The sequence below is a fragment of the Pipra filicauda genome, unplaced genomic scaffold, assembly GCF_003945595.2.
Source record: "Pipra filicauda isolate LSUMZ 115617 unplaced genomic scaffold, ASM394559v2 scaffold93_size3172892_pilon, whole genome shotgun sequence".
NCBI lineage: Eukaryota > Metazoa > Chordata > Aves > Passeriformes > Pipridae > Pipra > Pipra filicauda.
Window position 1 is genome coordinate 393,615 of NW_024105131.1, and position 114,423 is coordinate 508,037.

Here is a 114,423-nt window from a genome sequence, read left to right on the forward strand (position 1 = left end):
TTGACAGAACCAAAACAGAGGACATACAAGGCATCGTTCCTCAAAAAAACCGGGCTCTGTTGACTGTGGGCAATGGCACTGCAGGATGTCATTACTGGGGCATGCACAGAAAGGCACTGACACTGAGGTAGCTCCCCAGAGCAGAAACTTCCCAGCAGGTTTTGGGGAGGGCTTCAGCCCAAATACACAGAAGATAAACACATATCAACAGGAAGAATCTGGGTTTTTCAGTTTCTGCATGGGCTGAAGTCCCTTTTACTTCAAAGCAAATGTTTCCCAAATAAAAACCTCAGAATTGATCTTCTGAAGAGCTTCTGTCATATAAATAATTCCACCTTAAGAAAACCGTGACAGGTCTATTCATCTGTGGTCAAATTTACTGGAAATATCTGAAACACGATACGTATTTTTCAGTGAGATATTCAGGAAAAAAAATTCCATGTTTCCATGTCAGCACTAAAGCTTAAGAATTTTATTCCTGGGATAACCAGGAATGCTCTGTTGCCTCCCAAACTTGAGACCAGCCACATGAGCAAAATATTGGATCTCACTTTCAAAGGTGCCACTTTAAAAGAGATGGTTTGACAGGAAAGTTGAAACAGCTTTTCTCTCCTTGGCAAGGTGCCTAATGTGGTACAGAAAAAAGGGTTACACCTGTTTAGAAGCCAGATGAGCCAAAAGGCTTTTTGCAGAAATAGAAAGGGATGCTCAATAAGAATGAGAACCTGAATCATTATTGTCAGGAGCTTGACTGGGTGGTAGGAACAGGGGCACAATGGAAAAGTCACAGCTGCATAATCAATGCCATATCTAAGGCATATCACAGACTAGTTTATTTTATTGCTGTCTTCTTGTACTACCTCCCCAAACTGAAGATAAGTATAATAATCATCATCTAAAAGAGTATTTTACCCAGTGCCAAATATTGAAAATAATTTCTTGCAAATGACTTCTTGTTCGATAAAGATTAATTAAGGAAATTATGTAAAAAATATACTCTTGGGTAGAATATGCTAAATACAAAGAAAACAATGCATCCTTTTGGACAGATTCTGTTGACAATAATCCTGAACACCACCATTTCCAGCAGATATAAGACCTGTCACTTACAAAGTAGCCACTAAATTAAATTGCAGATTTCTCCATCATCTGTTAAAATGCATTCCTATGGCAGATGTAAAGTTTAAAATCAATTTGAGCTTTGCCAGTGGCTCCAAAATGAACAGTCATGCACATAACTTCATATAATGACATTTAAAGTGTGCACAGATACACCCAACTCACACACACTTTAAATCTTGTATTTAAAAAGAATTGAGGAAAAGTATGAACTATATCATACACTTTCCCAAGACTGCTACAAGGAATAGCAGACAGTTTAAAGTGAAAACAAAATTATTCTATGCCTTTGTTCACAAACCAGGAAAATATTCACATTATGTGACCATAAAGCTCTCTATGGACAAAGCAGTATTATTGTAATGGTAATTGTATTTAGCATTCAATTAAAATTCGTGTGCTTTTAATTCTGAGTACAATGTATAACCAGATATTTTAGGGGAGGAGGGAGAAGAAAGGAGAATCAAACTGTGTCAGATTTAGTATATACAAAGGGTTTGACATAAAATCGTTCCAGTCTTGGTTAGGACTTCTTGGAGCTACTATATGCATGTGTGTAAGTTAATAATGCTAAGGAATACAAAAGCAAACCAGTAGTACCATTCACTTTTCTCTTCATAAATTGAATTATTTCCTCTCCCGTGCCTTGGAATTTGGTTCTTCAGAAACCTTTTCTGAATATCTGAGGGGATTATTCATGTCCATTAATTTTCTAATTTTATCTGTCAAATATACTCTCCAATTTCTTTTACTTTTTAGTATGACTATGCACAAACACACAGATCACTGGAAATTGCTTCTGGAGGATGCTATAATAGATGCTTGTCAGGTATATAATATGAAAAAACGTTTGTTTATTTCTCCATGTAATCTGACACAATTAGGATACTACAAAGTAGAATATAATCTGTGTCCTGAGTCTCCTGAGGTCCTCTGAAGAACCTGAACACTATGCAACTCTTTACTTTCCCCTAAATACAGAATCTACCATTTTTTTTCCAAAGGAAGTTATTATATCTTGATTATCAAAAAATATTTTACAGGAAGTGTTTTCTCCTCAGCAGCATTAAACCTTATTAGCCTTTGGTAATGGTCTTTTCTAAACAGCAATTAATGTGTGATCGTTAGCTGCTCCAAGGCAAACTGGACAGTGGTTTTAATGTATAAGCAAATTGCATAAAATACCCTTTATCTTTGTGATCAGGTTTCTCACTAGTGCATGTTTCACTAGCTGTCAGCACCCTGGACATGTCAGCTGGCATCGACCATCCTTTGGCACAGGCTATCTGAAGCCCTTAAGATGGACAACTTCTCAACTGCACTGGTTTTGAAATCCAAAATAGTGATTATGCAATTCTTAGAGATTTCAGTAGTAACGAGTCACAAAGTGAGAGAATCTGGGATGAACCAGAGTGGTAGAAGGGTCAAGTGAAAATAATTAAGATGTCTTTCTGCATAGCTGCTTGGTCCAAACCTCTGTGGGTCAGAGGAGACATTGTAAACTGATCATTGTCTCTTTGCTTTTGGAATTAGTTTTGTTGGCATGATCAGATTGTAGGAGGGCAAGCATGAATCATGTAGTTGTACTCATCAAACTACCAGGCTTAGTGCTTAGTCTGATCAATGAGGAGTGAAGATCGAAACTGTCCTCAGCATGACTGACTTCCAGGTCAGGTGTTTGGAAAAAGGATGATGTTCTATATAGCACAACCCTGCTCATTCACCTGGACTACCAAAGCTTCATATGCACCTGAACACACTGACAAAGAGCATGGGGCTTACTCTTTGCTTTACTTTTGTAACTTCAATCCACCGAGCTGGAAGAAAATTGATAGTACGTTTCTTTTACTTTCCAGATGAAAAGTCTACATAATTATGTCGGCATCCTTGAAAAATAATGCTTCAGTTTTATAAAGTATTTCAGAAATCTGAGATTTTGAGCCAATTCCCATATTGGACTTTTGCAACACCCACACCCACCTACCCTGTTATCAGCTTGATACAGTAGCTGCAAAGTAGTGTAGGAAGATAGAAACAACTGCTATTTATTTTGAATACTCTTAGTTGATTTCTTCCTTCTTCTTTATTCTCTCTCTCTTTCAAATGAGTCTTTTATCATTCTGGGATATGATAATCCACTTTTACAACTTTGTCTCACGCCTTTGTTCTTTTTTTCCCCCTTTGTAATTATATTACACAAGTAATGTGCATTGTGGAATATTAGGCAATTCTCTGTTTCTTTGCTAGGTTAAAGAATGATACACTTTTTCAATTTATTTTCAGTGAAAGTTAGGAAATGGCAGCTGTATTTGTTTTGTACTATGTAAAATGAATGATAATGGTTTACCAGCTGATTTATTTATTTCTGTTCTTTCCACACTGTGGTATAATGTAAAATGTTAGTCAGGTTTAGCTTGGAAGAACTATACTTGACTATAACAAGTCCTTTGCTTTTGAAATTTAAAAATATAAAAATAAGTAACAGTAATGTCTGGGGAGAATAAACTCTTTCCAAAGGCTTAAATCTACACAGGGTTATCCTAACTATTCCTTACAGATCTGTAAGAATGCAGTGAAAGGGATGTTTTACAGGGCTTCCAGGATTATGGAGAGGTTGCTCATCTATCTTCAAATATGTAGGCATGATTAAAAAGAGCTGAACTTTCTTTTATGTTTAAGAAATGGTTTAGAATTTTTTCTGTAATTGCCTTAATGTCAATCAAAATGATATAAAAGTCTTGAAAGGAAAAATGTATAAAATGTATTAAAACAACTCTATTAATAATATATGGATTGACAGAAGAGGTTGTGAGAAGGCTGAGGATGGACATTACAATTTCCTGTCAAAACTCTTCCTGCACAGAGTGTTTTATTCTCATATGACAATACCAAAAATTACTTCTCTTCAACAGATCTTCCAGAAGAGGTGTCAGAGGAAGTAAGACAACTATACTACAGTCAAAATCATAGATTTGCTGCAGTACTGCTACAGTCAGCTTAGCAATGTTGTTATCTCTGTGCTCATGGGACTCTGGCCTGGGTACCAAAGAGCTAATTTAAGTGCAGCCTATATGCTTATACTCAAAACTTTGATACTAAACACTTCCCTGGAGCATGTGTTTTCCCAAAAAGGATTCAGATCCATATCTCCCAAAATAAATCATAAGGTAATATTCTCTCCCTGCATATGAACATGTGGCTTTCAATACCTCCAAAGAGAGGAGGGTTGGCCCTCTGTTTCACACACCTTGGCTGGAGGCTCTATCCACTTTTGTCCTTCTGGTTTAAAGAAAAACAAGCATTGAAAGAACTGTGAGATGTAAGACGTGCCATTTGGACTTCCCTCTCCTGCACAGTTCCTCACTAGCTAGCTCCACATTCTGACCTGTTTCTTATGAGGTCTTCTGTAGATTCTGAGAATTTATCCTTTTTATAGTAGCCTGAGCATCTATCCAGAGCATTTGTATACATAGACATTTGCAAAGTGGGAGTACTTTTATGTATTAGTTTCATGGCAATTTCAAGACATATGATACCTTTATCCTTACCTGTTTTCTACTTATCACTCAGTGGTTACACATATATTATTTTCAATTCCTTAGCAATTACATTAATTAAAAACTGGTGAACAGTGCTCATCCCTGTTTACCAGCAAAGCTTTCATTAGTCTTCCTCTCACCCAGCCAACAATGTTGCTGAGTTTAAAAATGTGAAGAGGGCAAAAAACTCATGCTCAGATATCTCAAACATTTATTTTCAGTCTTAAATGTAAATTATAGCTAAACACAATCATTTTCAAATGTGCAAAAAAGCACAGGGTTTACTCTGTAAGTATGAGGTCTTGACAGTACTCTTTCAGTGATGATATAAACATTGTTCATGTGATATGATAATATACAAAAAATACTTTGCTGGAAGCAAGGTATACCTTTCACTGAAGGTGAAAGTACAGTTTCTAGCCTAAAAAGAAACTATTTATAACTTCTACCATAAAGGCTCCATCTTCACATCTCACATGTTGACAACTGTCAGCTCAAATCCGATGAAGTTCCAAAGAAAAGTTATGTTGTGCTATTGGGCAATCCTGCAAAGTGGATCTTGAAGCAGAAAACTGGCTCCATGTGTCTGAGTCATGCATCATCAGCGACAAGGATGCTGCAGCCTGAACTCAAGCAGTTTCCCTTCTGACAAAGCACAAAACAGAGATTTATATGGCTCATGCTTCCATGGTAATGGTGGCTCATCAGTGGTAACAAAAGGAAAAAGCAGCAAGCAGATATAGTAGTCAGGAGTCATCATGATCCCCATCATAAGGGGAGGTCAATAATCCCCTTTGTTCAAAGTGGCCTTTCATAGTTGAGGCAAAGCGTTTCAAGACTCACTAGAGCATTCAAATACCTCTAAGCATGCTTATTCAAGTAAGGGTTTCTGCTAGAAAGCCCAGAGCTACACCACGGGAGGCAGGACTCTGGAGAACAGGGATGGAGGAAAGGGGCAGATTAGGGCTACAGGCCAGCCAGCAGCTGACAGCCATGGCTGGATGCATCCAGGTCCTTCCTCCCCCAGTGCTGACTTACAGAGGCTTTCCTGGCTGCAGGTGGATGCTCCTCTCCTGAGGTCTCAGCAAGTCACTTAGGGCTGCTGACATTTTGAATCCAGACCTGCCTCAGGATCTGTGATGTGTTGGCCCTGGCAGAATTGAGTGCCCTGAAAGACACATACTGGTAGCTGCTGAAAATTTTTTAGGATGCTATCATCTCATTTGTTGTGCAAAAAGGCCTACCTCTAAGAGGAGAGAAAACTCCACAGGTTTTGGGTTCCTTTGCTGTCACACCTTTTCAGTCAACAAACTGATTTAAACCAAGTGTGGATCTGAGCTAAACAAAAGCCCCAATTCTCATAAATGTTTAATGACACTTTGTACCACTCTGTCAGCTTAAAAGGGCCTTGTAGACTTAGTAAACTATTTCTGCATTCCCTGTAATGATTCTGATATTACTTATAAGATATAAAGTAGCATTCATATAAATAAGAGTCAAGGTCTAAAATGCAGTCTTTCAAAATTTCTACAGAGAGAAAGAAAAGTACTTAACAACAATCTCATCCAAGAAGATAATTCCACAGCTATGCAATTACCTTCCCGTTTACTATGAAAAAATGCCACCATAGTTGTGGCAGTAATTAGCAAGTCAAAGAAAAAGGAAAATACATTAGCATGAAAAGTCACTAGTATATGCACCTGGTGCAAAGGTTAGCTTTAGTTTGGCTTCATCTTTAGTCAGTTTAAAGATTATTGGATTTTTGCCTACATTCATCTGCAAGTAAGAAGCAGTAAACAATGGTGAAAGCTATAAACTTACCCAATCTTTTTGAATAAAAGTACTGCATATGATAGGAGAAATCCCTAGTTACAACCCTATTTTGTGCTTCCAACTTTTGAGGCCATGTCCTCTGCACTGGGGACACAGGGATTTTTTTTTTGCTAGGAAACTGCAGGAAAAGTCTCATTATCGTCAATAAGTCAACAGTATTTTTTGACTCATAGGTGTCTCACAAAACATTGACTGTCTGTGGCAGACTGACTCTGGCTGGACAACAGGTGCCCACTAAAGCTGCTCTATCCCTCCCCTACTCAGCTGGACAGGAGAGAGAAAATACAAACAAAGGCTCACAAGTCGACATAAGGACAGAGAGAGATCACTCACCAGTTACCATCATGGGCAAAACAGTCTTGACTTGGGGAAATTAATTAAATTTATTACCAATCAAATCTGAGCAGGATAATGAGACAATAGAAACAAATCTTAAAGCACCTTCCTCCAACCCCTCCCTTCTTCATAGGCTTAATTTTATTTTCAATTTTCTCTACCTCTTCCACTCCAGTGGTGGAGTCTCAACTGCTCTTTCCTCCTCAGGAGGAGGAGGTCTCCTCACACTCTTCCCTTGCTCTGGTGTGGAGTCCCTCAACGGAAAGACAGTCCTGCACAGACTTCAACCAGAGTCCTCTCCACAGGCTGCAGCTCTTGACAAATTGCTCCAGTGTGGATCTCTCTCACAGGGTGAAGTCCCTCAGTAACAAACTGCTCCAGCCTGAGTCCCTCACAGGGTCACAACTCCTGCCAGCAAACCTACTCCAGTGGGCACCTTTCTCCACAGGGCCATGGGTCCTGCCACAACCCTGCTCCAGCATGGGCTTACCCCAGTGTTCCAGCCTCCTTCAGGCTTCAGTCTGTTTGAGTGTGGGGACCTCCATGGGCTGCAGAGGGAGAACCTGCCTCATCATGGTCTTCACCCTGGGCTGCAGGGGAACCTCTGCTCCAGCACTTGGAGCACCTTCTCCCCTTCCTTCTCCACTGACCATGATGTCTTCACAGTTGTTGCTCTCACATTTTCTCACTCTGCTCTCTGACTGCTGTTGCACAGGCTTTGTTTCACCCCTCTGAAATCTGTTATCCCAAAGGCATTACCACCATCACTGATGGGCTCAGCCTTGGCCAGCAGTGGGTCGGTCTTGGAGTCAGCTGGATTTGGCTCTGTCGTACATGGGGGTAGCTTCTGGCAGCTTCTCACAGAAGCCAACCCTGCAGACCCCCCGCAACCAAAATCTTGCCATGCAAACCAAATACACTGTCAGTCAAGAAATACGTGCTAGAAACTGTGCTGTAAAAAACCCCTTTGCACTATAGGTTTGATTCGTTCCTTCAGGGACATTGCATGAGATGGGATGTGCAAGGAGAGGGATACAAGAGGAGAGGAAATCTGGGACATATCCCTTTCAGGTCTCCTTTACATTCCCAAAACACAGTAAAAAGGACTTGAGGGTGTATTTACAAGAGCTGCCAATGCTGTTCTCCCTCCATGGTCTCTGCAGACCTTGCAGAGAGGGGAGTAACCCCCATTCTGCCCCACAGACTGGTGCCTGCTCTGACCTGCCCCCTGATGGAGCCCATTTTGCCCACAGACCTTAAGCAGGAGCTCGGGACCATTGGCTTTAGCAGGCTGATGATAACTGACGCAATTCCCCCATAAGGTGAAAAAATTCCAGGGAATGGAATGAGGAGACCAGAGAATCAGGCTGGAGATCCAAATTCCAGTCATGTTCCCAGCCCAAATTAACCATAGCGGCCAATGCACAGATGTAATAATTGAAGAATGGGCTGCATAAATATAAAAGTGTGTGATTTTTATATTTGCCATTTTAAAAATCGGTGATAGTGACACAGTGAGGAAAATGCTGCATTTTATGAGTCATCAGCCCCCTTTATGAGATACATTTTGGACTGTATATCACTGTATTGCAAGAAAAAGTATTTCAATATGATTAATTACCTGATGTATATAAAACATTTTGAATCTGGGGAGTACCATATAAATGTGAGCTATTATTATTGTTATTTACTATAAGGCAGATGCAAATCCTCTCTAACTGTTGACTAAAGCCTTATGATTTTTATGGTCCCAACTTTGTCAGAAGGATTTTTATCTTCCTAGAAGCAATGTGGTCCCAAAGATGTTGAGTCTTAAATCAACAGCTGTTATACCTCAAGCAAGTTATGAATTTTCCTTGATTTACAGCAGTTGGGGTTTTTTTTATTTTTCTTTTTAGGGATGCGGCAGGGAGAAGTGTGTCCTTTTCCAAAGATGTAACATAAGGACAAGAGTTCCTCAGAGAAAAACCACATCCACCCCAGTGAGGCTATTAAATTCATGTTCAGGTACTCAGTAAATGACCTGGTTTTCATCACACAGAGGAGGTAGTGATTCCCACTGAACACGCCAGCAGCTGCTCTGGGAACACGTGCCCTTAACAACATTTTCTTGTCTAGGTCTGGCTGCAGGATTCTCTGTTGGATAAATGGGTTTTTGTTTGATTTTGTCTGTTCATAGCTACCTGTTTGTTTGCTTTAAATTCTGGTCCATCGTACAGAGAGATCTGTGCAAATACCAAGGGAGCTTGACTTAAACAACAGAGTCCCTGAAGGGGAAAGGAAGCTCTCTCCCAGCTTCCCCAGAGCCCTGATAATTATTCCACATGGTAAGAATCCCTAAGGGTAGTTGTCAGTAGCATTTTTATACTCTCTTAACCTGAATCAGACAGCAACACATGTGCAAGCCAAGGACAGACAGAATACCTTGGGCTTGAGTACAAATCGATTCTTCTTTCAGATTCCCCTTCAGGGCATCAGCATGGATGATTTTACTGGAAACTGAGGCCACTTGGGCAAACGAAAGCTATTGTCTCCAGCAGTGCTATTAAAAAAGCACCTGGAAGAAGCAGAGGATAAAATCTCTTGTATTCATCCATTAAGATCACTTAGAGAGGAGTTCTGGGAAGCCCTGACTCTCCTGTAGCTGATGGGAGCGTTGCACATTTTCCACATGCATGCATACAGCCTACCCCTGCAACTATGCCCTTTGATCAGGAAAGTTTGAAAACACTGGCTTTTTGCACACCTGCAGCATGGCATTTGCAATACTACAGGCTGGGGCAGAATGGCTGGAAAGCAGCCCAGCAGAAAAGAACCTGGGCAGCTGAACATGAGCCATCAGGGTGCCCAGGCAGCCAAGAAAGCCAATGGCATCCTGGATTGTATCAGCAATAGTGTGGCCAGCACGACCAGGGCAGTGACAGTGCCCCCTTGTACTCAGCACTGGTGAGGCCACACCTCAAGTCCTGTGCCCAGTTTTGGGCCCCTCACTAAAAGAAGGACATTGACTTACAGAAATGTGTCCAGAAAAGGGCAATAGAGCTGGTGAAGGGTCTGGAGCACAAGTTATATGAGAGGTGGCTGAGGGAGCTGGGGTTGTTTAGCCTGGAGAAAAGGATGCTCAGGGAAGACCTTATTGCTCTCTTTAACTGTCTGACAGAAGGTTGTAGTGAGGTGGGCATCAGTTTCTGCTCCCAGATAACAGGTGACAGGACAAGTGGAAATAGCCTCAAGTTGCACCAGGTGAGGTTAGACTGGATATTAGGAAAAATTTCATGACAGAAAGGGTCGTCAAGCACTGGAACAGGCTCCCGAGGGGAGTGGTTGAGTCACCAGCCCTGGAGGTATTTAAAAGACGTGTAGATGTGGCACTTGAGGATCTGGCAGTTGATGGTTGGACTTGAGGATCTTAAAGGCCTTTTCCAGTCTAAATGATGCTATGATTATTTTCAAGGGAAGATGTACATCACACATGATACATTAAATTTATTTGAAGTTGTGAGTTTCATATATTCTTTTCTACCATGCCTGGTTTTTCTGCATAACAAACATTTCTGTTCAGCAGTTCCCTTTAAAGATGTAAGCGGAGAAACTTCCCCAGATTATTGCTGAACAGGTTTGCTCTCTGAGAGAGCCACATGTCCCACGAATGCCAGCCAATTTCACTATCTTATCAGTGAAATATGTGTTTTATCGTTTAGGAGATCCAGTGTTGGGAGTATGTGTACAGCTTTCCCTTCTTCTGCCTTCCTTCACAACACAAATCCACCAAGAGGTCCAGTTCCCACAAATGGAATCTTCTATACACCCCACAGTAATCTCCTATCCCAACCCAAAGCTTGATGAACCATAATAAGTCATCTGTCCACAACTGAGTGCAAGTTACCTACTTACGTATCGGCAGGTTATTGCAACAACTGTTTTGGGCCAAACCCTGCCAATCTCTTCATATAGATGACTAACTCGGCAGCAGTGAAATCAGTTATAGGGTAAGGCAGGAGAGGTTTTGTTGCTGGTTTTTAAATTTAAAAAAAAAATTGTTGGTTTTTAGATAAAATTCTGTGACTATGTGGAGCAACCAGCCATCCCTCATGGGAGAGAAGAAGGTGGCATTGAGAGATACAGGAGTCACATGTGGATCCTACTTGCTTCTCCCACCCCACAGTACAAATTCCTCACCCACAGGGATCTCCTCTACCGGTTTTTGAATTTGGTCCATAAATAGGACTCCAAAGCATTCATGCAATAAATGTGAACTTCAAAATTGTGTCGCCCTATTTATTTTGCCTGCATACTGTAGCACTGGTATTTCAGGACAGATTTTTTTTTTTTCCCAAAAAATATTTGTATTTTTTTTTAATTTTTGTATTTTAATTAAATCCTGCAGTAAATAATTATATATGCACTCCAGGGCTGTCAAATATTTCATGAAAAATCAACCTAAAATAAAGACTTCTATTAAAAATGTTGTCATTTTTCTTAACTGCAGTTTGCCTCTATAGCCATACCGAAAGACATGATTATTTCTCTTTGACAAGTATTTGGCTGAGAGGGTTATATTTTGCTCTAAGTGCTTCCCACTAAACATTGTGACAAAGTTATGTGGATGTTGCATGGCAATTCGATGTTTAAACTTTAAACTGAAATTTAAAAACTGCTTGTACATGCACATCTTTATGATTCACTAGACTGTGCCATGAAAGCCCCTGTATCTCAGTCAGTATTCCGTTGAATCTACAGCTACCTTAAATTTGTAGACATTGCTATCCTTGCGTAAGAATCACTATTTCTGGGCTTTATAGAGATTAACCAGACTTTATTTCCCACTACTGAAAATGCTTCTGTGACATGCTGTGCATTGGCAACAGAATAAGATTTTTGCCCGGTGCAAGAAATTGCCATGTTCCCTCAGATTTCATTGGATTTTTACAAGTAGATGAGCCCCAGAGAGCTGCTGGGTACTACTGCACAGGAGCAGTTACTGTGAGTACAACGAAAAAGTGTTAACCAGCAATCTGCATATACTCAGCTGTGGGATCTCCAAGGGAATGGAGCATCTCCAACAAATCTCAAGGAAGAGAGTGTGCAGTTCCCATCCTGCAAACCCAGCTGTGCAGGATGGGGGAAGAGGCAGGGAAGAACTGAGCCACTGCGTCATTTCCTCTCCACCCCATTGCCCCATTCAAGCTTATGGTAGTTAAAGGAATGGGAATGAGTCCAGTAGAATCAAACCTGCCCTCAGAAGCTAAGCTCATTTTACACCATCAGATATTCTGTATTTAACAATGCAGTCATGCGGTGACTGGAAGAAAGGTTTGCTGTGCCAGATGAGCATGCACAGCTAATTTATCTACGAAAATAGCCAGCCTCACTGAATCCAACCTTGTCAGAGGTGAACTGAATGAGTCTGTGTACCATCAATGCACATCACTCCTCTTTGCTTGGTGCATACTTTGTACCACTCAGTATTGACATTCAGGTAGAAGAATACAAGCACGTATTCTCCCATGATATCACCTTTTAAAATTCTCTTTAAATTATAAAAATACCCGTGCTGAAGATAAACAGCACCTGCACATGATGTGTCATGTGGTCAAAATTTTTATTGGTATCTGCTGTGCTGAAGAGAAGTCTTACACCAAAAGAACTAGCTCTTTCCTCAAAAAGTTTGTGGACTCTGAGCTGAGACTTTAGCCCATATCAGGATAACGCTTGCATGTAATTCTCCCTGACTGGTTGCTTCCCATTTAGCCTGGGCTTGCAATTCAATTTCTTGCGTTCACAGTCATGAGTCCCAGCAGCCTGCTTAGATCGCACCTGCATGAGTAATCCCTCTTTCCCTGGTTCCCACTGACCTCCAGCATCAGCACCAATATCTGCTTTGAGCACCTAGGAACAGAAGAAGGAAAGAAGAGAAGGAAAGAAAGAGTCCTTGTGCTTCCCCTTTTTTTCCTGGACCTTAGCAGGGGTAGGGAGCACAGGGTGTACAAGGGGTGGCTGACAGCTGGGTTTATGGAATCTTAAGAATAGATTAATCTTCTTCCTGTTTTCAGACAGCTAATAGAAGTGTACAGACAGGGCAGAAACAGACTTCTCCCAAAAGACAGGATGAGAGACAGGGACACAAGTTATAATGTAGGAAACTTCAATTAGAAATTAGGAGACAAAAATTGCCCCTCAGGGCAGTCAAACATTCAATTAGTCTGATCAGAGATAATATAGCATCTTCATCAACAAAGATACTCAAAATTTGACTGGACAAGATCCTGAGCAGTGTGATTTCAATGGACTTGCTTCAAGCCAGAGCTTGAACCAGATGACCTCTAGAAGTCCCTTCCTCACTCTGCCCTCTTCAGTTCCAGAATTAGATGTGATTTAGCTGCAGCAAACAGGAGTTTCTTACTGACTTTATCTTATTTCAATATAGAAGTAAATGTAACCACTTATTGCACTCCAACCTCAGTGGGCACTGAGGTAAGGGGTGATGTTGCATATGCTGGGTAGCTTTAATGATTTATAGAAATTTCAAGGCTCAGAGCTGAGTTCTCACTTGGGTTTAATGTCTGATGAGGATGTGCCTCAGCAAGCATCCCAAGTTCATGCTGATAAAGGTTTGCATGCATTTGTTCTATAGCTATCTATCTATCTGTCAAAAGACTTATGTGATAATTTAATGCTTTATGGCAAGTGTCTGATAGTAAATGAGGCAATCAAAACTCACCAAATATCCTGCTAGGTAGTAACAGGGCAGAGTTACCAGGGTCTTGTGTGTCATTATTTCCCTTACTAATCCTTTGGGGGTTCTTTTCATCATTTCTGTCTCCATAGCAAAAACACTGTCCTCTTCTTAATATTGATTCTGTTAGATACCATTGCACCATCACAGCACTTGACTATAACAAAATTAGAAAAGCAACCTTGTTCCCCTGAATGTCATCATGCTAGTGCAGCCTCCTTCTGCAAGAAGGATGACCTTACTTCCTATTCTTATGACCCTAGGGCCAGCAAAGCATGCAGAGACAAGTAATTGTTTCCTTTCAATGACATACTGCTGAAACAAAACACCAAGCATTTGCTTATCATAGGAAATGTCATAGGAAATGCACCTATCCATGACGAAATAAATATCAATTTACTCAATAAATTATAGAGATTAATGGAAAACCTCAAAAAGAAGTGAATGGTCCTGGTGAGAAAACAAAAATCTGGAAATCACATTGCTTTATGTAATTCAAATTTAAAAACATATGCAAATATCACTTAAATTCATTCTTTTCCACTAAAATCTGTCGGTCACAAGAACAATAAATATCACTGAAGGATGACATTTTGAATGTTGAGTGTGTTTTGTACTAATTGTAGTATTTTATTATGTCATCAAGTGAAGGAAAACTATCAGTGTTCTCAATAGCTGTGTACACAATAAATGCCTGAGAGAGGGTTGCCATGAGTATTATCTGTCAAGCAAATATCAGTGCCTCAATTATTGTTTCCTTTCAGTAAATATCAAATCAACCCACAAAGAGTGACAGTGGAAGAGTGCTGCCACCTGTATAGCTCTGTAATTCTGCTAGATAATGATTTAGCCAAATCCCCATATGGTGTGAATCAACACCATTCCATTGACTTCTGCAGAATTAAACTACTTTAGACCATCCAAAAACATAGCCCGTGGAAATCTCCAGTAGGTCTTCCTGTCACACACGAGTGCACTGTACTCTCAGCATTCCAGCCGCTCTCAGACTTACTCTTCATCTGGTGCTTTCCAGGCAGTCCCACCACTGATAGGAAATACATAGGGGGATATGTAAAGCACTGAGAGGCCTTTATGAATTACTGGTAAATACATTGTCCACAAGATGACTGTGTGATAATCTGAGTAAAGAGTTCTTTAAAATGTTAAAAAAACATTGTTGTCTATTTCAGTGATTTTCTGCCATGTTATAATTAATGACAGGTTATGCCTGTGTAACTTGGTTTATATTCAGGACCTAAAATATGTTATATTCAGGCCTCCATTTGCATTTTAATGAAATGCTATGACAAGTAGGGGATTTTCTAGGCATATGCTCCCACCCATGTGCAGGGCTGTGCCATCAGCAGTTTGTCAGTCCTACTCTTAACACGCTGTGTGTATGTACATATCTGTGAGTACATACACAGCATTTCCTACTGCCTCAAATGCCTGATGTGCACTTCATGTATCTCTCTGCTGCTAGATATAGGACTCCATGCTGTGGCAACTAATGAATTTTTTCCTGGTCAAAGGATTGTGGGCTCTGCTTATACAGCAGCAGGTTTTGCACTACACTAACGCCCTACACAGCTTGATAAAAGACTCAGTCACTGTATTTCAAGGTATTTCAAAATTTCATTGAAATCCCTTTGCACATCCTTTCTCCCTTTAATGTATTTAAATTTCTGTCCTGAATGATTCAAGAGCAACCTCTGAATTCAATCATATCCTTTCAATTGTTTCCCAGTATATTTCCAGCCCTGCCTGAAGTCAAGTTCAAATAATGGCCCAACAGGAATGTTGTGAAATTCAGCAAGGACAAATGCAATGTGGTTCTCCTGGGAGGAATAAACCCTTTCAACAAGGCAGTCTGGTGAGCGGTTCTGCAGAGGAGGTGTGCCAGTGGGTCAGCCCAGGCCCACGGTGAGCCTTGGCAGCAATGAAGACCAACAGTGCCCTGGGCTGTGTTGGCAGGAGCACAGCCAGCAGACAAAGGAAAGCGATTATTCCCTGTACTCAGCAGCTGTTAGACCACATCTAGAGCACTGCATTCAGTTTGGGGCTCCACAGTATGGGAAAGGCATTGATAAACTGGAGCGAGTCCAGTGGAGGGATTCCACGATGATCAGGAACAGAGCATATGCCCTAGGATGACAGGCTGTGAGGGACCAGGCCTTGTTCACCTGGAGAGGAAATGTCTCTGAGGGGACCATAGAGCAGCCCCCAGCACCTACAGGGAGCTTGTCAAGGAGATGGAGACAGGCTTCTCCCAGCAGTGTGTGTCTGGAGGCTGAGAGACAAAGAATATTAAGTGAAACTATAGAGGTTCAAACTGGACAGAAGAAATGTTTCCCATGAGGACAACCAAGCAGAGGACCCAGGCTGCCCAGAGGAGATGTGCAGCCTCTGTCCCTGGAGGTTTTGAAGCACATGCTCCAGGTACAGCCCAGAGCAATCTGTTCTGAACTTTTGAGCATGAGGCTGGGCTAGAAGCCTCCTGAGGCCTCTTCCAGCCCAAATTACCCTGTAATCCTCTATGTGTTGGACAGGAATTAGACTATGCAATATATTCCCTTTGTGATTAGGTCAATATGAAATGTCACTGATGTCTTTTTACTCCTCAAGACATGTATTGTTTCAACTCTTGCAGGTATGTCATAAAGCTTACCTAAGCAAGTCTTTAAAATAAGCTGAAAAAATTCTTCCTTTTTTTTTTTCATTCTGAAAGATATGAAGCATGAGCCCAAGATGAAATAATGCTTTGCTAAAAACAGAATAATTTGCAGCTGCATTCAATCAGATAGTTGAGGAGGAAATAAAGCCCTAGTATTAGGTTATGTTAAGTATAAAGGGCCAAACCAAGTCTGGGCTTCACTCTTTAGAGTTTTGATTAAATAACTTGATACCTGAATGGAATATGAAAATACTTTTGATTTTTTCTACCACATAGCTAATGCACTACTGTCTTGGAAAGGGATTAGAAATTGAATGACACAAGGAGAATTGTGCCAGAGCAAGAGTTTGGCTACGGTGGAACCTCAGAGCATCTCATAAATGCTTTAACTTAGTGATCTGTCTATGACTAAGTGTCTCTGCCAAACATATAGAGCAGAGAGAACATTGAATTAAGCACGAATGTCTTATCTGTCTGACTTGGATATTTAGACTGAAATTTTCAGATACAGAACTTAGTACAACAGAGTCATTGCTTGTTGATAGTTTCTGAATAATTATCTCCAGACAAAAATTTAATTATTAGTTATCGACAATATTAGCATTCTATGATACCACTACTAGTTCTTATCAGCTGATCTTTACCTGTCTTTACCAGAATCTAGCAAGAACTCTGAATCTCCACACCATCGAGAAGGCATGGAAACAGAGCAATGTAATTGTAGTATAAAACCATCGCTATATTTTCTCAGCAAAATAATCAGTCAGTGTAAGCTATTGGAAGCAGAGATCCTTTCCTGTTAGCTACCATTAGCATTCCTACTACTTAGCAAAATATTAAAACAAAAAAGCATCTTAGCCCGAAGTGAGAAAAAACCAATATGTAACAAAAAGCAATCTTCTCAGGTTCTTGACATGTCAAAAACAGTTAACTGCTCAGCAGTCCCAGCCCTAAGTTCTAATGGGATAAATCTAAAACCTCTTTGTCAATTAATTAACTTATCCCTGCATCTCAAATTAAGAAATCAAATAAAGATAAACATGTAATTTTCTTTCCTTCCATGCTTCAATTCCCAAAAGTAATGCAAGCACTTTTTTTTAAACAGCCTCAAATGATGCAAATTATGCAAAAGGGACAGTACATAAATACAGACAGAAATAAACCTCTGAAATTATGTTCTCTATATGTCTAAAAGAAGAAAAAAGGAAGAAAAAAGTGCAGAGGTGTACAAGAGTAGGTGAATAAGACTCTATCCTTGAAAACTAAGACTGCAAAATTCCCAATGAAGTTATTTCTGCACAGGGAAGTACACAAGTACAGAGGGCACCCTCCAGCGCCTGGTTAATAAAATGTCAAACAGGGCTTCTCCTGCCATTAATTTCTAACAGAAAGATAAAAAGCCACTTATTATCCTCCTCTTCAAAATCCTTATCAATTTAGGACCTCCTCACCCAGAAGGGACTTGAGTCCCTTCTGCAAGAGTTCAAACCAACAGTTTTTCAAGAATTTTGACAGAAAAGTAGTGAAACTGAGACACTTTCGCTCAAATAAGAGGACAATAAGTGCTGCTATCAGTGGGTGTTCTGCTGCACATCCCACACAGGTGTGCCTCTGAGCCAACGGGAAGAACAGCAGGGCATGGCAGTCACAAGGATCTCTATGATGGTGCAGCTCTGCCTGGACTGTAGCTCTGTGCTTGGGACCTTCAGAAGAGAGACAACGCCATTAATTTAGTTCCTGACCCTGGGACTTTCTCTTTTACATAAATGTGTGTTCTTAATTCCAAATTTCAAGGAAAGAGCTGTCAGTCCCCTTCTTTAATCAAATGGGTTCCAGGGACTATCCGAGAGAGAAAAATTTTGGCTGAGGATGGTGGTGCCTTTCTATCACCTTGAATTCAGCACCAGAGCTCCAAACTGATGTTAAAAAAGCAGCTTTGAATGGGTTCCTCTTGAGTAATTCTGAACTGGTTCTTGTGACTAACTCTGCTTCGTTTTCCACTTCAGTGTAGTGCTCTTCCTTTACCACTCTGAGCACAGTGTATGGGAGAGTTAAGTATTTTGCTTCAGAAGCTGGTAACCAGATACTCAAAAAGTTTGCAGCTTGGCACCTGACTCTTTACCAGTCATGTCCACTACTGGCAAATAATTTATATGCTCCTAGTGAATTCTGTACCTAAAATTTGGCACTGGGTAGTTCAAATGCTGTGATTTTTTTTTTTTTTCTGAGAAGCCAGGAAGGAAGACTGTGAAAAGGAAAGGTACTTGTGAGGGGAAAGCATTTGCTTATCAGTTAATAGATAATCAAACAGAATGGGTTTAAATGTGAAAATCCAGCTGAAGTAAATAAATTCTTAATCTATCTAATTTTGACAAGATGCTGGTAGGTTTTGTAGACTTTTTTCTCTTAATGGAGCCAATTTGGCACTTCTTCTGCACAACAGAAGCCTCATCAACCAGTGGTTGTTCTTGAGATATGTCCCTATCTCAGGGAGATTCCCTGTTGCTATTTAAGTCATGTTCTTTTCTAACACACAGATCACAAATCCGAAAATGAAACTCTTCTATTTCTCAGTATAAGATAAAGATATAAATAATTAATGTCAGCAGTCACTATATGAAACAGAAATTATTTCAGATTCCTTTAGGAATTCTCTAAGCCTAAGCCTATCAGCCCAGCAAGGTATTTGGATGTCCTAGCTTAAAGCATATGAGCTACCCTAGGATTTCATGTGAACTTGAGTTCACTTACTGAGTCAGGTTGGCACGAAACACTAATCCTTTTCTTGCCTCCCTCTGACATATATTACTGTGAATGGTAGGTACTCGTTTCATAACTGGGCTCAGAATTGCAACAGGAGTTGTGATTTTCAGAGAAAGCGTTAAAAATTATGCTCAGGAACAGTTTTAACTGTTGCTGCATTCAAAAAGGTGACATCCAATTACAGGATTTATATATAGTGTAAAATTCTACATGTATTACATATTTGGAAAAGAGATCATTTTCTGTAGGCATTCAACTATGAGTCACATCAAAAGCCCTGCTACCCAGTGTGAACTGACTCCCTCAAGTTATCCACAGAGATAGCTTCAATTTATGGCTGAGGTAACTCCTAAGGCCCCACTGTTTTGACAGTTGGCGTAGACCACAACCCTGCTACCATTTTTCTTTGCTTTTTTTTTTTTTTGTAGCAATTATGCCCCAAGACCTCACTCAACTGATACCTACAGAAAGAAGCTGTGATGATGGACATAGGCTGGGTGTTTCTGCAGGCACAGCATGCCTAGGGAACTACGCTGACATCTAAAAGGTGAGTGAAGCTGCCACCCGGGAGAGTGCTGCCTCTCCAATGGGCCTGGGTGTCAGACCTCATGCCATCCCTTCTCTTGGGATATTGAGTTTTTTCGCCAGCCCTGATGCCCTCTTTCCCTATAGCCCCATGCTATGTCTTCACATAGCCAGAAGGAAGCACCTTCACCACATAACCTAAACACCAAGGCTGGCTGGCAGGTGCCAGCTCTGTGCTGCACTGTATGGTCAGGTCTATGTGGTGTCCTCTTATCCAGCTGGAAACACAACTTATGTAAGGAGAATACATGGCTGAGGTTCAGGGATCTCCCTGTCACGTGGGGAATGACCATTGGTGGTCATGATGATAGAAACACATCCTGGTTTGTGATGACAAGGGGCTAGATTATCCCCTCAGAATATCCTATCCAACCTTATCCAGTTGAAAGATTCCCGCCAGTGATGCATATCCTGATATATTTTTATGCTGTTGTCAGCTGCTTCCAAGCCACTGCTTACCACGTAGTTAGTGTATCTTTGTTGACTTGATTCTGCACTTAAAATGCTCATTTTTACCCTAAAATCCTTGTTTAGCCATATGGGAGTCATGCACGTGCTCAGGTCCTTGCGTGAACGAGATCAGATTACTAGGAGAATGGCATGACCAAGCTCTACAGAAATATATGTCCAAGCCACCCTTTCCAGCCTTCTTTCTCTACCCACTTTTCACAGAAAGGAGGCCGCATAGTTGCACCATAAGTGGATGGGCAGCTCTTCTCTTTTTATCAATGGACCCAGCATATAAACAGAACTCAGCAGAGATCACAAGCTTCACACCATTCCCTTAACAAGTGCAGCCACTTAATGGGAGAGCCACTTAAAGGATCAAGTAAGTGAGGCGAATTTATTAAAGCAGAGGCACAGAAATTTCAATTAATGTTGGTTGGCATCACACAAATTGCTCCTTTTCTGAAATATATGCTAAAAAGTGTCTTCAAAGGAATTATTTGAGTTTCATTAATACATTTCTATGATTATAGCTCCCAGACTTATCTCTCAACCTTCTTTATTTTCATTCATAACAAAAAGAAAACAAACAAACAAACAAAAAAAAAGTTGTAGGTTTTTTATTTTCCGCAGAGGAATAGAGTTTACATCTCAGAGTTTATTTTGACAGAATAAGAATCAGGGTGAGCCTAGTAAACAGTACAAAAGAGACATATTTTTTGTTCATAGAAGGACTGGAAATTCCACTTGCTAAAAAGTGACAATTGTATACCACATGAATAAATTGACTCTGGATACACCATGTCATATACATATCCTGGTCAGACAGAAGTAAATGTTTAATTCTTCATACACACAAGAATCTTAAAACATTCACTTTTAGCAAAAGAAAATAATCTTGCTTCCAAAGCAGATGAGTTGTGGTAGCCTAAAGTAATTTACAAAGCAGAAAATGCCTCGCTATTCAGTCTTTTGTTATTCAATGCATGTGCAGTTTACAATATAGAATCTTAGAATATCTCATATGTACTAAGCACATAAATATTTATTATAGTTTTATAATTGCGCTTTTACTGTGTGGTTCACTGATACGGGGCTTAGAAGCTTTCCCTGTTTTCCATTTTTGAATTTAATAAAATGTACACCAAAGTACACTTCTCAGATCGAATAGTGCTGAATGAACAGATGTACAGGCACTTACGTCTAGCTCTGCGTGTACTACATAAAATTGCCAAAGTGTATTTATAAGACAAAAAAAGAGCATCTTAGAGGACCTACTATGATGTCTTCTAACAACACGGCAGATTTGTTTCAAGATGAAACCTTCCTTGCTGGCTACTTCTTCTAGAACTGTAAATATAAGCAAACACATTTAGTAATGACAAATGTTGCCTTCCAAATTCCAGTCATATCTGCTTTTAGTTACAGCAATTTCTACCAAAAAAAAAGCCCCCAAACCATTGCAGCTATATAGGCACTTATCATTTTTAAAACTTGGAGTAAAGACAGTCACTTAAATTGTGAGAATGTCCATTCTAAGTATATCTTCCATAGTGATCGTCACTGACTTGTCATTGAGATCTAATGGCTTTCTACAGTTTCTTTACTGCGGAAAAATAATTTTATTTTTCAGTATTTGACCTGTTACTTTTATAAGATTTTCTTTTAAATTAATGGAATATATTAAGAAAAAGAAGTCTTAGGGACAAAATACACATGCTGCATCCAGAATGCCCTTAAAAACTGAGATATACAAAATCCAGAATCATAGCAAAGGACAGCAACAAAAATTCTCAACTCACTTTGAAAAATTTGTTGACCATGGTATCTCTTTCCAAGAAATACATCCTCTTGAGAGGGGGCTTATGTCAGCAAAGGAACCATCTTCTTTTGACAAGGTAGTTATATTCTTGACAACAGTGTATCAATGAACTTAACTTCAACCTTCTTTTAACATGTTTTATACATAGACTAATACTTAGGCATTGGAAAAGCAAAAACCACACATGCAAGCAAAATAAAACAAGGAATTAATTCACTGCTTCCCATGGGCAAGCAGGTAGGTATTCAGCCATCTCCAGGAGAGCAGGGCCCCATCACACACAGTGGTTACTTGGCAAGACAAGCGCCATCACTTCAAATGTCCCTTCCTTCCTCCTTCTTTCCCCTATTTCATATACTGAATTATGATGTCATATGGTATAGAACATCCCTTGAATCAGTTGAGGTCACGTGTCTTGGCTATGTCTCCTCCCAGCTTCCCACGCACCCCCAACTTCCTTGCCAGCATGGCAGTACAGAAAGCAGAAAAGGCCTTGGCTCTGTGCAAGCACTGCTCAGTAATAACAAACATCTCTGTATTATCATCACGGTGTTCAGCACAAATCCAAAACACAGCCCCATACTAGCCACTGGGAAGAAAACTAACACTGCCCCAGACAAAAACAGCACAGCATGATATACAAATTGCTACCCCCTCTTCTCTGCATATTGGTGGAGAATAGTGAGTGGGCCAAATAACATGATGAAGTCAGAACACCATCAAAAAGGCAGGTACAGGTTTTTCTCTTCCTTAAAAAATTTGTAAACCCAGACAACAACTGTGAATCTCCAGGAGATTATTCATTAAATTAGACTACAGCCATTAGCACAGCTTAAATAGACTTCAAGCAAGTTCAGGGCAAACAATGAATAAAGGGTTGAATACAGATACAGTTCAGCTGCTATCAGATATGAAGAAAGGGAGTCAGCTCTGATGCTCCAAACCTGCAGTGTCTCAGCTCTGACTGGGGAGTGAGATAGTTGGATCTCCTCTTCTCTTGCTGTAGCTGACAATACTTATAATAGTTTGCTATGTTAATTTTCAGCAGGTCCACATGGATTTTATCAGCTTATATATTTTCCCCAAAAACAGTTTTTACTTTATCTGCTTTACTAACATTGTGATTTGCAGCAAGTGGCTTTGTTTCGATCTAGGGATTTCTTGTCTTAACTTTTCATGCTTTCTCAAATATAGATTCAGTTCTATAACTGAATAAACACACAAATAATGCAGCTTGTGGTCTGGTGATTGTATTTTTAAAGAAAACAAGGAATCATTGAAATTGTCTTTTACCTTTAGAACCAGTTATCCTTTCAGCTCTGCTCAATCTAAAAAAGAAAACTCTTTTATTTAACACAAATAAAGCATATACAAACAGCATGATCTGTTCATGCTATGTTTTTCACTGACAAGTGTTTACAGAGGGTATTTTCATCCCTTCCTTCTTTCCCTAATGTTCTTTAACAATCTCGTTCAAGACTAGCACCAACTTTAGTAATATTCACTATATTAGCAAGTAAATGAGAGTCCCACTCAGCAGTAGAAAATTGATGTCAGTACCATCTGACATGTTTATAGCAGCATTTAATTATTTAATCAATTTAATAACAGAATATTTAAACCAGCATTAAAAAAAAATCACTGAGTATAACCATTTCAGTCTATAAATCAGACATTTTGCTCTCTATTCTCATTCTTCAATTACATTCTGTGAACTAATCAGCAACATTTGATGGGAATATAGGATGTAGACAGACTATAACAGGTGGAGCAATCAGCTCTTCACAAGAAATTAATTTGTACAGCCACTATTACTTTCTCATACACACACATTCAGATTTGCACACACGGCCAAGCAAACAGCCCTGAGTATTGCTAATTGTGATTACAGCCAAATGTCATAAAACACATTTCATTATATTCAAGGGAATGGTAGCTGTGCTCATTCATTATCTTTTTATTTTCTTTTAAATTATCTTTGTAATCTTCAGATATGCTTTTGCTTCATTTTCTTCTTGATTTTTGAACAAAAAAATTGTTTTGTATTCCAGTATTCATACTGGGTTTATTTGAACTTCATTAAAACTACACTGTTAATTTCTGAATTGAATAAAAAGTATGTCAAAATGTCTAACGATGGTTCTCATGAGACACAATGAACACTTCAGTGCAAAAAGTAATAATAAAATGTTTATAAGAATATTCCATCAAGACTAAATTTCTCCCATCACGTATCCTCATTTCAACCAGCTAAAATCCTTACTTTATTAAAGCAAGCAAATCTGGCCATGGGAAACTCTCTTAGGCATTAAGATTACCTCTCTGGGTGGTGTGCCATCTTTCTGAAGCCCCCAGGTGCTTCTTTGCACTCATGGCACGTTTGCTGCTTGGCCCCTCCAGTAGGAGTTGGAGCTGGTGACTTGTCCATGGGCTGGACTTTCTCCAGCAAACATCAAAGTCTGGCAGGCCTGTAAATGGTGCTTGGGAGGGTTCAGCAGCTCATAAGAAAGCCTCTTCCAAGGCAAACTGTAATTGAACCTCTTTTTCAGAGAGCTGTTAAAATCAGCATACAAAAGATAGCACTGCATACAAGGTATCCTGTGCTGTGTTTGCTGGTCCCAGGGACCCACACTTCTTAATGAGCTGAACTGGGAGTTGAAGGATGGTTCAGGTTATTTAAATTTTGGGGATGCCTTCAGGAGCAGAGTGGTTAGTCAAAGCACCTTGTATGGACTGGTTCTTCAGAAGTTCAGCACAAGAAACTGCCAAACAGCCATTCAGAATGGAATTAGACAGGAATGCTTAAATCTCTATCCTGAATAAAAACTAGATTTCTCCTTTGTGCAGCATCACTATGCTGGAGCAGTGTTGCAGCAGAACCCTTGAGATTCTCATAGGAAAGAATAGACACAAGATGCATATTCGCAGCCCAGACAAAAGGACTGGCAGCCACATGTGGTTTCTAACTCCCACCATCTCTTATGCCACTGACATCCCTTCTCAGCTCACCCACACTGCACATCTCCACTCACACAGGAACTCTCTAACAAGTGGGACTTTCAGACTCCTGGAGGGACAAAATCCTCTCCATCCTATGTTTGAATAGTGTCTGGTCCCCTGCATCACCCAAACAGATCTTGTCTTCAATTTACCATCACTGTACTGAAGTACATCACTGAAAGAGGGAAGCATTTACCTTTTTAATCATCTGACTGGAGAATAAAAAGCCACATCAGTCATCACAGTTGTATTTTGTGTTTCATTGTATTTTGAACTGAAAGACATCCACTTGCCCAGAGACTCTGGGGCTGCTTTATTGGGGTTTATCTTTCGTTCTTTCTACCTGCCTTTAAGAAAATGGGGAAATACTCTATTATTCTCTGGGTAGAAGGAAAAGAGGAATAAAACGGAAGGTGATAGAGAAAAAAAAGGCTCCTTGCCATCGGTATGTGTCTATCTGAGTTCCCAGTAGAGCAGAGACATGTCACCAAGAAAGTTGTGTCTAGGGGTGCATTCTCTGAAATCTGTGCTTGTGGGTAGTAATAGCTCACATTTAGCAACAAACTTGCTATTGCCATAGCTCAGCAAGATGCTCTGTCTTCCTCTCGCACAAGCCTCCCATTTTGGCTGACATTATTGACATTTCCAAAGCAATCAGAGCTACAGACAGAGCCTGGCTGGCAGTCAGCTTCAAGAACCACCTTTGTGCTGAGTACTGTCGCCCAGAGGGCATTTCTAGCACGGTTTTCTCAACATCAAACGTTGCTCTCCCATTATTTGGTGGTCAATAGTTCATCGTTCTCCAAAGAGTAAAGTGAAGCCCATATATCTGCTGTCAGGGGGGAAAAAAATGACGGGATTCTGTCATAATACCATCCAGATCATATCCATCCTCCTGGCTATGTCATAATACATGCAGGTTATTTGTTAAGAAGTAATCAGTTTTTATAACCACATTTACAAGAAGTGTTGGAACACCTACAGCAGAGAATTCAGGCTGCCTCTTTTAATTTTATGAGTGTACAAATGCAAGGAAATACATTTGGAACCTGAATTTACAGCAGCTGAAATAAAGACCTTTTGTTTTCACTTTCAACTAAGCTCAATAGGAGATGGAGGACAGTCAAGCTAACTTTTGTATATAATAACTTTACAAAAGTAAAATAAATTTTGTACTTAATTAATAGCAAACAGAATGGCTGCAAGTGATAAATCATCCAGAGCCAGGAATGCAGAGTGAAATCTGACGTGGTGTCTCTGTTTCACACCACTAAGTTTTTGCCACAGCTTTGGGGGTTAGAGGCAGAGCATCAGTCTTAGCCTTAAAATAGGAAATATGTCTCATCCTTCACATTTTTTCAGTTTAGCCTTTATATTTAACTGTAGATCACCCTTCTTATGCAGAGAGCTTATTACGGTTTTCATTTTCTCTTGTTTTCATACCAATATTTTCCCACCAATCTGCAATTTAGAGGCTGTCCAATGACACTAATGTTAATGGCATATATTACACTTCTGTTCCACAACAGTGCATGTTTTTTAAAATCATGAAGTGCCCATTTTGCAGATGCTCTGACAGTCTCATACTTTTATCCCTGCCTCCACTCTGCAGTTATACAGAACCTTGACTTACCCAAAAGCAAACTCAAGAGATCAGAAATATCTAAATTAATTCTATCCAAAGTTTTCTCTCACGATCTCACCACAGTCTTGTCAATGCAAACAAACAGCTTTTGAAGAGCTAAACAAAAGTGGAAGAGCAGATGTTGAAAAGAGGAATTGTTCCCCATTTATCACTGGGGAACTGTCCAGTGTCAGGATGTCATTGGAGATCCCAGCAAGACTGTGAAGGGGATAAAATACAGGCAGCACATCTGCCTTCATAGCTTAACATTCAAGAAAGTTTAGGTGGGGAGGGCTGCAGTGTTCTCAAGAATAAGGAGATTAAGACCTTCCCTACTCAACCCAAGTTGAGTATTTTTCCTAAACAAGCCTGTGAAAACACAGAGCTGGCAATCCCACTGTACTTTATACCCCAGAGTGAGGGCTTTTGTCAGGCACTCACAAAGCTTTCTGAGAATTTGTAGAAGTCATTTCAGAAAAGATTCTCGTTTCATGGGATTTCTTTTAAATAGCTGTATGGGGCCAATACAAAGGGTCTACCCAGTGCTTGCTACAGACAACACCAAGGACAAATGTTGATCTGTCATGCTAGCAGTAATGGGAGAGCTGTAGCTGTTCTTACTGCTGAGCAGCAAGATCAGGTCTGCTCATACTGAGAAAGTATTCAGAACCTGTTCCAAGGAAAATGGATGTTCACTTTTATTGCTCTTTTTCAGCAGTAGTGGTCACAACTGTTGATTAGGCTTTTTGTTCCTTCACAGAAACTTGAGTTCGCACATAGGTGTGTGTAAAAGGGAGTGGTGGAGAGATCGTAGGGGCTGTCGTGGAAAGGAATGTTTCAATTTTTCATAGAATTGTTTTTCATTACAAACTTAAAATCCTAAACATTGAAATATTTTGTATCCAAAGCACTAAAATAAAAGGTCCATTCTTCTTCCCATGCCTTCCATAAAGTCTCTGTTTTGTCTTATCTTTTCAATATAGGCTACATATATCCCTCCCCTTCTCTCCTGATCAGAATAACTGGGTCCACAAGAGACGGATTTATTCCTTGACAGAGGAGATGGGATACAGTTTTCCTACTGCTGCATCTAGGAAACTTAGATGGCCTTATGTCATTTGTGCATGTCACTACTAACATGGGGGATTTTGGCTAATAGATTCTACTCGTTATCTTGGACATACAATTTTTTTTCCCTCCTGTGAGGAAAACTAGTGGACTACATCAGTGGTTCAGACTGTGATGTATAACACCATGGGGAAAGGGATGCAGTGTGCATAGATGGATCAAATGTTCTCCAGAGACTTAATCTTACCTCTCATGAATGAAAACAGAAGACCTCTGCTGTGCTAGCACTGACCAGGTCAAACAGGAGAAATGTTATTTGCTGGTTTACTGGTTTTTCAAGGTATTGCTTAAAGTATGAACAGCTGCCTACATACATTCACAGCTGGCTTGTCCTCATTTCTCAGTTTTCCTACCTACATGCAGCTGTGAAGAAACAAACTACAGATTTTGCTGTAACTTTGCACTAATCTTCCCCATTTCATCCAGGCTGTTTCTCCCTTTTATTTTTTTTTAATTAGTTTTGAGCTTGATGAGGCCCATTAGAGGCAATAATTAAGACAGTCTTATTTTAAGATTATGCCAGATACAGGTAACTGGCAGAATTTTAGTTCTTTTAAAATTAAAGTCAATTCCTTGTACTACTACAGTTGAAAAAATATTTACTACCCCAAATTTTTTCAACTCTCCATTTCTTTTTTTCTTGTAAAACTAGCAAAGACAGAAAAGTGATATACTCTGGTCCACCCACTGCAGCAAGATATAAACACTTGATTGTGTCCTACTGACAGGGCTATTTTAGACTTTAATTATATGAGTTGTCCTTGCTCATTAGCAGTATACTACTGCAGTGCAACAAAAATAAGTGATTCATTGCTGACACATGGCACTTCATGAGCAGTCATTAATTAGCAAAGTAGCACTTGGATATAAATTGGTGAGGAGCATCAGTAAATGGAACTTTAATCAGGATCTCCCTTAACCCTCCTCTTTTTATGTGCCTCCATGGCATCCAGAGGCTGAGCTCCAGTGGAAGCACATCCCCACAGCAGCATCCCCCTGCCAGCATCACCAGTGGTGTACATCACCACCACTCCAGCTGCAGCTGTGTTGACATACACCAGCCAGGGCCAAAAACCTGGTGGGGTGTTTTCTTCTTTAAATGAAGAAGAAAGGAAATTTGTTCCTTGTCAGACACCCTTCAAAAGCCCTTTTCATCACTGAAGTTTGCAGGCTGGGGGAGGTGGAGGGTGGAAGTGAAGTGGGTCTGCCTGCTGCATGCAGTCCTTTGCTCCTCCCAAATCCAAATGAACACTGGCAAGTGTTCATTCAACACTTGATGTATTTGCAATTTTGACATAAAGTGCATTGAGTTCAATGGACAAGAACAAGCAGAAGGCTCCATAATCTAGTACTCCAGGTTCTTTACAAGGTATGTGTAGCAGGCTGCTCTGCCTAAGTAGGAGTGAAACAGCTCAAACTTTACCCTATTTGCATCAATGGATGGAGAAGGGAGGTCATACTGCTTTTGTTGTTGAAGAGTGCTGAGATCAGCCTAACTCAACAATCCCCAAGTTAAACACTGAGAATGTGAAAAAAACATTTCCTGACAGAAACTGTCACTGGTGAGGATGTGGCAGAAAAAGTTCCTGATAAAGAAACCAACAAGAGATAGTACTGATAACTTATCTAAAGCTGCTGAGCTGAAGGCTGCTGAGCTGACACAGCTAGGCTAGAAACATATGACTGACAGTCAATCATTTTATACTACAAAAAGCACAGTCCCACTTTTTAATGGCAGGGATTTCTAGCATCCCTGTAAGGACACACCTCAAGGTTACACCTGGAGGCTGAGTGAAAGATATTTGGTCACAGTCCTTAGAACATAGTAACATCAATCTCTACTCACTAATTATTTTGCTAGCTTTGAAATTATTGATTTAATAAATAGTTCACTGTTAAAATCATGAAGTAATTGTACTTGTAATTGTAAATATCTATATTGTGTAGTAACTGATTCAGATTAAAGTCTTTTAGTCTAATCATTATTATCATCAATTTAAATACTTTATTGGTTTGCCATCCTTAATCCTGCAAGACAAAGTCATACAAAGGCTCAATTACACCTACATAATCCATTAGACATAAACCGTTAACCACGTCTAGGACTAGGATTAGATCCAGCTGCACCTAGCCTCCTCCCTGAGAAGGAGTTCAGAAAGCAAGGGGGGTCCTTTCTGCACCTCATGACTCAACAGAAGGGTCTCCCTGATAATCTTTGTCTGAAGCTTCTAAGACCACAACAGTATGTAACAGTGTTTTAAAAAGAATAAATAAAGGTGAAAGTATGAAAGCAAAAGCATGAGAAGAGGGATTTCCTCACCATGACATGTAATTTTTGCTAATACAAATGGACTTGGGTTCGATAAATTGCACTACAGTGAGAATCAATGGAATTAATGATTTGTCAATTCTGCAACAAGGCTAGGACAAATCTCTATTCTACTTTCCAGTCTCAAGAAATGGAAAATCAAACTTTTACAACAACAGATCTTTGTGGTCCCCTCGCAGTCAGTAAATGAGGCATTTATCCACATGACATTACAAAACTGGAGAATGCCATTTACTCAAAAGCACTTTGCTTTAAAGGGTTTAAGAGCTTTGTAAGTTTGTGCAGTGATTCTGTGTATTGCTCTAGTGCAAGCACCCTTTGTAGGAATTGTATTTATAAGAGAGATGTAAAAGTTGTGCTGGTTTCAGCTTAGGCTGATTATGTAGTCAGGATATACTTGCGGATACCTAAGGCTGCCAGCTAGTAAAGCAGAAGAGTTTAAAAATCAAATTCTCTTCTGAAAGTTACTGTTATTTTTCTCAGCTGGAACATCAATTTAACATTTTAGGGGAACTGCTTCCTTTTTAAAGTGATGCTGTGAAGAGAAATTTCCACTGGTAGGTGACTGAGAACAATTTATTCATCCTTTCATAGCTATGCTAAGTTCTATCATAGATAAAGCGTTATTAGACAGCAGATCGAGGCAACCCCCTTCCTGGAATGGTCCTACTCTCTCTGCAGGAACATATCTGATATACTCTACCAACTTTACTCATGAAATTATTTTAGAGACAACTTATCACATAGAAAACCTCAGGGAGATTTTTAGAGGAGTTGTGAGGAGCAGGCATTCCTTTAGAAAAAAATACAGGTTCCACTAAAACAAAAACAAAACCAGGAGAGAACTTCTAATGTAGGCAGTTTTGGTGATTTGTGCCCTCAGCTAACCTGTACATGTTACAGTGTTATTCTAGACTCACAGGGGAGAGCAGATATTTACAGATGCCACAGCATACTAAGTCTACAAGGAAAGAAAACTGTTTGTTATTTGAGAATTCACACTTGTAATGTCAGGGCTGTAAATATAAGCAGAGGGGTCTACAGCAGGGGCACTTAAAAAGGATTGACGAAATAAGCACTGGCTCGTGGGTTTTGGCAAAGGCAGCCCCAAATGCAGTTTGGAGAATACCCAGTCCAGTCTGACAAGGAGGATCAGGAAAGGTCAGAGGTACGAAGTCCAGCTACATTAGCTACATTATTTCAGATCCATAGCAAAGTTTAGCCATCACCATGAGATGTGGCCCAGCTTGGGAGTCTCAGGGGATCAGTAAGCAAATATAAATCCCTTTATCCTCAGGCAACCAGTTAAATTCTTGTTCCAAATGTTGCCATTAGTTGACCCAAGCCTTTCATTTGCTCTCTAAGCCAGAGTGAGGGTGTTTTGAATTCAGCTTCACAGAGAGCTGCAATGTCACGGCTGCAGATCCTGAATGGCAATTATGAGACCGAGGCCAATGATTTAACAAACACAAAGACACTTCACCTTTTGTGGTGGATAATGAAGAATAAAGGTGAAGTTTATAGAGTTGGGCATGGATTCAAATTTGGCTTTCTTGCACTGTTACCTTTCTTTTCCAAACTCCCTCACAGTACAATTCCTCTTTCACGGATCAGGAGAACAAACAGACCTGCATTTCCAGCTCTCCAGTATTCCTGACAAAAGCCAAAGCTATACAGGAAACACTGGTAAGGAACTGTGCAAGATTTTTATTCAAAACAAACTGACTGAGGAGTGAAATTTAATTGCTACACCTGTGGCAATGATCCATCAAATGGTTGATATTTATTTCTATGTAAGAAAAAAAAAATCTTCATTTTCTTGTGTTATCATCTCTTGAAACTAAATAACATGCAAGAAAAAGATACTTCTTTTTAACCAACATAATGATCAATCCTGCGAAAACCTTGGGATTGTTTCTATTGCATTTTCACATTAAATGAAAAATGTACTGTCCTTTGATATAGCCTGAGGCACATTTAAGATACCAATAACAGAAGATGTCATTAGTCTCAGGACTAAAATGGACCACGAGTACTATCAGATCACTAATTATTTAGAAAAAGTAATAAACAATATAGAATTTAGTAGACATTAGAATAGATCAATTAAATTTGCACTAAAATTTTAGCTAACAACTAAGTTCAAAACTCTGTGTTTCCTGAGAAGGAAATAGAACAGCCTCTGCAAATTAGTAAGAAATACACTACATACGGAGTATATTTTTTTGCACATACATTACGAGGTCTGTTAGTTTATGAATTCATCATTTAAAATCATCCTTAGAATACTCTAGGAATATTTACACCATTCTGACAAACAAATCAATTCCAGGCCTTTTAGAAGTGACAACTGACCTACCTAGTTTGTATAGGTTTCTAATACATTATGCTAAATTACATTTGTGTTCTGGTTTATGTTTTACATATGTCACAAGAAACAGAAGACATTTTATAAAATAAAGACAAGAGAAAATCAGCATCTCAACCTGTAATTGAGGTTAAGCATATATCTCAGTTAAAAACTTATTCTTCTATGAGTATGTAAGGTGTTGCTTTAAGATCATACAGATCTCTATTTGAGATTCAGATGAGATATCATGTGGAAACCAAGTCCTGTTTGTTGCAGAATTGCCTCTGATTTTGAGACCAGAAGACAGGACACAGAACTTAAGTCTTCTCCAATGCTCTTATGGTCCTCTGAAAATCACTAATGGTTTCCATAAGTGAATTGAATTATTATGTTTTAAACTAGTCTTCAAATACATGCACATGCTAAACCACAAGCAACCTCATAGTCTGTCCTCATTGGATGTTGGCCTGTTCTGGCAAGGACAATCTCACATCTAATGATCTACCAGAGAAACTCAGTGCAGCTCCTGTTCCTATTGCAGGCATCACATGTGACCTTAAGAGCTCATTTACTCCACCTCAGCTACAGTTCTCTTTTGTGAGACTGAACAAAATATCCCACAATAACACCTGGAGACCACACTCACTTAAGTGCTGTGTATGTTATGAGTGTAAACAAGAAACAGGGAATGGGTAGATTTCAGTATGAGTTTGTATGTGGTCTCAGTTAATGGTGAATCATCTCTTGGTCTAAAAACCATTACATATTTTAATAAAACATATTAGAAGCATGAGTTTAGGTAAAGTAGATACATAAAAGAGATCAGCTTGGTTTGTTTTTTTTTTTTCTTTTATGGCAAAATTTATGATTTTTGACTATCACTGCACTAAAGGTCACTGATGTGATGGTATACCTGAGCTGCAGCTGTACTTGGCTAATGTTTGGTGATGCCTCTAGCAAGAGCCGCAAATGTTTTCTCAATTTGGGATTTTTTTGCTCTTCAGATTTTGTGGTTTTTTTCAAGACAAGTGCTTGTGCAGCCTTAATTCTTAGGTAAAACTCTGCGCCCTGCTTGTCTGTCTGCAGCAGTTATATCAGAGAAGAGGTTACAGGGACAAGCTCTCTGTCCACAGTCCTACTGAAGGGACAGAGTGACAGAGCTTCTCAGAAGATCAAATAAAATGACAAGTTGCCCATATGTAAGCATGACACTTAGATAAGTAGGTAAGCCATTGCAGCCCCACTCCTGATGTTTGCTGATAATAAATAGGCAGACAGACAACAGGCAGATAGAACAAGTGTGCCTGAACAAACAGGCAGATAGACAAATACATCTGTAAGAGCCACAAACAGCTTTAAATGACAATCCCTTCCTAAAACTTTGAAGACTATCACAAACATCTTCGCTAAAATAAAATGGGCCAAACTCCTTGTACTCTGTGCCAACACGTCCCCCCCCACCACCCCACAGAGGATGAAATTATATATTAGCTCAGCACTTGACATGCCTCAAACACAGTGAACTCTGCAGTTGCTCAGCCCAAGCTCAAGCCAGAAGTCACAGTAGGCAGTGAAGGAGATGGAAATGTGAAACAGGACAAAATTACAACATGAGGAAAAATTGTGCCAAGAGTTCTGCCTCCGAAATGTTCGTTGCCCCTGCATCTGAGCTAAGGATGGTGAACTTCAAAGAAAAAAGTATGGCTACTATGAAATCACATCAGAGTAAACCCCAAAGAAAGGAAATATGAGACCACTGCTGATACATTCTAGATATATCTATTTTATTTCTCTGATGGAAAGCTGTATTCCCTGAATGCATAAAGTATTTTCTAACTCTCTTGCAGACAACTGATTTGGATTACACAGAGATCTCATGGGTATATGTATCGTTTCTCTTCTTTATTTTTGATGTTTATATCCTTATTTTCATCTGTGATATAGGAACTAATGTTCCAAGAAGCCAGAGTTGCCACTAAGGCTGCATATATTTACTGGCCATATCCTAAGAAACTAGTATATATTCCCCCAGTTGCATATTTAAGCGAGATTGAGTACGTATTGATATGCATTGGTCCATTTTGGTTTTTTTCTTGTTTGCCAATTTTTATGACATTTCTTTGTTAAAAGAAAAAAAAAGATACTACCAGTAAATCATGTGTTACCATTTACATATACATAGTATAGCTGCAAATACATCTTCCTTTCCCTTCTGGGTTTCAGATTTTATCTTTTTATAACATCTGTACATCCTGAATTCAAGATACAATATGACCTTTATTTTCTTAGTCTGCTGTGACCTCTGGGATAGAACCAATAGTCTTTTTTTTTTTCATAAAAGCCAATTCAGATGTTAATTGAGCTGGATTCAGCAACTAGCTGACTCATATAAGTGAAGTGAAAATACATAGCTCTCAGTCAGACTCATTTTATGAGTTTACAAAGAAAAAAAATACTGAGAAAGATTATACATCATCTACCACTGAAACCAGAACTGCACTCATGCAAATGAGTACAATTGAATTGAATCACAGGTTTAGGAAGAGTCCAGATCTAGATTCATCAGACATGACAGTCTATCTGGAAGCTCTCACCACTGCCCCACAAAAAAACTGACAGATGCTCATCAGAATCATTACAAAATTTTCTGGCTAATCCCTAACAATTTCAAAACAGATGCTAAAGTCCCTACTTTAACTCATGCTGAATTCAACAACTGAGGACATAATAAAACTGGATCAGGTGGGTATTTTAAAGTATAAACCATAAAATGGTATGTCAAAGTGCTGTTTTCCCAATGATAAGAGAACAGGAAAATATAATAGAGGGTAAATGGTCTGTGTGGGAAGAAGATACAACACATTGTAGCCAGCTCCCCATTGATGTCAAAAATAAAGGACATTGAATATAAAGGAGAGGTAGGAGAAAATACATCTTAGCGGATTTAAATGGCACAGTCCAGAGACCATTTCATTAGCAGTTTTGAATAATATGATGTTCTTTTTGCCAAAGTTTATGACCAAAAAAAAAAATCAAAATAATTTATGAAACCATTATTAAAACATTTCAGCTTCTGAAAACTGCTTTTCCAGGGTATCTTTTTTTTCTTTTATTAGACCATAAATATGTCAATACAATTTCATTAAAGGCATAATGAAAGACATTACCAGCAATGGTGGAAAATGGGTTCATTTGACAATTTGCAAAACAAGAACTGTCAGTATTCCTCTAGCTTTTCCTAATGACACTTCAGGCTTTGGACTACTTCCCCAGGGGAAAAAGCTGATAAAATGAATACGTGGCTTACACTCAGTGATGTGAGAAGTCTGTTAGATGGCTTCGTGACTGTGTGCTTTCTAGGAACAGGTGTTTGGCACAGCAGAAGGCGACAACCTCTTCTGAACTAAACCAGGTAAAATTTGGGCCAAAAAAAGGGGCTCAATATCTGCCTCCTCCCTAGGTGCTGCCCTCCAAGGGGGTAGCACAGCAGCACATTTCCAAAGGCATGAAAAGCTCCTGGGTAGGGTCACTGCATTGGCAGAGGAAAGGGGAGTTGGTGAGGGACAGAGGACCCAAGAGGCCAGAGTGTACCATCAGATCAGCTCCCCAGGGAGGAGAGGTGTTCCCTGTCACGGAGGCAGAGCACCAGGAGCTGGGCCACCAGCTGGCCACCCAGTGCTGGGTGCTGGCAAGGCTCCCGAGGGGTTTGTTCAGTTTCTCTTACTCTCTCCCTGAGGACCCGCTGACAGCCATCAGCACAGACAGGCTATTTGGCACTCTTCATTTCTTACAACACTGCGGCTTGGTAAGGTAAACTGTAATTTTTCCATCTCTGAATCCAGAAACCATAGGGGGGCAGCAAAAGCAGTGCAGAATTGCTAGAAAACATTTTTTAAATAATCTCAGTTGAATCCATTGCATTTCAGGGGTCTTGTTTTGATCAAACTGCTCTTGAATTCTTGACAAACTATCTCCTTTTCTAAACATACTCCTTCTTCCTACTTCCCCTACATCCCAAGGGGGGACCAGTCTAGGATATTAAATGACATGGACAGTGCAGATATAATTTTTCCTACAAGCAGAAAGAAATTAGAGGAAAAGAGAGGAACACATATTAATTCACAATTCCCTTAGGAGAAATAGCTCCAGCCTCAGCCTCCCTCATATGTACCATTACTCTGAGGGTTGCCTTCATTAAAGAATATTCCCAGTGTAAACAGGTAAGTCTATATTTCCTCAATATTGAAAAAACACATTTTTGCTTTGGTTTAGTTGAATGCTTCTGCCCTCTTCCTATTTAAGGAAAACCAAGCAAGAAAACGGCAAACAAACACATCATCCTTCTGCCACCTTTACACTATGCATTTTAATCTTTCCATCACCAAATACTTGAAACCTGTCACATCATGAAACACCGAAAAAAAAAAAGCCACGCAGAACAAAAATATTTTATCCCTAGAGATACACAGCCCAGGCACAGGTTCATGAAGGAAAATATTTTTACAGCATTTCCTGAAAAATTACACATAATTGGATAGCCTCTACAGTGGAGCTGCCTCTTTTTCTGCTGGCACTGAACAAACTCTTGCAGCATGGAATTACTTAGTGTCTGGCCGTGGGACTAGCAATAGTCTCTCTCTGTGTCATTATGACTGAGATTGGACATGGCACTCATGTTAACACACCTTGTGTTTGAAGTCCTGCAGACCACAGGCAGGCAGTTTTTGTGTTGGAATTCATTCATGGGAAAGCAGAGTTTGGGATGCTTTAGGGTTTGCTTTATGAAAGTTTTCTATTACCACTTACAATGAAATATACAGATTGGAGAAGAATTGACTGTTCTTTTCCCATGACCTTAAAAGTGGACCAATTTTTGAGAGCTTTTCTGGTCATGTGGAGGCTGGATATTAAGTGAAACTGGAGAACACACCGAAGTGCCAGCAAAGAGGGTACGTGAGCAATTAGATTGTATGAAATCTTGAGAGGGGCTTCAGAATTGTTTGAACAAATATTAGTCAAAAAATACCTAAAATGTGCCAGTCAATGCACCTCAAGTTTTTGCTTAATCCAAGACAGTCCTCTGAGATCAGTCATTCTGACTACTGGCACACCTGGCCCAGACTGGAGATGCTGAAAGCTGTGTGGTCCCTCAGCTGGAGCCAGTCTGCTGGTGGCTTCCCCCAGAGTACCTTCTCGTGGCAGACACTGGCAGCTGCTCAGGGAAATTGGCATCGCTGCCCATTCACACTGGAAGTGGCAGGAAAAGTGACAAGAACACCAGTCTCAGCTGAAATGCCCTGTCCTGGGAGCTTGTCACTTGGCACAAATTTCAAAATCCAACAGTTGCTTCTACCCCAAATAACACTATCATCAAACCCAGAGAGGGAGGGAAGGGGAAGTTATTTCATATTATGGAAGTTTCTCTTCTAGGCTGGTGCTTCTCAAGGATAACAAATATCTCTGGTGGTTTGAAAACATGCCCTTTGCTTGGCTCCAAAACTGCCACACCATCTTTCAATTCCACCTTGATACTCTCCCCCAAGGAATCAAGAGTTTTCCAACTCATCTGAATTAATTTGAACACAATGAATTTCAATCAAACAAGGCTTCCAAAAATGTATTTTAAACACTTCTGATTAAAGAATGCAATGAGTAAAAGTGGCTGGGAGGACTGACAGAGATCTACTTGGGAAATTTCTCCTGCAAAGGAAATAAATAGAAGGTTGTTAGATACTTTTGCACTGCATAATCAGTTTGTACTGCTAACATCCCCAGACAGTGTACAGAGGATGCTGCAGTTGGGACCATTACTCCTCGTTGGCAACAGCTGCAGCAGCATCTTTCTGACACCAGTTTTCTGCAAGAGACCCAGAGGACAGAACAGTGGTAGATTATAAAATTGCTGTGAGTATAATGTTATTGTCCTCTCCCCGGAGTATGACCTCCACATGCAAAAGCTCCCTCCCCAGGCCCTGAAGTTACAGTTAATAAACTTCAAGTCTCTGTCCCGCCAGTGAGACTGCTCTCCTGGAAATGGGGACTTGGATCCCACCCCAAATCTCAGGACCATCCACAGATTTTACATGAAGCAGTCATTGCACAAAACATGGAAACAGCTGGCAGAACAACAAGGTGCTGCCTGCAGTGGATCTCCAGCAGTCCTCCCTCCTCCACATGCATCTCCCTCCTGCACTGCAGATTAACAGGGATCCCCCCACTGCTCTCTTCTTATTTCAGTACTAGATTTGAGCCTCCTCCACTCTGGGAAGGTCTCTCCTGCTATTGTACCTTGTTGTGCTGGGCTCCTCCAGGAGCAGAAGGAGGCTCTCACTACGAACCTGTGCATCCTGAGTCCGTAGGAAAGGTATCCATATGCTGTAGCACAGCCTGAGATTTCAAATCAAGAATTCTTGCTGCAGCAGAGTTGAAGCAAAGCTTTGGAGGCTTTCTGTGGCTCTGGTAAGTGAAAAGTGCAGAATGGGTAGGAGCTGGGTCCAAGTCTTTCGCCAACATGCAGCAAAACAAAACCTCCACAAAAGCATTCCAGATCTATGATAATAATTTTCCTACATTTGAAAATTACTCCCACTCTGTGTCATTTGAACCACGTCTGTCCTCATAATAGAGACTTCCCATCTTCCACATCAATACATTTAATTCTTTAGTGTTCTGGTGTCAGCAAGGACATTGTTTAAAACTGTTAAGAAACATGCCAGTAAAACATATGCCCATTAAGTAAATTCTATGAATGCAGTGGTATTAAAAGCTGTGCCATTATGTTAATACTATTGAAAACACGTATCTGCATGTAAATGAATAGATATATGTATGTGTGAGTAGCTATTTTGATACAGTAAGTGTATGTGTGAAATCCAGCCTAGTGCTGTCAGTACCAAAATTCCCTGTGGATCCAAATAGAACTTCATCTTATATCTAATAAACAAATTTATAGGTATTCTAGCTGAGATTTTGAAGACCACTAGGAGGAATTGGCATCCGAATTCCATATGGAATCTCAAAAGTTTTTGCTTTGCTTTGTGTCTATGTAGTCAACCGCATTAATCAGTAGTCATATACAACTCCAAGTTGCTGTCAAATTATTGTTCACTAATTGCAAATAATTTCATGTGCATATTTGTATGAACTTTATTTATGAACATGTTTTCCAAGAAGCACAGCTGTGAGTACAAATGTACACATCCTGTCCTGACAATTCAGTCCTTATCTTGGATCTGCTATTTAGTCTCTCAAAATAAAAAAAAGCCCACAACAGCAAACAAACAAACAAAAAGAATTAAAAAGCTTTTCCTCAGACTTCCCCTGGAGCAATATCCAAAATATACTGTTGGGTTTATTCCTGATGAAATCTTGAAACAAAACAAGAAACCTCCCTTGGATGAACTCCCCAGGCCTGAGCAGATCTAGTTTAATTTGCCACAGTCCTTTGTGGAGCTGCTGTTCCTGGGAAAGCAGCAGGTCTTGATCTTGGCCTCTAACAGATGGCCCCAACAATATGACAGTAATAGCATCTGACATGTGTTGTTTCAATAATCTCTCTAACTCTCGGAGAAGTATGCAAGCGTTACATACCGTGTGCTGCTTCAGGTTGCTATTTTTGGCATGGTTCTGCTGGCATATGTTATGATGAAGCATTCACATCTTACATTTCCACCATAAAATAAAGGGGAATTAAGAGAGTAGGTCCATAAGCCTATCATTTAACCTCGTTCCCAAGGTAACACTTCCTTCGCATAAGGACCAGCTCCACAAAAACCAGAAGTCAAACTGCATTTTGAGAGACTAGCTGTATTGCAGAAAGTGGAGTTCTGGGGGTGTAAGAGACACAAGTTGATGGAAATATTTATGGCCCAGCTCTCCAAGTGTTTCACACTGAAACATAATCAGAGTTTTCTACAATATGTATTAAATAGCAGCAATCTACAATCTAAATGGCACCTGGTGATTAGGGAGCTGTGAGGAGGAGTATCAGAGGGGACTGGGTGCCCTGTCAAGATGAAGTTTTCCTGCTAATTACAAGGGTAATGAACACATCCCCTTTCAAGCCCAGAGGACTTTCTTAAGGAACTTGTGATTTTACTCATTGCCAGGTTTAACAAAATAGTATTTCAGGCAGGGAAATGCTTTCAACTGCAAGCAGCAAAACCTAAAGGAGAAATATCACTGATTTTCACTGAGTGCAAGTCATTGAAATGTCTTAGCATCATAAACTACTCTTGATCGCTTTTTTCACAAATGAGCTGCTGCCAAATAGAGGACAGACGGCAACAAGGAAACCCATTTCAGCTGCTTTCCTCCTCAATTTGCAGTTACACCCCCTACCATTTTTCCCTTAAAATCTTATCTAGCTCCTTATAAAACGATTTATTGTTATTGTCATGTGGGTTGTTTATTCAGCCGATGAAGGACAGGCTCCAACAGCCCTCCCTTGCCTATCCCTTCAGGCCCTTACCTCTCCGTGACTTCGGTCGACTGCCTTTTCCTCTGTCTTGACTCAGCCCTGCTCAGCTCCTGTATCCCCATCTTCCCCTCACAGTCCTGTGCCTTTTTAACTATCTCTTCTCCAAAGAAATAAAGACTCCTTTTAGTGCTCTGAAGCGGTTCTTAAGTGGAGAGGTATGAAAAAGCTACAGCATAGAAAGAGAGGCAGAAAAAAATCGTGGAGTTTGGTTCTTAGCTTTAAAAGAAGAAAGACAACTATTTTGCAGCATAGCCTTGAACTTTCCTCCGTCATGCATCCAGAACAAAGGTACCAAAGCTAGAGCACACAAAGCTACAGTATTCCCACCAGAAGCATTAGAGGTATTTCTGAAGTCATAGCCCCTAAAAGTGGTCACTTTTCTAATTCTGGGTATAGATCAAGAAAACATCTTAGAAAAAACCTGAAACTAAAAACAAAGAGTCCCATTCAAGTGACATGTAGAAGAGTGTCTGACTGCAGTATTGAAAACCCTCTGGGGAAAGGTGAGGGAAAACACAGAGAAAGCAGGGAAGGGGAGGTAGAAGAACTTGAGCAGGAAAGGAACCACTGTGATGTAGACATGGCCAAAAGCAGACTGCTCTTTGGATATAGGGAAGACAGAAACTCGAGGCTCCATGGAGCTGCTGGGGTGTCACTACCAATGCCCATATCTCTGCTCAGGGTGTTCACAATACAGGTACTCACATGGGTCTCCGTGATGGCTCCGATTACACCAGAAAGAGTGGGACAAAGCAAAAGGACAAGAGGCAAACAGCCCACTTTGCAGGAGGGACGATCTCAGCTGGTTTTGGGGAAAGATTTCTACCTTTGGCAGCAGCGCAAGATGTGAAGGGGCTGCCCTCAGGAGAGGTCGTGACGGGTGAGCTGGTGAGAGCTTCAGCTCCCATTTGTTCTGCTGTCACCAGAGGGGCTCAATCCAACAACTATGTGCAGAGGACAGCTGATGCCTTCTTCCTTTCTATGACATGGCTCTTCTTTCTTGTGCTTTTCCTACCCTGCATATCCCAGCGTGCCCTTCCAAACCTTCAGATAAAACACTCAGCAATACAACAAGCGGCACCAACACTGAGTGAAACTAAGGAGTGTGAGGCTGGTACTTTGCTGAGATGAATGGGGTGGAAAGGGTCACCCTTTTCTGATAAGGCTGTCTGCAGACTCAGACAGACAACATTAATTAGACTGTGGGAAGGAAGATTCTCTTGACAAACAAAACGGTTAGAAATTCATTTGTTTTAATAGAAGCTTAGGTTTGGTACTCTATGATGCAGTCATGTCAGTCAAATAGCTGAGCCTTGGACACATTGCAGTTAAAACAACATCCAGAATTCTTTATTTTTTTAATCAGGGAAAGAGAGTTTTTATGCTAATTCAAATTCCCACTGTACCTCTGGGAGGAATACTGACTCTAAATAGTTAAGCTAACTATTAACTTAAATAGTTAAGCTAAAGGAGAAGAAGTAAAACACAAGTACTATGTCCTAACACCAGGCTTCATATTGCTCCCTCCAGTTCTTAATGCACAGTGCCCAAGATGGACCAACTCTTGGAAGAGATGGACCATGCACTGGTGGCTGGGATGTCCAGCTGACAAGCAATGCTGGGCTCTCTTCTTATAGGCAGAAAACCTCTTATGCCTTGGGTCAATTCTGCTTCCAGATGGTTCCTGTATTTTGGAGGACGAGGGAAGAGACTCCCTGCCTGAGTTTTAAAACGGAAAGATCACACATTCCTAATTTTGTGAAATTGGTCCTGATTCAAATCAACTTGTTCATGACTTTCAGACTTGCTAAGGGAAATGCCTGACTGGAAATCCCATTTGAACTTAGGCAGTTTTCTAGTCCTAATAATGGCACTTCTGGGTTTTTCCCCAAGATTTAGGCACTGGGAAATGCCAGAGTCAAGCCTTGTGGCCCTTAAGGAATTCAAACACCTTTCGAGTGTAAACAGGAAAGGAGGTGGTATTTTTCACGTGTTTCGACTTAGGTGTCTACACTTTACCTAAACTACACTTTTACACCCTCTGTTTTGACACTGATGCCTAAGTTCAGGAAAAGACCTGTGGAAGAAACAGCTATTCTGCCACATTAATTAGCTCCTACGTGGACAGAAAATTGACAGCCTGTTGTCAATGCTGGTGACATTAAGGCTGACAGTAAGTGCTGACAGTAAGTGCTTCTCTGTTCCATAATGAGATTGGTACTTCATTGCCTCAAGAAAGCTGGAGAATAGGCAGGATTAGGCTGGTAGAAGATGAAAATTTTATTGGGAGAATCAATCAAGGAACATTATAAACAATCTTTGAATAGAAGGAGCATTACTTTGGTTTGCAACTGAAAGGCCTGGTTAGCTGCCCAGCCAGCACCCGACAATCATGTAGCTGCATTAGCTAGCATGGGGTCTCTCAACTCCAGCTGGTCAGGAGCTTGCAAAACTACTGTCCATTACATCTATTATCTCCCAATTATTCTATTTACAAGATGCTCTCCCCAGGGACCCTCCAGGACAAGCTGCTGCACAGCCACTGAATGCAGCAGTTGTACTGGGGAGGCTCCTCCTGTAAGCACACACCTTGGGCACCCAGGAATCTGCACTGGCAAGCTGTTAGTTTTCACCTATAATTACCAAAATGGCTTGGGATCTGCCTGTCTGCAAGACACTTCTCTCCCCAGGTGATCAGACTGTCACAGTGGCACTCAGTGAACGCGCTCAAGCTGTCGCCTTCCCAATTTAAGAAAGAGCAGGACCTGCTCGCAATGATTTTGCTGGAAAGGGCTCCAAGCTTTGAGACACTTTCCTTAGCTTAAACAGAAAGGTAAAATTCCCTGAAATCTCCTGACTTTTACAAGTACCCCATAAAATCTAACAAAGCTTTTGTAATGCTGATAGCAGTGGCAAAAAGGAGGCATGCAATCAGTATGTGTGAGTTGGGCAGATTATTGTTTATCTATATTTTACTACTCAGCATTTAGTCTGTAAATAAAAAGGACACCACTGGATTATGCATCCAAATCTCTTTTTTGGAGAACTTTAAGGAGGAAGGAAGGAAGGGAAAATAGGGCACTGACAAAAAATAAATCAAATTAATGGTAAGACTTGCACTGGCAAAGAAATTTTACATTTAAGAGTGGGACATGAGAGCCTTCCACATTTTCATTAACAAAAGAACTCATGACCTACTATTTCCGAACAATCCGCCCACAGCATACAGATCAAACACCCAAACTATCCACGCAGTGAGAACAAAAAATGTAGCTTGAACTTAATTTGGTTCAATTTTTTCCTTTGAAAATCACCACACATCTTAACCTGATATTCGTTTTGCCTGCAACTCCCTACCTGATTTACATTCACATGCCAATATACCTGCTATCAAATTTGCTCACACCATTTCCTTGTAGACCTCGGGAGCTGAGCACAGAAAGTTAATGCTGGTAGTTTAATGCCTTGAGAAGGAGAATTAAAAGCTGTTCTGCTGGCATCAAATTAACCCCAGGTTGTTTGAATATAAAGTATATAGCAAGGGGTGAGTCCCTTGATCCTTATCAGATGGGTGAAATATGCCCACATGTATAGAGACTGAGATTAGCATGAATTTACATTACAGAATACGGACCTGTGTGGAAGAGTGGGCTGTATGAGGAAATACAAGCACAGACACACTGCCCATAGGCAATTGCTATTCAGTAGGAACAGTCACGTTTGTGCTATGTGATCGATGAACACTGACTGTGGTTTGGCACTAACTCTGGAACAGAATCTTGAAATTAGCTGAAGTCTAGATAAAGAGGTCAAAGAGATTGACGACATGAACTTACAGACTTTAGATAATAATTTTTCCATCAATAAAATATCCTTGCTATATGTCCTACTTCACCACCTCCAGCAGCTCAGGAGAATGAGGTTCCACCTGTGGCTCTCTGGAAGCTCCTCTAACCCAAGAGATTTCCAACACCCTCAATGTGGAGGGTGTGACCTGGCACAAAGTGACCTGGCCTTTGGACTCTGACACACAAAGTGCTAAGAAAATTCTTCTGATCTTTGTCCACAGTGGGAGAATCTTCACAAGAATTCTTTGCTGACCTGAAGGGGCTGTTAGACTCTTTAACCAAAGCTGCAGCTCACTCTTAGGAATAAGCCAGTAGCACCATTATAAATTTAATGAGCTCTAAGTTGCTGCTTTCTTCTGCAAAATCACATTGCTCCATGCAAAACTTTGTTTTAAAGAAAATTTAAGATTTCTTTCATCCACAAGAGGAGGAGAGAAGGATCTCCTGGTGCCACCTCGTGCTATGGACTCTCCTTCCCTCTCCTGCCTGACCAGACAGGGAGCATAAACTAAAATGCCACCCATCCTTTGTGCGAGTCACAGTAACAAAATACAGCCTCCTCACACTTTCCACACATGCATCAGCTCTGAGACATCACTCAGGTAAAGATTTTCCCAGCTTTGCCACTAAGATAGTGACTGACCTCTGAGGACTCCCAAGAGGAGAGCCCCCTTCATGCAGAGTGAGGACATGAACCTGTCATCAGTGGTTCCCTAGGGTTAATTACCTCCTTTAACACAGCAGCTGTAAGTTTTTCAGGATTATATAAACAGTGCCTCTCTTCTTATCTATTGAAGTTCCAATCTAGCCCCTCATCACTGTACTTTCTGGGCTGTAATTGTAACACTATTAATGGTTATCCCTCCTCTGTGAAGTAAAGTAATCTTGAGTACACCAATTAATCAATACTTGGACAAATGAACTGAGCTTTTCCCTGGGCTAGGATAGTAATTGTAATTATGAGATGTGATCAGCTGGCAAAGTATGGTTACTAACACTTGCATCTGGCAGAGAAGTGAAGTTTTAAATATCTATCAGAAGATTCTCGTTTCACAGTGACAGTATTTCTTTAAATCTAGTTAACTACTTGTCAGAAGCCATTAGCTTTAGCTAATCGGTTATAGTTCTTCTGACAAATGACAAGCAAGAGTCTACTGGACTGACTCCTGAGATCCCTTGTTGGCACCATCATCCATCTGTCCACGAGCACTGAGCAGAAGGCATCGCATTTGCAGTGAGGTCACAGGGCATCGAAGGGAAAAGCATCAGAAGGCAGAAGGGAGACAGACCAAAGAAAACAGTAGTTTACTACAAGTCCTGAACACTTTGAGGCATCTGGTAGTCAATATGGGTTAGTTACGTTATGTTTGCTCTGTTTTCTGCATGAGAACCACACGTGTAGCTTTGCAGAACCCTGGGCAGCAATTGCAATACAGAAGACCATGATAAAATCTGCTTGGAAAATAATCTGGCCTCTTTTTAATTTACATGTACATACATACACACACTGGAAAACTGTATTGCCTAATTGAGGAGCCACACAAGATTAATTAGGATGAATGGCAGTAAAATATCAGCTTGCTTGTTTGCTTTAATCTTCTAAAAAGGCCAGAATAGGTTAGTTTTTGTTTAGGGTTTTACAGGTCCCAGAACTGTGAAATGTTCAACAGTGAGGCACTTACGCAAATGTGTGAAAGTAGATTTACTGACATCTCAACAAAAAACATTTTTCAGGAATCTGCAAGAAAGAAAGTCTCTTTCTGCAGTACCAAAGATGAAGCCATCTTCTGAAAAGGAAACACAAGTCATCTTTCACCATGTTGTAGTGCTCCAGTCAACTGAAAATAAGGTTGCAAGAGAGAATCACAGGGAACAAATGCTGCCTGCAACAACTTCTGAGGTGAGAGTGGCAGGGAGGCTGAAAGTGGAGCAGTCACTCTCTTGAACTTGCTGACGCTGGAAAGGGAAGTTTTCTGTTGGTACCAGTTTCTTAACAACAGAGGGAAAACCAGTTTGTGTTTTCATTCCTTTATGCTATGCCGAGTAGAAAGTAGAAACTCAAGAATTTAAGGGAATTCAGAGAAATCTTCTGTAGCTCCTTAGTCACAGCAATAGTTTTGTGAAAATTCTGCCCAGACAGCCCTGGAGCCACCATGATCTTCTTAGCTCAAAGAGTTACTGCCAAGGACCACCACAGCATGGTAACAATCTGGGCAGATTCCTCCTGCTCCTCCAGATACGTGACTTATTTCAGAGCTAACAAAATGGCAGATTTCACTTAAATTCAGAGCACTGCCAAGGTTTGCCTAGAACTTGCTACAGTCAGAAAGATATGGAGTGAGAGCCATCCAACTGAATGGAGGTACCTAGTAATAGTACATTTGTAGAAACTACCAGGACTAACTTCACAGAAAAAAGCACTCACAGGTTATGTTTCTTTCCACCCTGTAGTAAACACCTCGTAAAATTAACTTGTCCCTGTTATCCTATAATCCAAAGAGAATGCTGCATTTCTCTGTTTTACACGGAGCAGATTAATTGTACCACTGCAAATTCCAGCACCACATTAATTGTACCACTGCCAGTACTGCTGGCTTGACCAGCTAACCCCGGCCCAGTGCACTGCTTCCAGAAAGGGCAGCAGTAAAATCACCCAGAGACTCCGTGCACATTTAACCCAGCACCTCTATCCCAGTGTCATTGAGGGAGGCAGCCCTGGAACTGAGGATTCTCCTCTTGCGCTTGGACAGAGGTACTTACACCTTGGGACTTGTAAGGAATTTTTAAGGATTTATAAGAATGTTTTTAATAAATATTATTTTCCTTAATAGGCTAAGATTAGATAACTCTTCTGCTATCGATAATCCCCTACAAAAGTCATGTAGGACCTTCTATCCTTTTTCCATTATATCTATAGGAAAAAACCACATACTTTACCCCTGCTCTGCAAAGTTCCCCCTTGGGTCTCCAAGAACAATGTGCAAAACGGTGCTATGAAATGCATGCTCTTCAGGTGCTCTGAAGCCACAGGTGGATGCCGTTCCCAACAAGGGCAGGTCACCTCTGCTGCCCACCCTACCTCCTCAGGCAGATCCCAGATTTCAGCACCCACATTGACAACTGCTGCTGCTGCTGCCGGTGCCATCAATTTAAGTGGCTCTCGGACTAAAAGCATTTTAGCATCAACTTTATAGTCATATTTTATGATAAGCATAAGGAGTCTCAGGTTCTTCCATGAAGTGACAGTCTTGTCACCATTTAGCAGAAGGGGCTGCAACAGGTAATTGCTGCAACTGACCTCTATATTTTTTTTCCATTTTACCTCTGCAATTAGAAATAAGACTCCTAAATCCTCAACCGTTCAACCTGTTACCCTTATTAATAACTTTCATATCCATCTTTATAGCCATAACCTTCCTCCACTAAACCCACTGATTCTCACTGTTTTTTAAAAGCTCTATGGAATTTATAATTTGGGACAGGGATTTCCCTTTTACAATATCTTTGTCCAGAATCTCCTTCCAAATAACTCTGATAAACACTAATATATCAAAAATAATCAAACTTAAGCAACTAATTACACTTTTCTGGGAAGCTGTTCCATTCAAACACACTGTTCCCATGAGCAAGAGATATGTGCAGTCAGGGTTGGCTCACAAACAGTTCCAGTTTAAAAACTGAAACTCCTCATAGTCCAAATGATTTCTGTTCTCAATAAAACTGGGGTTAAAGGCAGAAAAATATCCTCCTGTCTTTTAAAGCAGCTTAGTACATTTACCAAATGCCTCTGGGAGAAGCATCCCTTTTTCACTAGAGTTTTATGTGACCAATTCAGCTGTAACAGTTCTGGCTACTTTACTATTGACAATTTGACAAGTGGACTCAAATGAGAAGTTTTTTGTGATTTCCTTTCACAAACCTGTATGGGGGAAACATTAAACAGAAATTGAAAACCAACTTCCATTAGCATTTTTCTTTTGTACCTATTTTCCCTGGGAATTTAACTTTAATTTTAGAGGAATGTTCCAATAGACTGCAGGAAAGATAACACCTGCTTCATTTCCCTTCCCTCCAGCCTTAAACATGCAGGATTTATACAGTTATTTTTCTTCTTTCCTGATACCACAGCCTTGCCTGTTTATAAAATGTTAAGAGGTACATAGATAATTGTACTATTTCACTAGTAAACAGGGAGGTGAACATGAAACTGAGCTCAGAATTGGAAACCCTGTCAGAGTGTTGGTGAATCACTGTATGAAATAAATTGTTCACTTTCTGTTCAGTCCATTAGCTACAAGGACGGAAAGAATTGCTCTTACAATGCATAATGCTGCAATTTCCTATATTCACTTAGCACTTCCCCTCTCCCTTCTGCAAATCAGAAACATTACATTTGAGGTTTAATTTGCTCCCTCTACCCACGTTTTCATTCCTAACTCTGACAAACCAAGCTATTGCTCAGTGAAAATGCACCAGCTTTTACATAGCATTCATGCATACAGTGCTCTTCCTCCCCTTTGGAAATTGGGAAATGGCAGGAAAATAGAGGATATATAGAGGCCCCTATGCCTATCCATCAGCAAACAGATGATCTTTTGTTTCTCCTGAGCTTTTTGAGAGATGGTGTAACACAACTGAATTCACAAGACCCTCATGTCATGTGTGTGCCAGATTTTGTGCTGACACTGTAATGAGAAAATCCACACTTGCCTACAGGTACCACACAGTTGCCCATGCCCTTTCCTTGTAACTCTGGGGGAGCCACTGACATTTTTAATAGTCTCAAGAGTTAGGCTTGCTAAACAAGCTATTTAAAGTAATTCTTCCCTGAAATGGGGCAAGGAAGATTGTATCGACACCGAGACCCCTGACTGTCCTGGAGGGCTTCACTCCAGCAATGAGGCTGGGCTTAGCATCTCAGACAGACCCGTACACTACCACACTGTACTCAGTGCAGACCTGCACAAGGCTGCCTACCTCTCACAGCAGAAGTTCTGCAGGAGGACTGCAGTGGGAAGGAAGCATGGAGGGATGGTGCTCGTGGGCCTCTATTTTGCCTTTTTTTTTTTTTAAAGTAGAAGCCAGGTTTGAGAAGAAAAGATTTGAAAAAGGAGATCTATGAAATAAAATTCTTGGCACTTCTCAGCTTCTCTTTACTACTTTTCCTGCACATATGACAGCATGTGTTAACTGATCCCGCTACACAGACACCCACAGACAAAGCCTGAGGAGTTGCTCCTCAAGTCACAGGAAGACAAACAGTGGCTATTTGAGACCACAGGAGCAGCTTGGGGTGGGAGCTCTTCTCTGGGACTCAGGTGGATTTGTAACTTCTGCCTGTCAATTAGCATGGACCAAGAGTCTTTCCTTGGATGCAGGAACTGTGCTGACCAGCACTGGAAGGGAGCAATGAATGAGATCTCAGACAAGAGCAGACCATGTTGCCTCCCCATCTTCTGGAGTTAACATTTTCTTTTAAAAAATACCTGCAAATGAAATAAGGAACAGCCTTTGCATGCCTGACTTATTACTCTAGCTCTGCTCCAGCAGACATGGATCTATTTCAGAAAACAGTGGCTGAGTTGAGACCTGCAGGTAAAATTTAGCCTTTCTATTTCAAGCTACTTCTAATTGAACTGACTGGCGCTGGCACTAGAACGCCTCTTGGAACATGTGCTGGCTTTGCCGCAGTTGAGATTTTGACTCCCTGATTCCCATTTGATGAGAGACACTTGTTTTTTCATAACTCTGCGGGCAAGTGATCTATCGGGGTGATCATTAAAAGGGAACTCAGATTGATCCTCCTGACAAATTCTGCTAGAGTGGCAAAACCACTGTGTGCATAACCTTAAACTCATTTACCATTATCTGGCCTTATTCACATCTCTGAGGTTTGTAATTCACTGCAAGACGGAATAGTGAGGGAGGGTAGCACTAGATGTACCCACCGATTGTCAAGCCCTGGGAAATGGCAGCATCACATAATCAGCATTACTCTCACATAAAGTATCAAGACTGGGTTTTACTGACAACTAGAAAAGCTTGAGGAAGAAAACGCTAAGAGCATCAACCATTCCATAATTAACATCTCTTTAGAACCATTATGAAAAAATAAAATAGTACCATATTCCAAAAGTTCTAAAAGGAAATAAAAGTGATTTTACTTCTGTCTTGTTGGTCTCAAATCACTCACTTTTTCTCCTGTGGGAGAGGAGGGCCGTTTGGCTCTAGAGTGCTTCATTGCTGCTCTGTTATAAGGATTGTATTCATGCTGGAACTCTCACAGAAGCCGGCGATGCAGGCATATTTGGGTTGTGTTTCAGGTCATGTGCCAGTTTAACACACCGAAATCCTGCTGCTTCACAAACCCAACTCCTTACCTCCAAAGGTGGAGTGTGGCAGTGGCAGCTTCTTCTCCATTATTTTCCTGGACATTTGAGATTTCTGACTATATTAAAAAAAATGTCCACCAGAATATCCACCACCCACTTGCATTTTAAAGTATGTGACTATGTAACCATTTCACACTTATTCCACCTGAATAGTCCACTCCCAGCCAAATTCCAAGAAGATGCCAACACTTATTTTTAGTGCTACCCTACCTCAGCTGTTGGCAAAGAAATATGAATTCTTACTCTAAGACGCTGGAGGGTCTTTTTAAACTAAATGTAGCTCTTTTGAATAGACATCACTGAATCCTGATGGTTTTGTGTTTAGTTACCTTTTCTCTAGGACCAGATGCAAAATGAAATAAAAGAGGTTTCATAGAGCATTTCAACTGAGAACAATGTTTACTCTTCAAGCTCAGAGAAAATTGCCAATAACGATGCCAAGGACACCTCTACAGCCTTCACTATGTCATTAGAGGGACTCATTTCTAATAAATATGTCCTAGTATAACCAGAAGTTTTCTCCTCATGCCCTGTCCCAAACATACTTTGAAACCCATAAGAGGAATCAGTCGTTTGTCCAACTCTTCACTGAGAAGGTGAGAATTTGCCTGTGAAACATCTCCAGAGTTGGAGCGATCGATACCACAGAGCATAGTCATTATACAACAATAGCAGAATTACTCCCTTCACAAATTATTTGGAAATATGATCGTGGTTCCTACTGAGATAGAAGGGAAGCTGTCATATTTCTAAAAAGCAACACACTGACAGATGAAACAAGAAGAGAAGTTTCCACGTTGGCAAAGCTGATTCCCTGAAAGGAAGAGCATTGCATCAATCCTTACCTGGCCCTTAATGTGACACCAGGCTGGACAGCAGGTGCAGTCCCCAAGTTCCCTGGGAACTTGGACCTAAACCAAAGTTCCCTTCTGGACTACACCAGTGGGTTTCTTTTCCTTGGAAATCAGGGGAGTTAGGGAGAACAGGCTGCTCTGCGCCCAGATTCCACCAAGACACAAGGCTTATATCTGGCTGGAGCACTCAAGTTCAGCAGCCTGGAAGACCTCCAGATTCTCTGCATTGTCCAAGGAAGCAGTCTTCCTGACAGCCCAAATGCAGGCACAGATAGGATGAAATACGCATTTCTGTTTTGTTTATGAAGTTGAACAGATTTAAACCTTGTTTGTAAAAGCCACAAATGCTGATTGCATCTCAGTCTTCTGACTCTGGGCAGCTGTAACTAGCAGGTAAACCACATAGAGAGCTCTCTCAAATGGCTGATGAACTTAAAATAGAACACCATAGTCAGTCTTTAAGGCTACACTCTGACCATGCATTCTACTCATTCTCTAAGCAAAGACAGAAAGATGAAGAACCACCCTTTAGGGCTGGTCAAAGACTGAAGGAGGAGGCAGAAGTGCAGGTGACATATAAATGCTCTACAGTGGTGGCTGTTGACCATTACTGCTCTTATGAGCCATCTGAAGCCTTTTCCAGGTTGTTGCTCTAAGGGACTTCAAGATGTCATATTCCCTCTCCTCTGGTCTCAAGATGAGACTGACTGTGCCAGCATCTTTCCTGAGAGACAGCAGCCTAACCTTGTTCGCTTAAAAAATTATGGAGGCTCTGCTGTCTCCCCAGGCAATCTATCCCTCACGTTTCACTGTTACATAACTTAATGTTCCTTTCCTGCAACTTAAGTCCATTAGTTCTTGAGGCTGGAGAACAGCCTGTCCCTTCCATTTTGCAACTATTTCTATGTGTTTGAAAAAGGTTATCGTGTCTCCACTCAGCCTCCTCTACTCTAAACTAAGCAATCATAGCTTCCCAGTTCATCACACAGAAGCCAGGCTGCTGCTGGCTGGTGATAGCTTTCAGTAACTGCTGACTGGGCTGGATTTGCACCAGCAGCCTGTAGGTGAAAGCCTTCAGCAGCTTTAGCTCTCTGAGCCAGGCTGTCCGTTCAAAGACATGAAACTTTTTTCTGTAATCCAATACAGTGCATCAGTAAATACACGTTACAGTACAGTAAATTTCTGGAATTTTCTCCATCACATTAGGATATCATAACAAGAAGAAAGGAAATGACACCTTATTTCACGAAAGTGCATTTTAGGGCCAAACTTAAAACAGGATTCCCAACAGGTCTTGAAGAGGGGAGAGGGAAAATGCAATATATTGTGTTAATACCTTCCCCATTCCACCCCCTCTATCAAGCAAATTAAATGAAATGCATGAACCATGTCTCAGTTGGCAAATGAAACCTGTTATTCATATTTGCTGCCATGTCTCAGAGTGTTGTTTTTCATTTTAGACTTTGCACGGTAGTAAAACACTGCAATGCTTTACATTCATTAAGCTTGGGCCCATTTAGTCTGTGCAGGCAAAGCAAGTGCATATATCTCAGACTCATAAAGCATCAGTTCAGAATTACACAGGAAATAAATGAGACTAAGTCAGAAGTCCAATTTCCAGAGTCCAGCTCACTAAAGCTAAACAAGCACCTTAGATAAATATGGTCTATTCTAAATGAAATGTTAGTGTAATTTTGATAACTGTCAATAATTCCCACATTATGCCTAAATGAGCTTGTCATCCAAGGAGATTGCTGTATGGCTGATCTTAATTTGCTAATAAAAACTGCAGAGAAGAATTTCAGCTAAACTGGAACTATTTGATTCATAAAAGTGCAACAATGCACATTTTAAAGCATTCCTTCCCAGTCCTGGCTCCTGACTGGCTGAAGCCCAAAACCAGTTTGCTCTGCAGCCTGTAAGAAGGCCACTTTGTTAAGTAAGAACAATGAGTGATTGTCTCTCTAAATCACTATTATTCCTTACCCCATTATAGTTAATTTATTTTTAATCATGTTGTATAATAGAAATAAAATCATTGGATTAAGCATATATCTAGCAGTGGGAGCCCATTATCCTTTGACAATGTTCTGTTTCATTGACATTATATCTTCACTGTAGACAGTTTCCTTGCCATCATTAGTCCTAAAATGACTATTGGATTTCAAGGGTTTCTCCCTAATCCATAATAAGATTTACTTGCTAACAGCACAAAACAAAACAAAGATATGCTTCTGTTATTTTACTGCTGTTGAATACTTACTTCAAGCTATTAAGAGAATTCAAGTACAAATTCAGATATTATAAGTACTTAAAGTTTTCCTGCATAATTCTGATTCAAGGGAAAGCCTCAGCAACTTTGAAGCTTTGGATCTTTGTGGTTCTATTTTACTTAAGCAAGCAACAATACTTTGTCAGTTCTTGAATCAAATAAGATCTACTATTTCTTGCATAAGGATTTTTTCGGACCAGTTAAAGCAAATCTCAGTACAGTTCATTTTCTCCAGAAATGGCTACAAGGGTTCATCAGATTTCACGTGAAGAAAGAGGCACAAACTTTCCTGCTAAGGTTGCCAGCAATTCCCCTGTGCTAAGTGCTAGCAAACAGTCAGCACTAACGTTGGGAAGTTAAAAACTCCTTTGGCATGCTGATTCCCATGGGATAATTCAACAGTTATCCATTTGTACAAATGGCAGTCACAGTTAAATCTAAACCTAGATTTTTCCAAACCCTATTAACAGCAGCATTAGAATGCAGCAGGGACCATCCACAGAAAAGAGCCTTTTCCGTTATCTCATAGTTATCTTTGAGGAGGTGGTAGATTTCCCTGTGAAAATTATCCTTATAGATTGCCTCTTATTTAAGGATATGCTGGCACTATCAAGTGGTGCTCTTTTTATGCTGAAATTGCTAGAAACACTTAAGAGTCTTTGCATGACTCTTTCATCTGGTAGAGCAGCTTCAATAGATACCTATTTTCCATATATGTAGACAAGCTGTGACACTTTCACCCATATTGACATAATCCACGTAAGCCATGTGGTTTCCATTAAGAAGGGTCCATACAATATAGTCAATTCTCCATTATCTTGGCTAATAGGAGAACAGAATAACCCAGATAAAGGAAAGACATGCATAATTATTGCTTCCAGGTAAGAGCTGGCTCAAATATTTCTGCACTGTGCTCCCCAGACAGAGCTTGTACATCTGTCAGAGCTTGACAACTTAGAGTTTATTAACTCAGGCATTACCTGCATCCATCCAATATAAGCAAGGCAGTTTGGGTGTCTCCATGATTTAATCACTCCACAAGTATTCTACTAACTGAAAATAATTTTGGCTATAATTAAATAACAGCTTCCATATTCATCGTTTTATATGTTCTGATACTAATACGGCGTAGACCCAGTCATGCATGGACAAGTCAAGGTTGAATAGGGAATAATGAGGAAAAGTAAATTATGCATGAATTGCAAGAGGAGTACGTTCAAAACACAAGGGAATGCACAAGGCATACAGTGATGTAGAAGGGCCTGTGGAATTATCGTATTCTCAGATAGCACTCGCAGAGGAAGCATGCTCAGGACTGTCACAGGTAGCAAGTGTGAATCAGAACTATCTTTCTACATGAATTGTCAGAGGTTTCTTTTTTATTGTGTTGCAATTACTCAGCCACACTGAACTTTTGTCAGTTGAGAGTTCTCATAATGTGTAATCTCCGAGACCTTTTAGTACCAATACACAGCCTTCCTGATCTCAGCACTGGTACACAAATTGTATTGTTCAGTCACAAGGGACACTCAGTTCTGTTACAGATATATGGACAAAACAGTGTCTTTACCACTATAGAAAGAAATACAGATTCTCTTACAAAGAAAATGAAAGTGTCACAAATAATTTTTTGTGGATTCTTATGGAAGGAAAGGGATTATAAAGAAATAGACTTAATGAAATCAACAACATCATTTCTTAAACATTGAAGCGAATCATCTTACGGAAACGAAACCATTGCCAGTCAAATTTTTAATGGTATACTTGTACATGGCATCGTGTTGAGGAATTGTTTATATTCTGCCACATTCCGTGTTGCATTTACAAATTAGCATTGCCTTGGTTTGTCTGCACATTACATCTAGACAGAGGTACACAACAATGCAAGACACAGGCCGAGCTGTAGAGGGAAAACTGATGGGTAAGAGAAGTTAGCCATCTCATGTGATCTAACTGGCTACAGAAAGAGCAACTGACAGCAAATCACAGTGCCAGACATATCAAATCCCTAAATATCTGTTCATTTTGCTTAAAGCATCACATACAGTGTTCAGATCGCTGCGGAGGTCCTGGACAACATTTTCTATACTCCTGGTATCCTTCAGAATCTCAATGCTTTGCGTATATGGATTGAAATACACAGAGAAGGGACGATTGATTGATTTGGCAAAGTCCCTGAAAGAAAAAAGAAAATTAACATAACTTTTTTTTGAACTGCTAAAGAAGAGAAAATTGAATTTTTGAGTCAGGGGAAATAATTTACCTCATCTTTTCTTTGGCTTCTTCAAAACTTTCTGAAACAAAGTAAGCCTCCTGGAAAGTAGTGATAAGGCATTCTTGCAAACAGGTTGTCTTTGGATCGAATGCTTTCACATTGGCCTTGTCAGAGAGAGCATGCTGCAAAATATACCACAGGACCTGTTAAACTGTGTTTTGATGCTGCTGTGTGTCTACATACAACTGTTCATATATACAGCTTTTATATCGCTGTGCTGTATGTTTCCCACGAGCTGGTAGCCCCTCTTGTTTTACTACAATGTTTTTTTCAGTTTGATTAGTGAACATGGTGAATTTGCTACTTAAAAGAGCTCTTTCTATGGAAATTTTTTTTCCCCTAATAATGAAATAATAAAGAGGAGATTAGAAATGCACCTGCCATGAAGATATACAGACGTAAATGTTCAGCTGGAAACAGGAAAGTCATCAAATAACCATTCTTGAAACATTATCTGTACAACTGCAAATACGTATGTCCCCAAAATGTCATTTAACTGGCAGAATTCATCATTGTCTTGATGGCTAAATTGAGTCTCAACCAACAGTTCATGCAATCTATGCTTTACATTTTCAGGACAGCATCATATACTATTTTCCTGACAGCAAAAGTGAAACTATATATCTGAAAACCCATTAAATAATGCCAGTGTATTGCATAGCGACGAAATGCATTGCCCTTCTGCCACATACACCTGAGCAATAATGCTCCATATAGTACTGCAAAAAAATAGCTAAACAGAGACACAGGTAAGTACAGGGCAGACACTGGGCAGATGAGGCATCAAATGCTGCTACTCAGAATAGAGATTTCTGATTAGCCTTTCTCTTTAAATGACTTGCACAGGCCACTAGAAGGACACGAAGGTTTCAAAACTGGAAAGCAGGTACTGAGACATTTTCTAACACAATCTTTTCTAGCTCCCCTTTCGACTTGAATACTTGTGTTAGCTTTTGGACCTACCTTATCTTCCAGAGCATACATATTTTCATTCTCAGTGCTCTGTTATGGCAGTGCAAGGTAAGGAAGAAGAGTATATTTAGGTCACCTTTCAACCTTCTTTAGTCCCCTTATATCTATACACAGTGGAAGATGTGCATGAAAAGCATAAAGAAATGACAGTGAGGAAGCAGATCCCTGAGGTCCAAAGGTGTCTCTGATTTCTTTACTTTCTATCTGCATGGACATTCTTTATAGTAGAGTAAGGTATTAACCTTAAGGTATTCACCACAACTTTTATCCATGCTCTTGCTTATGCTCATTCCTAAATCCCTGTGAAAGGCACTGAAAATATCACATCAGCTCTCAACCTGCAGTCTCCAAATAACAGGACAGAAAACTGGAACGAGAGCCTCTTCCTCCCACCTCCTCTCTCTCCAAAAATAAATACATGAAAAATTAATGTATGGAATCATGAAATGTCAGAGAATTACCTTTCTTTAGTGCATGTATCTTTTCCTTCTCACAAAGTTTGCTGTTTCTAGCCAGCCATCAGCTGAACAGGTTTGAAAACAAATATTAAAAATGGTCTGTCAACCAGCATCCTCTTCTAAATGGACTGCAGATCAGGCTCACCTTATTAGGCTACTGCCTATATCCCTGTTGTCACTTTCTCTTTGCAGAGCCACCACACCAGTGAATGCCTGTAAATTTAGGCACTTACCTACTTCTATCAAAATGAATTTGCTTTTCTTCACTGAAAATTATAATAGATTCCCTGGGAGGTTAACTATAGATTAATAAAATCTCCTCTTAAGGTGTCTTTGTACTTCCAGGTGAGACTTGATGCCTCAAATGCCTAAAGCACAAAGTTTTAAAACTCTGACAGGACTGAGTGAAGCCCTATGCCTGGAATCAAGATTATGATACAGGCCATGATTTCTTAGGAACTGAATCAGTAGGTGACCGCTTCTGGCTTATGGATTCTTTCCTGTACTGTGAAAGCTTCAACAGAAAGGTTGACAGTGTTATCTTCTCTACTTACTAATGGCCTCTGCCAGGCCAAGCCTAGTCCTTGGGACTGAAGCCATCAGAGACGAGAAGGGATTCAGCCTGTGGCTCCTACATCATGAACAACTCCTCTAGTCACTGAGCCCTGATTTTATAAAAGGAGAGAGTTTAAAGAGGAGGAAAAGCTGATTAGTTATCACAGGGGACGTCCTCTGAGAAAGCCTTTCTAGCTATTCTCTTCAGATTAACCATATGAAATGACTCATACACTCTGGATTCCAGTCTAGTTTACACATGAGCAGAGCTGTTGCTTCACAAAGCAATTCTGCAGAGACTGGGATGTGAGGACACCAGAGAATGTGCAACCTGGAAACAGAGGGTAAAGAATTCAGACATGCCTTCAAAGTTAGGTGACAACTGATCAGTTATTCTTAAGATTGCAGTTTGGGAATGAAGTGCCTAAATTCCGATGAATTCCCACCTGAGTCACCTGTCTCCCTTCTAGGACATAGTCTTCGGCTCTTGGATCAATTAGGCATTGTCATGGCTACCAAAGCAAAGTTTCCATCTTTGCAAGTCTGGATGGTGCTTTCAAATTCCACAATCTGGCATCTGTAACATCTGCTATTGAGTTGATACACTGACACCAGCAATGCAAGACTTCAGCAACTGAACTGAGCTTGCAGACAAACCTTCAGAGGGATCATAAACTGTTTAGTGTGAACTAGAAGAGTCAGGACACTGACTCAAAGCTGACTACAGCATTTTACAGAAACATTACAGTATTCTAAAATGTTGGTCCTTGGCACTCTCAACATTATGAAGTATATAATCTCAACAAAAAAACTTGGTCTGGTGAGTCCAAAAGCTTTCAAGTTCATGCTATTCACTTATGGTTTGGTTGGACATTCAGTTCTTCAGTGAATTCAAATGAGAAAGTAGATTTCTCCAACAGAAACCTCTTTTGTTATCCCCCTCCAATGAGATGTCAGGGCTAATACAAGGAAAATAGGTTTTGGTAAAATAGAGCATCTTACCATCTTGTGGATCTGTAATAACTGTCCCTAATGGCCCATTCATATGAATCATATAACTGCTTATGCCAATAAAACTACTGGTGATTCTCCTTCTGTTCGAGAAATAAGAATTTGGAGTAAAACTTCCAAATTAATCATCACTGATTCTGAGGAAAAGCAGCAGTATCAGACAACTGGACAGCTTAAGAATTAAACCATTACTCATTACAGGTCTCTCGGGTCTAGGTTGTCTGATGCATTGTACAGAAGATGGAAGATACAGCACAAGATCTAAAGAAGACTTACATGTTTTTGCAGTGGCAGCCGGTCAGAAATACTGGGGCATGTCAGATGGCACCAGGCATTTACACACTGCACAACAGTGAATCATTTCTTAAGTGACCACTATCACTGACACATGAAAAAAGTTTGGTCTTGTAATTTCTCTTGAGTATAAAAATTGGAGTGCAATAATACAACCCAGAGCTTTTCAGATTTGAGAAAAAATAAACAAAACAAACCCCAAAAAGTAAAAGTTTCAGCCAGCAAGGGGAAAACTTGAGTTGAGAAGTTGTGTGTGTACCAGTACTGATTTTATCGCCTTGTTATTCCTGGTAGAGTACACATAGTCTTGGAAAACCCTGCTCTTAAATGTTTTCCTGCTTATCTACAAGCTAAGTTGCAAATCTGACAGTGTCCTGATATTACCAGAAATTCTTTTTCAGTGGTACAATTTTATATATTGTCTAGACAAATAAGTAAAAGACTTTCTAAAGAGTACTAAAATGAACATCTGGGATCCAGGAGTTGTTTTCTTCATCCTCTTCAGAAAACCGAGCCAAAATTTGCATTTGAATCTTTTTGGTGTTAAAGGCTAATGCTGGCTCTTCTTAAAATAAACGATCATTAAAACAAAATAATACAACTAGATATTGTATTTGACCTTGAAAATTTATACAGAAAGATTTGAAGACTACCTCTCCGTTTAATATAGAAGCATACAACAGGGATATATGACTTGATCTACAGCCAACTGAAATGGATAGAGGCTCCTTTAATGAAAGAGTTCAAGAGAGCATCATACAAAGTAAATGGATTAAAATTTCCAAAGACATTTGAACTGCCTTTTAGAAGTAGTTTTAATAATTGAAATGTACATTATTTCCACCTTATCTCTAAGCCCCAAATACATACTGTGTAATAGTGTTAGCTAGAGTTAACCTGACTATATTAAGCAGAAATTTTATAACTACTTACTGTATTATTCGTTTCCCCCAGGCTTCATTTTTAATCTTCTCTTTCTCCTTATTTTGTTGTGCTTTCCAAGTTTTTTTTTACTTGATGCTTCCCTAGCATGCACATCAGGAAATGCACTTTTCAGTATCTGAAATTCCAAGTCTAAGTACTGAGTGGGGAAAAAAATTTGAAGGGAATCCTATATTGATAGGTTGGTGCCCACATTTCTCTAGCTTTTACAGTTCTTTGTTACTAAAACTGTTGACCAGATTTGCAGAGTGAAGCAGTGTAAGTGAACAGAGTGAACAGAGAAGACTGAACAAGCCATTCACTGCACTGAAAGGACCAAATACTGCTGGCCGTTTACACCCTGCAAACAGTGTGGCTCATTCATTTCTAGAAATTTCTAGAAATTATACATAAAATTGGTCACCACGTTATTTCCTGTGAATACCACTGCATTGAAAAGAGCTGATGGGGAAAGCAGTTGGAAAAAGCCTTTTCTTCTTGCTCACAAAAGCATATTAATAACAAATGCCTCTGCAGTCTCAAATGCACCCTCAGTAAATTTGGAGACAAGACCAAGCTGGCATGATTATTGTTCTGCTGGAGGACAGGAAGGCTCTGTAGAGGGATCTGGATAAGATGAATTGATGGGCTAAGGCCAATCGTTGAGGTTCAAAAAGGCCAAGTGCCAGGTCCTGCACTTGGGTCACAACAATCCTATGCAGAGATAGAGGCTTGGGGAAGAGTAACTGGAAAGTGGCCCAGCAGAAAAAGACCTGGGGGTGCTGGATAACAGCAGATGAATATGAGCCAGCAGCATGCCCTGGTGGCCAAGAAGCCCAATGGCATCCTGGATTGTATCAACAATAGCATGGCCAGCAGGACCAGGGCAGTGACTGTCCCCCTGCACTCAGCACTGAGGCCACACCTCGAGTTCTGTGTTCAGTTTTGGGCCCCTCACTACAAAAAGGACATTATGGCACTGGAGCATGTCCAGAGAAGGACAGTGCTGAGGTACCTGGGGTTGTTCAGCCTGGAGAAGAGGCAGCTCAGGGGAGACCTTATCACCCTCTCCAAGTACCTGACAGGAGGTTGTACTGAGGCGAGGGTAAGTCTCTTCTCCTGAGTAGCAAGTGACAGGACAATTGGAAATGGCCTCAAGTTGCGCCAGGTGAGGTTTAGACTGGATATTAGGAAAAATTTCTTCACTGAAGTGGTTGCCAAATATCGGAATAGCCTGCCCAGGAAAGTGCTTGAGTCACCAATCCTGGAGATATTTAAAAGATATGTGGATATGGCAACTTGAGGACATGGCTTAATGGTACCGGACAGCGCTGGGTTGACAGTTGGATTCAAGGATCTTAAAGGCCTTTTCCAATCTAAACTATTCTGTGATTCTATAAAGTCAAGGTATAAAAATTCAAAACTGAAACAAGATCTACCTTCCTAGTGACAAGGATACTTAAGTATTTGAACTTCTTCACAGAAGTGACTGTGGGCCCACAATCACCCTGTCTTAAGAACGGCAGTAATTATTTCTGAAATATTTTCACTCTGACACCTATGAGAAGTATGTGCGTTGCACACACAAGGGTGAGGCTTCCTGGCCATGCAATCTGGCTCTCCTATTCATCCCCACTCACCACTGAAATAGCTGGTATTGTCATCATTTTCAGAACAATTGCTGCCATCCATTAGGATTTTGGTTATAATCAGGATATTGATATAATCAGTATCTCCAGAACAGTCTATAAGCATGATTTTTCAGAAACTTTCAGATGAAAGAAGACATTTTCCCTCCCAATAGGTGCTAAGAGAAAAGGCTAGTAAGGGAGGTTGCTTTCCCACGAAACAGCAGAGACTGGCAATGGCTTGATGCAAGGCTGTGCACCGAAGTCATGGGTGCCCAGACATTCTCCTACCTAAGCACCTACCTGATGTATCTTGTTGACAAGAAGCACATTCATGCCCATGAATGTGGTCTAGAAACAGCTTCTCCCATGGTCACTTTAGCAGAAAACTTAGTCATTTTTTTGCAATTTTTTCTTTACCTTTTACCTTCTTTTCTACCCTGGGGCACAGTCCCACAAAGGCTTTCTGGACATTTTTCACCTTCTCAGGCCCTTCATGGAGACTATGTCTACTTGTGGTACAGTGCTGTTCTGTTCCCACAATACACAAATTTTCAGTAACCAAAATGTCTCATTTAAGTCTCTAAGCATATGCACAATCTGGTGAAATTTAATATCTTATGATACACAAGAGATCAAACCAAATGGTCTAATAGTCCCTTCAGGCATCATATCTACAAGATATATATGTAGAGTAATAGAAAAGTATATAATATTACTGATTTATGGCAAAATTACTATTATATATATATATGGCCATACCTTTGAAGAAGATCAATATAGTCCATTAATGGGCAAATTATTTAATTTATACTGTTGCTTTTCAAAAGGATTATTCTTTGCACTTAAACTCTGAGATTATTGTTGAGCAAAGAATACAGACCTGGGATCACAAATGTGTGATACCAAAATATGCACGCTTGACAAGAATAATGTGTTTGTTTATAACAGTGATGGTAGAAGACTTATTGTGTTCTTGACTATCCATTTCCTCATTTTTATGCCCTTAGATTTTGTAAATTATGTGATAGGTATTTTCAGGGTCATAACCTAGTGACTATATCTCTTAGTTTAAATAAAAGGCCTGATTCTCTGCAAAATACTGCACAGAGTTTGGGGCTCGGCACTGAATGTTGTTGGGCCAGATGAAAACAAGCAGGACATGTTCATCTCTTTGCGTTTAACCATCTTTGCGCTGTGAGTATAGAATATTGCCAGGCAGATAAAGAATGCTTCTTTGGCTGAAGTATGCACAGAACTCAGAGCATCTCTAGTGCAGCCAAGGAAAAAATACTGGAAAAGGTAATTTTCTTCAACCTTTTTCCTTCTACTGAAAGAAGAGCAGTTTGACTAAGGAGCTTCACCACAAATATTCTGTTATAGGTGAAATAAACAGCAAAAAGAGACTGGGGTATTTCTATTAAACTGCCAGGCAGTTCACTGAAAGCCAGCCCAGGAGGTTGGGAAGATGTTTTAACACAAATAAACAACAGATATATTGCAAAATAGTTTGAAATACTATTCCATATATGCTTTTGAAAAACAAATATTTACCTGCAAAGCCACCAAGAGGTCATTTGGGTCCCTGAAGATAGTACTCTTACCTCTCTTTACCCTTCCCTCCCATCTTGCCAACAGAGAGATGTACTAAGTCTCAAAATACTACATTTGTGACAAAATACCTTTTGCTTGTTTCCCATGTTTTGTAGGCACAAAAAGAGGCAATAAATCATCTGCTACAACTAATCACACCATGCAAGGTTAAACAGTTTCACCTTTATAAGAATAGGGCTCTATGTATTGTCTAATAGGCAAGTCTAGCATGAGTTTATACACATTCCTTAATTGTAAATATGAATAATCTACTGAATGGACCTTAATGATTGTTGGTTTTTTCATATCAATAATGAATCCATCCAAATACACTGGATTACTTACAACACAATCATGTCTGATTTCTAACACTTTATTGTGGGTGTTAAAAATACATGCTTCTCATCCAAACAAAGCTTTTAGAGGCCCAAGGCAACCTTACCTGTTAGAAACCATAAGCCTCCTTTTACAAGAAATGAAAATTCAAACAGAAATAAGTTTTGTAGTTTATAGTTGTTTTGGTACTTTGGGACTTACAAGTCCGTTTCATGCTTCAAGTGCCAGCTGATACTTCTAACAAAGCTTTTAGGTCAATACCACATTTTAAGTATCAGCTTTTTATCTTGAGAATTTTAACTGTTATTTGAGAGTCAATATATCTATATCCAACTATTATTTTGTTAAGATTAAAGGTTGATTCTGCTTTAATGGTACATACCTTTAATTCTCCAATAGAAGACAGAAGTCCTGCCCCATAAGCGCGTAGTTGTCCTTCTTGCTTGCAAAGGCCAAATTCAATCGTAAAAAAATAGCACTGTAAAATATACAGATATTCAGATACATATAGTGTAGTTGCAAATGGGCACTTAAGCAATGACAATCAGTACCATATTCATTCACTTGCCCCACTTCTTCAGGATTACCTGTCTTGAATAAAACTCAGATACAGTACATTATTACTGCCAAGTAATTTAAATGTCATGTTCTGCAGTAAGGGAGCTTTGAACAAAAATGTGAGATTCTGCTTTTTTTCTGGGCAACCAAGCAGTTCCCAGGAATGGCCAGTTAGGAATAGACAAGCAAGATCATTTAGGTATCAAATGCATTGATAGGAATCTGCAGAGACTTTTGAAACCTTCTGAAACAAATGAGATGCCTTAAAATAAAATTCTGCAAGGTAGTCAGTCCGACTGTCTAGGAACCTCTCAAGATCTCCGGGATCTAGTTCAGTTTTACACTCAAGCTGACACCGCTTTAAAGTCTGCAACATAGTGAATTTACTTAAACGCGTGCGCGTAGGAGCCTTCTTGAGTTCAGGCCTTAGTCTTCACTAGATTTTACTCTGTCATAAATGTCTGTCATAAATGAAGAACTAAAATGGCATTCTTAAATTACAGAAAGAAAATTATAGTCAGTCAAATGAGTTTACTTGACCAATCCATTGCAGTTGTTTTTCAGGTCTACATTCAATCAGGTAACATATCTGAGCTGTAAAATTGACGAGAAGCTGTGAAAGAGATATGCTAAATGAGAATAATATTGTGGTATTTAACTTTGCTGTAGCCACCCAACAAAGTTAAACGTTAGGAAGACCTTAAGAAGCACAGATAGCCCACTGTCCACTAAATGCAGAAGATGACAGACTCTTCTGCTCCTATGGTACTGAGTTTTAGTTTGGTTTTGTTATGAGACATCGAGATTGCTTTTTGATATTAGATCAAACAGTTGAGATTAAGATAGTAACTATTTCTACATAAAGGTTTTAGGAAGCTGATTTCTAACTTACACAAAAATATTGCACATATATACACACACATCTGTATATACGTGAGTTTTTTACATTATCTGACAATTTCAGGTTTTGTGTAAAGAGACATCACTGAACCTAGCAGATTTAATTGTCTTTGCAGGAAACATGAATTAAAGATAAGAACCAACCCAGTATTTTGTACTAAATCTTGAATTTTTCAAATAACTTAAGAATGGATCCTAACACAATGATCTTTTCCCATACAGGTCCTCCTTAATACCCCACTCTTCCAGTATTTAGCATACTAAATGTAAAAGAGTAGAAATTAACACCTCTTTTAAGTTCAACAAATGTTTAGAAGTCCAGAAATTACTAATTGCTTTGCCTCATCAAAGTTTCTGCAGAGCTAGTGATTCATCCAGCATGGCACTGTGCAGAAGGGTGTAATGAAAGAAAAAATAAAAACATGAGCCCTGTGTCTGATCCAAACCTGCTAAGTCAGCTGAGAAGAAGAATCAGTTGCAGAAATTTCAAATGTTTTAAGTCAGATTCCATCGCAGCAGTCAAAGGCACAGACATCCACAAGGGGAGGTGAAAACACAACATCATCAAAGAGAACAAAAAAAAAATCAAATTTCCATCTCTGGCTTTGCTATTGACGCAGCTAAGTCAAGCTGGCATAAAATTTTTCAGTATATGCAATGAGCTAATGTCCCCACTTAGAAGAAGACAACTCATTTCCAAAAATGTCATCTCAGGGACAAACCACCAGGTACACAAAATGACAAAGGTATTGCTGTAGGAGCAATGAGTGAAGCTGAGAGACCTACCACCAAGAGTACAAATGCCGCTTTCCTGCCTAAATATTTTGCCAGAAAAACCTTCAGGAGGCAACAGTCCTTGTTCTCTACATGCTGACACTGTCAGCAATGAACTACTCAGCTTTACACTTAAATCTCATCTTTGAATTTGCCCCCTCCTTCCCAACTCCTCTAAAGGAACCCATCAGGCCATATGCTGTAAGCATAAACATTCTGACAGATACACAGCAGGATTTGGCTCCCAATAAAACACAGTGATCATGCTCATTTTCATTCTTAAAAGCAACAGTGGCTAAAAAGTCTAGTGTTTGTTAAAGACCTGTAAGAGCAGCCATGACTTTGTCCCCATATGTGGGACACCTTTCCTGTCGACCTTTCTCAGGCTGAGGAAGAAAAAATCAGTGTCATGCTGGTCCCTGGAGAAAGTCCAATGCCCACTTAGCAATCTATAGGGCCAGAGGAGCAAGGGAAGAGAAACATTCTCCACTCCCCTGAGGATGTGCGCTCCAGGGAATGAAAGGGGCAGAAGGCAGAGAGCTAACACAGCCACAGGAGAGAGCAATCCCTGCTGTCCAGGGTGAATGGGTATCCTGTTCGCAAGACAGAGAGACCTAAATTCCACTTCCTCCTGGAGCTTCTTTTACTTTAGTTCAAAAATTATTATAATTGTTACTATTATAAAACGGAGTTATATTTATGAGCCAACACTTGCTGATGAGAGCCAAACTTTATTATTTACAAGACACGTACTCTCAGTATAACCAACCTAAGTAAAACACATACAAAATGGCAATACATCTGCCTACTACTAACTGGTGGCATACAACTATAGCACTGAGAAAAGCCCTTCAAAAGAAAAGCTGATTTTTTTATAAATTTGCCATATGGAGCAATTACAATTTACTATTTAAGAGAGTTCTGCTCAGCCAAGAAAATGCGATAGTTCACCCAATGCTGCCATCTTCAGATCATTAGTAACTGATACACGATTCCTCCCACCTTCCCACTCACAGACATGCAGAGATGGCTCAGTGCATCAACAGAGTTTGCAGGCTCAGTAAGCTGTGCTCTCAAGTCTACAAACATCAAGGCATACTGATAAGGAGGTTAAATATTAACTATATAGAGCCACTTTTCATAGACCAGATACAGAGATACCCACTAGATGCCTCTCTTTGTATGGTAAACCACAATTGTGGTACTCTATATTTACACACAGGATAACCATTCTGGAGTGGGAATGACTGAATAAAGAAATGGCTGTTGAGATAAATACATTTTTTAAAGCCTCACCTGAAGACAAAAACTGGGTATTACACTGTTGTTACAAATAGGCTGATGAATGCAAGCACAAATGGGGGCATCCAGGCTCTCCTGCTCTGATTTCAAATCTTGGGCCTGTCTCTGGCATACTTCCTAGACTGCAGCCCCAGACATTTGGCTCCTCTACAAACTACAGCAATATCCTGTCATCTGCCTTTACATGCAGTTCTACCTCATCTTTGGGGTGAAGTGTGGGTTTGCTACAACCTATAGAGAGGCTCTTGAAGTTTCTGTAGTTTTTGAAGAGCCTTACACTAAAGTGCTCATCTTGTCCGGGAGCTGCTTTATGCTGATGACACCGCCCTTGTTGCACACACAGAAGCAGCTCTGCAGCGTTTAACATCCTGCTTTGCAGACACTGCTGAGCTCTTTGGGTTGGGAGTCAGCTTAAAGAAGTTCTCTATCAACCTGCACCTCAAGAAGTCTTCATCCCCATATCACCATTGGCGAATCAGTGCTCAAATCAGTCCAGCAGTTTAATTACCTAGGCAGCCTCATCTCCTTGGATGGTAAGATTGATGGAGAGATAGACAACAGGTTAGCAAAGGCATATAGTGCTTTTGGAAAGCTTCATAAAAGAGTTTGGCGAAATAAACACTTGAAGAAAAGTACAAAGATCAGTGTTTACAAAGCCATAGTGCTGTCTACTCTCTTATACGGATCTGAATCATGGGCCATCTACCGCCACCACCTGCAACTCCTAGAACGCTTCCATCAACACTGTCTCTGCAAAATCCTAAACATTCACTGGTCAGATTATGTGACCAATACATCTGTTCTAGAACAAGCAGCAGTCACAAGTATTGAGGCCATGTTGCTGAGAACACAGCTGCGTTGGGCAGGACACGTCTCCAGGATGAAGGACCACCGCCTCCCTAAGATCTTGCTTTATGGTGAACTTGCCTCTGGTTGCCAAATGAGAGGAGCCCCGAAGAGAAGATACAAGGACTCCCTGAAACAACATCTCAGCCTTGGCCACACTGATCATCATAACTGGTCTACTCTGGCCTCCAATCGGGAGGCCTGGAGACACACTGTCTATAATGCTGCGGATGCTTTTGAGAAAGCACGCAGGATCACTCTTGAGGAGAAAAGACAATGCAGAAAGAATCGTGCCTTGCAGAATATACCATCTAAGGAGTCTTTCTGCTGTGCCTTTTGCAATCGGACATGTCTATCTCGTATTGGCCTTTTTAGCCACCAACGTGCCTGCAACAAACGTGGGTAAAGCCCTTCCCAAATCTTCGTTCGCGAAGCCTAGCCATGATGATGATGACACTAAAGTGCTGCTCTGTTAGCCAAATCAGCAAAATGAGATGAAGAATCAAAGTGCCAAATGAAGGATTAGAAACAATTTTTATGCCAAGTGACATCAATGTAATGATCAAGACTGCGCCAAGAGCACAAGACAGTGTTCAGTATGATTTTAATTTATTTCTCTTATTTATCAAAAATATGTGAAAGATACTTTACAGTCCTATTCATAAAACATTGTCTACATGGGTTTAAAAACTGTTAATCAGATGCATGGAAGAAAATCCTATTAAGGGCTATAAAATACTAATACAGATTTCTTCCTTCAGAGTCCTTGAAACAAAAGTCATTGGCAGCCAAAGCAGTACATCAAGAAAATATCACCATACGGCTTTAGACATACACTGTCCTCCAGATGTCTGCAATTTGCCTGTGTCAGAGACAAGATATTGGGGTAGCTGGTCTGGCAAAGTATATGTGTGATTTCAAGAGTCAGATCAGTTGTCCTGCTATTGACAGGAAAGATACAGGGAAGATCAAGCCCTGGCAAACTCCAAAGCTGGTTTCCAGGGTAAACACAATGTCTGTTCTTCACAATCAGGTACTGCCCTGCATTATAAACTGGACTACCAAAAGAAAAAGAAAAAATCAGTGACAGCTATGACAGCTAACAGAAAAAATCCTTATTCGAGGGTGCTTAGAAATTTTCAAAGGCAGGAAAAAAGGTCTGATAAGCTCAACTCTTCTCACCTGTCTGATTTCTAAGGCTTTGAAAATCACTTCTCACATCACATCATTTTCCATTTGAGAATCTCCCTCTTGGGACCTGTGCAAAGAGCCTGTGTATGGTATTGGATGCTAGTGTCATGGAGTCAGTAGTTCAAAATCTGACTTGTCCATAAAAAGGCCTTTCAAGCCTTTCCACTTTGCCTAATTTTCTTACGGTATAGCTTAGAGACCGATATTTGTGTTCACTTGGCAATTTTCAGCATGATGTATAGCATGAGATTTTATCTGTTCTCTAGAAGTACCTTATAAAAATGTTGCCAGGATGAGTCCTGAGAACACCACGTCAACCACCGATTTGTTTGTGCTCCCTGTCACGAGGGGGGAAGAATGAGAGATTGAGTAACTGCATGACTGCAACCCTGGCACATGGGCAGGAAGAATCACCACTACAGGAACTGCCACTGGCAAAGGGCTACAACCCCAAGCTGACATGTAGTAGCACAATCACGTTATACATATAGAAAATTAGTTGCCACGAAGACAATACAATTACTAATGTATGTAAGTACTTGCAAGACCAGTGCCAAATAAATATCCTTAAGAAAACATCTTTACATTGTTTCTACTGGATTTAAGATTTCAAAGGATATTTGAATAGACCACTCAATTCAAATGCATGCGATATGTTCACAATATGCAAAGATTAATTCCTTTTTCTTTAGGAGTCCTTTGATATTTTAGCTCTAAAAACATTCACATAGAGATAAAATCTCTCATATAGTTGTAATTATCTCATAAGTAAATAGTTATATATAGCTGAAAGACTTTTTCTAACTCCAATTATTAGAAATTAATCCTAAGGATTAATGAAATAAAGGTGTTTTCTTTCCCCCTGTAAAAGTTGTTCAAATTGCAACCAACTGTTGACTCAGAAATATCTGTGACTCTCATCTGTGCTTTCTTTCTTCATTCAGAGCTAGTGCAAATAAATTTTTGAATAGTTGTTTATTTTTCAAAGACATCAACAGTCTCCAAAAAAAACCAGCTGGCATTTCACATTTGACTGAATTATTCAAAATTCACAGTCTGTTGAGTAGTATCAGGAGTACTCCACTACAAGAAACAGATAGATGTAACACAGGTAACCCAGGCAACTAGCCAATACAGCACAGTGTTAGAGTCCGGACATCAAGCAATACTGGCTATTTGACAGCTATTCATGCAGGAACATTACTGAGCAGAAATGCAGGGAGATTTTTGAACAACAAATAAATCTCATGATGAGCTTGTGAATAGATCAAAAGCAGAAAAAAAGTAAAATTCAATAGCTAAGTCTCATTATAGACAATTCACCTACCTCCAACAAAGGCAGTGACCCTATTCACAACCAACAGCATTTCTAAATAAGAAAACAAAGTTTAATTTTTCAGAGTTACCTTCTTAAACTATTTTGTTTAGTCTGCCACTTTGAAATGCATTTAGGCTTAGTGAAATGAGGTTTCCTTTGGGGATTTCAAAGTGAATATATTTAACAATATTATCCTTTTTCCCTCATCTGACTGCTTTGCATTCAGACCTTTCACTAAGGGTGAATGCTCGGAACAATCTCTTTATAAACAGACATTTGGGTAGATGTGGTGCCGCTCATTAGAGCACTGGGGTATAGATACACACCAGCCTTCGCATTTCTGTTGACAGCCACAGAACTCAGCATCACCACATGCAAATTCCTCTAATGCAGAGGCTTGACATACTCAGAGAAAGTACGGCCTACAGTGAGCACAAGGGGACTCAAGCCCTTGTGAATACTTTGAAATTATGTTTCTTTATTCAGGAGTTACTGGAGAAAAACTCATAATGGTAAACCAAATAAAATTATCATCATGAGTTTGTAAGGAAGCAAAAGTGTACCTCAAGCAACACAATGCTACAACAGTATCAGTAAGGAGGTAACTCTATACCTCCAACACTGGGGAGCCCAGACAAGACAAGACAATGTCTATGGCAGCTGCCAACCTTGCAGGTGCAATACAACTTCTGAAATAAGATCAGGAGGACAGTCCTACTAACCCATATTGTGTCTCCTGAGAGAATGTGTCTTTCTATTGTTCATTCTCGCATGAAGGAGGCCCTCTTGCTACTCTGAAGAGCAAGCAGAGAGAGCAGAGGAATGAAGCATTTTTGGGATTTTTCTGCTGTTCCAAAAAGTTACATGCCACACAGTTGAAGCCACTGGATATCCCACTCCATGTTTGAATTACTTCAAAATAATCTGAATTTAGGTTTGCTCTGCACAAAGATGATGTCTGTCCAGCCTTCTCATTTTATCTCAGTTGAAAACCTTGGAAACCTTTGGAGGTGCAGAATCAGGAACTTCAACACTTACACAGAAAGTCTTTCTGTACAAAAAGCTGTGTTTCCTGGCAAGGCAGCAAATTCCTTTCCACCAAAGCTAGCTGTCACAGAGGTGGTGCAAAAAATGAATGCCCCAAAAAGCACACTTGCCTCAACTTGCTCAACATGGCCAGAGAAAGAACTTCTAGCTTTTCCAACATAACTAATAGTGCTGAAGCTTAATATGCAGCTAAGGAGACAAGACCACTTAAACTGTAAACTGCTGCTTAGGTCATTTGTTAAACATAAGGCCTAATGCTTTGTTAAACATGAAGCCCTAATGCTTTGCCCTTCCTATTTCCCCTTCTCTATCTCATTTGACTCTTATCTTGAACAACTTCAACTTCTAAAACCTAGGGGTTTAAGGTTTATTAATTTCAAGTGGAGTTACGAAGAAAAAATGATGTGCAATAATAACCCATTCCACTTTATTTTACTACAGATAACATGAATTCACATTCAGCACTCCCTACATTTTAGCTAAGTGAGTATTTGCTCATTTCTTTTTCAAGCTGTTGCTTCAAATTTCAGCCATGCAGAGATTTCACACAGGTATTGTAACAGGGATAGTGAGGTCTTTTGACATGATAGTTGAGACTCCAAGAGATGGGGTCCTCTGAAAGTCAAACCATTAAAAAAAAAAAAAAGTTGAGTAAACACATGTCACTGCTGTCCAACCACAGTCTTCGGTCTGTGCTGCTTATGTGACACACTTAGTTTGTCACAATCCTTCACAATTCACAGGCTGCAAGCAGGCATTGTCTTTACAGCTTTGCCATTCCTGTTTTCCAGGTCTTTGTCCTGCTACTCTTACAAGTGAGGAATTGGCATAAACACAACCTATCAAAGCAAGAACAGTCCTGATTTTATAGGCTACAGGGACAAGGGCTGGCACCTCGTAAGTGTTCTCCTCAGCCCTGTAATTTATGCTACAGCTTGGAGAGTATGACTCCTCCAGCATGGGCCGGGAACTTGAACATTGACGTGTGGACATGGAGGTATGACCAAAGCAAGAGCAAAATTTGAAACAAATAAACACACAAGAGATCATTTGTCTGTCCTTTGCCTGACAGCATGCTCGTTTTATGGGTCACTGACCCTAGGAATGTTGCCCCAAACTGAATTGCATTGCTTAGGAAAACACTCAGAGAACAGACAGGAACAAACTCACTTTTCTTCCTACAGCATCCAGAGCCAGAATCTCTACAGAAGCCTAGCCCAGTCGTCAGGATCCATTTATCACAGTTACCTGTAGACTTCAGCACTGGTCCAACATTGTTTGTCTTTCTCTAGAAAGACCAACTTCTACTCCCCAGCAAGCACGCTAAGAAGGACACTCAGAAGAGAAGGTATAAAGTTGCAACACTCCATGAAATACCAAGAAAACATCTTCAGACTAGGGAGGCAGAGTTCATTCTTTTGAACAAGCTGCAATGCCAGAAGGAAAGCTTATGGGGAAAACTGGCAATGCCACAAGGAAACCGAGTAAGGGGAAAACTGACACAGAATTCTCTTCCACTTATCCTGGGACAAGTTTTTGACAGAATGGTAAAGTAAATCCACAGCTTATCAAGAAGCAAAGGTGCAGCAATTAATCACAGTACAGGCAATCCTCATTTTATAAGCAGGGAGTTTACTGAATCACTGCCCTATGCCAGTCCACTGTCAGAACTGATTACTGCAAGATACAAGGCCTCTTCAGTAACTACCCTTGGCCAGCACAGAGAAAGACCCCAGTGTCCTCCTTTACCAGAATTCCCATGGGGAAGGTACCAGGCTCATGTGGTGCTTCCCACAATGCCATTCCCTGGAGCAGGTTGTGCCTCCTCTAACTGACAGGCCAGTTACTGTAGATGACACTTGCACTGCAAGGGAGTGATGCAGGAGAGCCACTGAGCCTCCCACAACATTTTAGCCAAGGAGGACTATGAGGTTCTTGTATACACAATCAGCTCTAAAAGTCCTAATGTACCTACTAATGAGAGAAAGTCATATCTTCAGAAAGGGGAGAAGTCTCCTGGGGCTGAAAGGATCTCAGAACTTTTGCAAGCCCTGAACCTGTGCGGGCAAAAAACACATTGAAGAGACAAGAACAACTGCCCAGTGAAGTTTCAAAATTCTTATTTCAAGGAGAAAAAACGCACTATTTCTTCACAGTCATATCAATTTCAAATTTATTTCTGAAGAGAAAAAAAGGATAGGACTTCATTCCAAAATCACCAGCATCCACACTTATTTTCTAAATATTTCAAAAGAAAATTAAGTTCTTCCATCTATTTACTGAAAACTGATTTAATAGCTAAGACTTGTTTTCAAACATCACAGTTTCTAACAGCAACACTGCATTTAAACTCAATGTTCTTTTAATCACATAAATGCCAAGGGACTCCCAAAAGCTTTTGTGACTCTTAATGCATTAGCTCAACCTGCTTTGCAAAAAAGAAGCAAAAAAAGATAGCAGGCATAAGTACAAAAGTGTTAGCTCTATTCATGTCAAGCTGACAGACAGATCAAAGAAGAAAAGTAGCTCTGGGAATTTTAAATATCTATTAATTTTGTTACTAAAAATATATTCAAATTGAACATGTTTTTCACAGCCCCAAACAAAATCTTTCTCAAGTGCAGTTGAGCATCTCCTTGCAGCACCCTGATTTTCAGCAGTTAGGACATGTGAAATGAATCTATCATAACCACAGAATAGTCAACTGAGTCACCACTGAGTTACTTGCCAAAAGTGTGTAAATTCAAAGTGAATCACATTCAGCAATACATGGAAAAAAGTTATACTGAGCAAGTACCTGTGAGCAGAGAGATCACAGTTCTTCACTGTACCGAAGTCAAAGGAATTTCCAGTGGCTGTGGTCCAGGAATAACTTACCAAATGTGAAGATCACTCTGAAATGGTCACTAGTGATCAGCAAGAATTCTGTGCTTGTATAGGTCCTAAATTCATTGCAGATGTATAGTATGGATCTGTACGTAAGCTAATATGCTTACACAAAGTCAAAAAATTAATCCTACAAAGGTGTTTACATTCTAGAAATGTAAAATGTCTTGTTAAACTATAATCTTAGCCACTTTTATGTAGTCAAACTATATAATTATTACAATTACAGCCTACTGATTCAAGGGAGGAAAGAAAAATCTTCAGGGAAAAAAGAGTAGTATGTTTTATGGGAGAAAAAATTGTAATATGTGAGGGCCCATTCTTTCCAGCATGTCTTGAAAAAGTTCTGAGCTCAAACTGCTTTATCTAGCACTATGAGTAGATGCCATCTTTATGAATGTCATAGTGATGATCTATAGAAAGTTCTCTGTAAGTTACAGAATATATAAAACTTACAGCTAACAACTGAAACAAGGTTACCCAGTCTAAACTGATGCTTTGTCTGATGCAAAAGCAACCTAACAAACAGAATGAGGAAGTGGAGGGGTTGTTCAAAGTGTGCCTGAAAGGGCGCCACGTTGATGTTCTGTTGACCTTGACAACTTCAGCAACATCTGGAATCAAACCAAAACAACCAAAATTAACAGTCACAAGGAGGCTGTAACCTTCTCTGTAACCTTTTCTTTGGTTTCAACAATGCTCTCAGGCTTAGAGTATTTGCTTTAACTTCCCAAAATCATCAATAAATCAAACAAAAACCTTTACACAATAACTTCATAAGGCCTACTATGTCTAAGGAGTAGCTAGCAATTTTGTTGCATGCTGTACCACACAAAGCTGGACAAAGTTTGAGTTTGGACAAAGGAAGAGACACAATTGCAAAATCATGTGTCCTCCAGAGTTAATTCTTTTTCCACCAAAATCCATACTCCTAAATAACCAGTCTGGGCAATCAAATGATAAACATTAATTTTACAGCAACAAATTCTCTTTTGTTTGCCTGTGTACAGCTCTATGAGCTTTTAGGAAACAGTACACATAGAAATGAGGTTAGTATTTCGCCCACGGACCTAAACTCATTGAAAGAAACAGCAAAGCCCCCCCGGTGCTCTGTAGCATCAGCATTGAACCTATAAATATATAATTAAGATATACTTACAAAATTATTATGGTAGATCATCCAAAAACATCTCAATTAAAAATTTATGGGACCATATTCCATCCAGCACTTTGATGCCATTTGATAGAAAGATGATGACAGGCACAAGAACCACTCCCGAAGTTGCAGCATTAAGTAATTAAGCCCTAGGCATACTTAGCTGTTTATGGATACCAGCCATATTTTGTCTTACTTCCATACTTTAATCTCTGCATACAACGAAAATACCCAAGAATATGCTGGATGAAAGAATTAGACTGAACGCATGAGTCAAGTCCAGTCCTTGAACCAATATTTAAACAATTTAGGTGGTTTGCGTGGTTGTGAACATTGTTAGGATTTTTTCATCTCCGTACAGATATGTATTTGAAGACTCTTTCCATAAGGTAGTATTTGGGTTATGCATAGTAGTTACATGTATGAATGTCCCCTTTTGGAAGCAAAATTATTTACTGAAAGATTCCAGACAATAAAAGGAATAGTGCATGGTTTGAGGACTTCAGTGAGGCTGCATCTGGAGTACTGTGTCCAGTTCTGGGCTCCTCCATACAAGGGAGACACAGAGCTCCTGGACAGGGTCCAGTGAAAGGCTACAAAGATGATTAAGGGACTGGAGCATCTCTCTAATGAGGACAGGCTGAGAGAATTAGATCTGTTCAGCCTCAAGAAGAGACAAATGAGAGGGGACCTCATCAACATCTGTAAGTATCTGCAGGGAGGGTGTCAAGAGCATGGACCTATTGCTCTGCTTGGTGGTGCCAGGCAATAGGACAAGAGGCAGTGGGCAGAAACTGATGACAAGAAGTTCTATCTGAAAATGAGGAAGAATTTCTTTTCTCTGTGGGTGAGCACGCACTGAAATAGATTGCCCAGAGAGCTGGTGGAGTTTCCCTCATCAGAGACATTCCAGAACCATCACGACACAATCCTGTGCAATGTGCTCTGGGATCATCCTGCTTTAACAGGGAGGCTGGACCAGATGACCCACTGTGGGCCCTTTCAGCCTTACCCATTCTGTGACTCCGTGATTACACATAACTGGTTTAGTTTCTGCCTGAATGCAGAATCTCCTGGCTTTCTTCTCCTGATGTGGTCGCCGACCCCCAAAAGAAGGGTGGGGGGTGCAGGATGGCAGCCATGGGTGCACCACACAGCACAGCAGAATGCACAGATCCCTGAGCACAGGGAACCTGGAGCTAGTCCACCCCAATACCACTGTAGGTCCCAGTCAGCTAACCAGGTACCTGCATTCAGGGAGCTGCTCCCAAGAGAACCCCACCTGCAGTCATCAAAGCTATTTTTGCACGGAACTCCTCAGCTGCTATGGCTCCATGGAAAGCATGGGGAAAGCCAACTCCTCCACCTGCACACCCACAGCACAGACATTCCCTCGGCCCTAAGCAAGACCTAGAAATGGCTGACATGCGCCACCACATGCTGAAGTCCTTTACTTCCCCATATACCTGTGTGCTGCTGCCAGAGGACGTCCATGTCTTGTACAAATGACTCAAATAATGTGTCAGTATGAATGATACCAACACAGAGCCCAGGATTATCTCTTTCCTTCTACATACACATGCAGTTAGGAACAGCAGTAGCGATATATTCCAAACCTTTCCTCTATTGCTTTTTTCCCCCATTATTTAAACCTTTATTCATGTAATTTATGAGCACTTTGTTTATAGTTGTTACCTGAAATGTCTGTCCTATTGTTGTTCACTGGAAGCTTATGCTGAGTACTTTCTCTTGTCCCAGTTACATATGTTGTATAAAAGACACTTTATGCCTTTTTGCTAATACATTATCTACTCTAGGTCAAAAGCAAAAACAAATACGCAAAAAACCCTATCAAAATTCATAGACTCCTTTCACCTATTCCTCAACCTATCTCAACTGGATCCCACACCAAATCAGCAGATGTTTGCCACTTGCATGCACTCCTAAATTCCACAATTTTTTTCAAAGCTGTTTTTCAGGCTCACTTTCATTACTGTTGTAGCAGAGCAAACATTCGGAGTGTGAGTTATTGAACTACCAGCAAAGATTACTATTGCAGAATCTGCAATTTCTTAATGAAAATGAAGTTGCTTCCGAAAATAAACAAACATAATTAGTAAGTCAGTGCTGTGTGAAATTTGCACCATTCTCTTGTTAACCTATATGTCAAAATGTATACTTGTGTGCATGCAAATTTACATTCGCAGTTCAGTAACCTCACAGATTATGATCTAACCACTTTCGGAAACAAAATGCTACAAGAAGTAAAAGCAAATCCAGTGTCTGGTTGCAATTTGTTATTTTAATAGAGCCTTTTTCTTTAGCGTTTCTAAGTGCTTAGGGCTTGATCTTCATAAATCACATCCTGTATAAAAGGAGCTATATTATTTCTACAGCAAAATTTCTAATTTCTTCCCTGATCCCAATTAAGTCAAATTAGTTCTCTCTTGCATTGAGCTCCCTCATTACAGGGCTGGGCCCAAGCATACAAACTTACAAGTACATTATAGAACAACACTATTTCTAGCTACTTGTGAGCACAGAATTTTGTCTCTTAAGGCAACCTGAGATCCTTTCAAGAAGCAGGTTACTGACCTGACCAACTGGGCACCCTCACAGCAATCCCCCTTCATCTCCTTAACTTTGAGTGACACAGTACAAAGCACAAGATGTTTATTTTTCATATTAATACATCCTGCGTTGACCTATCCTTTGTACCTTCTGCTGATCAGAAACTGAAGGGACTCATATCCTTGAATAGCAATGGATCCACTGAATCCTACTTCTCTCCTGCATGCAGCCTATTTCTCCCATCTCTAAACTGCAAACCATGTCAGCCCTACAACATCAGGTTCACTTTTCCTACCATACGAAAGGTTCCCACTTCTATAGCAAGCACATCCAAAACTGGCTTAAGTCCACAGTATTACTCCTAACAAAAACTCAGATTAGGGTTCAAACTGCTCATTTACCCTGCTCCACAGACCGGTGACTGAGATATCCTCCCTCTTTTCCAGTTCTAGCTGGGAAGGTGGAAAGGGTTCAGGGAAGGAATAACATCTCAATAGCATGAGGACTAACTAAACAAACTATTGGTTTTCAATCTAGAAAATGCAAGAACTAAGCAAGAAAATGTGTTCTGTAAAGTCACGATGGCATACAGAAAGCCTACAGGGATGATTTGATCATTCTCTCCTCAAATACAAAAAAACCTAGCAGGAATCAAGTTAAAAACAACAAAAGGAGAGAGTTCACCAGATAGTGAATAGTTGAACCACAGAGCTCGTTGCCAAAGTTACCACAGGTACTAAAAATCTACGTGTCTTCAAACATAAAGAGCTGTTTCCGGACAGAAATCCTTTCAGGTTGATTACATACATAGAAACTACATTTGGTTTCCAAGTTTCTGAATGGTCACAAGCTTGGAAAAACTTTGAAAATAATCAGAGATGGTCATCCTATTCTTACATCTCCCCTAAGTAGCTATTTATTACTTGGGTACAAGGCATCAGCCATGGGCCTGACCAGCACAGTAAATCTTACAGATTTCAAACCTGGAAACAGACTCTTCAAACACAGAAGAAAGGCCTCAGCAGACTATCACAATTCCTGCAGAAAACACTGTGCATTTACTCCCATTCTAGCAACAAAACTCTTCAAATTCTCCTTGTAGTAACTCCTCTGGAGTGCTAGCTTATTTTTATGTAATACACAGCCACCTGGTTTTGAGCTACAAAGCTCGTTAGATATTTCTGCTAAGATTGTTTTTTCCCTTGTGCCACGAATCCCTGATGTGATGACCGTGAAAATGCACTGCAGGAGAACACTGCAGTATTCTAAAATATTAAATATTGATCCCTGGAATCTACAAATTTGTTTTTTCCCCCTTTAGTCCTGTTCTGTGATATATGTACTATCTTTTCTGCCCATCTGCTTGATTATTCATACTGTAGAAAGGACTTCACATCAGTGCTTCAGCTACTTTATCAAAAAGTATTGCTGAAAGAAACCCTTAAAAATGGACACCATTACTTTTTATTAATTCTGTTGTAACATTTTGCAGAGCAAATCCACAAATTTTGGAATGGTTTTAGAGCAGCAGTCAGTGAGCCCAGTAACACCTCACCAATCAAAGGAAAGTAATCCATCAGTAAGTAATCTTTCTCTCCTGATTCAAACACACCTGTGTGACTTTGTAATGGTTAAGAGAGCCACAAAGTTTCATCAGGTTCCTCTTCTGCTTCTTCTGTAAGTTTCAGGTTTTCCACTTGGGCAATTTCCAAATACATCTGCATATGGGTGGTTTTGCTTGGTGAAAGTCAGGAACAGAAACATAGTCCAGGCCATCTACTGATGAACAATACAGATCATAGTATTTTGAGTCTCAAGCTGAGTAGCAGGACAGTGTGTGGCTATAGTAATCCATCATACCTGATTGCACATTTATAGTTCTAGCTTTTACCCTGGGAATTGATTCATCTTCCCTAAGGGACACGCAGCCAAAATCAGAGTAATTTCATATGTCTCCTGTAAGCCCGTCAAAATTTACTCAAGCAGTTTTTAAGTCATATGCACTCCCAGCTCTTCGTGCTGCAGCTCCTTTATTCACTAACTACAAGTGTAGCTGGAAGTAACTCTTTTGCAAGAAGCTCAATTATGTCACCCCTGGTACTCTTGGGATCTGTCACACATACATGGCATGCTACTGGGATACAGAAAAAAAACTAAGCGGAGATTTGAATGTTAAACTTCAATATGCTCAGTGACTGCCACAGCTGTTGAGCTGTAATACCAGGTTTCAGTAGACCAATACCTAAGTATTTTTATATGTCAGAAAAGCTTCAGCAGGGGAACCGGTCACAGACCTACAATGGTGGTTAGTTCTCTATCTATCATTTCGCAACTATAAATGAGAAACACACGAGTAGTTCTGATTTGTCAGACATACAGTTGGAATGTTCAAAATCTCACCTACTTTCATACTTTTCTTCTCAGCTCCATTTGCTCATCCATGGAGGAAGACAGTAATCCAGTTCACAAGCTGTACTTATGGCCTAGCACTACCAGTTAGCCTCTCCGGGAAACCTAATCTTATGTTTGTGAAGATGAGAGACTGCAACAGGCAGTTCTGTCTAGTGAACTGACCACGAATGCTGTACCTTCCCAAAGTTACCAAATGCAATTCAGTCTTTATCCACAATGCTCCTGTTTCTTCCATTCTGGTTATCTCCTCAACAAACATAACGGAGAATTATCCTGAATTATGTGCCAGTTGTTCAGCATGGGAATAGGACTAGAATGAAGCAAACAAGACCAGATAAGACAGATCCTGAGGGAAGACAGGCAAGTAAACTCACAAGAATTACCACCACCCAGAGAGGCAGCTCTGAATGTTGGTTTTATCCCATCACATAATTTTAAAATATTTTGTTTCTGATACGTACACAGCTTTAGAAATGAACAAGTCAGCTTTAGAAATGAACCATTGGCCTCAGTCACCATGCAGGCCAGATAAAACATTCAGATCCATAAAAAGCCTGAAATGCATTTAAAAGATCTCATCACACACAATTCCTTCAAATTCAGAAGCAACTGTTGTGGTTTTCCACATAAAGGATAGCAAGTACAAGACTAATTTCTTGATTTTTACTGTCCCGTGCTGTTAAAATACAAGAACTAATATTAACAAGAAAGATGAAAAAGTGACAGTTTTACAGCTCTAAAGAACTTAATGTTTAAATGTAACTTCCAGTGAGAAATAATTTGAAAAAAACTTGCTGCAATTAATTAGACCCTAGTGACCCAATTCTTGGGTGGAAAGATTTGGTGATAAACTGCACACAAAGACACTCTCTTATCCTCTTTTCTGAAACACCACCAGTTACTGTGCCCCACTGAATTTTATCTATACAAACACATCCTATTCATACAGCATCTCAAAGAGGCAACCTGAGCTGTGCTGAAACAACTTAGCAGGACTCAGGTATCATTTCTGCCATTAGCAAGAGAGGCAGGTTCCTGCTTATCAACTTGCAGCTTCACAAAGATAGCTGCTCTCTGGCTCCCAAGTCCACAAATTACAAGGTAACACTGAAATGTAAACCAAGATGTACTTTTTGTACAATTTTCCTGACAAAACCTTATGTTATGTGCTGTTAAATGTGTTGTAAATTATATACTATATAAATTAGTTGAAACACCTCATGTCAAGTCCTCTCTACAGCCTATGGTTTGATAGGTAAGCAGAAAAGACAGCCTTTTTTATTTTTGTACTATGTGAAAACAGAAAGACCAGGTATGCTTGAAAAAGCAGCTCAAAAGTGGTTTTAGAAAATCAAAGAGAACAGCATGAGTAATGAGGATGATAATAATTAGCACCCAGACGTGCACAGTAAGATTGTGTTCCTCAAACAGTAACTGCATTATACCACACTACAAGCAAAAAAGTGGATTGTACAAATATTTTGTTCTGTTTCAGTAACATATCTCTCAGTTACTTTTTCCTTTATGTTTTTCCTCTTTCTTACTGTCCTATAACATCGTAAAGGAAATGGAATCTCTCAATAAACCTCTACAAAGACAGCCTTTCGGCTCTTTCAATATTCCACTCTCATGATAAAGCAAAAGCAATTCCTTTCTCCTTTTCCCTATCTACCAGACTCCAAGAAGATGAAGGGACTTGCATACTTTCTTTTCAGCCCTTGTCCCCTGCAGTCATCCTTCTCCCTCCAGCCGGCCAGCACCAGGGTCTCTGCAATGCTCTCCCATTTAATTCTTGCCCTCAGTGGGGCTGCACAGACATAACCAATTGCAATTTACCAAACACTTCTAGTCTGCCCAAGGCACCAGACTCCAGCTTGTTCTACATCTAGTGTGTCAACCCTGTGGGGACAAAAACATCAGACGTTTCCTTTGCAGCTCACGACTGATGGGGACAAAGAGCAGATCTATCAAAGCTGATACACAGTGTCTTTTTGAGACCAGAATGGAACAAAAGATTATGAAATCACCTATAATAATTCTTCTCTTTCCGGTTTGAATTCCTAGGAGGTGTTTTCCTGTCTTCCTAAAGCCATTGTCCTCCCTGTAATGGCTCAGCTGTTAATGTCACTGTCTTTTGAAACAGGTCACCCTAATGGCAAGCTTGCTTTAGGCATATTGATTCAAGCTCATTAATATGCATGCTCTCTCTCCATTCATTTGTTTCTCTATTTACTTTGAAGTCGCTTTGTTGGAACCTGCACTGCTTTTCTGTGTTAAGACTCTTGGCTGGCATTTCTCAGCTTGCTGCATCTCTGTTTTTTATCCAGAACGGAAATGGGACCGAATGTTGCAAAAGCTACTAAATGGCACTGCAAGTGACATTTGGTGCCCAGCTGAATGAATTTCTTGGCCTCCTCACCCTCACCACTGATAGATATTTTTTCTACTTGCTCTCAAGTTGGCTGTTTACATTGCACATTTTAGGGCAAGTAATATCTCCGTATTTGTTAAGCATCTGCCACAGGAGAGTACAGCCCCTCACTGTGCTTCTACAAAAAATAACACCACCTGGGTTACCTTAAGTCTCTTTCTAGATGTTTCTTCCACCTGAAAGAGCTATTTCCAGCATGAGAGGAGAAATCAACTTTGACTCAGATACAAAATTCTCAGTGTGATAAGGGAAAGTGATTCAGCTGTCTTCTTTTATTTTTGGTTTTGTGATTCAGGAGCAGCTCATTGTTCAGATGACACAGTCAGTCATAACTGGAAACTTCTGTGAGGGGGAGGAGTAAAAGCATTTATGTAATATTAAGAGGTCACTTTATATTAAGAGCTCTACCCAAACAGATCAGTATCAACTTTGTCCTCAGCAACAGGCCTATGTCATCCAAGGTTATTTTGGGGTAAAATATTTGGACATGCCATTTTCCTCGAAGTACCTACAGGAATGGTCAGTTAGGTAGTTTCTCTTGAGACTGCATATCATGTCAACATAGGTCTGCTTACTACTAAGTCCTTTCCTAGCAAACGTGGAAATAGCCACACAACCTTCATGATTCCCTCCTACAAACACCACTTTCTTCTCCATAGCCATCTATTAGAAACACCCTGAAGTATGTGAGAGGAGATGGGCATGAACAAGACACTGAGCGTATCTAACTAAGGAGAGAAGCCAGTTTGATTAACTAAATTTAGTGGCCTTTTCTAGAGGGCTGCAAGATTCAAATCAAATAGGTACAAACACCTTTTTTGGCAGATGGGACTCATAGTCTCTACTAAGCCAGCGCACCAAAACTTCTACAGTTTAAATGAAACTGCTTTGACTCCACTCCAGCTTCAGCACAGCTGTTCCCAACCCTTTAAATCCCACTGCGCTTCTTGTGGAGAAAAGCAGTAGTAAGCTGGATAACGTTTAAAGTAAACAATTCTTCTGCTTGATCTCACAGAATTTTTCAGGACATAAAATATTTACATATGGAGCGGGTTTTTAATTTAATATAATTCATTAAATTATTTACAGCATTAGTTTTAACAGGATCCACAAAAGGAAGCATATAGTAAATTAACACAACCAAACAGAGCGAGTGGTATAGAGCAGGAGTCACTAACCTATGTCACAATGCAAAGGGCTGCATATGAGTTACTGGAATATGGCAAGACAGCAGGGCTGACAGGTGGTCACGAGCTGAGAGTCCTGACAGTTTGACAGGGTCCCTCACACAAGGGCCAAGAAGGCTCCAGTTACAATAGCATCTAACAGCTTTAACACACAACCTCTTCCAGTTCACACTGTCTACTGGCTTGTGCCTCACTTGATGTAATACAGAATCCATCTCCCAGCTGCTGGTTGAAGTACTTGATCTTGGTCTAGATCTACTGCTGCACAGCCTTGGCTTATTAACTACATATTCTCCAACAGGAGCAGTAGCAAGGATGCAATGTCATCTGAAAATCCATCACACACTGCAATACAACGAAGAGCTGCAAAACACAACAGTGAGTACAGAAATACCAGTGCTATGAGCCAAAGTGGCCACCTGTGGAGGAACGAACAGTGTAGGGATGAAAGCACACACCAAAATGTTTCAGGTTAATTTTTTTTCCAGGTTACCTTCCCTACTTATTTTCAGCACCTTAAAGTATACAAAATCCATCTCAGCTAGCCCCGAAAATTGCTGATTATTGCACTTAAAAAGTAAAACTCACTACCTAGTGTGACCAGCTTTTGTCTTATTAGAAACAAAAAGCTCTGTGATTGTCATGTCATAGTCACCTGGAACCTGAAAATGTAGTCAGCTCTGATAAGACAATGCCCATCACTTCATCAACCAAAGAGGAGGATAGATGAGAGAGCATGCCACAAAAAGATTTTGACTCACCGTGGCTAATTTCTGAACATCTTCATCGGATGCTCCCAGTGAAGCAAGTCCTATCTCTTGTGAAAACTGTGCAAACTTGGGATCAGCAAGTAGAGGCACATGTCCCAAGAGTTCATGGCACGTATCCCTAAGGAAATGGAAATGAAAAGAATGTCATTACAGAAATTAATACCATAATAATTCCATAATTAATTTAACATAAGCCATTTTACATGGGTCTGACCCCTCTTTAAAAGTCTTAAAATGAAACATGGTTTTTAGTGTAGTAGTTCTTCCCTGTGAATGGTTTCTGCATGTACGCAGAAACACACACATTTGCTTCTGTTAAATAAGTTATATGTCATTTAACCCTACCTGTTCTGTGATTTTCTCATCATTTCCACATTGAGTGGGAGAGCCTGAGCACTACTGACTTGCAGACTTAGTGGCATGAAGACTGAACTGCCCAAAGGCAAGAAAGCCAGGTGTTTCACAAGTATAATTTTCAGCATTTCTTTCCATACGAATCAAGTTCAAAATCCAATATATTCCCTCTTCCTCTTCTCCATTCCCCTTTCCATACCTGGGTAGATCTCCACACCAACATTTTGCCACTCGGCCCTAGAAATTTGGAGCAATAATCACAGAGGTTTCTGTGTGCTTAGTTTCTCATTTAGTCATGAGATCCTACTGCAATTACTGCGTACTTTTGTTATGCAGTCCACTTCTCAGCAAACGGATTTAAGAAAAAGCAGGAAACCCAAATCATTTCAGAAAGAACAGCTGTTCACATCTGTATGTGCATTATTAGTCATGACAAAGTGCAGACATAAGTGCACAAAAAACTCCTAACAAAAGTGCACATGCATCATCTACAAAAGCTCTCAAACAATTCTGAAAGTTTTGGTGTTTTGTTCACAAGAAATAATGGACTTGATAGTAAAGTTCACTTTAAAAATCCAATCTGACATTTCCTTTGCTTTTGTCTCTTCAAAGACATTTCTCTTTTTTTTTTTATCCTAAGCTGTAAACAAGCATTTTAAAGGCAAGGAGAAAACATCAAGTTTTCTGCCTTCTACCCAAAATCATCCAATTTGTGTTTTATAAACTATTTTTGTTTGAAAAGTCACAGAACCTGACACTTCAGTTAAATAATGAACAGAAAAACAACCTCTATGTAATTTAAAATCATCTTACTCAGTATCTTCACCAAAAAGTCTGCACCAACTATGTGTAAGTAGAGAGCAGTAGACATAGTTTCTAAATATGCAAATGAAAATTAAAATTTTTGGTATTCCTAGTCTGCCTCACCCAAAGCTTATCAAATATAGTTCCAGTGCTGGAGGGTCACATACAAGCTTCCTTATCAGTCCAAATGGCCTCACTGACAGATGTGTAGCATCATTTGCTCATGTCATAGTCACACTTTTCGGTGAGACAAGCATCTGCCTGAAGTTGTGTGTGACAAGTTTGAGCCAACGTCATATATGAGTAATTCATTCAATGAGATCCATAGCTTAGACAGGAGTCCCCTTCTCACTGGACTTCAGACTTGAAAAATTGGTTAGCTCCGCTGGTATCCTTTTTTTTGTTCCCAAGGTGGTTTGCATCACCTGAGCAGATAATCATTAAAGGTTAATGACCCTTTTTTAATTAATTTAGTTCCAGTCACAACAATTTCTTCTATCATCTCCTGCAAGACTTAGCTTCATCATGGCTAGGCTTCGCGAACGAAGATTTGGGAAGGCTCTATCCACATTTGTTGCAGGCACGCTGGTGGCTTATGAGGCCAATACGAGACAGGCATGTCTGGTTGCAAAAGGCACAGCAGAAAGACTCCTTAGGTGGTATATTCTGCAAGACACGGTTCTTTCTGCGTTGCCTTTTCTCCTCAAGGGTGATCCTGCGTGTGTTCTCGAAGGAGACAGCTGCGTTATAGATGGTGTGTCTCCAGGCCTCCCAATTGGAGGCCAGAGTAGACCAGTTATGGTGATCAATATGGCCAAGGCTGAGGTGTTGCTTCAGGGAGTCCTTGTATCTTTTCTTCGGGGCTCCTCTGTTGTGGCAGCCAGAGGCAAGTTCACCGTAAAGCAAGATCTTAGGGAGGCGGTGGTCCTTCATCCAGCGCAGCTGTGCCCTGAGACGTGCCCTGCCCAGTGCAGCTGTGTTCTCAGCAACATGGCCTCAATACTTGTGATAGCTGCTTGCTCTAGAACAGATGTATTGGTCACAAAATCTGACCAGTGGATGTTTAGGACTGTACGGAGGCAGCGTTGATGGAACCGTTCTAGGAGACGCAGGTGGTGGCGGTAGATGACCCACGATTCGGACTTAGCTTACTAACAATACAAAGGACTGCTGGAAAATGTAGTTTGAAGTCTGACAGATACGCCCCAAGAATTCTCAGTACCAAGTAAACCTCAGTTCACTGGAGGAACATGACTTCTCCAACCATCATCTTTCAACACAGAAATGGGCCAAAAAGCCCATTCTCTGGAAGCCCAGCGCTCCAACTCCAATTCTTGCCATCACTGAAGAATCGACAGTAATTGCTGAGCACCCGTGCTACACTGCATCAGTCCAGATATATTTAGCTTTGTATCAGTAGTTCAAACAACAAAAGCAAAGACAATCCAGTGGGACCGGCTTCAAGTTCCTGGCTTCAGGTAAGTGTGCTTGTCTGCAGGCAGGCTTCTGCAGCAGCAGCACTGCTATTGATACCTGAGTGAGTGTCTACATCTCTGTTTTCCTGTGCTGAAGCCGCAACTCCCAGAAACAAATAAGCAAAGATGTGTTATTCCCAGTTCTGCCCTGGGACACATGGTCTTTGTTGCATCCACCTTTGTGGACAAAATGAGAACAGACAAAGCCTAATTCTATTAATTTGTCTCTCTTGGCAAGAGGAAGAGAATGAGGAGGCAGAAGATATTTCTCTCGTGCTTTTAGCTCATATATTCTTCCATTAAAACTAGGCAAAGTGGTATTTTGCTTGTGCAGTTATAAAGAGGAGAGCTTGAAGCAAAAAGAGCATGAACAAAAAAAAACAAACCCAGAAAGTCTTTCAGACAGAAACACGAACCAGCATTTGGGATTGTCATTAGAGACTCTTAGACTTCCTGCCACTCTGGCCCTTTATAGATAGTCTAAACAATATAATTCTTTGCCTAACTACCAAAGCTTGATTCTTTTGTTTTGTTTTATTCAGAAAATAATTAAGTTCCTTTAATTTATTCACACACATTGCTCTGAGAAAATAAGACTTTTGTAATGCACTTTTTACAGCAAAAGATTTTTCTTGGAGTAAATTAGCTGAGCAGAGGAAATCTACACAGCCTTGTGAATGTAGTAGAAACATAATGAAAATCAGGAAGGAATGTTTTAAAATGCATACAGTAGTGATACAGATCAAACCAAATGAACTCTCCAATTTGTATCTATAGTCTGGGTGTTAAATCTGACAGAAAGCCCGCTGAAGTCAAAGGGAGTCTTTTCACCAGGTTTATATCATTGAAATGCAATATTCACCAGCCAGGGAACTGCAGCAAACCTCATTATGACCCCATATATCAACCAGCAGATCTCAGGGCATTGCAGCTACTGCAGAAGATGAAGAGCTGTCCCCACTCAAATCAATTTAGTTTTGCCATTGATTTAAAAAAACAGCCAGGATTTCACTGTACATTTCTGGTAACACTTACTATTTGCTCTATGCTATCAAAAAAAACCTAAACATTTTAAAAGGGATTTTCAAATTTTCCCTATGGAGTTCCTGATAGTTAGTCTACTTTACTTAACTAATGTGAACAAGTAAGTCTAGAAGAAGAGAGTATAACATCATTAGAAAATGACAGCTTAATTCCTCTGTTAGTCATATTTAGCACTGTTAAAACCATAACCTGGATTTTTAAGTTCAGCCCAAATAAGGAATAAAAATCTTCATTCTAACTGAACTATTGTTCAGACTTTCCAGACATCTAGACCAGAAAGGTTACAAAAAAAAGTAGCTGCCATTACTACTGGGGATCAGCTATGATCCACTGCATAATTCTGAACGTAAGCAGCATCCTGAAAACTACAGGGCTCTCAAATGCACAAATCAATGAACCAGAGAACATCAGCAAAAGCACAGACACGCTTAATTGTTTCTTGGAAAATATTTCTTCCTTTCATTCTGTTGGAGTTATGCACCTAAAACTCCTATCAGTAGATGAAAACATTCTTCTAGTTTGTACTAAGTTAATAAATGTCATCATCCTTTTACTGAACATTGGTACATGCTGCAGTCTGAAACTGGCTTCCCACAGGAGAAGAAATCATTGGTGCGAAACCGGGTACTTCCTAAGTATCATTTATTTTTTCGAAATATCTACAGATATTTTTAGATGGACTGGAAGAGGTTCAGCATCACATATCCAAGCCCTTCTTTCAGGATTTTATGTTGTAGCAATTTGGCTACAAATTTAAGAGATTAAAGTTTAATTACAAAGGTTATAGAAGTGAATGAATTCCTTCAGGGATCACCATCTCCTCCCCAAAAGAAACACATATACAAAACTAGCCTCAGAGCATTTCAGCAAATACTTTGCCCAGTTCAGATGCTGACTAAAAAGGTAGATAAGTGTCTAACAGCACCACCTGGTGACTCCTGCCAGAATAATACTAGCACATTTTTAGATACAGCTTAATATGCAGTTCCATGAAACCTTTTATATACAAAAATATTACTCTGTGGTTTTGGCTGTCAATTCATGAAATCCAAGTTAGGCATGAGTCCAAATATTTACAGAATTGGAGCTGAATATATATGTATAAATCCTTTGTGTAAATTTGGGCAAAAATCAAATACATTCAAGTAGTCCGAGCTGTTTAAACCACAGCTACAATTTCATGCTAACTGCCTGATGACTGATTCACTGCAAAAATGTCAGTCCTGTGGTTACAAGATCAGCAGATGCCTTTGGTAAAACTACCTCCATGTTATCTAACTGACATGTATTGTTCTGTTATTAGTGCACAGAACACACAAGACAAGAACTATAGTCACTTTGATCTTCTTCCCCACTTTTCATCAAAAGATCCTATGCCAAAATATTTCATACAAACTCGCAATATTCTGTTTTGGAAAAGCTGCAATGCTGTCCCATGAAAGTTGTAATTAAACGTTTCTTATTTCTATCATGTTCCCTGTAACAGGTTTCATATCTAATATTCTCTCTTGGTGAGAGACCAGTGCCTCATGACTTGCTTGCATTGTGTTATAGGAGAGGAACAAAGCTCAGCTGTGAAGCCTGGCCCAAAAAGAGAAAAATGGGAACACGGAAGTCCAAATTATAATTCTAAAGCCAATGTTTTTTCAGGAGATTCAGGGCTTTTTTTCACAACTTCTTTCTAGTTGTCCAAGAGAAAATAAAACTTTATACATTTTTCTCAAAATTTCCAGTTGAAAATTCTATTTTCCACTGAAATATAATCCAAATAGGATTTTTGACGTACCACAATATAACCCAGTTATTCAAGATCATTGTAAAAAGTCACCAAAAAAGTCTTTGAATTCAATTTTGGCTCACCAACATAAAGTATTTTGTCATCAAATCCTTCATCAATGCCATCATGGTGTAAGAAGATTTTCACATTTGTAGGAAGGTTCCTCTTTTCAATCTTAGCAAATTCAGTTGGGTCTTTTAAGAATCTAGTGAGTGTATTTTTTCAGTACTAAAGCAAATGCAGCAACTTACGGTTCCGGTGTGTAGAGAGGATCTGAGCCATGCCGGATATACTGAGTACAGTGAAAAACTCTATATGCTAAGCCAGCTAAAAAATCCCGGGGAGACAGGTATCCAGCAACTGGTCTCACTGTGAAGCCAGACCTTTCTGAAGTGAAGGACATAATAAAAGACCACATTATACATATATCACTATATCAGCTTCTGGTGACAGATCTGTTGTTAATTATTCTACCAGAAGCATGACATGAAGAATCTTGGCTGAAGACCACCGCATATCATTTTCAATTATTATGTACAAGAAGCATTTTGCATTGCTAGCATATGTATAATGAAAACAGCCTGAGGTATTTCAAAGTTGGTTTGAATACCCCTGTCTGGAAAAAAAATGCTAAGGTGCCATAAGTGATGTTCTTAATATTTTTATATCTAGTACCAACTGGGAGAGAAGTTTCCATATCAGAAGATGGCCTCTGTAAAATATGTTAAAAACTAACAGAACAGAATAGGATTATAACAAATTTGTCATTATTTTTACAGATAAAATATTGCTTGTGACAATAAAATACTGATTTTTATAGTTGAGGTCCTCATTTAAACATTTAATAGTGTTCCTTTGTCAGATTAGTCACAGAGGAGAACAGCTTTAGATTCAGTGACTTTAAAAAGCATGTTTCTCTCAAAAATTAATTCTTCACTCTTTCAAAGCTTTTACAGGAGAATGTTTCAAGTTTTTCTGCAACAGATACTAGTACTGCTATATGTAGTCTGAAAACATAGTTCTGAAAGAAGTGTGAGATCTTGAATTTCTAGCTAGGGAGAAAGAATTTAGCATCATTCCTTAGAGACCATAATACAATATATGACAGACCCAGAAAGACACAGCCAAATTCAAAGAATGATGAATCAGCTATTAGTAAATGCAGGTGTTCACAAAAAAGATTTATGGATGAAGCACGGACTGAGGAAAGGTACCCTGTCATTACAAATTTCATTATTTCTTTTAGCTAAGGATTTTCTACATATATTTGGGACAAAAATGCTCTGCTAATTATTCTCTTAACAGCACATAATTTTTTTTTTCAAACACCCATCTCTATAATATTTTAGTTCCTGAGCAAGAGGATTAAGGAACAAATATATGTATCTGAGGGAACCTTTGAGAAGAAATTAAAATCTTAAATATCTTTTACTTTCCTGGATATTTGGGGGATGCCCACTGCACTTATGAGAACTCCCAACCTGTGGCAATGAGAGAACACAGCTAACTCAGCTCTTTCTTTTTATTATACTGAAGGGCTTTTCTCCCCATGCAAGATAATCATAGAATCATAGAATCAGCCAGGTTGGAAAAGACCTCCGAGATCATCAAGTCCGACCCTTGATCCAACACCGTCGTGGTTACTAGACCATGGCACTAAGTGCCACATCCAGTCTCAGCTTAAAAACTTCCAGGGACAGAGAATCCACCACTTGCCTGGGCAGCCCATTCCAATGTCTGTTACTCTCTCTGTAAAGAATTTCTTCCTAATGTCCAACCTAAACCTGCCCTGGCACAGCTTAAGACCGTGCCCTCTTGTCTTACTGATAGCTGCCTGGGAGAAGAGACCAACCCCCACCTGGCTACAACCTCCTTTCAGGGAGTTGTAGAGAGTGATGAGGTCTCCCCCGAGCCTCCTCTTCTCCAGGCTGAACAACCTCAGCTCCCTCAGCCTCTCCTCACAGGACTTGTGCTTGAGTCCCTTCACCAGCCTCGTTGCTCTTCTCTGGACCTGCTCCAGCACCTCAATGTCCTTCCTGAACTGAGGGGCCCAGAACTGGACACAGCACTCCAGGTGTGGCCTCACATCATGCTTTACGTGTTCAGCTGTTTAACTTCTCTCAATTTCATACATGCAATACATACATAAAACTGTCTTGACTCAAAAAACTCCCTGCCATGGAGAACATCAAAACCAGAATATTTCAGGCTAAACCAAAGACCACTGACAATGCTGAGAATCTTTTCATTTAATGTGCTTTGCATTCCATACAAAGAAAAAAGAGTGTTTTCATTGAACTATATCTACTGATAAACCAAATATGAATCTTACCTTTAAGAAAAATAGAAACATCTTCCAACTGAGGCACATTATCCTCTCTGTATCCACAGTACTTGGTCAGCAGAGGAAAGTTTTTTAAATATTCACGACAGGCATGGGTAGGATAGAGTTTACTGAGTTCCCTAAATACCACCCCCCACGTTTTAACTTCTTCAGCTGTGTACTCCACTCTAGGAATGGGTTGACCACTGTAAAAAAAAATTAAATACAAAATACATCTGAATACAACTAGGTTCTAGACAGATTATGGAGAGCAACATTTCTGCAAAAAGTATTATTTAAATAAAGGCAAACAGAGACTACTAAAACTATTTAAACTATTTTAAATTGACAACTAGATGCTTTTTTCCCAGAATTATTTCTTGATGTTATGATGTACATATTCTACCATTTTCTTAAGAACTGTATTTCTTTTTAAACAATCACATTGTTTCTTAATCTTTGTACATATCATAGTAGAAAGATGCATTTCTTATATGCCATATTCCTATACCATGCTAGTATTTCTCCACTTATTGCCAAAGATGCCTTTGCAAGTGGACAGCTGAAGATCCCGATTCAGTCTAATGTGTAGTTTCAGTAAGACAGCAGACTGTATGCTCTATACATTCTTTAAAATACACAATATTCACACAGTATCATTACCTAGCATTTTGTGAAGATTAGGCAATTACATAGATGCTTAGAAATGTATAGATCCAATTTAAAAATATATATTCATTGTTTAGACTGTTGCTTACATGTGAAGATATGTTTGGAACCCCAAATTCATCATCAGGAAGCTCACCTCAGAGCCAGTTTCACCTGCCTAGCTGAAATTAAGTCTGTAAATACATCTCTCCTTTTTTTTTTAATTCTGCACTGTTCCTCTGCCCTCTCCCATTTACAAAGATGTACAGAAATTGCAAAGCAGGAGCCTTCCAGGGTACCTGCTAAACTGTTTCTGACATTCAAGATTTGCCTTGAGTAGTTACAGCTAATTCAAAACTGACTGACAGTGTGAACAGTGCAAAGAGTTCCTTCCAACTTGCACTGCCTTGTATTTAGCTGTAAGGAATTTTCCATGTCATGGTCAGGGGGCATCATCTCATGTCATTAATTCCCCCTAGAATGTTATAATCTTTCTCTAGATTTAATATTCGCAATCTATAATATGTAATCTCTGCCATCTGCCTTCTCCTCAGGTATCTTCTTTTGCTGCACTGTAATGATGATGTACAGACTGGCAAAGGGATTCATATGATCCTCCTCCCTTTCATCAGTTCTTATGTCCCATCCCCGTGCCAGGGCTGGACAGGTGGGCACTTCCAGCCCAGTACTGCAGCTTCCACAGTATCCCAGACAGCAGCTGAACAGGTATACTGGGCACGGGGAACCCACTGCAGCAGAAGAACTGCAGTGCTGGGATTTTGCTAGAGGTTGTTGCCCAGTTCATAATCCTGTCTCCACTGTACAAGGTAACAAGGAACGAGCCCTCATGTCACATTTGATTGCTGCTATGCAGTCCCTTCATACACACGAGAGGATCACCTGCCCTACATTCATTGTGGTTGTCCCCTCATCTTTACTAAAAACTTACCATTTAATCCCCCTGCCTTTTGCTATATCAAAGGATTTTCATCCATGGCAGTTATCTGTCAGTCAAAGGCTACTTTGTATGAGGTACTTATACTTGTTAAGGTCTCACTGAATACCCAATACATTCACTAGTGTCCTGTCAGCCACTCTTGCAGACGTGACAAGAATTGCAACACATTTAGTGAAGTATTTCCATCCACTTGGTGTGCCAGAATACCCAGCCTCATCCCTTTTCCTTAGGTCTGACCTCTGCGATGGATACTGCAGTATGGGTCAGCACTGGCCCATCAAGAAGTAAGATACATATGCACCAGTGGAAAACTCATGTTTCTATTGTCACGAGAAAGGTATAAACACAATCAAGGATCTGAAGCTTGTCCACTGCTCACTAAAAGGTTTATAACTTAGTTATTGTTTCAATTAATTCATTAGTACTAAAGTAAGGTTCACTGAACATTAATTCCTTAATAGGATTTATGCATAGGAGAGCTGATCTTACTTCCAGCTTATCATGATACTGTTTTCTTTATCAAGAGAATCAAGGCAGCCAGACTTGAGGGAGGATCTACGCCTTTTTCCCTCAGCCCTGCAAACCTCATTTTTCTTACCCTCATATTTCAACAAGCAGGACCCACCTTGCACTCAAACATTTCAATAAATCACAGAAAAAGCCAGCCTGCATAGCCAGCTTCCTCGTGGCTAAGATGACTCTACAAGCTAACCGAATCTGAATTTTTATTTCTCCTTATTAAAATAGGGTCTTTCCATTTTGCCATGGGCATGAGCTATCAACTCATATTATAAATTCTGTCTTAAACATATGTTTCCTCCACATTTAATTTTCTCAACACTTTTCCAATCCCTAATCAGTCTCAAAGGACTAATTAGGAAGATTAATGCATTTTCACTATCTTTAGGATAGAAGCTAAGTGAAGGAGGGAGAAATATGGGGTTTTATGGGTTTTTTGGTCCATTTATTTCATACAGCTGATCTTCACTCCTCTGCTCTATTAACATGTCTTCCCCTTTAACACCCAGCTCCAGCAAATATCTGCTTCTCCAACCTCACTTCTTAGTGTTTTTCTCTTTCTCTCTCCATTACAAATGCCACTTTATGTTCAAACAAAGCAGAGCATCTACCACTATAGAACAGTCACAATTCATAAAGAAAACGCTGATCTGGGCTTTTCAACTCAACAACCTTTTACGGAGCCAATTCCTTGCAGTCAAATATCTTTGTTAATTTTTTTAAGGAAACAAGTGTGGTTAGGGTTTTTTTTACGCTGGAAAATGAAAGGTAGAAACACATCAAGCTTCAGTAAGTGATTAGGAAGGTCACTTACCTGGAAGACACTGACAGGTGTTTATCCCCAAGGAAGCAGCCTTATAACAGAGCTGGTCATTTTGCATAAATAAGTAAACAGACACTAGACCACAGAGGTGAGTCCTCCCTGAGCTGATTTGCCTTTCCTCAGTATGACTTAGGCTGTGCTGCAGCAGAATGCCAAGCGTGTCTCCCTGGGCCATCTCTACACACATACCCAGACACATCCTGACTGTACATACCAGCACATATGGCACATCCCTGGGGTTAAGGATAACCACTGCAGGAGACCTGAACTATGAATGAGATTTTGACACATTAGGTAACTGCCCTAAGCACTGGTCTGCCAGTTATTGTGGTCCTGGCTAAGAATATTTTAAGCCTCCTGTTTTCTCTCTGCTTGCAATAAAAGGACAAGTTTGAAATCTTTTAAAGGTTTGGAAAGAGCAGTGAAATAAAGGAGTACATAGAATCATAGAATCATAGAATCATAGAATCATAGAATCGATTGGGTTGGAAAAGACCTCCGAGATCATCGAGTCCAACCCTTGGTCCAAATCCAGTCCATTTACTAGATCATGGCACTCAGTGCCACGTCCAATCTGCGTTTAAAAATCTCCAGGGACGGTGAATGCACCACCTCTCTGGGCAGCCCATTCCAATGCCTGATTACTCTCTCTGTAAAGAATTTTCTCCTGATATCCAACTTAAAATTTCCCCTGGCAGAGCTTAAGCCCGTGCCCCCTTGTCCTATTGCTGAGTGCCTGAGAGAAGAGACCAACCCCCACCTGGTTTCCTGACAGGATGTGCCTTCTATAAAGGGAGAAAAAAATTGTGTGTTTCATCTTCTTTAAACAACATAGGTAGAAATCTCAAAGGAGAAAAACAAAAAACCTGAAGAAGTGTGGTAAAATGAAAAAGATCATGAAATTAGTATGTTCTTTCCCTTGAGAATGAGTGCTTAAGCCTGCTGCAAATAAAACCTAGAGTAGGATTAGAATTAGTTGAATGCTTCTGTGACAAGAAAATTGCAACACAGTAGGTGTTTGTAGGTAGAACAGAAAGTTTCTTAACTTCCAGGAACTGTAGAAATTGAAAATACTGATTTGAAATGGGAAAAAAAATCAAAATGAAAAAACACATGCAGTGCATTTATGCACAGGCACCAGCTCCACTGCAGAGAAATGCACTGACTAAATTCTAAGAAATTTGGAGCTGTGTAGGCAAAATTGATAAATGGCACTTTGCAGCATCCAGTATCATCATAGAATTATTAAGGCTGGAAAAGAACTCTACAATCATCAAGTTCAACTGTTAACCCAGCACTGCCATATTTGCCACTAAACCTTGTCCCCAAGTGCCACATCCACCCATCTTTTGAACACTTCCTGCAGTGGTGATTCCACCACTTCCCTGAAGAGTCTACTCCAATATCTGACCACCCTTTCAGTGAGGAAATTTTTCCTAATATTCAATCTAAACCTCCTCTGGTGCAACCTGAGGTCATTTCCTCTCATCCTGTCACTTGTTATCTGGGAAAAGAGACCAACTCCCAACTCAGTGCAATCTCCTTTCAGGTAGCTGTAGAGAGTGGTAAGTTCCCACCAAGCCTCCTTTTTTCCAGGCTAAACAACCCCAGCTCCCTCAGCTGCTCCTAAACCCTTCTCTCTAAACCCTTCACTAACTCCACTGCCCTTCTCTGGACATGTTCCAGCACCTCAATGTCTTTCTTGTAGTGAGAGGCCCAAAACTGGACACACGACTCAAGGTATGGCCTCACAAGTACAGAAGGATAATTACTGCCCTGGTCCTGCTGGCTACACTATTTCTGATACAGGCCAGGATGCCACTGGCCTTCTTGGCCACCTGGGTACACTGCTGGCTCGTTCAGATGCTGTTGAACAGCACCCCCAGGTCCTTTTCCACCAGGCATCTTTCCAGTCACTCTTCCCCCAGCCTGAAGCTCTGCATGGGGTTGTTGCAACCCAACCTGGCACTTGGCCTTGTTGAACCTCACACGACTGGCCTCAGCCCAGTATAGTACATGCATCAAAAAAAGAAATAATAATTTCGGGTTTTAGTGAGCTCTTTCAACTACACTGGGATGCTAGATACGTGTACTCAGAAGTGTGTCAGTGAGACACGCAAACATTTGTAAAATATTTCCTTAAGTCTAAGCATCTGTGAATAAAATGCTGAAGAGAAAGCGCTTGCCTTTCAAATGTTTTACTTGCCTGTATCTGTATCAAAAATGTAACAGGATTCAAGCATCAGGTTTGTAATTTATAGCCCACACTAAACTAGTCCAAGCTTAAAAGATGACTTTGTCTACCATTAAACTTTATTCTACAGAATTAAATAGAGCATGAATTCTAATTAGTCAGCAGCACAGGGAAGAATTATGCCAGTACTTACTATTTATAGCTCATGGCAAGATCCACAAAGTACTTTCTTCTCTGTCGATAGACATTGTCTTTAAATCCCTTAAGCAAGGAAAAAGAGAGTCATTTACAATAAGGACATAAAATTAGCTGTGAGAATTAGAAAATAAATCATTACAGTGTTTATTTAGTACTTAGTTGCATTGTATTTTGATTAACACTGTCTACTGGACTGCAACAGAAAAAAAGGATTTCTTCATTTTTTTTCTTCACCAAAGTCCCACAGGAGACCATTCAAGACAGTTTTGTGCATAGGTACAGTCATTCATCCAAGATGTTGATAAGGGAAACTTTTTCTTGTCATTTCATCTCATTCAAGTTTTCCTTGATCTGAATGGAGATCTACATGCAGGCACATAGCAGAAGAATTTACCTATCCTTAATACATCTTTCTTCACTAGAATCAAGCGTCGAGAGATCATAAGCAACTCATTTTGAAGATTCTTATTTCAGCAGTTGCCATCCTAACCAACACATTAGAGACTGAACCATCAACATCCAGCACTAAATAGGCATATTGCTTCAGTTTGAGTTACAAAGGAAGGGCTCTACCTCATGGGCTACAGTAAGTTCATACCTTTTCTATTAAGTGCAAAGGAGTTGTATAGCACATACACATTGGCCATTTACAGTTCTTTGTGCTATTCAAAATTAGAACAAGATCTCTTCTACACATATAAAATATGCAGACACTTCATGTTTTGCATTACAAGAAGAGTTAACTTTTTTCAAGGTAGAACTGTCAATCTCTTGAAGACAAAAAGGATAAAAACTTAGATAAGTTCCCCAGTTAGTGGCCCACAAAGTGCATTTAAGTTTCCCTTATTCAAAGCTGAAAATTAAAATGTCTTTTTTCCTTATTGCTCACATACACAAACGCAATCACTGAACGGAATGAAAAGATAACATGGTTAGATTTGAAATATTTGTATGAGGTTCCATAAAACTCAGAAGACATTTTACTGCCCCATAACCAAAGCTGTGCTGCTGGGGGAGAGTAAGCGAGGATTTCAGAGGACTGCAGAAAACCTTCCTACACAAAGAAGCTTGTTTGCTGTAATCTGGGGAAGTCTCCTTGTCTCCTTAATACCTTTTGACATAAATGATGAGTTACTCAGGTGAAGACCATTCAAGACCTGGAAAGTCATGGAAGACAGCACAGGGGACTTAAATGCCTGTCAAGTGTAGTGAAACTGAGACTGAAATCATTAGCCAGTACGGAGTGGGTTAGGGCTATGCTGCTGAAGCAGCACTATCCTTACAGGTTCTGTACTAGGATAATTCTCTTTGGTCCTCTGGTACCAAATGCCACCGCTAAGGAAAAGGGCAGATATTTTTAAAAGCCAGTCACAGATTTACAGGTTTTTACCCCATTTCTAACACCTAGCATACTGTATGGTGTGTAAATTATGTTTGTAAGAGTATCCCCAAGGGTAAAATATATATTCATTTAATGTAAATGTCTTTTTTTCATTTTCTGTAAAACTGAAGGCAGAGTGCTACAGTATTTAATGAAGGTACCAGTTCAAAATATAAACAGTATCCAATAGTCTGTCACAGTCATAAACTCAAAGTTGGAATGAGCTGTCACTACAACCTCTGTTTGAACCAAATTATGGTTAATGGATGAAGATAATCAACAGGTTTTCCCTTCTGAGAAAATGTGAAGCAAATCCTAGTTTGTCATCAAGAAGCACATGGCAGAAACCAGGATCCTCAAACATGCTCCCTGACTGTGGGCCTACAATGTGGGAAGGGCTCACACATGGCAGAAGTAGCTGTGAATGAAGCAAGATGATGATTATTATCGTGTTTGATACATGGGCAAGTGACACCAGACAGGGAAATGGAGCTACCAGGAGACACTGTGATGGCATTCTCCTGGTATGAGTGCAAAGGTGTGAGAATCTATGCCTAAACTCCCACTGGACCACAGACTGTGTGCAACAAAAATCAAAGCAGACCTACAGCTGCAGTTTAATCTGACTTTATTACAAAACAGTCTTATGGTCAGATATCTTAGTTTGCCGCCTACTTCCTTTCAGCTGGAAGTTTCCTACAATACTAGTTTAATCCAGCCTATTTTAGGAATTAATACAACTAGCTACCACCAGTATCTTTCAGTCAAGTCGTGCAGAGGTAGAAACTGGGATTTATAAAAAGGGAAAATATTTTAACACAAATGCTTTCAATCATCTGCCATCTAAAAACTCAGAGGCTAAGCGTTTATGGAAATTAGCTGAAAGAAATAAAACAATAACAAAACCATTTTTCTGTCTTTTGCACTGAGCATTTGGCAACACTGCAAACACAGCTTGTGTGAAATGCAGGCTCATCTCCTGCCACCAAAGTCAGGAAACAACGTGAGACACGTTCCCACCTGCTGCATTCATCAGAAGCAGGAACATATTGCTCTGTTTTATTTTGTAGTTACCTCCTGAGTGACAAACTATTCCTTCATAATTCTTTCCTTCATATTTCCTTCATTTTTCCTTCAGAATTCTTTCTTCTCTGACACCTATTGACAATATCAGTTCTTATCTAAGAGCTACTCGTGGCATAACTGAAGGTCGCATTGATCTAAACTCTTTAAAGTTTGAAACCTTTCTACCAACTCGTTAATTTAAAAAAAACAAGCAAACAAGCATTACAAAAGGGGACATACTTGTTAAACAAAGAATAAGTTTTCTAGAGGACCTCCATCTTGTGCATCCTTCTACAGAAAAGGAAAATTAATTTACTGAAACTACTGAAGAGAGAGTAGTCCCCACGTTCTGAAAACAATCAGCAGTCAACAGACTTTTTATCTGACTGGCAAATAACCTGAACAAATTATCTACGGGATAATGTTGTGTTACACTTACAGGGTGATCTGCATCCAGCTCAGATCCATACATCAAAACTCTCTGGGAGCATTTGTCCAATTCAGATATCTTCCTGGGGAACCAAGGGACACAGTCGAGATCTGCAGAAGACAGAATGCAAGTTGAACGTCCTGGAGTGTAAGATTATGGAGATACTTGTGCAAAATGTTTGTCAGTGCCTAAACCAAGTGATACGAAAACAGCCTTGCCTTCTTCGTCAGTCCAGATGTTTTCTGGTGGATTGAGAGATACGATATTAGTTTGAAACTTGAGCAACTGGATTAGTTCATTAAATTCTTTCTTACTGCAGTCACAGTCCACAAAAATTTCCACCTCCGAATTCCTTCTCTTTGATTTTCGTGATTCAATATGAACCATACTCACATGTTTTTCCTGTGGAAAGATGAAATAACAGATGAAATACAGACATACCAGCAGAAGGGCAATATTGATAGCACATTCTTCAGGAAAGTTTTTCCAGTTATTAAAAGACTGTTTTATTGAAAGTAGTCCCTTTTTGTATTTATAGAATCAGTTAGTGACACATAAGAAATACTGATGAAAAAAAATCTGTACAGAAAGTAAAAATAAAATTATTATATAGTTCATGAAGAAAACAAACTAATGATTTCATTTTATCTACAAAGACAGTCTCTTACAGAGGACAATATAACATAATTTTTTTAACAATGCAATTTTATATTATTACTTCTATATTGCTATATTAAATTCTAATGCAATTTTACTAGGCAATGTGCATAAAAATAATGTTAATTTAAACAGACTTGAGTGTGCTTCTTTAAATAGATTCTATTAAACATGTATGACTTTAGTCTCTCTTATAAACATGCGAGGAAGAAAATATTTTTGTGAGAATGTGTATCAGCCTCACCTATCTATTGTGCAGCAATTATTGATAGCAAAAAGCATTAACAGTAATAAAATTGTATTAAAATTAAAATATAATTCAATTTATTTTCTATTATAATGTCCCCAGCGAACTCAAATCATGCATCAAAGATTGGAGTGTAAGTACTTCTAGCATGAAAACTTTCCTTTGGGGTACCTCTCAACACAACTACTGGTCGGCCAAGGGTGTAACACAATGACAGATAACCATAATGTGCTATGGTTGTCCTGATCTAGTGCTGTGACAGCCTTGCTTCTAAACAGAAGTTGGATTAGATGACTGCTTTCTAACAATACTTCTATTAAGTCTGATTTTTTCCTTTTTTTTGGTCAGACAGAAACTATCTTGTTACTTTTCACAACTATCCTTTCACTTACTCAGTGAAGCCAATAAAACATTTTTTGATATCCAAATGGGACGAACTTTGTTCTTGTACTTCCACTTGCCTGCTGTATTTTGCATAAATGGTTAATACAATTTTACATAAATACCATTTCAGGTGAAGGTCTCCTCTGGTACCGCCAACTAGCAGTCTCTGCTTTTACACCTCTGGCTGTACATACATAATTCTTTCACTGGCATGCTCCATAACATATGTATACAGTGTAGCTAACTCAACCACATAACAAATTCACTCCGATCTACCCTAGGCTAAGTGGAGAACAAAACCCCACACTCCCCCCTGCAATACTCAAATTGTTCTGACTACATGAATGGGGGTGATATCTCTGCTACATCTTCCAACCATATTTTGAGAGACCAGAGTGACTTATACACCTATTCCCAAGAAGGGGTAGTTGATGTGCAAATCCAAAATTTCAGATATAAACTCACACAAGCAATTAAGCCAGACCTGCAGTCAGACATTTAACCCTTGGAGAGAAACTGCATTGAAAACGTGACTCCTTCTGAAACTTCTGTTCACTCCCTTAGGCTTCCCCTCTTCCTATGAAACACCCTGCTTCCTGGTAGCCTCCCTCCTGTGGGTCTAACTCACCCCTTTTCCCAGGCTGGGGAATGTAAGTATCTAATCTACATCAGCCTTGGGAATCTGCTCCCAGAGACAGCAACTCTGAGTGAGGACTGGCAACATCCAGTGCCCCTACACTTACATCCCTCTGATGGTTTAGCCTTAGAGGCAGGCTCCAGACCACCTCCTAACTTCCTCTTCACTACCCTGCACAGATTGAACAACCTTAGACTTTTATCATACTGCTTTAACTATGCTCAGATGTGCTTCCAAGCCCTCTTCCATTCATTAAGGTGGCAAGCGGACTACATGCAGTACTAGCAAGCAGTCTGACTGAAAAGCATCAACTGCATTGGGATCTATGGGGAAACAATACTTCACAATTTACCTTCCAGTTAGACACATATGTCCCCTACCCTGCACGTACTTAAAGGTCTCTTTAACTTTGTGACCAAATACTGTCCTGCAGCAAGGCTGCCGCCACCACCACCTGATTGTGTGTAATTTAGGTTTCAAAGTGCTCTCTGCAAGTGCCTCCTTTCATTGTGGCCTGCACAGACTACAAATCTAATTCCCGGTGTTGAGTCACACATCGGAAACCTAAAGCGAACGGTGTAAACATCAGCATCACTGTTAAAACTTCATTCCAGAAAACCCTTCACGAGCCCAAAATGCTTTGTTGAATGGTCCATAAAATTTTAAGTTACTTTCATTCAGTTCTGCAGAGTGAGTGTAACTGCACTCTATTCCTTCCGCCACAGTCCATTAGATTTATACCAACAAAGAGCCTGACCTCAGTAGCCTTCATCAGTTCAGTCAGTGTGGAGATTTGTAAGCTTTACCTGGAAGAGTCGGAGAGCTTTCACCAATCCACCAACTTCATTCTTCAGGGAAAACACCACAGCTGTCTTTCCACCTTCAGAAACAGATTCATTTTTCCCATTTCCCTTATTCCCTTTCTTTTCCTCATTTTTCCCAGAACTCGATCTGTTTAGCTACAAATGGATAAAGAACATGATCATTTCAGATGAAATTGGGCATTTCCCGCAAAGAGAAATTTTTGTTAGAAAACAACTGAACGGAACTCATCCAGACTTTACTTATTCAAAAGGTAGTGTGTTTACTTAAAATCAGAATCACAGATCAAAGGCAGCTGCTAGAGACGATTGTGTAAGAGGCCATTCCATTAAAAAAAAAAGTTTAAGGAAAAGCATATAAATAGGATACAAATACGATGGTATTACTAGGGCAATACTATCATTAGTAATAAATATGAAGCAAACGAAGACACTCTAAATTACTAGAAAAGCCAGCAGCTCTGTTATTCTAACCTGACTATTGCTGCAAAATTGCAGGGATGCTATTCTAACCTGTACCAGTCAATTTACGAAGATTTGCATTGGTCTGTACATTTGTATTAACCGTTAAATTTAAAACATAAACTTTACGGTCTCTGTTGCAGTACAATTTGCTGTCATGTAACTTTTCCTGAGAAAACAAAACCTCTGTTCATTATACAAACAAGGTGGAAATACAAGCTCAGACTGCACCACAGAATATCAAGTTGGACAGGACCTCAAGGATCATCTGGTCCAACCTTTCACAGCAAAAGCACGGTCTAGACAAGAAGCCCCCAGCACCCTACCCAGCTGAATCTTAAAATTGTCCAGCGTGGGGGATCCACCACTCCCTTGGGAAGATTATTTCAATAGTTGACTGTTCTCATTGTGAAAAACTGTACATCCCATAAAAGAGGAGTTAGCTGAGGAACTCAAAAAAAAAAAAATACAGAAAATTACACCATCCTCGGTGAGTCCTACATTCTTTTCACAATTTGGGAGTCAAAGACTGCTTTAAGCCAAACTTCAGCCAGCATTTTCAAAAAAAAATGCAATTTAATCAGCTTAGATCTTGTCGAGATGCAAACAGTACAGTTTTTATAGACAGTTTTTATAAGATGATTTTCAAAAAAACAGCCTGCATTTTCCAGTACTCTGTCACAACTTCAGAAGTTTTGACTCCTGAAGAAATTAAATCTCCAGTGAGATGCTGCTTTTTCATAATCTATAAACAGTCACTAAAAATACAAAGATAGAAATTTAAAATCATACACAACTATTTCACATGTATTGAACTGTCTTTTACTAATTTATAAAGCAGCTTACAGAAAATAACCTAAAAATGAAGCTTTTCAAACAGGTCTTAGAACACCCTTTAAATGGCACAGGTTAAACCAGCCCCATTTAAACTAGTTACAGGACATGCTAAGAAGCCTCCATGGTCTTTTCTCACCATTTATTAGACTACATGGAAACAACCTGGAAAAGCAATTAAGTTTGCAGAATGATATATGAGTGGGTTCACACATGTTTATTTTTTAGCAATTGAGCTTATATGATTCTGCTCAGTAGGAGATTTGCCCAGGGACAGTTATGGGGAAGGTCACTTTCAACTTCAGTAATATTTGGGATTTGGCTAAGTCCTTTTCATATACATCAGGCACACAACACCCACATGAAGCAACAAAGGTGCCATTTTTATAGCATCTGTGTTTTTTCCATGTGTGCTGCTTTCTAGAAGCTACATACAGATGATCATGGAGTCAACTGAGTGTCTAAGAATCTCAATATCACCAATTCCTCTGGAAAACAAGGGTACTTGGCACCTTCCAGGACTGTCACAGGTTCCCTAATACTCTGATGAAATCATTAACCAAAGTGATGACAAAACCCTCTCCAGCATTTGAAACCTATAACACCTATTTGTTATGAGCCCAGTAGAAGAGGCTGAACTCAAATCTTATTAGCCCTGCTAATCAGTACATTTCATAATTAAATAACAAGTAAAAGATCAACTTTCCTAATGAAAATTAATTATCTGGGGCAAGGGCAAGTACTCAGGAAAAAAAGTCATCTATAGTGGAACTCAGTGAAGAAAGTAACTCAAATATAAAGACAGTAAAACAGATTTATTCCATTTAATTCAATACTTCCAATAGAAGTAAAGCATGTACAAATAGCAATATTTCACATTTCAATGTAAAGACAATATGCCAGTTCACAACTGGTAGAAACTGGTCCATTCTGTTGGTTCTACTCAATTGACCCAAATCTTCATATGTTGCAAAATTCTATAGGAGGCAAAATCTTCATAATCCTAAATATTTCACATATTCAGATCAGGTTGCCTTATTAGCCCCTATTAACATTCTTTATTCTTATTTAGGCATACATACATTTATTTACCTGTAAGCATACAGAAATTTATCCCATGCTTGAAATGACCCAAGCATCTGTTGCACCCATACCATCACCTTACAGAGAACTATTTCTACCTCCTGACAGGGTTTCCAGCAGTCTCTGCACGATGCTCCCAGTTGTCCCTGCACCCCTGCCAGCAGGCAGAGGCTGGGAACACAGCACAGCCATCGGCACCAATGCAGTGTGAGTGCAGGCGACTTCTATTTTACCAAAAAAGCTTTATATATCGTCCTGTAAGGTTTACGAGTGCCTTGAAAAGGCAGGTTCTGCTGATGAAAATAGCCCGCAGGATTTACCACAGACTTCCAAAATCCAAGCATTTAAAACCCTCTGAATGGTACCCTGCTGCTTTTCTGTTGTTCCAGTAGCAATATGGTTCCTTTCTGTAGTAAGGCTTGTATAACTAATGAAACTTTTTCCGTTATTTACAGACACTTTTAAGGCAGCGTTCTGAACGAGGCAAAGTTAATTTCACCGGGCCCTGCAACTGCTGAAAAACTACTGAAGCGGTCGGGGGACGCACGGCGCCCGGCATCGGGTCCCGGAGGCGCCAGCGGACCCGACCTCGACCCACTCGGTGGCTCCCTCCCGTCCCCGCCGGGGTCGGGGCTGCCCCGTTCCCAGCCCCGCCACTTACGGTGAGGCTGCCGGCGGCGGGGCGCTCCTCCGGCAGCGCCGAATCCAGCGAGAAGCCCCTCCGCGCCCAGTACTTACTGGAGAACATCATCATGGCGGGCTGCATGGGGCCGGCGGGCGGGACGGGGGCAGCGCCGCGCTCTGCCCGCCTCGCCCGCGGCCGCTCCTTTTATACGCCCCCGCCGCGGCTGATGGAAACACGATTAGGGGACACCCGTCTCCGGGTGACGAGAGCCGCTGGCAGGCGGACGCCCACGGTCCCCGCTTACCTCCGCCGCCGGGACGGGACAGCACAGCGCGGGAAGCGAAGCCGTCCCGGGCGCTGCCCGGCCCCGCCGCCCCACGCCGGAGGGAGCCCCCGGGGGAAGCTGTGCCCACAGCAGCCGCGGAGGTCCCGCTGCGGAGCGGCTGCCCCCGCCCGCCCCCGGGTCTGCCCTGGGCGGTGCCTTCCCTTCCCCTCACACCGATGCCCGGCGCGGCTGCAGCGCTCCGAGCCCAGCCCGAGCAGCGGCGCCGGCCCGCCCTGTGCCCCGGCGCGGGCAGGGTGGGCAGCGGGGCAGGGCCGCGCAGCGCTCACAGCGTGGGGGCGCTGGGACAGGGCCCAGCAGGGCAGAGCACTGCGGGAGCTGAGCTTCTGCACAGGGAAGTTGTGCAGAGATAGTGATGTGAGAAATTCTTCGATGCAGAAATTCATCTCTCTCCATTTTATAGAGTAATGCTTTGAAAGATATATTAAGGGATAGAAATTAGATCTTGTAAGGAGGACTTAACGTACCTTATATATCGACGGTAGGTAAAGTCTGACTGCAAGAAGTACTTCCTCTGAAAAAGCGCTTCACTGGAAAAAGCTGTTTGACCGAGGCAGCAATGGCTGTGGTTTATGCCTGAGCTGTGCAAGGGCCAGATGCTGATCGTGATACTCTCTTCTAACCACAACATCAGTAAAACAATTAATTACTTGTGAAGGTAAAACAATCCCATAGCACTCCTGAAGGTCTTTTATATATATGACAACTTTACTTGTCTCTAAAATACTCATGTCTTGGGGTAAAGATTTATTTATTGAGGTTAAGAATTTGTTTACTCCTTAATTTCAGATTAGTACTGGCTCAGAAATTTTAAGTGAACAGAAGGCAACCATTGAAACAAGAACTTGACTGCAGTGTTAAAGATACTCAATCTCTCAAAACTACTTGTGAAATTTAGGATTTTTAATTTCTCTTACATTCTGAGGTCAATGCTCATTTTGTGACCTGCCACTGTCACTTGCTCTCCCACTTCCTTCACACTTCTACCATTTTCCAAAACTTCTCCACTACATCCTTTGAATAACCCTTACAGCATGTAGCACTGAACAGCACATCTGGATTGGGAGCATTATGCCAGTTTCCTTCAAATACATACAGTTTTCTCTGTTCCAGTGCTCCAGGTGGGGGAAACTGTCACCACTTCCCCTTGAAAAGCACCATCCGTGACTCATCCTGCAGCCTGCCCAAAGAGGGGCAGCCCAGCTGAATGCAACAGCTGGCTTCACATGGCCCTGAATTGGTATGCATACAGATCACACAGATTAAGCAGGAAAAGTTAAAATCAGATCCACCGAAGGTGGGACACTGAGCAGGGAGCTGCACAAGTCAAGTAGCAGAAGTGTCACTGACAGTACAAAGCTTCATGTCACATCTAACTCAGCCTTCCTTCACAACCTCAAAGCCCTTACTGTTGCAAGACAGCACCTTAGAACTAGGATTTACATATCAGCATCAGCAGAGAATCTGTGTTGTTCTTCTGCAAGCCAAGACAGAAGCACAACAGAAGATTTGAGACTGTTTCTCCCATGGAGTAGCATTGAATCTTATATTTTATCATAACAAAGGAAAAACAGCAAAAGTTTCCAGACTAAACTGACTGCTGTCAGTCAGATGCCCCCCTTCTAAAAACAGATGGTCATGCTTGATGTTCAGGACCAGGCCAGGTTCACAGATGCCTCAGAACTCCTGGGAGACCTGAAGTAAACCCTTTTAAACTCACCTCTCCAGAGTTTCCCAAGTGTAGCATGCGATAAGGATCCTTTCGTCTGGTTGATACTAAGTTTGTAATAATATTTGGTTCCTCTAACCAAATGATTTGCCTTTAGTGCAAATCAATAATTTTTGTTATGCTAGCCCACAAAGTTTTACTTCATTTTCCCAGTCAGAGAAAAGCATGTCTTCATGTATTATTAGCTCTGTGTCGTATCCTAAGTTATCGAGATACGTTCTCTGTCCTGTTTTTTCATTACTTTTGATGATAGGAAAGCAAGTTGGAGTGTTTGGATTTTGATATTCCTACCTACTATGCATGAGATACATAGACACTGTTCCAGCAGTTGAACAATTTATGAGAGTAAGATTGCTTAGCACTCTTCAAATGCTCCACTGACAAAACTGAGCACTACTGAGCTGACTTTTCACCTACTGGCATGACAGAGCATGATTTTATCTACTCTTAGATGCTGGCTCTGCAGCTGGGACATCACACAACTCAACGACCCTACTACTCTGTAGCCTTGCTACTATCACAGCTCTGTGCAGTAATCGGAGCACAACAAAGGTTTTCTGTCTCTCTCAACCCCTTCAGGATGACTCATGAATGCAAAACAAACAAAGGTACATTGTGTCAGCAGGTGCTACGTAACAGGCAGGGAAGACTCAAGTGCTTCAACTATTTTAACCATGCTGTCTGCCCATGTATCCCACAGGAAGATTGCTTCTCCCTGGAGAAGTATTGCAAGTATTTTATAGGTGGACTTTTCCATATCAGTGTCACATCAAAGAACATTTATGGACTGAGAGTTTATTTCGTCTTTGTTCTAGCTGCTGTACAATAGAGCTGGTATGTGGCTCTGGGAATACTGCTAACTCTACTGTTTAGAGCTCAACTCCTTTTTCTATAGTTAACAGTGCTGTACATGTAAAACAAATGAGCACTCAAAATCACAAAACAAAACACAAAAAATTAGAAGTGTATTGAAGCAATACAAAAATATGTGTTCTAGAACATGTCAGGGTGGCACACAGCAACGTTTTGTCACCTTGGGAAATAGAGCTAATGTTGGTAATAAGAAAGAGATAAGCTTACTTTTATTACTAAAAGGCACCTTATTCGCCTATAATAAGAATTCAGAAACTGCAAGGTCCTCTTTACACACATATTTTCCTATCCTCTCACAAACAGTAGAGTCACTGTTGCCTGAAATCCTTAGCTATGCACTTTTTAAGCTTAAAAAATTGCTGAATTCTCAAGTGAAAATTTAAATCTAAAGCAAACCTATGAGATGTTTTCAATGTTTGAGTCATTTCCCCCTGCTGGAGATACTGGTGGCCCATTTCAGCATAGTTTTCCTTAAAACTATTTGTAGCATTTACTGTAGTTTAACAGGAGGATTAAATTTGCAGTGCAGAGCAGCTAGTATTGACCAGGAAACTATCTGAATTTACCTCTGGCTCTCCCAAATCACCACCAAGTCTTTGTCCAGAGGCACTACAGCAGGAAGGAGAACTAACTCTAAAGTCATCATGTGGCAGGACAGAGAAAGAAACAAATCTATGAAAACATATCAAAAAAAACCATAAAGAAAGATGGACTCCAAAAGGATCTTAAGTGAAAACAACAACATTATTCAATGTAAGGTCAAAAAGACAAGGTGGAGAATAGATGGGCTTATTATTAATGTAAGAGATGCTAACACAAGCAGAAAATAGAAGTCTCAATACCTAATCAAACCATAACTTAGTTGGCAAAACGACAACTTTGTGAAACAATTGACAAGTAGACTAGCCAAAGGAGCTTTTTCAATAAGGAAAGTTATACAATCTGTTCCTGTTTATCAAACATACCCACATCAACTCCAAAGTCCATTTCTCCGAGTGATGTACACCTGGTGAAAAATCTGTGATAAGAATGTACACTTAATTTTTAAGTCATGAAGATATGGGAAGCACAGGTTTTCAAGCAGCCAGCAAAACCATCCCAAGCTCTAGTAGCACTAAGGGGATTTTAATCAATTAACAACTACTGGGAAGGGATATCTACCAAATGATAGACTGGCTAGGAAGACCTGAAAATACAGGTGATATGAAGAACATAAAGTGGATTCACAATCTTTGGATAAAGAAAGGTTCTGAGAAGGAAGCAAAAACTGACAATTTCAGAAAAAAAAGAACTTCAATAAATTCAGTTATTACAAGTCTCAAGGAAATGAAACCTAGAGCAGAAAGACAGTTCTTTCCTTGCTTCAGGAAAAAAAGCAGTTTCATCAGGAAACTATTTCATTATAAAGGAGTTGTGGTCTTCCAATACACTTTTACTAGTAGTATCGAAAGTCATTAGTTGTCATTACCTTCAGTTCAAAAGAGGTACTTACAGGAGATGAAAACTAGGACCAAGCTAGTAAATGCAGGCAGCGCAACACATATACAAAGGCTGTAGTACAAAATTCAAAGTAATTAGTACAGGACATCAAAAGCAACTATTTAAAAAATATAAATACAGCAGCAGTCAGAAGAATTGAACTATCAGACAACTACTGAACACAAATAAAGAACAAAACAGAAAATAAACTTGAAATTAATTAAGTATTTAATGCACTCTTTTTACATCATTCTTTGCTAAAGAATCATCTGTGACCAGCTGTCTATCCAAATAAATAGCAATGGCAGAGAGGTAAGCTCTTTTCTTTTAACAAGGTGAAGCAATGTTGGAGAATACTTGGGATAAGTCTGACCATAGTAAATGACAGCACAGTAACCACACTTCCAGAGTAGGCTCACTCAACCTCTGCCATCAATAACTATTTTAAGAACTCAGGGGATGGACAAGTGACAAAAGACTGGGAAAAGGCTAAAATAATGTCACTTTCCAAGAAGATATGGGGAGAAAGAAGGGATGAAGATTTATGGACCAGTCTAATTTCATTTGTTTGAGAAAACAGAAGTACCAAAATTATTTGTAAAGATCCAGAAGATAACAGATGATTAAACAGTCAAGACAGATTTGCTGGGAACAAATTGAGTCAAGCAAATCTCATTTCCTCCTATGACAGTCCTGTGGACCAAGGCAAAACAATACAAATCATTCATCTTGATGGTAGGGAAGCATTTGGCATGGTCTGTCATAACATTCTCACAAGAGATAGAAGGAAACCAGGTACAGATGAAACAAATAGATTGTACAATTTTGCAGCTCCTTTACGTTGTTCACCATACGCTGCACGAATTAACCATAACAGCATAAAAGGTGTAGCAGCCCAGGGCAGAGTCCATAGAACCAGGACTGCCACTTTCGGTCGCAGTAGTTGTACTGTTTTGTAGCTTGAGGAATTATCAAGTCCTTGAACCCAAATACTTGTGCCTTAAGGATTTTCTTGGTGTCTTGCATGAGTTACTCTAACAGTAAAACCAGAAGAGTGTGTGGAAGCTCTCCAAGACCAATGCCCAAAGGCAGCATGCACTCATGTGACTTAAAAGTCATCTGGACCAACTCATACACCCAAGAGTGTTTTAGAAAAGTTTCTGGTGTTGCATCTCATTGAGTTACAGCAAGCAAAGCAGAACATCTGAATACCAGTTGCTTACACGTAATGCAACTATTTTTTGCACCAGGTCTAGATGGGCACTTAAAATGTGTCATCTTCAATACAGGAAGGATTTTTTTCCTACTGTGATCTCAGACATCATCAAGAATGGCTGTCATCACGCCAAACTGGGTCAGTCTGGATGAAGTTCACTTTCTGCATAGTAGGACATATGGTGATGTGCTTTGGAGTTTGTGCCTAGATCAGTGTTGATACCACACCAGGGTTTTGGCTGTTGCTGAAGAGCCTGCACAGCATTGAGGCTTCTCTTGCTGCTTCCCCTGGGGGTGGGCATGAGGCTGAGAGCAAACACAGCCAGGACAGCTGACCTAAACTGACCAAAGTGATACTCCATACTTGTGGGAACAAGCTGAGTCAAGCTGCACCTGCATTCAGTTAATTAGAATCAAAAAGGAGTCTTTCAGCCTTGACGGGTGTTTTGACACAGAGAGTGCCGTGTTCTCAAAGTGGAAGACCACGTAATGGTCTGCATAAGAGCGTGCATGGTTTTTTCCCGTGGCTGAAAACAGTCACGACATGATACGAGTGTGAATGTGTGGAATCAAAACACCAGTTTAGCAAGATCCTGGGAATTCTAGTTAACTGAATGACACTACCAGGTGCTGTTTACCAAAGAACTCTAATAAAATGGAAATGCAGAGAGAGATCTGCAGAGAATCCCGAAAACTGAATGGTGTGTGTGCAGCCTCATTTTTTCATTGCCCATACCATACCATGTGCCATTGTGCTCAGCCATAAACACTCACAGAAGGGAGGAGGAAGAAGCAGGGACATTCATGGTCATGGTGTTTATCTTTCCAAGTAAACCTGTGGTGAGGTCTTGCTTTCCAGGAAGTGCCTGGACACCTGCCTGCCGATGGGCAGTAGTGGATGAAATCCTTTGTGCTTTGCTTCTGGGACCAGCATTTGCTTTCCCTGTTAAACTGTCATTGCCTCAATCCATAAACCTTCCTGCCTTCCTGCTATTTTCTCCCCATCCCATGGGAGAGGGGATGGGTGAGGGGCTGGGTGGGTGCTTGGCTGCTGGCCAGTGTCAGCTACAGCACACCAAGAGGAAACTGCCTTTTGCTGGACTGCCAGAGCCTGGGCAGCAGTTTAAACTCTAAACAATGGGGCTCTGCAGTTAGCTGGTTAATAACAAGATACATCTGTAGAAACAGTCTAAGAACTAATGTTAAGGTAGGGTATATGTGAGCCTGTAGAATCAAAAATATATACTATAATTGAATTCTTTCAAAACAAAACCCATCTAGAAGACCTCATTTATTTGAATTACACAGACAGTTTGAAATATATATTTGATTCAACTGTGAAATTCATTTTGGATGAGGCAAAAAAAGTGACATCCTACAATATATTTTTTGTTTGCCATTCATCAGAAAATTCAATATGTGCCAAAGATATTCTCATTTAACATGAAAAAATAGCACAAATTCTCTAAAAAATATTTAAGAATAAAATCCTCACTTGAACAAGAAATAAATTCAAGCT

General features: G+C 40.1%; 1 protein-coding gene across 4 annotated transcripts; it reads right to left on the bottom strand.

The window, feature by feature from the left end:
• Positions 1 to 20,635: 20,635 nt before the first annotated feature.
• On the bottom strand, positions 20,636 to 107,438 carry TPH2 (tryptophan hydroxylase 2). 4 transcript variants are annotated; one of them, XM_039391336.1, is made up of 13 exons: positions 107,302 to 107,406; positions 104,247 to 104,399; positions 101,734 to 101,917; positions 101,525 to 101,625; positions 98,635 to 98,702; positions 93,309 to 93,505; positions 91,228 to 91,363; positions 85,514 to 85,640; positions 64,556 to 64,651; positions 56,394 to 56,527; positions 56,176 to 56,305; positions 38,624 to 38,741; positions 37,927 to 38,142 (listed from the first exon to the last, which is right to left on the bottom strand). In XM_039391336.1, exons 1-13 carry the CDS (start codon positions 107,404 to 107,406, stop codon positions 38,093 to 38,095), a joined length of 1,599 nt encoding a protein of 532 aa, XP_039247270.1. In that variant the 3' UTR covers positions 37,927 to 38,092. The 4 variants fall into 4 exon arrangements, with proteins under 4 accessions (XP_027577777.1, XP_039247270.1, XP_027577776.1 ...); XM_027721976.2 differs by lacking the exons at positions 37,927 to 38,142; positions 38,624 to 38,741 and adding an exon at positions 20,636 to 21,382; XM_027721975.2 differs by lacking the exons at positions 37,927 to 38,142; positions 38,624 to 38,741 and having other exon boundaries at positions 55,076 to 56,305; positions 107,302 to 107,438.
• Between the last annotated feature and the right edge of the window lie 6,985 nt (positions 107,439 to 114,423).

Bases quoted from the DNA above. Each gene is read 5' to 3' on its own strand.
- TPH2 (XM_039391336.1), bottom strand. From the start codon at position 107,406: ATGCAGCCCGCCATGATGATGTTCTCCAGTAAGTACTGGGCGCGGAGG. The intron at 104,400-107,301 runs GTAAGTGGCGGG...ATCCATTTGTAG, and splicing joins CCGCCGCCGGCAGCCTCACC to CTAAACAGATCGAGTTCTGG. The intron at 56,528-64,555 runs GTATGTACCATT...TATATTTTGCAG, and splicing joins CTTCTATTGGAGAATTAAAG to CATGCTCTCTCTGACAAGGC.